This window comes from Magallana gigas, chromosome 3 (genome assembly GCF_963853765.1).
Source record: "Magallana gigas chromosome 3, xbMagGiga1.1, whole genome shotgun sequence".
Taxonomy (NCBI): domain Eukaryota; kingdom Metazoa; phylum Mollusca; class Bivalvia; order Ostreida; family Ostreidae; genus Magallana; species Magallana gigas.
This window is the reverse complement of record NC_088855.1, coordinates 16,553,577-16,697,755: the sequence shown is the minus strand read 5'-3', so window position 1 is coordinate 16,697,755 and position 144,179 is coordinate 16,553,577. Positions and strand designations below refer to the sequence as shown.

Genomic DNA, 144,179 nt, shown 5'->3' with positions numbered 1-144,179 from the left:
TTTTTTTGAACGATTCATAAAAATTTGAATGTTAGAAGTCAAGCCTTATATTTGTTTACAAATATTGTAAAGAAAAGAAATTACCATTTCTTTGACAAAATAACACGTGGCTAACAAGATTAATTGATTTGCTGTATTCATAAATACCTTCATAAACAACAAAATAGAAACATTATATTGAAATTTTGCTAAAACAACACATATGTACACAATAACAGAACTCGAACTTTGTTTACAAAACAAAGAATTACATGTAAAATCTTTGTAACTAGCTTGTTACTCAATATTTGACCTTTAAATTTTGACAAAGCATCAAAAAACATCCATATTGATCATTTAAGACTAAAAAAATAAATTTTGTAACTTGTAAGCTTAATTTGGGTTGAAGTTCCTTAAAAACGCTTCTACGACAGTCAACTGTCTTGAATCACTGTTATTTATTTATATTCATTTAGGCCTATTGTTAATCAGGGATGGGGTAATTGAAAAAAGTATTTGTAATTGAGTGTAATTAATTACATTTTTCAAAGTAATTGAAAGTAATTCGTAATTGAGTCCGTCTTCAATTACAAGTAATTCAATGTATTTAAATACATTCCAAAAATATTGTGTATTTTCAATTACTTTTCAATTACATCTCAATTACTTTTTTTCCAAGTTTAAAATATAAAAAGGTGTCTTATAATGATAAATAGATTTTTATACATGTTTGGCATGGACTTTTGTTTATACAATAATTAAATGTCCTGTAATGTTTCATATGTTTATACAGCATAACACACTGCCCAGGGCAATAGGTAATGATCTTATTTTGTGGAGGTGTGAACTCTTCTAATACCCAAGAACCCCCATTGATTTAAGACTTAAGGGAGTCAAAATATCTCTTTCTTGTGAATTATAGCAATTATTATTTATATACTGATATGCTGTACTGCCGAAAGTTGTACTTTCTGAATAAACATAGTTTTAATATGTGAATAAAAATTAATTCACTATAGAGAAAATATTATTCAGAACCAAAAATGAACTCAATGTTACTTAATGAATTTAATGTTAAAGAAAATTTTTCTAGAAATTTTCAAGAAATCTGATCTGAACTGAACTGTACAACGTTAAAAACATAACCGTATATAAAGCTCTGTATATCTTAATGCTGTTAATATATGTATATGTTCTCAAGATTTAAAAAAATAAAACTAAAGTATTTGAAATGTAATTAATTACATTTATCAAAGTAATTGAGAGTAATTAATTACATTTTAAAAAATCAATGTAATTGTAATTGCAAGTAATTGATAAAATTTTCAATGTATTTGAAAGTTATTAATTACTTTTCAAAGTAATTGACCCCAACTCTGTTGTTAATCTGTAGGATAAACAATGTATCCCGTATATATCATATTAGTGTAGTTCTTCACATCTTGACCAAATCAAATATAGGTGAGACTAAAAACTAACGATGAAAAATAAAAAGAAGGTACAGCTTCTTTTAATGTATGCCCTAATACATGTAAAAAAAAGTTGTTAAAATCTCATGCAAATACATGTATACTATCTTGAACATACCAGCTTATATGTTGAGAGAAAATCCTACATTAAACCAGTGTGGATTTTTTAAATATAAATATTGCTTTTATCAATTTATTTTTTTTTAATTTACAAATAGAACGAACTTTCTTAAAACCTAATAGTAAGTGGCGACGAGCGACAATAATAGAGTCTACCATGAACTCTTGCCACTAGTAACTGTCTACATGTACGAGGTGAAAGAAACATTAAGAATAGCAACTAATTACTTTCTATCAAAATTTAAAAAAAAAATTTTTGAAATTGCTTATTTTTCAAAAAAATGTAAATGTAAAATAAAAAACGACTGATTATTATGAATCAACATTTCATGGTAAAATTAACGTTTACTTTATACCTCAAACGACATAGCACCTTTATTACTATTTGTAAAATATCTCTTGTAATTTCGTGTATTGTGTTATTCTCTCTCTCTCTCTCTCTCTCTCTCTCTCTCTCTCTCTTTCTCTCTCTCTCTTTAAAATAGTGCATATACAACCTTCACGTGTCTGTTAATGTTAATGTTGGTATAAACATTTCGCTAGATCAAAATGCCTTATCAAGTAGCTACATATAAAGATGACAGATATCTACTCTGTGTTAATATAAAAACTTTACAAGGTCACCCACATGACGTTATACTTTATTTACTCAGAAATCTCCTTTAATCTTGTCAGTCACTAGTACTTTTCTGGAAGAAAAAACCAAATACATTTTTGACATTTTTTCAAACATCTTTCAACAAGAAGCTGGCATGGGCACAAAACATACACATATTTGTCATTATTGCTTAAATAAACAATCTGAAAGGTGATCTACGCGATATTACACTTAAATATCTCAGATATGTAGCTACTAATCCTTTCTCTTACATGTAAAATACCAAATTTTTATACATATGTGTCCATACATTTTCAAATAGCTCCAATAAAATTGTTCATATAAAAACTCAGTCGTCATCAGGATATTAAACTTAAATTATTCAGATATCTCTTTTGATCTCGTTAGCTACGAGAACTTTTGTGAAAAGCTCTCACTTTTTACACATTTGTTCAAACATCGCAAGATGATGGGCACACAACATACACATATTCGCCACTATTGATGAAATAAACAATCTGAAAGGCGATCTATATAATATAACAAATAAATTACCCAGATACCCCTTGAGATCTCGTCAGCTATTAGTACTATGCTACGCTATGCAACTATACTGTACTGCACTGTACTGGTATGCTTCACTTTTGACTTAGTTGTCAGAACATCTCAATAACATCGTAATATAAACGATACGCAGTTGTTATAAGTGATGCCAAAAAATTTTCTTTGTTGCAACTTAAAAAATCGAAATACCTAAAGCGATTAAAATATGTGACGTTCTAAGAACTAAAAATATACTTAAGAAATAAAAAGTGAAGAAAAAAAGCAAAAATACTAAAAGAAGTTGTTTTTAAAGTTATGATCTTATTCAAATTAATATATATAATTGCAATATTAAATTTTGATATCTGCATTTTATTAATTGATCTGCTTAAAATTATTCTAACTGAACATCAAGACAAAATTCGACAGAAACATATTGAAATATACAAACGAAATATGTAGGCAGGAAATAAAACTACAGTGCACTTGCAAACATTGATTCATTGTAATTACAAATGTATATTTTTCTCGTAAATTTGAATGTTATCTAAGGATACACATGGTGCATCTAAACAATAATCTTTAAGAGAAAATTCAATATTTCATGAACATCAAAATAGAAAACAATTTATAGATGGTTCTCTAATCAATCAAAAAAACCTGCTTCATTTCTGAAATTTATACACGCAGAAGATTGAAATGTTTGACACAGAGTGTATTGGTGTTCTTATATTTCAAAATGATATGTATGTAACAGATGCAAGTTATAATTATATATAGAAAATATACAATAGGTAATAAATATTGTGCGGCACGTTGTTTGAATTATTTTTATGATCTATAGATATGTAAAGAATACATTTCTATATTGATTTGTATGCCTGTTCATTTCCCCCTTTTTTAGTAGGGTGACATATTTTGATCAGTTGTATAATGTTCAATTTCCTAAATAAAAGTATACAAGTTGGGGAAGATTTGACACTGTAAATGTTGATTTCACCTGTTACGGTGTCTTGCATCATCGCGGTAAAATCGTGGCCCCGCGATCACCGCAATGACAATACCGCGACAGTGCATCGCGGAAAGGATTAAAAAACCATCACGGTGTCGCGGGAAAATACGGGATCCGCGTTGGCCGTAATGTACTACATGTAAATGTACAAAATTAAAAGAGGTTAATACATGTTTAATCATAGATATATTCTCCTTATCATTTTGTTCGTGTTAATAAATAAATCTTACTTTTTTGATGTTTCAAAACATATTTTCACATAAAGTCTTAATTCAAGTAATAGGGGTAGGGGTAATTCCTATTACCCACAGAGTTGTAATATCGTTGGGGTAATTCCTATACTAGTATCTCTATTGAATTCCAAGAATTTGCCATGACATTTTTTACACAAAGCACTGGGTGATTTTAAGAAAAAATTCCTAATACAGTGAAAATAAAACGCTTGATTGTACATATGTTTCCTTACCCTATCCACTCATTAACATGTTCCTATTTTTTGTTTTATGTCGGTTATTATTTTGCAAATTCGCCGTTTTATTCCGGTCGTATGACCAGTGCATTTCGTCGTCAGCCGATATGGGACAAATTAAGTCCTATATCTGAAGTGAGTGTAATGCATATTGAAGTTTATGCTATGCAATTTAGGTTCCTGATGTAAGAAAGCATTTTAAGCATAGTAATACTGAACAGTTCTACATACACAATATTAATGTTACATCTTTTAAAAGCTTTTTTATCAAAAATAAAATTTTACGGTCGAATGTTCTGGATATTCAGTTTGTGACTAAAGAGCTGATCGTGCATGCTTTTTAACAGCAAAAGATCGAGTTATTACCCTTTGATTGTGTAAAATCAATCTCTCTCTCTCTCTCTCTCTCTCTCTCTCTCTCTCTCTCTCTCTCTCTCTCTCTCTCTCTCTCTCTCTCTCTCTCTCTGTATTTAGATAGACATAATTAAAACCTATATTATCAGATACCCACCAACCCTTCAAAGCGAAATGATGACAGAAACCGCAAATTTAAAATTTAGATATATAAATGTAATTTACAACTAAATAAATAAATAAATCCTTTACGATTTTTATTGAAAAAATTAATTTTACAGCGGCTTATAGGGACAATATGAATAATGATAACTCGCAATATATGTTGTGTGTTAATGTAAAGAGGCATTTCCAAGAATGATGTACTTTAAACAAAACCGCACGGGAAAAAGTTGGAGCCAGAAAGTTACGACTCTCTGCGTAAATTGGTAAACCAAGAAGCCAGAGTTCTTCAGTTTAAAAAAATTGTCGTTGTTATAAATAACCGCTGATAGATGATTAGTAAGCGAGGCCATTGTACAAGGCGGAACTGTTCATATTGTCTCTAAGTGGAAGGAACCATTTGACAAACTTTTAAAACCTAAGAGATGATAGATCGACATTGCCAGAAGATGTAAAAACAATGCACTTATCTAACATTCACAGATAGAGAACAAAAATCTCGGAAAAGGTAAACAAGCAGATATAAATATTTATGGATGGATGTTAGCCATCAAGTTTTATTGTTTCCAAATGTCTGATCTGAACACGTTCAAAGAAAGATTATTTACAATACGATACAATACTTCCATGCATGAAAATTATCTGGTTACAATTTGGACAGTTATCAATTTTGTCCCATGGGATTGACCACCAACTCATTTCCGGCCGTTTTATTTAAAAAAAAAACCCAAACCAAAACATTGCTCCCTCGGGTATTGCTTGAGACTGCTTAATAGCAGATTGTTGTCAAATAGTATCGAGATAATACGTAAAGCAGAAAGCCATCTCGTAGTTTAAGAATAAGAAGGCACTGAGAAGAACAATGCTGTCCTGACTTGACAAGGATCTCCTGAGTCTTATATTTCAAGTGTCAACCTTTGAAGCGCCCGTGCACTTTGATTATACTTCTTTATTTTCTGACTTTCAATTCTTAAGCAGTTCATTTCAACGACATACATGTACTAATAAACGCATTATAACGAAACACAGTGGAAATATGCCTGAAAACCAATTGACAGTGTCCGAAAACAAAGTTTTAAGCAATCATGTGCTGGACCATTAGTAAGTTACCCCCCCCCCCCCCCCAAAAAAAAAAAAGATAAAAAAGAAATGCAACACGGTTCACTTATCGACGGAGTAAATTATGTGTGTACCCCATTTCTTCTCAGATTGTAACGATTGAACACATATTCGCCAGCCCGAATAATCAAATCGAAGATAATATCCATCATACTATTGCAATTTAACGAGAGTTTCTATTTATTGCTTGTCTAAGGTAGTAATGAATAGCACGTCTGGGACCAGAATATATACGCTTTTTGATATTCTTACAATATTTACTCATACAGTTATTTCAAACATTTATAAATCTTTTCCCTCCTGCAAATACGTGTTGACATGTTGGTTTGAGGGAAATAATATGTAGGATGAACCTTCTCCGTATTTTTGGGACTCGATACTGCAATGACACTTTATTTTGGAAGGCTAAATCTTGGTCCATTACCCCACCATCCCTTCCACACTTACCCAATTCTACCCTTCACCCCAGTAATATGCGCATATAGCTCACCAGGAAAACATGCATAAAACGAATGATTATCATACGATTTTGAAATAAAAACGTACATATATAATGAGGAAGTATATCGTTATATATTCACATCCGCTAAGTATGATTCCCTCTGTTTCTTAAGGGCATTCATTGTAATTCACAGCTCTAATGAAATAGACAGGACTGAAATCTATAGGAACCAGTTCAACCCAGTTCAAACCAGTTTATTGATTGGTCGAAACCTTCGAAATCCCATATAGCTAACAAAAAAAATCACAGCCTGCACGAAAAAATAACAAGGTTAGCTTTTTAGAAAGGTAAGAAAGTCAGCGGAATACTAATTTTTATAGTCAAAATTAAATTTACAAACTATTGAAATACAATTATATAGTCTTCAAAACAATCATACCGTGACGCAGATACCAATGCCATATCGCAGGTTATATATTATAATAATAAATCTTTCTGCAATGTCGCTGACTTCATATCCTGCATGAATTCCCAAAGAAAGGATTTTGTTACATAAGTGATTCAAAAAAATATAAAATATTTTTTTGCCCATAGTAATTTGCTGTTGGTTTTTCATTACAATATGTTTATGTAAACAAGCATTCTGAGAGTATTGCATAAGCAATACACGTCCCCTACCGGTTTGTAGAAATTTGTGAAAACAATGCACTGTTATGCAGAATATCAAAATGTTTCTTACCGTCTTCTGTACCCCAAATCAACAGACCAACCCGATAACGAACCCGATTTTACGACACAATGCTTGACATTATTTTAAAGAACTTATTTGTTTGTTAAAAACAATACAAGGAATGGTCCAAATAATGCACGATATTATTACTAACTACATAATTTCCTCGTTTATTAGTTCCCTACCGGTTTTCACCGGAGGGGACTATAGCTTTTCCTCTGCGTCCGTCAGTCCGTCCGTCCGTCAGTCCGTCTGTCTGTCCCACTTCAGTTTTCCACACTTTTTTTCTTTATGCATTTGAGGAATAATATGAAACTTGCTGAACAGCTTCGAAATGTCAAACTACAGATCAAGTTTACACTTTTGTAGCGTCTGATTGACATATTTTCGAGAAAATTAATTTTTCATATTCCAATTTTTTAATGTTCGGGTTCGTTATCGGGTTCGGTGTGCAACTGAATAAACGAGGTCAGTATGTAGTCAGTAATAATATCGTGCGTTACTTGTACCATTCCTTTTCCTGTACCATTCCTTTTAACATTTCTAACAAACAAATAAATTCTATAAAATAGTGTCAAGCATTGTGTTGTAAATTTAATCGGCAGGGTTTTTTTGTATTATTACAATCGGGTTCGTTGTCGGGTTGGGCTGTTTAACTGTTTGGTTTGATTCGGGGTACAGAAGACGGTAAGAAATGATATTGTGCATTGTTTTCACAAATTTTTACCAGCGAATACAAAATAGACTTGGCGAAATTACAGGAGATGAAATAAAGAGTATTATTTTACCTATTTCCTATTTAATTTCTATATCAACTATATAGTTTTAATTTCCTCTGTTCTTTTATCTCTGATTAAAGCATGACATCTCGTTTACAATAGCTCTGAAATAGTTGTGTAGTTGGAAGCTCTCATAGAATAATACAAACCGGTAGGGGACGTGTATTGCTTATGCAATACTCTCAGAATGCTTGTTGTTTCTAACAAACAAATAAGTTCTGTAAAATAGTGTCAAGCATTGTGTTGTAAATTTAATCGACAGGGTTTTATGTATTATTACAATCGGGTACGTTATCGGGTTGGTCTGTTGAGACAGTAAGAAATGATATTCTGCATAACAGTGCATTGTTTTCACAAATTTCTACAGACCGGAAGGGGACGTGTATTGCTTATGCAATACTCTCAGAATGCTTGTTATAATAGGGATAACCTGAAAAACTGTTTTAGTAATAAAAGTATTCTCTGTCCCAAGATATCATCGATTCACATTTTGCTTAATTATTCGTGTTTTTTTTTAAACACCCCAGTGTTAAAGTGATATTTGAGTAATTGTATTGTAATATCATGTTGATGACCTGAACAAAAGTGCATATTAACAACACTAGTTGACATCTTTATACTATATCAAATGAATTGATGTAATAGTTAAAATTAGTTAGTAGCCAATTTCAAGTAACTAGTTACATATACATGTACTTTTTATATAGTAGCCAGCTTTTATTTCATTTCGTAGCCGGTACTAGTAGCTGCATGTAGATTTCCTTACTTCTGGTAGCCAGTTACTACATGTAGTAGCTACCTTTACCTATCACAAATAAGCAAAGTTTGTTTACCACGCAAACGTGATTGTTTTTTTCTCGAAAGAAATGACCACACACGATGTCATTTTGTTTAGTCAAAAACAAAAACATCCATCGTTACCTACTGTGTGTTAATATAACTTGCTAAGTGGCATTTGATTGGCTTCTCTTGGAATTTGTTGTAAATTTTTCCAAGTATATTCCAATGATTTTATTTTTTGTCCAAGACTGTTCGTACCTAAGTTATGTAAATAATTTTAGAAAGTAATTATAGTGTATAAATAAAATAAATAAAAGAAAATATTGAAAAAACCATAATTATAGATGTTGTTTAGAGGAATAATAACAATTAAATTACCTGCATTAATTTTTTCATACAATAAGAATTAGAAAAAACGCCTTGATTTTATCAATAATAACATATCTAGTGAACAAAAATAAACTATAATTCTGAGATTTTATCATTTCCGCTGAAATCTATTTGCCTATTTTGTTAAGTTTATACAACTATCATGTTCATGCAGTACAGACTAAGAAAAGTATCTTGCTGTTGCGTGGACCCTGAGGTCCACGCAGAAAATATATAAGCGATGTTAAACTGGATGCTATGGGGAAAATTCAGCCTGCGCATGAGCTAGCCTGATTCCTGTGCGTAATGGGTATCTCAGGGAACCAGGCTAGCACATATCTGAATCGGGATCGGGATTCCATGCCATATGCACACGTAAGTTCAAAGGCGCTATAATTGTAACGTTGTCGGTAAACAGTACAGAAACAAAAACCTTTTAAAGAAATGATCGGCATGTTAAATGAACTGTCAGTATTATGTAATAAGTTAATGTTATGCTGAAACTAGAACAGACATCAAATAGCATAATTTGCATGTAGAATAACTTTACTTTTATAGTAGGCGAGGTTAGAGTACTTCCCGATTAAAATATTTTAAACATGCATATATATGCATACTTAAATATATTTAAGTATGATTGAATAATTATGTGACTGTATATAGCAGATGATCGAATAATTATTTCACTGTATAAAATTTAAAATCTCAAGAAAAATGCATCAAAATATGAAATTAATTTACACAAAGCTGTCACTGCATAGCTTACAAACTAGTGTGAAGCGTAATGTGTGCGCAAATAGTAGAATTCGCCGAATGCCTGATACTATACATGCACTCTTCATTAATTTAAATCATAATTATTTTAGAAGTATGAGCCCTTTAAATTCTGAGATAAAAAGTCAGGGCTATACATATACGTAATTCAACGTACAAATTTAGTGGTTAAAAGCAGGCTATTAGAGTCGGTGGAATCTCCGATAATCTTATTAATACGGCTTTCACGTTTTTGTTGGAAACACAAGCATATGATCCATTTATTACAGTCCTTTTTTAAAGAACAGCAACTTGTCGTCATGATAGATTTCTAACAATCTTATGATTATCTTAAAGAAATGGGTTGTCAACAAAACCCATCATATCTGTCTCAAACTTTTAAATGTAATATTTTTAGTTATAAACTAATATTTAGTAAAGAAATTATGAACATATTTTAGCTTTTTAAAAATTTTGATAAATTTCCTGTATCTTTTTAGATATACGGAGCTCTTCTTTTAGATGAGGTAAATATAGCCTAACCATGGCCACGATCATTCAGCCCTCTTATTGTATAATGACGGTTTTGTGACACAGCTACACTCGTGTACAGTTTGAGTCTGGAGATAGATCTCAGTCAGACTTAGTCATAAGATTAGTTTTTATACCATACCCTGGTCATTTCCTTGCAAATTATAATACGGCGTGTCATTTTTCAACAAATTGAAACGTTCAGATCTTGACGCTGTATTTTTTGAAATAGGTCTACTTTTGGCGCTAGAAGTTTGTTGAAATTTTATTAGAAATGTTAGTTTATAATTATAGCTTTTTGCATTGATAGTCAGGCAAAGAATCAATTGTATAAATGACTTTTAAACTTATCTTGGAATATAGCCATAATTTTTAACCACATGCAATAAAAAATTTTAAACAGAATCATCGAATCATTTTTGTGATTAGCTTCGAATCGGTCGATAACAGTTATGTCCGTTCGAGGCATCAGGTCAATTTTACTACGCATTGCACCTCGCACTTCTTTGTTTACTATGCAGTGACAGCTTCATGTACTTAATCTTCAATAACATGTGAATTACTAAAACCATTATTCCTGTGCATTAGCATTTATACAGTTACATAATGATTCAAATCACGTTTTCTATTTACACGTGTAAGAATTTTAATCGGAAGTACACTTTGCCTTTCAAGAGTAAAATTTATTCATTCCTTGCTATTTTGAAATCAACAAATGAAGCGATATGTCCTATATATATTTATCATAATGTTTATTGCATTCAATTTCGTATTACATTAACATTAAGCTGACAAATAATATCACATGCCGATCATTCCTTTAAAAGGAATACTTGTTTTATGCTACATGTAGCGATTGCAATTCATTTAGCTTGAACAAAAGCATAAGGTAATTATAAAAATCGAAATAATTAGCAAAAGATGATGTAATTGGTAACGTAGGCAAACCACGTGTGTAATATGAAAAGTGGGTTAATAGATGATGTCTTTAAATGGTTGTTAAACGTTAACACCCATGATTTTAATTTAGTTTTTTATGTCGTTATTTTAATTCAATTCTAATAATTTATGGGCACATTGGAATAGAGAAAAAAAATGCTTAAATGATCCACCTTGGAGTAAGATACTTTCGGAATAAGGTATTATTTCTAATTATATCTTGTTAATACTATTGGCAACATTACATTTGTTCTGAATGTTTAAAGTTAATTCTATAGGCAAATATACTTCATCTTTTAAAATAAAATGGAATTATTGAAAAAGTTACATCTGCAATGCATTTCAAACGTTTATAATGTCCATACTGTAAAAACATTAGGTTAATGATGTTATAGTACAACTTCATGCAACGGAGACTTTAGCGAGCAGATTAAACGTTGGCATTTAATGTGTGGCATCTTTGCATCCATGAAATTGATTTCAGTGGAAATGTTTACAAAACAAAATAAATTTAGTTCTGTCACTTTGGCAGTGTTGATTCAAAATGTCATTGTTCCGCGTCGGAAAACACATATACAATTACCCCCAAAACCTTAAAAATAATTGCTAACGGTTTTGAAATTGTTGCGTTATAAACACCATACTATTTTTGATAGCGTTACGTAATTGTTAACACAATCAGCATTATAATCAAAAGAAATAGCTAACGAATTTCTTCCTTTTTTATGAATGATCGGTGCGTCCTTGGCAGCGACTAATCCTGCATCGACTAAGCGCCATCTATTGGTGACTCCTGACCTTTGATCATTTCTAACCATTTTGGGCCCGGTCACACTCATTTTCAAATGCACCTTAACTAGATGAATAAAGACAATATTAAGGTCTTTGGGGGAAAATTAGTCAGTGGTGCACCAGCATGCACATGCATCCGCTATCAACATTTTTATAATACTTTAAGTGCAGCATTGGAATTTTAAACATTTAATTGGAGAAACACAACATATTAAAAGCTCAATGAAATCAAAACATTTTAAACTTTATTTTATCTCAGTTATGGTAATACTAGTAACCATGTGAAATGCTGTAATTGCTGCGGAATCCATGTATATTCTATAAGTAACTAAAATAATCCTCCTCCCCCCCCCCCCCCCCCCCAAAAAAAACAATTGCAATGCCATCTCAGTTTTCTCAAAGGGTTTAAACAGCAATGGGCTCTGATAATCAATCACCAGCACATCTTTAACTGAGAAGTCTTTTATCTTTTGAGAAGGTATATCTTTGATTTACGACAACAAAACAATGAACGTTTCTTAATTACGTAAAAAGCTAAAAGAAAGGCTTTTTGAAAAAAATATATTTTTGGAAAATCTGCAGTTCGTTCCTCTTCCCTGAAGAATTTTGCAAATGGCAAGGAGGATGTCGGTCAAGTCGCTAGAATCTGAAAATCTGTATACAAACATGCATCATCTACATGTGAGAAACAAATTAAATGTGGAATTTTGGCAGTATGCGTCGATAACTGACAAATTCCTGCGAGTGGTTAAAAGCATATCTCACTTTGCAATGACCTTGTATTAAATCACACCGAATGATTTGCAAACGGAAATGCCTTTGGTTGATAAAAATAATTTATATCGAAATATACCAGAATCATCAAATGATCAAAATAGCTTAAAGACTGTTTTGTAAACGCAACCCCGTCCTGATGTTCTGGATTCTTAGTAATGTATCCGTGTCTTCTTGAAATATAGTGGTTTTATTGATAAAAATTGAAATTATCTTCGTGATGATTTTGCACACAAACGACATTCATCCATCGTTATGTAATATGCATTGCAATTAGAAAATAAATCGGAAAGATCACAAGTTATAAACGATGAAAAAACATCTGTTAAGGAAAAACTAATGACAATTTGTCTCATTAATGCTATTCATTTCTATTTTTACCTTAAAACAGTTTTTGATTTAGTATGACAACTGGCACATTCCCAGGCAAAAGACGTGTAACTTTTCTCCTTAATTTAAAAAAGGTACCAGTTAAAAGACGTCTAGCTTTTTTTTGTAAAAAGGTAAAACAAAAGTGATATCTGTGGTAAGGAGATTTAGAAGTGTTTTTATGATATAAAGTCAAGAATTCGCAATTTTAAGCCAAGCCCCAAAATACATCTAAGATTACAACAACTGAAAACTGTACATCACTAGCTTAATCATATTTTAAATGTGAAATGGTATAACGTACATGAGGAGATCATTCTCATATCTATATATTTAATTAATTACAGAATAATGAAATATTCATTTGCATGTTAAAATAATGTACCTTTGATTTTTGGAGCAGGTTGGTGTCGCATAGATTAAGGTAACGTTTTCATCAATTGGTTGGTTTGTTTTGATTTTTATTTGATATCTACGATTTAAAAAGATGTTTATGAAGAAATCTTGAAATTCTTAACTTAATATAATATATTGATTTCAATTTCTAATGTAGTATGGATACCTATTATGATAATCGCCAAAAAGTGACGGAATTGGAACATGGAACGAAGTATAGTAATGTCCGTGAAGAAAATTATTCAACATGTAAAGAAATATACAATCCCGTAATTTTAAATTATACTTTCATATGGATTGCGTTTTGAACATGCACACTGATAAAGTGTTACGATAATATACACTAATCCAAAACTATTGCAGAAAAGTCCCTCCATTAAACATCTGATATAAATGACTGGTGTTCGTAGATAATCTAAATCCAGTTCTACAGCAGAGAAGCGGAAGAAGATAAAAATACATTGGAAAAGTATGCAGGGTAAAAAAAACCTCGAAAGTCATTAGAAAACATGTGGTAGATAGTGTTTTGTGAATCTGAATGGCAAGTACAAAGTGCAGGTCATCCAAGATTTTGGATTTAAGATAATACTTCTTTCCGTCTACAAAATTTAAAGAATGTTATTAGTTGTGCAGTAGACAAAGGAAACCAGGTGTGCAATGGTAATTATTACAGTTAGTGCGACAAAAGATATCGATAGACACTAAAGGTGCAGGAAAAGTGGGGAGTTATCAAGTTTTATTAGTTCATAATGATTTTGCCTAAGTCTGTAGTCTGACTTCTTGTTTTAGAAATATTCTATTTTTAAAATGTACGATTGTTTTTTTAAAGAATGATACAAAGATGCAGATCAATAAACAAGAATAAATTACCACTGATTAAAATCATTTTTTTTTCAGACAAATGTTTCAATGATAAACAAATACTAAGGTCGAATACATTGGGCCGGAAGGAATAAAGTGTGTTTATATTCATGCATGTTTTATTTAAGGTCTTCGTTAAAATGTGCTCAAAATAACAAATTAAATTACTTTTTAAAACAATTTGATTTAATCTTGAAAAAGTCATAATAGCAATTCTAAAAATATATTTTTTTATAAATACATTTATTTACATGTACATGTAGTTAAAACGATTTTAATGATATAAAATAATCTATAAAAGGCAGTACAAAGTATTTGAGCAAAATCTGAAGAAAAAGTTAAAACAAAATCTGTAAGATGTGTGTTGTGACTGATAATGGCCGATTAGTGTGTTTGTGATGTATAATTTTAATGAAGGTGGTGGAGCGATGTCATTTTGTAGCAGTAATTGTATGATGGTAATGATACCATTGGGTTGTTGGCGGTTAGGATGAACTGCCTGTTGTATTGTTTAGCTTATATTGATTTTTCTAAAGCGATATCTTTTGTCGATTAATATACAAGAATACATGCGATGAAATTTCTTGGACCCTAAAGGTACGGAAATTGCCTAAATTTATATATTTGTGTGTCTGTTATATGTCTGTATATTTCAAATGCATAAACAATCGCAAATATTTTCCAAATGACTGAGATTATTTTTGTTAACAATTTTAAAGGCTCTTATTTACTATGAAACTGAACCTAATTTTCTCTTTATTATATGGTACCCTTTTAATGCCAATTATATATTTTACATGTAATATAAGTATTAAAGTTCAAACAGAGATATATTGAGCAGTACAGGGAATGGCATTATTTGAAGAATGGAGATTAACTCACGATCTTTCTGTACTGAAAGAGGTGAAAAAAGTCATATGAAGCGACAGAGAAGAAATTGTTCATTGTGTAAAATATTACGTGTATTGTCTCCATTAACTCTTAAGTTTAACAGACACTTTCTATCGTGTAAAATAGCTCTAACAGATCATTCCTCTGAGAAAAGTACATGTTACCATGCTATAAAATCTGCATGGGATTTCTTTTTCTTAAGAATCTTGATCATCGAAGGGATGGGAAAGAAACAACTGTTTCTTAAAAGTGCGTTAAGATGCAAGAACTTTTGTTTTTCACCCAACAGTTTTGCTTAGGAGCGTCATAAAAGAAAAGAAGTGATGAAATGGGTTGATCAAGCTGAAAACGAGCTATTATAAGATTCTTTGATGAGCTGTTGTTATTAGATCTGTGTGGAAATGAGAGAGAGAGAGAGAGAGCTAGAGAGAGAGAGAGAGAGAGAGAGAGAGAGAGAGAGAGAGAGAGAGAGAGAGAGAATTTCTTGTGGTATTGATACGTACAAGTTTAAATTAATTTCGATAATCCAGATATACATTAATTTGAAACTACAACATCCACTAATATACTTTTGGGTTAAACTTTACAGTTTCGTTCTTAGCATATACATGTACTGCTTTATAAGATGTTTTGACCTACTTCCAATAAGTGACTTAATCTCGAATACGAATGAGGTTGCAAATAATCAAGTCCAAGATCCTTGCTTGTTTATTTAAGATACTTTATCTTATCCTCAACCAAAAAAAAAAAAAAGGTTTTTGTATTGATTAAAAAAATGAAATCAGTTAGTTGAACTGTAATTAATCTGAAAAGATACTTTCGCCTTCATAAACAATTTCCTTTGTATACTTTACTTAATCCCTCTTATATTGTATTATATAAAGCTTGTCAATAAGCAAATGGATCCAATCTAACAGTCTAAATTTAAAGATGAAACAGGATAAAATGTCCGCCAGTAGTAATTTTTCAGTAGAAATATGTTTACATTGGAGCAAGGCCAAAACAACAAAATGCAGATTTCGGAACCTTGGTTTTCAGAGAATACAGAGAGAGCACCTTTATGTATATTTTAAATGTCAAATTACAAGAAAATCTGCCACTAACCCTCAATATAACCAGCACGATCAGAAAATTGACGGTTCTCTACAAAATGCCTCGCATTCTTGGCTTGCGAACAATTGCTGTGAATGGTGATGGATCAAAGATGTTTATTGAAAACATTTGTAAACAGCACCAAGGCGATATAAGGTGTGTATAAACACTCTCTCCTTCGATCCCTCTATACTTCACTTGCATTTTATATCGTAATTCTCATTCACAACTACTCTTTAGAAATAGACTTTGGCTGTACTTTGTTGCATACCGAAAATACATTTAGGCACTATTTCCGTCTAGCAGGCAATATCAAAGAGACTTTATAATGAACTATCTCATTAGCCTTAATGAACACAGAAGTCCATGGAAAAATAATAGTTAGTTCATAATGGTTAATCTCTGTGAGAGAATTGTACATGTCCTTTGTTTATTATGTTAAGGATAATAATTCTAATAATATATTATTGTTAGGAAAGTGTCAATTTTAATTCATAGACATTAAGACATTTAATATATATTTTCTCAAGAATATATTACGCTTTAGTTTAATTCTGTCTTAAACTTGTTTGGAAGCAAGTATTTCAAAATACGAGGATTTTTTTTTAAATCTTCATTTATTTACCTGAAAATGTACTGATAAAATGTTCATACAAGTAACTTTATAATTTAAAAAAAAACCCTCTTTTCATGCAGATACTTAAATTCATCTGTAAACTGATTTTAATAAAGACTATTAAATAACGACGATTCATTATGACAAGAAGAAGATCTAAAACTAGCATCATTAAGGTTATACAAATATCGCATATAACTTAGAAAGAAGCTAATTATATGTTAAAACAACAGAAAAATGGATCAAGTGAGGAATATTTTGGCGTCTGCAGACATTGTAATTTGGATTGTGAATGGTAAACATGGTAAACACGCTCAAAGAAAAACAGACATCTCCTATCACAACAAGAAGAGAAGGTTTGTGAATGAAGACTTGGGGAAGATCTCGTGTCTGCGATGATTAGATCGACTTCTGATGTCTGTTTAGACATGCACAATTATGCCCTTTGTGAAGGCAATGAAAAGATATGACATATCTAGCTTCTGAATCTTAATAGTTTCATAATCAACTACATCTGTCTAATCAAATTGGAACACATTCCGAAATGAACATCAAATTGACATATATTCTACTTGTTTCCCCTGAATTAATAACTAATAGTAGAGTAAATGGGCGATCTTTTTCATTTTCGGTCAAAAAAGTAATGTCAATCACGTTAAGTCAGACAGGATTAACATTGCCCTGAGCTATTTTATCTTTTGCGAATGAAAATATTTTGAAAAGAAAAGAACACAACATCGACTTTTTGTCCATCATGCTGTTGCAAAAAGAAAATAAAGTAAAAAAGAAAACCCCAACTTTAATTCCTCCGCAAAACAAACACATTTTTTGTGAACCTTAAAATAAGAAAACACATTAACTTCAGACGATATCTTCCAAATGCATTTGTAAAAAAAAGAAACCCACGTTATCTTATTGTAACAAAAATGCAGTAAATCATACGCTATCCATTCACATCTTTAAAACTTAGAAAATCAACCCTCTATCAGTTGTGATATATGGCAGTACTTAGGACTTGCAAGTGCAGACCTGCAACTAGGCTAACCGATTCGCTATGTGTATCAGCCGGACACCCACCCCATTGTTGGAATTCCGTGCCTGTCATCAATACATGTGCGCTAATGAACAGAGGTCAGGGCGTTGACAAGTTGTCCGTCAGTTCTGTCGGACAAGTGGAATTCACCGTCGACTATCTCCAGCATACATCATCTTGTTTCGCTTTTTTTTTTTTATTCCCAGCATCCTACGCAAAATGCACAACAGAATAAAGCAATTAAGAAGCAAAACAGATTTTGTAATGCAACGATAAATTACCGTAATGAGCATGAATATTCTTCAGTCATCAAAGTGATACATGTACTTCTATTGTCTAATTCTGTTTAGTTTGATAAAAAAAATTACTATTCCCTTCCAAACAAATTGTAAATGAAGGATAAAAGTCTGGAGTTTTATAAACTTAAAACATTACATAATCTTTTTTATTTATTGCCAGTATATCAGAAATATTCTAAAAAAAGAATGAGTGTTAAAATCATTTTATTATGATATTATGCAATTCATGATTTCATTATGGTAATCAAATATTATGCAATGAAGATTTCATTTCATAAGATTTCATAAGATTTAACCATTAACTATCAAAACCATATTATCAAATTCCTATAAGCTGAGCTTGGGCATATTACCTGCACATATATATGGACCTACTTCCCGATTCATGGTCTATGAAATATTTGTCAGATACAACAAAAACATGTGAAGTCAAATGCAGGTTTGACAGTCGTCTAGATTAAAATCACCCCTATTTCTCTCAAAGCCCATGTAAATTCTTGTTTTGCTTTTGTTAAATCTCATGTATATACTATTTCTGCTGTCTTTTCTTGTCTTTACCCGATTAAAAGAATTATATGAAACGGTTTTCTGGAATCTACCAAATTGTTAAAGGATAAACTAGCCGCAGGTCTGTAGCTTCAGGTCCAGCCCCGTTAATTGAAGTGGTGCAGTTTATTTACATGTAAAAATGGCGACTTTCAATCTCGATGTAGATTTAACACATACTTGATTTTCAGAGGTCGGTATCATGTTCGGGAGAAATTCTGAGGCTAGTAAAGAGATGCTACCAGTAGTATATTGCCTGAAGAATTAATGATACTATTTGTTTTCATAGAATTCGCATATGAATAAGGTTAATCGGTCCAAAACTAGCGCATGTTTTTTTGCGCAATACACAAATTTTTCAATGGGTGGGTGGCACTCTAGCTCCCAGGTTGTCCATCAGAATTTTTTTTTCAGACCGAGGGCTACAAATCTGCTGCTAAAGATAAACACATTGTTGTCTTTTACTACTACAGACGTTGTCTAAAAACAGAAATATGAGATATGCACGTAAAATTTTACTACAAGAAATAATCGCTATTAATTTAAACAGTTGTTTATTTACTTTTAATGTTTTATATCTTCTTATTACAGAAAAAAACTCATCCTGCTGATGCTATCTATCCCTTATCATTGAAAACTTCAACAAAGCAATGTTATTTCCGTGAATTTGGCCATAACATCATTATTCAACAAGTACATGTATTAGGGTTTCCTATATCCGATTTTAACTGTCAGGTCATTTTTCATTGACCTTGAAAATGATATAGTCAGATCAATCAAACATCAACATTTATCGCTTAACATCGCAGCAAAAAGATAATCTTATTTTTCCATACCGCTAAATGATCGCAAGAATATTAGTCTGATATCATAAAAACTTGGAATCTGATTTTTTTTCAGACCGTAAGAGAAATTGGTACCATACATGTATGACACTTTGAAAGAATTGCCCATTAAAATAATAGATTTTTAGACAACAATAATCAACGTTAAACGTATGTTCACAAAGATCTGATTAAAATTCATGTTATCTTGAGTGAGATCGGGGGGGGGGGGGGTGGTTGGTTGGATGGATGGGTTAAATTTATTAAATTCATATAGAATACTTGCAGTGCGTTGCCACAGACCCCCTTCTCCGCGCGGATCAGCTGCAGGTTTAGCTGTATTTCTATGAGAAAATTCGGGTTGATATTCCATAGAGTTATATTTCCTTCCATACAAAAAAAACTTGCAAATTAAGGTGCACAAAAATGTGCTAGTTTTGAACTGATTAGCCTAATTTCTTAACACATTTTATTGAAAATACTTGATATCATTGATCATTTTAAAAGACAATTCACAACTGATGTCGTCGCTTTACCTGCCTAAGACTTTCAAACACGCTAACCGATCTCGGAATGTGAAACATTTTTATTAATTAAAATTAAAAAGCGAAAACAAATTATTAATTAACGTTTAGATTGAAACTTGCCACTTTTACGTGTAAACAAACCACAGTATTTAATTAACATTACGGGGCTGGTGACTGTATAAGGCATATAGGCCTTGTTTATCCCGTACAACTACAGACTTGCTGCTATATATACCCCCCCCCCCCTCCCCGGGAAATATTTGTAGAGCCATGGATTATTATATTTGAATTCTTTTATTGGGCTTAAACATGGTATTATCTGATCATTTATAATTCACAAAAACTTTCTGTATAACACATGTTTGAATATCTACTACATTAGAACATACATTTTAATGACATGTAAACACATAAAACATCCGTTTATTGTTAGGCGGGAATGTTTATATTCAGTTGGAGTCCAAACAGAATTAAATAATATATAATATAATATATAATATAGTATGATAATATAGTTATCTTCCGATGAAAACTTTTCTACCCTGGAATATTCGAACAGAGTTGACCAATGCAACATATAAAGTATGTATGTACAATTTTGATATTTTTAGCTAAAGGCTTATACAATACGAATTTCTATAATTATCTAATAGACATTTTTTAACATAAGAAAAGAAAAAAGTCTTGGTGTGCCTTTCCGAATATTGATCCATTTCTTTAGCTGTGATCGATCCCTATAGCTGCCATAGTAATGTTTTATGCTTTTACACCCTCTCCTCTTTGAACCTAAACATTCTGTGTTAGTTTCTTTGACTTAAAACGCCTAAACAATTTGTGAAAAGGAACAGCATGCCCTACGTATTTTAATAAGAGGCTCTTACTTAATGGATCTAGAGCCTCGTTTGTATTTGAGGGTTAAGACCTTTGCATCATGTAGTAAGCTTTAATGTGTTATCCTCTTATTGCAAGGTCTTGACGGAAGGGCAAAGACGTGTTCTTGCCCCCCCCCCCCACGTCTATTGTCGTCTATCGGAAGGTTGGGTTAGTGGTTAGTGGATAGTGGATGAATGAATATAACAATTTACATCCCTATTTTGAACGAAAGTTGTCAGAAAAACAGGGGGGGGGGATATTTTTGATAAATAACATTTTTCGTTGCACGATTACTATTTTGCCATGAATTCAGATTGTATACAGTTGGTCACTTTTTGAACTGTACAAAATATGGCGCGAAGCAGAATATGTCAACGAATTAAATTGTTGTGAATTTTGGATTTTTAGAAGTTTAATCTTGCGGCAGGTTGCTTCCGCCACACACGATCAAACAAAAAAGAAAACCCGTCAAAAAATCACCCAGGATTCGGAGGAGTCAGATAAGGTTATTTAAGTTCAATTTGTTTTTATTCGTTCGAATGTTTCCAGCTATGTATTTCTACACAGAAAATGCATTAGGGGATTGGAGAAATAGAGATCACATCGAGGCAAGTTACAACACGGATTCTAAGCAGACGACTAGTCCTCGACCGGCTGTTGGGGAGAGTCAAGTGGAGACCACCACTAGAGGGAGCTTACGTCAGGTTTTTTGTTTGCTTTTTTTTTTGGCTTAACGAACAAAAAGACACGAAGTTGAAGAAAAACATCCCTCTTCAATTCAACATCATGTCTACTTTCATTCCAAAGTTTCAATAAACTGTTTGCACTTCTAAGATGACTTGTGATACGTCACAACGTTCAAAATTTAAAAAAACTTGTTTTCTTACATGGTAGTTTGGCTAGACGAGTCACGATATTAAAACTAGAATATACATGTTGTACCATTTCTACTTAGGTTGCATGTACTTTGAATTATATTTTATGACCCATTAATTAACGTAAGTCTCAAACCACAGGTTACCTGCAAAATTATTATTCAGGAAAAAATCCCCATTAATTGATCGATAATTTATTTGAAAAACTCGTCCAAAAAAATATTGATTTTAAAGAATAGTTTTTACAATGAAAAGCGATGTTTTATTATGAACTATTTATTTAAAAAAAAAAAGGTTCAAAGACAAAAACGAGACAAAATATATAACATATGTTCATTCATACTTTTCTCCTGCTAATAATAGGCACGAAAATGTGTATAGAAAAACAAAATCGTAAGGAAGTCAAGGAGACAACCTTTAATATACAGAGTAAAGCAATATTGTTACGCCACATTCTTACCAAAATAATGACTTCTCCCGACTGCGAAAAGCAGATGGTCCATCTTGTCAAAAACTAAGTAAAAAACATGAACAGAGAATCGTGAGGGTAAATCACGAGGAAAAACAAGAATCTCGAAAAGTTCTTTATTTTAGAGGTCAAATTATGCATCTAACGAATTCCTTGTTCAAGATACGGCGATAAAGATTTGTAAAGTTTTCCTGTTACGTATATAACAAAAGAAAAAAAAAGAGTTATCAATATCGTCTAATTCGACTATTCAGGTTCCTTAAAAGCCTTTAGGTATGTTTTTCAATTTACAAATAATTAAAATTAGTTTTTTTAGGTACACAAGATACGAATTTTGTAATCTAAACAACCTTTAAAGAAGGTCAAATCGCAAATCAATGAATTTTGATGCCATTCAACTTCCTTGCCCTATTTCATCAAATGATCTGTGGGGTCAGCATCTAAATTTTTTTGGGCGATTAAAGAAGTCGGTAAAGTAATGGGACAAGATACATTGTAAGGTACTTTATTACATTAAACTTTCTTTTTTAAGTAAATAAACTTTCTTTTTTAAGTAAATAATACTTTGCTCATCTACTTGTTGAGGTTTTTTTCCTATGTTAATTAATGCATATTTTCAATAAATCCGTCACTTAGAAAGGAAAGCTGCCCCAATATTGTTAATGTCTTTTTGTAACGTAAAATTTTGCAAAGCATTTAATAAAGCGCTGTTAGGACACACTTTATTATTATTTTAAATGAAATATCCCCTTACAATCTGGTTAATATTGAAGAAAAAAACCTGTATGTTATCAGCTTAGTTTGGAGACCGATATTACCACGTCGGATGGGTATTACCCCATTTATAGAATTTACTAACTCTGCAAATCCAGAGAAGTGGCGTTGTTGCCCCCCCCCCCCCCCCATCCCCCTCAATTACCCCCACCCCTACTTCCCACCCTCTCTAGAGGCGCGCTTGACCAATTTTATACAGTATAATAAAAATGTGTAAAAGATATGCTTGTGTGATTTGATAACACTTTTGAAGATCCAGCAGTTCTTAGCTATCTGAAAATACATGTAGGTGAACAGTTTAACGGCATTTAAAGGGACGGGGTTGCTTACTAGAAACTTTACAACAGCAGCATGAGAGACATTTGCTCTTGAATTATGCTGTTGAGATTACAGGATCAGTTAATTGTTGATAAGCTTAATAACAGAGTGATAAAGAGGTCGTTGTCTATCGAAAAGTTTTATTAACCGATTAAAGCAAAGCACTTCAAGCATGTCTTCTCTCAGAACAAATATTTATCTTCACTTTATCAATCTTTTTAAACATAATTAAATTTAGAGAATGATTTTTTTTAAAAATACACTGAAATTATTCTAATTTTTTCTTAATTATTAAAAAATACCAAATAAGTTTTAAAAAAATACAAATATAAGACTGACCCCATGCCTCTTCTAGATTATCAAATACTTAGGTTAATCAATTATAATCTTTTAAATAGTTTAGGACAGCCGTAATATTCATAGAACCCAATGGCAGGCCATACCTTTCATTCATTTGCTCACCGCATTCATTCATTAAAGAAAGACCCTCTTCCTCTACGATGGCAAAGCCCCCTAGAATGATCACGTGTCCTATCGATTCCTCAATGATAAATTCATTTTCGCGCCATCTCAAACTCTCAGTCACTCGAGTGGGGAAGCAGACGATGTGATGCTGAACATTTTCTGCATTGTCGTCATAGGACATTCGTGAAAAAAAAACCTCTCAGCTAATTAAATTGTTATGAAGGGGAATAAGGACTTCAAGAATTAAAGCTTTATCAACAGACACCCATTGCCAACTAAAGATGGTAACGGAATAGAAATAAAGTGAGGAACTTGGAAATTCTTTGACAAAAAAGAAAATTCGTAAATGACAGTATAAACCTGGGAGCTTTTCGACATGGATCACGAAAATAACAACGCTCCCAAACCAAAGTTAATCGTTTTCGACCTAGGTGAGTATACTCTTATTACAAATTTCAATTTCATGCAGTTTATTAATTTTTAAAAGAAAAAAAATATTCTTCATTTTTGTCATAAAAGCATCATTTAAACAGCCGACTTCTTGCTCTGACATACTTACATTATGACTTAACGTTTTCCAGAATTCGTCTGCAAAAATATAGGCTAAGTGAATTTGACAATAAATTCTCTCGTCATCCCCATAACCTGCTTTGTTGCTCATACAGCTAGTATGTGAAGGTATGCAGGTCTCAGAACACATGCTTTTTGTAAGTAGGGCTGCATACATATCAGGGAATACACAGCATGAAGCAATCTCATAAATTTTTTTTAAATGAAAAAATTAGGTTTAATGTAATATAATGGTTTAAATCGTTTCTAATCTAAAGAGAGATAATATCAAATATGAAATATAAAACAGTCTCATTTAATTAACTGAATTTGAATACATGTATAAAAATTCGCAACTTATTACATCCGAGTGATCAACTGCACCGCAAACATTACAAAACGATAGAAAGTAAACCCAATCACTAAGCAATAGTTGTTTTTTTTTTAAAGTTCTCTGTGGTTTTGGTTGTAATGAAAATTTGTATTTCTTTTTTTTCATTCATTTGATGTAATTTATTCTGTCCTGAAAAGGGGACTGGTTATCCCGCAAATTTGATGATTCTATTGGACCGACACGTGTCGATAGCCAATTTCTAATATTTTATGTATATATTGCTGAATTAGAAATCCTATTTCTAGCATTTTTAGCACTGATAACTGCCTGCGATTTAAATGTTGTTAATTCTTTGCTTAAAATGAGCCTGATAAGATATTTCCTTAGGAACGCCTTGAAAATTTGTTTTTAGAAAATAAGTTGCCGGCCTCTGATCCTCATCGATGGTATCTTGTAGGAAAAGGCGAAATTCCTAATTGATTTTTGTAACCCTAACTGACTGGGTCTGTTATACCAATTACAGATTTGCATGCTATTCTTTTCCTAGTGGCAACGGTCATTTTCACTTCGGAATGTCTTGTCGACTGTTATCTTCGGAATTTTCACTGCATCAGATAAAGTCATTTGGTTTTTGTTTAAATAGCAACAAATGTAAGATATATTTACGTGAAGTGTTGCATCTCTCTTTGATAAAAATGAAACTTTGATTCCTCTTTTTTTTTTGGTGCAATTGCACAAGGTTTGGGGAAATATAGGCGTGATAAACATCAACAAACGAACACGAATCAAGAACAGCTGTGTCTCGTTGGCACAGACTACTAATGATAAAGGTAAACCTAAAGATTATTTTGATAATTAAAGAAGTGAGGAAAGAGGGGTTCTCCGCGCTGCTTCATATACACGTAAATTCTTTCGCCAAGTCTTCTATCCGACCATTCCCATCACTTTGTAAGCATCACTTTAACACCTTAACTTTCTCAATGTGCAGAAGCTTTACTTCAAATAAAACGAACTGCACCGGAATTTGGGAAAGCTTGCAAAATGTGCAGAGAGAGAGAGAGAGAGAGAGAGAGAGAGAGAGAGAGAGAGAGAGAGAGAGAGAGAGAGAGAGAGAGATCTAATGTTTGAGCAAATAATCTCTAGTGTTACTTCAATTATGCAAACTCTTACTGTTGCATATTTAGATAAAAGATTCTAAATATGTTGCCATTATCCCTTATGACAAAATGATATTTCAGATCATAAAAATAAAGCATAAAACCATCTGATAATTAATTTTCTAATTATTCCGAGATTAGTATCAATTTGCAAAGTAATTGGCAGAATTTATACCAGAACGTCTCTCTTATTTGTTCTATTGATTAATTGGCAACATTTATACACGAGCGTTTGTTTTAGTCATGCTTTTCATTGTGTTCTATTAATACGAACATGTCAACATGCAGACTCATTAACAAAAATTAACGGAAGATCGATAATCTTTTGTTATAAACGACAACGTCCAATACCACAAAAAAGGCATTTATGGCAACTCCGCTATACCAATCAAACGATATTGTTGTACGATTCAATAAATCTTTTAAATATTAATGATAAAATAACAAAAACGTTTATATATTTAGCCTACATGTAAATAAGAAGTACAGCTACATATTTTTCGTTTTGGAAGAAAAACTGTACACAAGTATCGAAAATCCCAATCATTCTGCAAATGTAATCTTCATTCTCTGAACTCTTGGGATTCTTTTCAGAACGCAAAATAATCGTTTCTCGTTGAATATAATGATGATCGTTTAATGTGAATGCTGACAAACAAATTATAGTTGGCCCTGAACGGTAAACAACGTAACTGAGAAAGCAACTGTATTTAAGAAGAAAATAACTAAGGAGGGGGCATAGACACAAATGAGTTGGAATGTGTCCTGAACTCATAAATTAACGCACTATTTACTCAATGACGGATGACATTTTTAATTGTTGTAAAATGGATATCACTCTTCTTTCTATTACAATAACTTTTCACCAAAACAGGTACAAAAAGTTTTTCAGGCAAGACTGAGGACTCTTGACTAATTCGAAATACGGAAACTCTTGTTTTTATTAAAATTTAATTTCAGTATTTTGAAATTAAAGACGAATAAAAACCACTTGAACAAATTAAATATATAAGAGTTGAATCAAATGCCCACAATGCTAAATCCCCGCTTTGTGTACCTACTGTTTTGCATAGTGTATGTGTGATGAATGAAGAAAAAACCCCAGAGTCGAAAATATCCATGAACTCCTGAGCAAGGTCATAATTAAACAAACACTCGTTGCGAGTTTATTGAAATAATCCACGTAATCTATAAAGATTAGAGTTTTTATGACAAACTGTAGATAATGTAGACACACATGCCTTCTTTATTGGCCAATTTGAAAAACCTATTCAGCACGTGGCATGCCCTTCGGTCTTCACCAGAAGCGCTAGACGGGTCACTCGGAGGATAAACCCTTGCAGGAAACACTGCAACAACCTCGTCAACATTTCCTGGAATTTGTACTGCTCGTAAAATGGCATTAAGATCCTGTGGTTCTCCAATCAATCCGCGCAAACGTCTTATGTCAGTTTTCAAAAGTACGCAAGTTTCTTCTTAAAACATTTTACTTTACGTTTTTTTCACCATGGTCTGCAGCTTATCTCGTAAACAGCTATGATTATTCGCTCAAATTGTACATTTGCAAGACTTTTTAAATCAGTTTACTGAAATCGCAGAGCACGTGATGAGACATTTTAGTGATGCATACATGTATATCAAATTTAATTAAGATTACATTACTGTGAAATCATTAAAATTCGTGGGGACCAATTTTCGTGGATTATTTAAATTTTACAGGTTCGTGGGGACGTAATTTCGTGTATTTTCTTATACATACAAAAGGACTATGACTTTATAGCCCTAATTTATTAATTCGTGGGGATGTTAATTCGTGGATAAGAGGTGGCCGCGAATTCCACGAAAATTGAGCCACCACGAAATCTAATGATTCCACAGTATTATGTTACGAAATACCGGGTACCGAAATGGTGCATAATTGTACCTGCAGATACATGTAGCAGTAAATCAACAGTTAGCATGGGCCATGAGCTTTTTAAATTTTACAAATTTTAAAGCATCCTCATTGTTATCCTTATATAATTAAAAAAGTTAGGTTAAATAATCCAATTAAATTTTGAATGTACATGTACGTGGTGTTCATTTAAGAACGACATGGTTTTTAAGTTTTAAGGGCATGAATTCATAAATTTCAAGCCTCGCAATAATCATAATGTCATAGTCAAAATTAACCGTGCTCTCATTTGATAATGTAGATAATTTGTACTACTAAAGATTAGCTTATCACTTATGGTCTTGAAGTGTTTTGAGTGTACCTCATGCACGTGCATCATTTAAATCATTTCTTTATTGATAAGTTTCCTTTACAAACCACGCATCGTTCCATCTGTTCGAAGATAAAACTGATAAAGTACGAGATTAATTCTTATGAGACTTTTTAAAATCACAACATGTTTATCTGTACGAGGTAAAATTAGCCCCAATTAGTTTTATTTCTCATCCTAGATAAGCTACAATAGTAACTTGCTCACAAATTGACTGCAATTTCCGGTTTCAATTTTGTTAACTCTAACTTCGGAAACTTTTCTTAGTTTTTCTTTTCGCCCAGGTCACTCCGATGCAGAAGTTAATGGTCTTAAAGGAGATACAAGTTAAGAATAGAAACAATTTGTATAGCATATAGAGTTACAAAAACTGCAAAACGACCAGTTCAAAATTCTACATGTGATCTTTCGTTTTCAGTGGCTGAGGTAAACGAATCCAGCAATCAATCCTACAGTATCTGCATCATTATTGGGTAACAAAAATGCAAAATATGCTTCCAAACAATGCGTCTTCCATTATGATAATATGTTATAATAATAAGTTATGTACATATGTATCATGATAATATTCTTATCGGAAAACTATTAGACACTCATTCTATAGAAAGTGTTCGCAATAGAAGTTCGTATTTGTTCACTGTGTTGTATATTTTGCTAATGGGATCTCAGTTTTGATTTTGTATTTGACTACACATTTCAAATTATTCTACTCAGTGGTAAAACATGTATGACAAAACATGCTCATGTGCTAATAATTAGGCTGTTGTCTTAAGAATTCATCCCACCCCGATTTTACGACACAAAACGTTCGTGAATGCGGCATAAACCGTGACGTTTTACCTCGAAGGTATCCTCAGCTCATCCTTCTATAAATTACAAGACTGGCTAAGTCGTGCCAAAAATAGAATTTTGCATTTAAAAATATGAATCTACTGCACAATACCAGTAGTCATCTCAATATTAAGAATGTCGACCTATAGTTAAAACTCACCTCTTCCCATTTAAATATCATTTTGTCAGTGCCTTATAGCAATCCCATTTAATTGCCAGTGTCTTTTAGCCATCCCCTTTATTTCCATATGGTTTTTGTACTTGGGCAATATCTACCTCTATATCTTAAGCTGCTCCCTCTCATCCGCTAATACGCAAGTCTGCGAATGAGGTAGTAAACACCTCACGATCTCGTGGTGGTTTGTGGGAACCTTTGATAATTTGTTCAGCACTTTTTGAAATTGAAGATTAATGGAATTATCTTCGATATGTGGTAGCTGCGTAAACGAATGTTTTCGCTTTTATTCATAAAAAATGGTAAAATACTTTAAATAAGCAACTCATAAATCATACATGCAATTAAAGTGTTGTTAAACATATATCAACATTGGCCTTAAGATGTCTTTTGATGTCAAAGGGTTTTAAGGGGCAACAACATATTTTCAATGGTTTAAGGGACAATTCTTTATACATGATTCTGCGAGTATAATGTCTGAATAGTGATGATATTTGGAAAGATTTCTTTCTCCCTGTGAATTAAACATAACAGACACTTACATGCAGACACACCTGATCAGACTAGGCGATTGTAATGAGAGAGCTACATGTAACAAAGGTTTTGAATAGGTAGACGGTGACGAAACAGTCAGGTGTTGGCGATAAAGCAAGCTTGTTGGACATCTTTTTGGTAACAAAGCTGCAAGACTCATTTTTAGGTCAACAGCCATCCCCGTCTCCTCAGAAAAAAGCTACAAGGATAATCGTTATCTATTTTTCGTCCCTATAGAAAACAAGAATTTGTACTTTCTGATTATATTCTTTCCTAAGGAGCACAAGGTTGGTTTTCTCCGGTATCAACTTTAGTTGAGATGTTAATGCTGTTTGTTATACATGCATGTACTGTAAAAATCTGGGTTTATTATTTTTTTTCTCCAAAAGTAGAAGCTATATTGTGTTGCCATCGGTATCGTCAAGGTGAATTTTCTTCTTAGGACTTTAACCATCCAATAGGTTTTTCCAACAAGATTTTAAAACATTCATTTTACATTAACAATAAAAGTAAGATTTTCATTAAAATTGATGTTTGATTAACGTTACATATTATTTATTTTTCAGATTACACATTATGGCCTTTTTGGGTTGATAGAAAAGTCAATGTCGAGCCCCCTTTCAATCGTACCAGGTAAAAAAACTCATAGAAATAATAGAAGCAGGATAAACCTAAATATATCAAAGACTTCTAAAATTTAACAACCTTAGTAAAATTTAGACAGAAAAATCTGCATCTGAAATGTTTGATATTTAACTTAACAGCAAAAACAAATCAGATTTTATATATGAAACTGAATTTTAAATCACACTCTCAGTTTCAGTTAGTAATTACCAATTCATTAACAGACAGCTCTGTATTTTCGTTCACCATTAATCACGAACGTGTTTAGAAACCATTAAGAGCATTAACAAGACGGTTGAATTATAACGTGTCATGTCCATGCAGGGACGGTAAGGTGTTTGACGCCTGTAGCCGAGAGGTAAAAGCATTCCCCGACATCGACCACATTTTACACAAGCTCCACAAGGAAGGCTACAAGTTGGCTGTTGCCTCTGAGTGAGTATGACAAAGTCACGTGATCATCAGAGGGAGATCGTCTCTCCAGACAACAGCTCTCTTCTTCATTGTTGAAACTATTGAGATTACGTAACTAATTCATGTACAGTAGCTCTATTTTATTGCGTAGCGATGCTTACATCTGTTGGACCGATGACGCGGATTGGCAACTGTCAAAGTGCTTGTAACTTATGTCTTGGGTTTAAAGTTTCTTTAAGACATATTTTTATGAGGCTACTGAGAGGTTTTTGAAAAAAGTGTTTTGTATTTTTGACGATAAGACAATAGTCTAAGAGTCACGAATTAGCATTACTATCGAATGATCGCATACCTTCCAAATTTTGAACAGGCATGTGTATTTCTTGTTAAGTTTATTATAGCTCTCCTCTTAAATGTATAATATTCTATCTTACATTGACGATTCCACTGCTTGAAAATGTTTGTTTTGCTGAAAATAACTCAGACATTTTGAAATAAGGTCGGGGAATTACTAGCCCTCTAAATACTTAAAGATTTTGGCTATAAATATATAACCGAGAATTAGATGACAGAAATTTAGATATAAACCAGCGAATGAAGCAGAAATTTTACAATGCATTTGCAAAATTTGCAGACATTAGAATGCCATTAAAATTTCAGACTTCATTATAATTTGAAGAAGTTAAATGCTTTAGAAGAATTTGGCAAAAATACAAGTGTTGCATAATTATTAATGAATCCAACGAAACCAAAGTTTTTCAGAAATTGAATTAGTCGAATGTTAAATGAATAAAATGAAAATGCATAATAAGAACTCGCATTTTTGGAATATGAACTAGATTCGTCTCGATTTTACAGAGCATTCAACAAAGAGGAAGTTAAGCGCCTTGTGAGTTTTTTTGGATGGAATAAATTCTTTGACTACATAGAAATCTCCCCAGGATCAAAGATTACCCATTTTTTAAAGTAAGTAAATTTTGAAAATTGACTGCAACCCCCTGCAGGATGTGAAATCACATACATACTATAGATGCAGGTCTGTAGCTCTTACTCTGAAAACAAAATCGGATGGACGACAGAAGAGCTACAGTGCCACCCATTGTAAAAATCTGCAATTTACGACATCATGTCACCCACCAGTAAATTCGATATCTTAAACTTCAAATGTGCATTACAGCTTAATTATGTAGTTTATTTTCGACACAGCATGACCATTTTGTGATAATTTAAATCACTTTATTAATATAAATAAAATATGTTTGTGACTTTTCTTCCCCTTTAATTGATACATGCATGGTTAAATAGTTATTTTCTTATGGAATATTTTCACTAGTCTTTTTCATATAATTAATATAGTATGAATCTATTACCCTAGTGTGTAATTGATATTGCTTAATTATAAGGTAAAAAGCAAAAAAATACCAGAACACTCTGTTTAGAACAATAATGGCTGTCCCACTAACCTTAAGGGAAACAAATACGACATTTATTATCAAAATATTATAAAAAAAATTACCAAAAAATAAAATCGATAATGTTGACCTTGTTCATATTTCAATGCCTTATTTATATAATAATGAAAGAAGCATTATTTTAGGTTATTGACTTTTTAACTGGGTTTTCCAAAGAAAAATCAGGTAATTAAAATGGTGAAAATAGCAGGCGGGCCAAAAGCGTACCTCTTTTGTACGGATGGTTCCCCATACAGTTTTCAAAATAGGAAGATGTTTTGCAGGTCAAATGTACAAATATTAGAAATGTGCATATACTTGGATTTTGACTTTTGATAATTACATGTAATAATCAAAGTACTGAAGTACTGACGGGAGTTGATTTTATCGATTATCATTTATTTTAAAATCAGCGATATGTGATTTTGCATGGCAAGTAGTATCAGTAATCGAAATATTTCTGAGAAATTGTATAGATCCAGGCAAGATTGAACTCTAGTTTTGTTCAACCAAACGCTCGACTGTCGGATATTAACGGAGACATCCGAGCGTCTGGTTGAACGAGACTAGTACATTGAAGTCTAGCGTATGAATACATACGAATTCCAAAAATATCTAAACTATTTGTACCATTTAAAATCTTACTATGTTCATGGTATTAATAAATAGGTTTTCTTGAAAAACAATGCTTCAGAATACATTGCATCTGAATTTATGGATTATTTTCAGGAACTAAGTGTTGTCAGCGGTATTGATTTGTGCTTAGGTCCAAACACTGTTTCACTTTCGGTTTGCCCGAGTAAGTGCATAGGAGAGTTGATTAAAATCAACTCCCAAAAATTGCAAACTGTTGAGCTTAGTTTTGATTGTAGAATATTGCATATAGGGTACTCCCGATTGCTGTCCAATTGACAGCTTTTCTTTTTCAAAAAATGTTTTAAAATTTGATTATCATTTCGCAGCATCAAAAAAGACAGCGGAATTGCATTTCCAGACATGATGTTTTTCGATGACGAAAGAGATCACCTGTCAGAGGTAGCACACACCTGTTTAGGTACAGTATATACTATTAGACACATGTTTATATAATCAAACGTAAGGCAATTGGATAGTCAACAAAATATCCCCTCAGACATGTCTTAAAATCTAACATAATTATAATAATGTTGGCAATATCTTTTTCATATGCAGGGAAACACGAACTATTTTAGAGTATATTTTAATACTATGCTACATTTGTATATACATGTACTTAAACATACCTCTTCTTCTAAAGGAAATTAATAATAACAGCCTGAATATGGCATTGACTACCCAACCCTTTTAAGGTTGTATGGGACATCTGTCTACATTAATTGGGATTCAAATGCATTATTAATAGAATACTTTCACCGGTTTAGATTTTTTCAAATTTTACAATTTTAGCCAAAAATAACTTTTGAAAATATTTGAAGAGGTAAAAATTGTATAACCCCGCTCGGGATTCGAAATCATGACTTACAGACTCGGAGTAAGCCCTCTAACCCACTGCGCTACGCAGTTAGGTGACACTTTAGGGAAAGAAACTACTGATATAATTACACTTCATTTTATTATTTATTTCGATAAACAATACGTCACAACATGGAGGTATTTCATACCACCTTAATCATGATTCCCTTTCTCTCGCCATTTTAGTTATTTGCTTAAGGAAAAGGTATGTCATTCATTTAAGGTGTGACCTGTATTTGGGCAAACCGAGGAGTTTCAGAAGAGATACTGGAAGAGGCTTTCCGAGCTTACGCTAATAACCACAAAAACCAAGTGTCAGTTGGGGTTCCGAACGGAAATAATAACAACAACGGCGGCAGCAATGGAACCAATACAAGTAGCAGTACCTTGTCTTTAAACAGCGAAGATTCCGATGAATCTCAGACTGAAACAACAGTAATCTATGTGCATCGTCGCCGCGGATCACGAGCCTCAATCACGTATGAAGTCCCACCAGTTATTGACAGAGCAATACGCCTTCGAGGACGGCGCATGTCTGCGCCTGCGCTGAGTATCCCACAATCTCTTCAGGACAAGAAACTGATTTCCTGTCCCGAAATTGTAGAAAATTAGCGCGTGGTACTTCAGTGATGTTAAAGGAAGTGCTTTTTGTCCGTGTGAATATAGGGATTAGGTAAATGGAGAAACCAAGAGAAGTTATAGAAATCATCAGAATTTACCAAAAAAAATTAATTTTTTGAAAATAGCAGCTGGCAAGCTATATTTCCCGAGATTGCAAGTTATGATCATCTTTAACCCTGTGTGTAGATATATGTACTTGTAACGATTATATCATTGGATCATAAGATTGTATATATGTATAAATATATTTACCATATATAATTATTTTATTGACGCGGTTTCTCTTGTTAACGTTTTCTTTTACTGATATTATAATTGATATTAATATTTAGAGACGATTTCAATAGTAATATGTACAATTTATATCGATGGTTATTACGAAATAAAAATATTAAGAAATTATATTGTTGCTTCTTGACATTTTATCATACTATAAGAGGAAAGCATGTGGTTTTACTCGATAATTTTTCATAATGTACTGTCTGTTTTTCTTTTTTCCAGAGAGGTCAAGAGTTTACATTGTTTACCTAACACAAGTCCTTCATATGATCCAACACGTTAATCAATAGAATAAAAATATCGTAAACTTAAAAGGCATAATATTATGTTTCCAATTTACTTTCTTTTATATTCAATTTTCAACCGCACATAGTAAAGCATTGAAACCTTATATATTATACACATGTCAAGAATCATCGAGTTGGTCACCCCAGGGTTTCCTTATCTTATAATTTGTCAATTTTGAATTATTTAGAAATGATGCGTTCCACCTATCGTATACCATTTATTCTCATGCTGAGCGGGCCAAGATGCAATTGTGCTGGGTAGGTGATTTCAGCTGATCCCAACTTAAAAAATATTTTAAAATCAGTTTAGAATTGTTATGAACCACAATCCGTAAGTATGTATATTTTACCTTCATGTCTCGAAAAGCGTTTCTATCAAACTGGCAAGTACTTTTGGCTAAACATCGAATAAAATTGGCTCACTTGTTTGAAAAGGAGCGAAACTGAAACTGGAGAAACGTTAACTGCCCATGACAACAAGATGAAACAACATATGTAATTCGGCAGAGACAAAAATAACAAAAAAGTCTGAATTTGGATGCCTTGCTGATTTTAAAGATCAGAGATGGCGTTGCTGATTTGTTTATGTTTTAAACACTGATTTTGATTTAACAGTAAATAATGGTAACAACTTAAAATTCTCATACTATTATATTTTTTTTTAGTTCTATACCGTATAAATATGTCTATGTCATTGTAGAAAGAAACTTTTGCGATTCGTGAATAAAAGAATTGAAATCTTTGTGTTTTTAATTTTTTTTGCGATTTATGAATAGACGCTTGATGGATATCATTGGCAAATGAAAATTTTGTACATGAGGTAATACTGCAAAGTTTATCGAAAGAACCACTATATTAAGAATCAACACAGAATTATCGAGCGGAAGAGGTTGATGGGTACGCATATATTAAAGGTTTTGAGAGAGTGAGTCGTAATTTTGTGTGTGTTTTTTTTTGGTTGCCCTTTGTGATTCTGAGCAGTAAATACGTGTCTATCATAAATGCAACAGACATTTCCATCAATTTATAATACTCGATATAAAAGAAAAGATTGGAAAAAGTTATTGTTCTTTCTTTTAAATTTATAAATTTCACAATCCCCTAATTGTCTGAAAGTGCTAAGTTACCAAAAAGAAAAAAAGAAAAAGAAAAAAAATCACCAAAAAAACGACCTACGCCTAGGCAAGCCGCGACATTCTATCGTTTTCAAATTTGGGCTCATTAAACAAACAATATGCCAACAATTTAAAGCCACAGCTTGTCTCACAGTTTGTTTCACAACTCACACTTTTCAGCCCATTGAAGTATTGCATTTATTATAAGACTTTAGTGGACAAGTAAAACCAACAATAATGCATTTAAATTTAAAAAAAACTTGGAATTATAACTTATAAAAGATAATAATATCTTTAACTCTGCGTTAGAAAAAACTCTGACATCTTTTGATCCGGTTTTAGCACAAATGTTGCTGTACGACAGAATTTAATAGTACTTCACATCAGTGGCGATCAGCAGAGAATTCTATAATATTAAACAGAAAAATTGGTCAGATCTGCATTTATTTGGAGTTATTGTATTGTTTTATTTATGCAAATTTGTGATAATTTTTTGATTCATCAAATCATATTTTTGAAACTAACCTGTTGAACATGCAACTCTGTATTGGCAAAATGAACTGAACCTATAATTGGCAAAGGAAAACCATTTCTTCCGAGGTCTGCAACGATAAAACATTTATATCTAATAAATGCATATAAAAATAATTCAAATTATAGGAAACAACGAATAGTAGGCAATCATTATTTTGTTTGGGGTTAATGTTTATGGAATGACAATTTTAAAAGTTTCATGGGAAATGTTAATTCGTAGGCAAGGAATAACAATGAAATCCACAATAATTGAACATCCTCGAATTTTAAACAGTTTACAGTAAACCTGCTTTCTTCTCTCACAGTCTTTCAAACTTTTACACTAGATATAATAATGTCTTACTGTTTAACTTTGGCTCCATGAATGTTGTAATTATGTTTTTAACAATGAAATCCAGCATAAAACCCTAGTAAAAGAATTTAAGATAATAATTAATAACTATTTTGTTTCCTATACATTATATAAAACATAAATTCTCGAACTTCATTGATACAAACACTCAGTTGTCCTATTTTTGAATCTTTCACATTGACGTTGATTCTGAAATATGTAAAAATTCATCCTTTTTAGAATTTTTCCTTTTTATTACTAAAAGCCTCATTTAAATCATTTCAGGAATATTACATGCATGTAGCTCTTATTGTTTTCAGATTATTATATATACTCACAGAAGTTTGAGAACTCGTGCAAACACCTTTTCGTTGTTTACCGTTATCGATATAGTCGTCGATATATTCTAAAACATATATTATTTTTATATGTTATCAATGTATGGTATTTAATAAATTTAATATAAAAATGTTTTGAACCGGTTAGAGTTTCATCAATCGTCATATTGTCCTTTTAACCAAAATGAATATTGAAGAAGAAAATCCATTTGAAAAAGATAGGACATTGTTTAAAACATTTAAAGATAGTTGACAAGAAAAATTGCACAATTGTACTTCTTAGATAAAGAAGCAAACAAAGAATTATCGGTTGAAACGTACTGCGCTCAGTGTTAGAAAGTAGTCGAATTTTTCCTTTCCGTTTGTGGCGTAAGACTTGATATCTGCGTCTGCATCTACTCTTGTTTTTCCGTAAACTGAAGTCATATTGGGCATGGCTGAACTTTTCAGGTTCAGCATTACTTGTGAGTTAGGAAACATCTTACCAATCTGTTAAATGTTTTTGTTAGCATTTCATTTCATTATTAGTATTATATAAATAGTGCCTGTTTGGGAGGGTAACAGTTGAAATTGACACCCCGAGGAAACCATTGTCAACCGACGCTAATTAAGCGGAGGTTGACAATAGTTTTCGAGGGGTGTCAATTTCAATTGTGAAAACAAACATTTCATTTTCAAATTTTCTTTAATTAATTCTTAAAAAAGAAATAAAACAGCATTAAAGCCTTCACATTTACCAACCCCACACTTATCAAATGAACTTTTTCTTACTTTTTCATTTTACGTCAATCAACAACCTAAACCTACGTATTGTTTCATCATAACGTCACGTTGGGTAAGAATACTCATTGTAATATCAAACATTTATATTTACATTCTACTGTGTTTTTCCATTGCATTCTGTGATCTTTAAATGCCTCTAAATGCAACAACTAACCCCTGGGTACTCAAAGGTTAAAATTACGAGTTTTATTATAACGTCATAAACGTTGAACGCTGTAAACTGCAACGTCTCAAGCAAAAATCAAAGTTCACGCTTGTGGCTGTTACTGTGGCTCTTCCATCAATATTAACATACCCTTAGGATAAGATAGGAGTTTTAAGGTATAAATCACATTTGCAGACAAGGCAAGAAGTTAAAAAAAATGTAATTAAACGCGTTAAAGCAGGATTTTTTTTTTAAGTATACAGTCTCACAACTGCAGCGATGTGTGAATACAAATTTTCATAACGCGCTAACGCGCGTTACTCAATTTGTATGCACACACCACTGCAGTTATGAGACTGTATACTTAAAAAATCATGATTCAATGCTATAATAACATTGGTGATATCCACCGTAGATTAAACTAAACATGTGATGCATGATAAACTGAAATATTTGATGTTCTTTTATTGCACAGCTTTGCATAATAGGTAAACTATTTACGTTTAAAACGTAAGTTTTTTATAGACATAAGTTTGAATGATTAATTTTATCTTTTTTTTTCAGCAAAATAAAGCTTACGTAGTCAATAATTTATGTTGTAAAAAAATATGATTCGTCTAAAAGTTGAAGCAAAATTATTTTTAATAATGTATTCTAAAAAAATTTTTTTCAAGAAACAGTAATGCTATTACTCAAACTAAAGTGAAAGGTATGTTTTGACTATACAAATGAACTTTACAAAATGATACGATTTTGACAAACTTCAATCCATATTTTTTCCAACATATTGTATCGTTGTCAAACTTGAAAATAACATTTAAATAAACTTACCTGTGGAATTAATTTACCGATGCACACATTTTTGCAAGTTGTATTTAGAATTCCCCCAGGTATCTACACATGGAAAGGAGGTAAATACATTTATTAATCGTTAGTGTTATTTTACATACACTAAACATTCTTCACTTGAAATCATCTCTCTTTGTCCATTTTTCATGGTAAAAGTGACCAAAGTTTTAGAGTTTTATATCCTCTCGACTACACAATTTTTGAGTTTTCTTGCTGCTGTGTTTGGGTATGAACCAATTTGTGTGGATTTCTAATTTCCTAACATAAAGGAATTCAGCTCAATGTATATGATTCAGAAACGACACAAAATCTTTTGACTGTAAGAATTTCAATATATTTTTCTTTTATCGATAATTATGTTGCATGACTAGGTTTCTATTAATGTCCTTTCAATTCAAGCAAAAATGGACAAATTTAATGGAAAATTAGTTCGACGACCTGCAGGGTTTCTAGAATTGTCAACTAAGAAATAATTGTTTAAAGTGCGTACCATTGTATCAAACAAAGGCCCAATATATTCAATATTCAATTGAATATTCAATACACGATAAGTATATCTGAATGTTGATATAGATATATAACTAATTGTAGAGTTGTAAAAGTGTTTGTTTAAACATTTCTATGCTGTATTTGGCAATTCTCCTGGGGCCTCATTGCTGTCATCGGACCACAGTTTCAACAAATTAATTATCATATCAGGATATTTATAAATTATCAACACAATATGTGGAAGCCTATACTTGGTATCTTTTATAGAAGAGATTTAAAATTTCTCACATTTTTAGGGTCTTACTGATTTTTTGGAAAAGGCTTAAGGTTTTAAAATTTGCAGATTTTAGAACGTGTGTACAAATCGCTTTTATCAAAAGATAACAGTAAAATTTATTTAAATCAAACCACTATTGACCAGACGGTCATTGTTTCAAACCTTGCATGATGATACTTGCAATATCATTGTACAAATTGTAGCATTGTAGTTTGTGAAAGAAAAATGTTTTTTCCAAATATTTCTGTATGAAGAAAGTTAAATCCCTCTTGCAATTGGGCCCAAGTATTGTTTTGGGGGTCGTGGTTTGAGAAAATAAGAACACTTTATTAAGATATTCACACGTTTAAATCATTTTCGTCTTTTCTTACCATGCTAGATATACTATCTTTCATTTTTGTTGTTGAATTGAAACCTAGAATGTATGCTTAATTTGCAACAACTTATTTATTACTCACGTTTAATTTTAATTGACCTTCGAAAATCTTTAAAACTATATTTCGTCATTTGTTTATTGCTCAATCGTCAAAAATATTAAAACTTTTTTATACATAATAGTTCAAAATAGTTTATATAATTATTAAACTTAATACTATCTTTATACACATTTTAGTTAAAAGAAATCGTTGCATAAATGATTCAAAATTGGGCCTGTTTAACGTTGTAGTTTATAAATGCTTCTTTTTGTCGTAAATTCCTGAAAGTCGTGTTTTTCAAAAACATTTTTCAACAAGATTATACAAAGACTTAGTTGGGACATAAATCAAAATTTGACCAAATAATAAATTCGTTTTACTTTTGTTTGCAATTTTCGAAAAATGTTTTCTTGAAATGCCCAAGCCACTGACAGAATGAGGGCCTATTATATATGATATTTTCAATGGTTACAGATATCAGATCAAAGTTCGCAATTCCTGTACATGCCTTTGAACTTGCAAAATTCGTATCAATACCAGTAATCAGATATAAAAATAATTCAAATTTTATTTTTTTGAAACTACAAAATGAAAAAATATCTACACATATTCTTAAACAATCCCGGCTCTTACATTTTTATCAGTGATGTTGTAGGTCCACAATCCATGAGAGAAAGCAGTGTAAGACATAGAGTTAAAGAGGAAGTCGGACAACCAGAGGTACAGCATTTTGGAGGAACTGGAGCCTGCTGGAAGTGGTGGAGCATCAAAAGGAATGGTCCCACGGTTACCATACCAATTCACCTCACCCTAAAATGTACTTCTATCTAAATATGTATTTTATGAAACCATCGATATTAACTACAATCGTAAAACTTGGCTTAATGAAAATGTGGTTCTAAATTTATGTGTTCCGATATACGTGTTCTACATGTCAGAATTATTTTTTTTACAATGTGGAAAAAAATAAGTATAAGTTGTCAGTCTCATCTTATTTCCTCAAGTTCCCTTTAGAAATATTCTATACATTTATGTAAAAAAATAAAGATTTTTGAAAATGTATCAAATAGTTATGAAAAGGTAAATTCAGTTAGTATCATTCTACATAAATTAACAAATATTTAAGCGGCATAAGCAGAAACAGAATATCTCATTATTTTATCAATCTGCTCATTAAAATTAAAAAAAAATTAATGTAAGTTTAATCTCACGCCCGAAACTGCCAGTTTAAATAGCCTTAATTGTTATTCTCTGGCAAATAGATATATTTAGTTTCATATGCATTTTAGTTACTATAATGATGCTTTTTAATACCCTTTATCAGAGATGTATAACTCATGAGAAGTTATGGATATTTAGTCAAAATTGTCAGCAGGAAAAAAAATTTAAACAATATTTCATTTTAAATTTGATTTATCAAAATATTTTAGCTATCCACGGAAAAAATGTCTAAGTAACACAAAAACACTTTATATTTGAATATAAGTTGTGAACCATAAAAGATGTTTCGCTTACATTTTAGTCGATGCATTATTAATACCTTGTGGCAAGTTTCCATAAAACCATATGAAAAGGCTGGTTTAGACATAAAACTGTAATCTATCCGAAACTTGCTGGCAAACGGAACACTTAAAATGATTTAAGTAGAATAAATACAGGTGGTCAAAAAGCAATTAATAACCAAAACAATAGACTGATATCGCAATAAATTTTACTGGAACATTAAAATATAAACTTTTTTAAAAGAGCAGAGACCAGGAAATTGCGCCATCAACCTTGCACCATCAACATTTACCAGCTTTGTTAACTGCTTACAGAGCTAGAAAAAATCAAAAACCAATAAAACGATAATAAGAGAAACATAAGAATTATAATGCATGATTTCTAATGTCTAGCACAACAGCGTGATCATTGAAATTAGACTCTACGTTATAAAAAGAAGCAAATAAATAATAATAAAAAATAAATGCAAGCCTATGCATTAGCGACTCGAATAAATGTCATCCTTTCTAGACGTACGAATGATAAAGACGCAAAGAAATGCATGTAATGTAAAGCGTCAAACAAATGTTCATATTACAAATAACAGACAGATTTATGATTCATTCTATTTGACAAATATGTTATGTTATACTTAAAAGCATATATAGACTAATTGTGTAGATTTATATGACATTGACTTCCATTTTTTCAGAAACACAAAGCAAATAAAAGATGAATTTGTATACATTTTTCTGTGGCTAGCGACTATAAGAGTTCAGAGTCTTTTGTTTTTAAATCGACTTTTAGTCAGGTTTTAGATGCATTGCTATTATTTGGTCTCAATGAAAGAAAATCTAGAACTCACCAATCCGTTTCCGCCCTCAATCGAACTTTTAAAACTCTTTTCAACTTTTCGACTAAACAAGTTATAAATCTCTGCTCTACCACCTTGAAATTTTATATTAGTCGATTGAACAGAGCAAGAACATTGTCTTGAAGATATGGTCGGTCTTCCCGCATAATCCATGCCTAAATTATATACAGTACATTTGCCTGAATTATTCAAGAACAATCTTTAAATCTTATACAAAATTAATTAAGATACTGATGGACAATCCATTACACAAAGATATGATGATATTGTGTGTTTTACTTATGTGACTATTTTGAAACGTACCTATCATCAGATTTATGGCAAAAGTGATTCCACTACCAGTCATATCAAACGTTCCATGCTCATAAATGGGCATACTAAAAAAAAACATTTATTTTCTTAGTTTGTATTTCAAATCGAACATCCTTGAATATTTTTACAACATAAGACGTAATGTAAAATTCGAACTTTCTGTAGACGTCAGCGCAACACTTTTACCTGTAGAGTACATGTAAACGCAAACTTCGTATGTATATTTTTCAAATATCAACTTGTTTAGAAAGCCTATTGAGAGATAATTGATACTTCAAGATGAAGATAAATAACTTAGAAAAGCGTTTTGTCCTACTAATTTTGTCTTACTTTCCTTTCTTGTACTTGTACTGAAAGTCACCATGGAGACCAATGTCAATGTTTGACGTTTTCCACAAAGGGCCCACATATTGCAAAGTTACGGTACTTGCTGGTTTCTTGAATCTCGTTATTGTTGTTCTAGAAAATATTACAGTGTATATAAGAAACTTTTTAAAACATATCCATCCCAGTTTTATTCAATGTATTTAGTAATATTCCACTAATGTATGTATGTATGTATGTATGTATGTATGTATGTATGTATGTATGTATGTATGTATGTATGTATGTATGTATGTATGTATGTATGTATGTATGTATGTATGTATGTATGTATGTATGTATGTATGTATGTATGAATGTATGTATGTATGTATGTATGTATGTATGTAAATGTTCCTCCAAATAATTTTTTTTCAAATTCAGAAATGACAAAAAGAGGGTTTTATCTGCAAAAGACAAACAGCTATACCTGATTTTGGCCAGCTTCATATTATAAATAACAAAAATCGATTAAAAATTAAACTTTTTCCTGTTTTTAAAAAGTTATTTGTATGAAGATATTTTCCCAGTTTCAACCAAATATCGCTATTTTTCCCAAACTCAATGACCCCAGTCCCTGGAAGCAAAGAGTAAACAAACTACCTGTTGAAATGGTAGCAGACAAGACGATACCAAAAAAGTTCTCACAATATATTGTCAGTAAATGTAAAATAACGAGGCCGATAACTTTGGAAATTTTGGTCACTGGGTTTTTATAAAATGTTATTTTGAGAGAAATTCCCTAATCGATTTTTTCGTTAAGATCCTACGAGCTATCAGACAGTTTTAAAAATAGACAAATTGAAAATATTTTTGCGATTCAACTTAAATTTATATGTATGATATGAATACTTTTTACGTATGGGGCTAAAAATTCCAAAAAAACGCTTAAAATTAAATCATATATAGAGAGTTCACTCTAAGAAAAAAAATAAAATCGATCGTAAATAGATTTTATGGGACAAATCTACCGTGTTAGTAGCAAAACCCAGGTGTTTATTTAATAATATCAAAATCATTTACCTTGTGATATCATATGACACATTTCCGGATACGCCATGTTGATCAGGAATTCCTTTATGTGTGATGCCTTTGGACAGGACATCTAATGCTACGTTTACAGCTGCATATAAATATGTTATAAAATGAGCAATGCGGAAATACTTTTCTCGTATTCTCCACATGTGTAATCGAGGTTCCTTTTCTCTCCATCTTTATAAACTCTCACAATGAACATTTTTTTTTAATAAGTGAACATCAATCATAACATGTATTTTAATTAAATTTTTCAATTTGATAAAAAATTGTTTTAAATATTGAAAACGTATAATTTTGTTTGTTTGCATGAGAACTTTTTTTCATCTCTTACCGTAAGTGAATCCCTTAGATGTTATCCTAGATTTCAAGCCAGGGTTTTTACTATGTGTTGCGTTTGTTAAGAGTTCAATCAGGATAAACCAGACTAAAAATATTGGCTTTTGCATGTTTCTTGCAAAAACTGTTACAAATCAATAGAACAAATTGATTTAGTGAAGACTAAACCTAAACTAAAAAAACAATTTACCAAAAGCTTGTTTTATTCATCCAAACTTGGCTATTGTTAATTTAAAAAATTGATATCTCAACCATATTTCCTTATTAATTCCTTTTTTCTTCCGTTTCATCATTAAGGTGCGATAGCGTATCAATTCATCTTTCTTGTGTAGCCTTTGAGTTTGGGGAAATAATAATAGATTAAAATGAAAATGCTTATCATAAACCAGGAACTTACTGAATTATTTTAGGTATACCTCTATTTTGAACATTTTGTTTTTATAGCTGCACATCTGTTATTAATTAGCAACAAAGGTGTTTTTTATCGATCAAGGAAAAACATAGGATGGACTTTTGAAATTAAATACAAAAGAGGAAACAAAATACCACTATCGAATGGAACAGTTTACATACATATGCCAGTAACCCTTATTTACATATCTTTTCCCCTAAAATTGTGGTTATAAAGCGCAGTATATGTAATTTCAGGATCAGATAATGATTTTAAACTGATGAGTTGGAAATCATTTGTGGTTTCTATAAGATAATTTTTAATTATGCAAAATATTGTAGTTTTTAAAGGTTTTAAAACTGTAATTTTATGAAGATTTTGTCAATAATTTCAATATCCCAGAGAGGTTCATATTATCCGTCAAAGCCCACTTGTTGTATTTCCTAATTAGAAAGTAATGGATGCACCATTTTTTCTTCCAGTGACCTTGAAATTTCACAAATTAACAAAGCGCAAGGTCAACACATATTTTCGGGCCTAAGGCAATCTAAGTAACCTTATACCTGCACAATTCAATTTGGGTCAAACTTTTGACAAACCCTCGGGTTACAGATATCTGTGTAGAGTGGGGATTTCCAATGTTCTCTATCAGAAAGATATAGACCGGACATGAATTATGTACTTTTCTTCCAAGTGACCCAAAAATCCTGACACTTTCTGAGTCAAAGACAATCTTATTGTGAAGTTATATATTCTAATTTTCTTCTATAAAAAAGATATGGACTGGACACGAAGTATGCACATTTTCTTCCAGTGACCTTAAACTTTGCCAAATTACCTTCGGTCAAATCATGCTACGCCATCAAATCATAAACAATATTTGTTAAGTTACATATTGTTCTGAATCCCTATAAGAAAGATAGGGACCAGATACGATTATAAAGAATGATAGACGGTTAGACAACTGAACAGTTTGTCAGTGCAACCTACTCCTCTTAAAACCGCAGCAGAGTTTTTCATAAATTTTGCAGTTGATACGTGAAAAAGCGCATATTAATAGAAAATTCCAGTTCCAATATTTTTAATGGAAATTTTCCAGCTTGAACTTTCTAATCTAAATGCCAGCGTGATACACTAAAGTCAATATTTTAGTTGTTACCAAGATACTTTTTGAGATTTCTAATGCCTCACGAAAACTAAAACTGTCATTTGTTGAGTTACAAGCGATATTCAGTGTTCAAAATTCTTTGTTTCATAATTAATCCCCGTGTCTTGATTTTGTTTACATATGTCGATTTGTCAACAGGGGTCAGTAGACAGTATATATTATATAATTATAAGATTTGGAAAAAACGTAATTCTTTTATTAAAAATGATATTTTGAAGCACATTTTTGAATAATTACCGATAAAATCCTTTTTCAACAGAACAAAGTTATAAAGTATCATCAAAAAATCGTAAAGCTTTTTAATCAAGGTTAAGTTATTGAGTATCATTTTAAAAGATCATGTAAATGAACTGCATCCCCTGCAGGTTGTGAATTACACACTGTCAGTCACTTAAACACATTTACACTATCGCCTACTGTGAAGCGTTACTTGCATTATTATTATTATTTTTTTTACTTATCAACTCGATAAATTTTAAATTGGTGGACATGTCCGTAAATTATGGTGGAACAAAATTTTAAATATTTTGCATTTTCCATAATAATACTATTTGTCCCTGAAAAAAAGATTTGTATGTTAATGGTAAAAATGACAATTTTATTTTCTTACTGCCTATTTTTGCATCCCTTTTCACATAACTAATTTTATATGCTTCTATTAAACAAGTATATAATTGATATAGCTCAATTTTATTGCAATACAAATAAAAATAAAAAAAAGAAATTTAAGCTTTCAGATATTAATATTCAAATACGTTGTATATTAACAAAATATTAAAAAACTAACTAATGAATGATAATACGCGTGCAAGAACAGCGCATGTCTGCAAAATAATTTCGTAAATGAATCGATTAAAATAATGTCATATACGCACAGTTGTAAAGTTTTATTTGTTTTTAAATATTTTATTTTAACCGTATTAACGATGGAATTGAACCTCATATATATTTCAGGATCCTCATGTCAAATATCATTCAGTATTAATTTGATCCCCCGTGGTTTTTTTCTTACTTTTAAAAGCGTTGTGGTCTATTTACCATATACCAAAAATGCCCATGCTGATAGGGTTAATATGCATTAAGAACTCTGTTCTGCTGGTGACTTCACTTAATTTCAAATCTTTTCATTTTACAATAAGTAAAAATTGTAAAATGGTGAACTACAACCTGTAACTATGTTTATGGTACATGTAAATTTATGTCTTAAAAAAGCAAATATATTAAACGGGTAAGTACTTTTGGGGAAAAAAGGAATAAAATCTCGTGTTTTGAAAAAAGAGGGGGGGGGGGACTTTTAACTGTCTATTGACAACGACGTAAATTAACATGTACAGATATACCAGAATTCGGGTAAAATGAAAGTTAAATGTATTCTGAAATATTTTCCCATTTCTTTCAAGCCATTTAATAAGAATAAACAAAGTTTCTTGTGCGAAATTACATTAAATACTCTTTAATAATTATATGCAGTATCAAACATTGATCAAATTCGGCCGTCATATAGATAACATAAATGGCGGAACATTCATTTGTTGCAGATTTATAAGAACAGAGATGCTGATTTATTTATGTTGTATTCACTAATATCCACTTGTTGCGAATGATGGTAACCGGTTTAAATTCTAATAGCTATAACAATAACTAGTTTTATATCAAATAAATGTTTTATATAGATAGAAACTTTTGCTTTACGTAAGGAAAAAAATACTGTTCAGTTTTGCTTCTTTTTATTTTTTAGATTAAACAATCTCTGGTCCTCAGCCAAGTTCGATTACTCTTAATTATACGGTAATTTTTTCTATACTACAATATAAAGAAGATGGGGGAATAAGATGGCGCAAATGCCCATTCGGTTTAGTAGTGAAATACAATTTTAAATTTATTTTTCCCCAATTAAATCTATTCAAATATATTATAATACAACTTTGCAAAAGCAAAATTTCTAACTATAGTCAGTTTTTAATATATTTAACAAAAAATAAGAAAAAAAAATATTGTCGGAAATTTTGGTGGCATCGAACCCGTAACATAAAAACCCTAGATATATCGGTTAGCTTATGCCAGGTACTCTAACCACTGAGCCATTTCAGACACAACAAAGGCGGCTTTTTAAATATTATGTGTGACTAAGGTCAAGAATTACCGGACTTGTATTATTTTTTCAATACGTTCAGTTGTTGGGATACAAATTGATATCTTTAATGTATAGTGGGTCATCTCTCCACGTTTTTCTTGATTGAAATCGGTTTGTTTTCCATTAGACCTTAATTAGACTATGAGAAAAATATGGAGCACAGACCCACTCTATAAAAGAAAATGCCTTGAAGTTCTAAAAAATGACTATATTTGCAGGTTTTGATACGTATACGCCTGTTTGAGTCAACATATTCCAAGCATTGAACATACCTACAGGCTACAAATCAATGATTCGTTAAATATATATTGTTTTAAATGATTTAAAAAAACCCCATCAGATTTGTTGATACTTTAATTTTTCAGTAGCCTGTCCGACCGCGTATGGGCATTTTACACGCCTTATCCACTCATCTTCTTTATATAACTATCAGTTATTTAACCAAATTCGTGGCTGAGTGGTTCCACGGAGATCTACTACCTAGAAGTAAAGGGTTTTGAGCCACCGATGCACCGGCATCACAATTTTCTTTTTATTTGATCCCAACTTATTGTATTAATTTCATTTTATCCATCGTGGGCAAATCTATAAGATCTAAAATACATGGATAACATCAACACATTTCTTTTATTTCATTTCATTTATAAATTTAGAAAGACAAAGAACACTTTCATGATAAAATATTACTTTGAGGCTGAGGGTTGGAGAACCTCAAAAATAATATGCTTAAGGGAAACTTATTAGCAAATGAGAATTTTGCTAATGAGGCAATATCGTAAAATTTCCGGAAAATAAATGCTCTATAGAAAAATCTAGTATTACTGAAATGTGGAATTATCATTGTGTACGTGGGACCAATGTTTGCGACTTTCATTGGTAACCCTTGCCCACGAATTTACAATTAAAAAACAAATTGCATTAAAAATGATGATTTTTTTTTTAAATCATTGCATTAATTATAAGACCTCATTTTACATATGTAAAACAAACAACTTTGCATGCATTTAATACAAAAACAAAATTTGAACAATATTATTAAAAAGATTACAATATGTTTAACTCTGAGTCAGAAATAACTGACATATTTTTGAACAGGATTTTTTTTTTCGAATTGTTGCTTTACGACAGAATTCATCACTGCAAGTACTTCACATCAGTAGCGATCAGCAGAGAATTCTAAAGTATAACACAGTAAAATTAGTCAGAGGTACTAAGTTTGAGTTCTGTTTTTAAAAATTATTTAGGAAATATTGTGATGATTTCTAATTCAAAAGTTTGTTGTTTTGAGACTAACCTGATGAATAAGCAACTCCGTGTTTGCAAAATGAACTGAACCTATAATTGGCAGAGGAAAACCATTTCCTCCGAGTTCTGCAACGATATAATTTATTCATTTTTAAAGCATGCGTAAAAAAAGATCAAATTATAATGAACAATGAATAATAAGAAATCATTATTTTGTGAAGAGTTAATGTTCATGGAATGACAATGAGTAAAGTTTCATGAAAAATGTTAATTTGTTGGCAAGGGATACCAAGGAAATCCATAATAATCGAACATTCATGAATTTTAAAGGGTTTGCTGTAAAACTGATTTCTTAACTCCCAGTTTTACACTTTTACAAAAGAGATAGCCAAGTCTTACCGTTTAACTTCGGCTCCACAAATGTTGTGATTATCTTTTTAACGATGAAATTCAGCATAAAATCCTAGTAGAATAATCGTAAAACATTATTAATAGCTAATGCATGTAATTGTTTACTACCCTTTAAATAAAACCTAAATTGTCGAAATTTAGTGATACAAACATTCAGATGTCCTATTTTGGAGTCTTTCACATGGACATTGATTCTGAAATAAGTAAAAAAAAATTCTTCCTTTTAAGAATTTCATAAAGGTAACAATATTTGTTTTTAAATCTTCTTATGAATATTTCTTGAATGTAGCTCTTTTCGTTTTCAGATTATCATATATACTCACGGAAGTTTAAGAACTCGTGCAAACACCTTCTCGTTTTTTACCGTTATCGATATAGTCGTCGACATATTCTAAAACATATATTATTTTACATGTTATCAATGTAAGGTATTTGATAAATCTAAAAATCTTTTAACCTGTTTGAGTTTTATCAAATATTATATTGTCCTTTTAAACAAAAGAAATATTAAAAGTGAATATATATTTGAATTAGATACACGTAGGACATTGTTTAAAGATAGTCAACAAGAAAAAATGCACAATTGTACTTAGACTATGAAGAGGCAAACAAATATCAGTTGAAACGTACTGCGCTCAGGGTTAGAAAGTAGTCGACTTTCCCCTTTCCTTTCGTGGCGTAAAACTTGATTTCTCCGTCTGCATCCACTTTTGTTGTTGCGTTAAAGGCAGTCATATTGGGCATGGTGGAACTTCTCAGGTTCAGCATTACTTGGGAGTTAGGAAACATCTGACCAATCTGTTGACGGTTTTCATTATAAATATTGTATATTGTTGAATATGATAGACTAAGAAAAATACTATCATTCATATATTTAAATTGATATTTTATGTTCTTTTATTGCTCAGTTTGGCCTAATAAGTAAACGTTTTACGTTTTATACGTAGTTTATTTTACAGACTTAAGTTTGAATAAGTTTTAATTAAGTTAATTTTCAGAAGGCTTAACCAATCAGTATTTTTTTGTAAAAACACGATTGGTCTACAAGTTAAAAATAATGGTGTTTAGTTATGTATTTTATAAACTCTCTAACGGGTTTTTTTTTTCAAGAGACAAAAAAACTATTAAATAAAGTAAAAGTTATGTTTTATGTTATGGTCTACAATTCAAAAATTATGGTGTTTAGTTATGTATTCTATAAACTCTCTAACGGGTCTTTTTTTCAGGAAACAAGAAAGCTATTAATTAAAGTAAAAGTTACGTTTTGAATATGCTAATTATTTTAATAAAATCATAAACTTTACACATACTTTAACCCATATTGTATTCCAACCATATTGTATCAATGTCAAACTTAAAGATGATATATATTTAAATAAACTTACCTTTGGAATTAATTTACCGATGCACATGTTTTTGCAAGTTGTATTTAGAATTCCTCCAGGTATCTACACATTGAAAGGAGGTATATACATTTATAAATCGTTAATGATATTTTACCTACCCTAAACATTTTTCACTTAAATCATCTCCCTTTGTTCATTTACATGGTAAAAGTAATCAAAGTTTAAAAGTCCCAACTGACTACACATGAACAGAACATTACCCAAGTTTTAAGGGATATTCATCTTTTAAAATCCAAAATTTACTTTGTTATAAATATCGACATATATTCTAAAAAAAAAAAACCCCAACTCTTACGTTTTTATCAGTAACGTTGTAGGTCAAAAAGCCGTGAGAGAAAGCAGTGTAGGACATTGTATTAAAGAGGAAGTCGGACAACCAGAGGTACAGCATTTTGGAGGAACTGGAGCCTGCTGAAAGTGGCGGAGCATCAAAAGGAATATTTCCATGGCCGCCATACCAATTCACCTCACCCTATAAATGTACTTCTATGTAAATCTATATTTTATGAAACCATCAGTGTGAACGAAAATCGTACAGCTTAGCTTAATGAAAAAGTGGTTCTGATTAACGTATAGCGATATGCGTATTATACATATAATCATTTATTTTACCATGAAAAAATAAGTAGCCAGTGTCATATATGTTCCTTGTGTTTCTTCTAAAAATATTCCATGTACTTAAGGAAATATCACTAAAGGTTTAAGAATATAAATAACGTAAAAGTTAATTTTATCTTATATCAACTAGCAAATTATCTTAAAGGCAAAATATAACAGAATATCCACTTATTTTTTATTGATTTGTTCAACAAAACACTTGAAATGGGTTTAATCTCACGCCCAGAACAGCCGTCAGTTTCATTTTCTGATAAAAGATATTTTCAATTTCACATGTCGCTTTAACTAGTATGAAAATAACTTGCAATGTCACATATCAGTGTTCTGTATATTCATTTATAGTCATGAAAAGTTTGTCAACATTGTCAAAGACAAAATTAACATTTCATTTTGTATTTTTATTCAACAAAGTGTTTTGACCCTTCAGAGGAAAAGTTTGTAATATAAGTTGTGAATGAAAGATATTTTGCTTTGTTAATACCTTATGATAAGTTTCCATAAAACCACTTGAAAAGGCTGGTTTGGACAAAAAACTGTAATCCAGCAGAAACTTCCTGGCAAACTTAACAGAGACTGTCAAATGAATGAAGTAAAATGGAAACATGTTGTCGTTAAACCAAACGTAACCAATAACAACGTATCTTATATTTAACTAAGCAATGAGTATTAATGGAACATTAAAATTCAAAAAGAGCAGAGACCTGGAAGTTGCGCCAGCTTCCTTGCACCATCAACATTTACCAGCTTTGTTAACTGTTTACAGAGCTAGAAAAATCAGAAGGCAATTAAAAAGATACATTATTGAAACAAAAGAATCTCAATGCATGGATTGTCATACATCACAACATGATCTTTAAAATTAGAATATACATTATAAAGACATATAAACAACCATACATTAGCGAATCGGATAATGTTTTCCTTGCTAGACGAAATACAAAGACAAAAGCATGTAGTAGAAACATACACAGGATGAAACTCTGCCTTTCAGTCAACTGAAAAGTGACTCAAAGGTCACTGCAAAGTGGCTGAATGGCATAGCTTTGCCATACAGTCACCTTTCCAGATCATTCAGTTAACATTCAGTTGACTGAATGGCAGTGCTTCATCCTGTGATAATATTACTTCAAGCGTCCAAAAAAATAATTCACATTAAAAAGAACAGACAAATTAATGATTCATACAATCTGACAAGAAATTTCGACAAATATACTTAGCTTACAAAGCTTACACATGTTTACAGCTGTTGGTTAAACAACCTACATCTATAAACACGTGTAAGCTAATCATGGAGAATAAAATGACAATAATTTTTTTTTCGAAGCACAAAGCAAATATAAGATATATTTTGGTGCGTTTATTTGTATTTTTATAAAGCTAGCGACCATAAGAGTTGGGAGTCTTTTGTTTTTGTTTTTTAAATCGATTCTTTAGACAGGTTTTAGATACATTGCTACCATTCAGTCTTAACCGAGGACAAATCTATAACTTACCAATCCGTTTTCGCCCTCAATCGAACGTTTTAATTTTTTTGCAACCTTTCCACGAAACAAGTTATAAATCCATGCTCTACCCCCGTGAAATTTTATACCAGTCGATCGCACAGAGCAAGAACATGTACTCGAAGAAATGGTCGGTCTTCCCACCGAATCCATGCCTAAATTATATAAGAATTTAGCTTAAATTATTCAAGAAGAAATCTTAAAAATCTATCTTTTACATGTAGAATAAAATTAGATACTGATGTACAGTTCATTTCATAAAGATATGGTAATTTTGTGTGTTGTTTTTTATTTTTTTGATTATTTTTGTGTGCTGTTTTTTAATTATGGGATTTTTGTCAAACATACCTATTATTAGATTTATAGCAATAGTTATTCCACTACCAGTCAAATCAAAACTTCCATGATCAGAAATGCGAATACTGAAAATATATATATTTTTGTCACCAGCAACTTATACAATCAAACATCCTTGATAGAGATAAAAAATAAAAAAAAAATTCATGATCAATGATATATTTATAAATTGAACATATCTATTGTGCATTTAATATTGTAATCGGAGCAAAGTCATGAAACTCGAAAAGAAAATTATTTCAAACATTTCATATTTGCCAAATGCATATACACTAGTTACATTTATTTTTACAGGACAAGAAGTAATGTAAAACTCGCTCTTTGTTAGACTTCAGAGCATACCTTTTACCTGTAAAGTACATGTAAACGCGAACTTTATGTGCTAATATTCAAATATAAACTTGTTTATACAACTTTTCGTCACAGTACATTCAAATTAAGATGAAAAAATAACTTTAGCATTTAGCATTACGCTCTTCAACTTTTCTTACATTCCTTTCTTGTACTTGTAATGGAAATCGCCATGGAGACCAATGTCGATGTTAGAAGTTCTCCACAAGAGGCCCCCAGGTTGCAAAGATACGGTACTGGTTGGTTTTGTAAATTTCGTTATTTTCATTCTAGAAAATATTATACATGAAGATTTTCATCACATATCTATTTCAGATGTATTCATTATATCCAGTAATTTTCCACTATATTTCTATATACTAGTATCTATCGATCGATCGATCGATGGATCGATCGATCGGTCGGTCGGTCGGTCGGTCTGTCTGTCTGTCTGTCTGTCTGTCTGTGTTCACGAGAGAACATTTATTGGGTTCAATTTATGTCATTGGAACACTTATTGGGTACTTTTGACTTATTGGGTATACCCAATAATCCAATTGCTTTCATTGTGTTCCAGAGGCATTTACTGGGTATTGGATAACACAAACCCAATAAATGTTTGTCTGAGATTTGTCTATGAAATCTAGTCCATCTTATGGACTTTACTGTTTGTTGAAATCAAATTCTTTCGGAATGCCTTTGGTTTTATCATCAACAATGAAGAATTCAGAAGAGTTCCAAACAACTATGACATGTGATAAGATTATCCAATCAGAAAGTAGCAATGGCTACTGAAACAGATGCTAGATGAACATATCGAGGTATAGAATAGGGTACTTTTTATATCCTATAACCAGGCACTATAACCAGGATGTGCGCATGCGTGAACCAACTTTCCATCGGGATCGGTAAACGATTGGGAGGAAATTCGAAAGCTATTTGGAGGAACTTCGAACTGATATATGTGCAATTTAAAAATGCGATTTTTATATGAAAAATATGATCAGAAGTGATAAAAATGTTATGTACATTAGATTTTACACCAAAAAATTAAATAAATAATTGAGAGAACAATCAAAATCAATGTTACAGGAAAACAACAAGCACTTAGCATCGGAGGGGGGGGGGGGGTTGGAATGGGGGCAGGGACAGGGGGACGGGACTGCCCCCCTCCAGCACATGTTTTCGCGCAGCAAATATTTTTCTTGAATTTACTTATAAAAAAGTAAATTAACATACAGTTGCATCCCCCCCCCCAATGTTTTTGGGACCATGTAAAATTTGAAATGAAAGAGAGGAAATAAACTGTGAAATTGAAGTTAAAGGTACACTTAGCCCCTACCCCCACGGATTAGGATTTTCAATTATTTAAAAAGTATTTTTGAGTTGGGGTTTTTTTCAAGGCAAGATTGGATGAGTCTGCCCTCAGCCCACTTTGCTACGATGCTAGGTGCCTGAACAAAATATCATGGTTTCATTACATACATGTATGCTAGTATAAAGACTTTATGTAAACCAATATTATCTCGTGCATTGTTCCTTTCACCAGGTTCTACAAACACCTTAGTCCAAAATAAATAAAAAAAATCCAAGACTAGGAGGGGAAAAAAGAAATATATTTTCCTTTTTTTTTTACTCAGGACCTATTTTGTTGGGGGGGGGGGGGATTTGGGGTGAACAGGTCACTGACCCCTTGTAGATCTACCCATGACCTATCACCAGGGTCTGTATACACATAACCAGGGTCAGTATACCTATCACCATGGTCTCCAGGGTCAGAGTACGTATCACCAGAGTCTGTGTGCCCATCACCAGAGTCTGTACACCCATAACCAGGGTCAGTATACCCATCACCAGGGTCTCCATACCTATCACCAGGGTCAGAGTACGTATCACCAGAGTTTGCGTGCCCATCACCATTGTCTGTTTACCCATAACCAGGGCCAGTATACCCATCACCAGGGTCTCCATACTTATCACCAGGGTCAGAGTACGTATCACCAGAATCTGTGTGCCCATCACCAGAGTCTGTACACCCATAACCAGGGCCAGTATACCCATCACCAGGGTCTCCATACCTATCACCAGGGTCAGAGTACGTATCACCAAAGTCTGTGTGCCCATCACCAGAGTCTGTACACCCATAACCAGGGTCAGTATACCCATCACCAGGGTCTCCATACCTATCACCAGGGTCAGAGTACGTATCACCAGAGTCTGTGTGCCTATCACCAGAGTCTGTATACTCATAATCAGGGCCAGTATGCCCTTCACCAGGGTCTCCATACCTATCACCAGGGTCAGAGTACGTATCACCAGAGTTTGTGTGCCCATCACCAGAGTCTGAACACTCATGACCAGGGTAAGTATACCCATCATCAGGGTCTCCATACCTATCACCAGGGTCAGAGTACGTATCACCAGAGTCTGTGTGCCTATCACCAGAGTCTGTATACTCATAATCAGGGCCAGTATGCCCTTCACCAGGGTCTCCATACCTATCACCAGGGTCAGAGTACGTATCACCAGAGTCTGTGTGCCTATCACCAGAGTCTGTATACTCATAATCAGGGCCAGTATGCCCTTCACCAGGGTCTCAATACCTATCACCAGGGTCAGAGTACGTATCACCAGAGTTTGTGTGCCCATAACCAGGGTCTGTATACCCATCACCAGGGTCTCCATACCTATCACCAGGGTCAGAGTACGTATCACCAGAGTCTCTGTGCCTATCATCAGGGTCTGTACACCCATAACCAGGGCCAATATACCCATCACCAGGGTCTCCATACCTATCACCAGGGTCATTATATCCATCACTAGTGTTTGTGTGCCCAAGAACGGGGTCTGTACACCCATCACCAGGGTCAATATACCAATCACCCGGGGCTGTACACCCATAACCAGGGTCAGTATACCCATCACCAGGGTCTTCATATCTATCACCAGGTTCAGAGTGCGTATCACCAGAGTCCCATAACCAGGGTCAGTATACCCATCACCAGGGTATGTACACCCATAACCAGGGTCAGTATACCCATCACCAGAGTCTCCATACCTATCACCAGGGTCAGAGTACGTATCACCAGAGTCTGTGTGCTCATCACCAGGGTCTGTACATCCGTAGCCAAAGTCAGTATATCCATCACCAAGGTCTCAATACCTATCACCAGGGTCAGAGTACGTATCACCAGAATCTGTGTGCCCATCACCAGAGTCTGTACACCCATAACCAGGGCCGGTATACCCATCATCAGGGTCTCCATACCTATCACCAGGGTCAGAGTACGTATCACCAGAGTTTGTGTGCCCATCACCAGGGTCTGTACACCCATAACCAGGGTCAGTATACCCATCACCAGGGTCTCCATACCTATCACCAGGGTCAGCGTGCGTATCACCAGAGTCTGTGTGCCCATCACCAGGGTCTGTACACCCATAACCAGGGTTAGTATACCCATCACGAGGGTCTCCATACCTATCATTAGGGTCAGAGTGCGTATCACCAGAGTCTGTGTGCCCATCACCAGGGTCTGTACGCCAATAATCAGGGTCAGTATACCCATCACCAGGGTCTCCATACCTATCACCAGGGTCAGAGTACGTATCACCAGAGTCTGTGTGCCTATCACCAGGGTCTGTACACCCATAACCATGGCCAGTATACCCATCACCAGGGTCTCCATACCTATCACCAGGGTCATTATATCCACACTAGAGTTTGTGTGCCCAACAACGGGGTCTGTACACCCATCACCAGGGTCAGTATACCAATCACCCGGCTCTGTACACCCATAACCAGGGTCAGTATACCCATCACCAGGGTCTTCATATCTATCACCAGGATCAGAGTGCGTATCACCAGAGTCTGTGTGCCTATCACCAGGGTCTGTACACCCATAACCAGGGCCAGTATACCCATCACCAGGGTCTCCATACCTATCACCAGGGTCAGTATACCCATCACCAGGGTCTTCATATCTATCACCAGGATCAGAGTGCGTATCACCAGAGTCTGTGTGCCTATCACCAGGGTCTGTACACCCATAACCATGGCCAGTATACCCATCACCAGGGTCTCCATACCTATCACCAGGGTCAGTATACCCATCACTAGAGTCTGTGTGCCTATCACCAGGGTCTGTACACCCATAACCAGGGCCAGTATACCCATCACCAGGGTCTCCATACCTATCACCAGGGTCAGTATACCCATCACCAGGGTCTTCATATCTATCACCAGGATCAGAGTGCGTATCACCAGAGTCTGTACACCCTTAACCAGGGTCAGTATACCCATCACCAGGGTATGTACACCCATAACCAGGGTCAGTATACCCATCACCAGGGTATGTACACCCATAGCCAGGGTTAGCATACCCATCATCAGGGTCTCACTACCTATCACCAGGGTCAGAGTACGTATCACCAGAGTCTGTGTGCTCATGACCAGGGTCTGTACATCCGTAGCCAAAGTCAGTATACCCATCACCAGGGTCTCAATACCTATCACCAGGGTCATAATGCCTATCACCAGAGTCAGAGTACGTATCACCAGAACTGTAAACATATCACCTGGGTCATTATACCTTTTAGTAGGGTCAGTGTTCGTAGTACTAGGGTCTGTGTGCCCATTATCATGGTCTGTATATTCATAACAAAGGTCAGTTTACCCTTCACCAGGGTCTTAATACTCTTCACCAGGATAGTGTACGCATCAATAGGGTCTGTGTGCCCATCACCAGGGTCAGTATACCTAACACAACAGTCAGTGCACTTATCATTAGGGTTTGTATATCCATTACCTGAGTCAGGTAATACTGACCCTGTTGATAAGTAGAGTGACCCTGGTGATAGGTATACTGATCCTGGTGAAGATTACACATACCTTGGTGATACGTACACTCATGATCCTTGTGATAGGTATACTGATGGTGATGGTTATACTTACCCTGGTTATAGATTTTGAGATTCTGGTGTTATGTATGCTGACCTTATAATATCTACACTTTTGTGTATACCGACTCTGGTGATGGATACATACTGACCCCTGTGATTGGCTACAGACCCTTGTGATACGTACACTGACTCTGTTGATAGGTATACTGACCCTGGTGATAGAGAATGTGATAGATATACTGGTGATAAATGTACTGACTCTTGTGATAGGTATACTGACCTTGGAGATGGGCCCTCAGACCCACGGATGCGTACACTGACACGGCCGTTAGGTAAACTAACTCTGGTGATAGGTAATAGGTACAGTTATCCTGGTGAAAGTCTACTGATCAAAGTATTGGATGTACAAACCCTGATGATAAGTGCACTGACTGTTGTGATAGATATACTGACCCTAATGATGGGCACACAGACCCTATTGATTCGTAAACTATTCCTGGTGATAAGTATTTAGACCCTGGTGATGGGCATACTGGCCCTGGTTATGGTGTACAGACTCTGGTGATGGGCACACAGACTCTGGTGATACGTACTCTGACCCTGGTGATTGGTACGATGACCCTGGTGATGGGTATACTGACACTGGTTATGGGTGTACATACCCTGGTGATGGGCACACAAACTCTGGTGATACGTACTCTGACCCTGGTGATAGGTATGGAGACCCTGATGATGGGTATACCGGCCCTGGTTATGGGTGTACAGACTCTGTTGATGGGCACACAGATTCTGGTGATACGTACTCTGACCCTGGTGATAGGTATTGAGACCTTGGTGATGGGTAAACTGACTTTGGCTACGGATGTACAGACCCTGGTGATGAGCACACAGACTCTGGTGATACGTACTCTGACCCTGGTGATAAGTATGGAGACCCTGGTGATGGGTTTACTGACCCTGGTTATGGGTGTACATACCCTGGTGATGGGTATACTGACCCTGGTTATGGGACTCTGGTGATACGCACTCTGAACCTGGTGATAGATATGAAGACCCTGGTGATGGGTATACTGACCCTGGTTATGGGTGTACAGCCCCGGGTGATTGGTATACTGACCCTGGTGATGGGTGTACAGACCCCGTTGTTGGGCACACAAACACTAGTGATGGATATAATGACCCTGGTGATAGGTATGGAGACCCTGGTGATGGGTATACTGGCCCTGGTTATGGGTGTACAGACCCTGGTGATAGGCACACAGACTCTGGTGATACGTACTCTGTCCCTGGTGATAGGTATGGAGACCCTGGTGATGGGTATACTGACCCTGGTTATGGGCGTACAGACCCTGGTGATGGGCACACAGACTCTTGTGATACGTACACTGACCCTGGTGATAGCTATGGAGACCCTGATGATGGGTATACTAACCCTGGTCATGAGTGTACAGACTCTGGTGACTGACACACAGACTCTGGTGATACGTACTCTGAACTTGGTGATAGATATGAAGACCCTGGTGATGGGTATACTGACCCTGGTTATGGGTGTACAGACCCGGGTGATTGGTACACTGACCCTGGTGATGGGTGTACAGACCCCGTTGTTGGGCACACAAACACTAGTGATGGATATAATGACCCTGGTGATAGGTATGGAGACCCTGGTGATGGGTATACTGGCCATGGTTATGGGTGTACAGACCCTGGTGATAGGCACACAGACTCTGGTGATACGTACTCTGTCCCTGGTGATAGGTATGGAGACCCTGGTGATGGGTATACTGACCCTGGTTATGGGCGTACAGACCCTGGTGATGGGCACACAGACTCTCGTGATACGTACACTGACCCTGGTGACAGCTATGGAGACCCTGAGGATGGGTATACTAACCCTCGTCATGAGTGTACAGACTCTGGTGACTGACACACAGACTCTGGTGATACTTACTCTGAACCTGGTGATAGATATGAAGACCCTGGTGATGGGTATACTGACCCTGGTTATGGGTGTACAGACCCGGGTGATTGGTACACTGACCCTGGTGATGGGTGTACAGACCCCGTTGTTGGGCACACAAACACTAGTGATGGATATAATGACCCTGGTGATAGGTATGGAGACCCTGGTGATGGGTATACTGGCCATGGTTATGGGTGTACAGAACCTGGTGATAGGCACGCAGACTCTGGTGATACGTACTCTGTCCCTGGTGATAGGTATGGAGACCCTGGTGATGGGTATACTGACCCTGGTTATGGGCGTACAGACCCTAATGATGGGCACACAGACTTTGGTGATACGTACACTGACCCTGGTGATAGCTATGGAGACCCTGATGATGGGTATACTAACCCTGGTCATGAGTGTACAGACTCTGGTGACTGACACACAGACTCTGGTGATACGTACATTGACCCTGGAGACCCTGGTGATGGGTATACTGACCCTGGTCATGGGCGTACAGACCCTGGTGATGGGCACACAGACTCTTGTGATACGTACACTGACCCTGGTGATAGCTATGGAGACCCTGATGATGGGTATACTAGCCCTGGTCATGAGTGTACAGACTCTGGTGACTGACACACAGACTCTGGTGATACGTACTCTGAACTTGGTGATAGATATGAAGACCCTGGTGATGGGTATACTGACCCTGGTTATGGGTGTACAGACCCGGGTGATTGGTACACTGACCCTGGTGATGGGTGTACAGACCCCGTTGTTGGGCACACAAACACTAGTGATGGATATAATGACCCTGGTGATAGGTATGGAGACCCTGGTGATGGGTATACTGGCCATGGTTATGGGTGTACAGACCCTGGTGATAGGCACACAGACTCTGGTGATACGTACTCTGTCCCTGGTGATAGGTATGGAGACCCTGGTGATGGGTATACTGACCCTGGTTATGGGCGTACAGACCCTGGTGATGGGCACACAGACTCTCGTGATACGTACACTGACCCTGGTGATATCTATGGAGACCTTGATGATGGGTATACTAACCCTCGTCATGAGTGTACAGACTCTGGTGACTGACACACAGACTCTGGTGATACTTACTCTGAACCTGGTGATAGATATGAAGACCCTGGTGATGGGTATACTGACCCCGGTTATGGGTGTACAGACCCGGGTGATTGGTACACTGACCCTGGTGATGGGTGTACAGACCCCGTTGTTGGGCACACAAACACTAGTGATGGATATAATGACCCTGGTGATAGGTATGGAGACCCTGGTGATAGGTATACTGGCCATGGTTATGGGTGTACAGAACCTGGTGATAGGCACACAGACTCTTGTGATACGTACTCTGTCCCTGGTGATAGGTATGGAGACCCTGGTGATGGGTATACTGACCCTGGTTATGGGCGTACAGACCCTGGTGATGGGCACACAGACTCTGGTGATACGTACACTGACCCTGGTGATAGCTATGGAGACCCTGATGATGGGTATACTAACCCTGGTCATGAGTGTACAGACTCTGGTGACTGACACACAGACTCTGGTGATACGTACATTAACCCTGGAGACCCTGGTGATGGGTATACTGACCCTGGTCATGGGCGTACAGACCCTGGTGATGGGCACACAGACTCTGGTGATACGTACACTGACCCTGGTGACAGCTATGGAGATCCTGGTGATGGGTATACTGACCCTGGTTATGGGTGTACATACCCTGGTGATGGGCACACAAACTCTGGTGATACGTACTCTGACCCTGGTGATAGGTATGGAGACCCTGATGATGGGTATACCGTCCCTGGTTATGGGTGTACAGACTCTGTTGATGGGCACACAGATTCTGGTGATACGTACTCTGACCCTGGTGATAGGTATTGAGACCTTGGTGACGGGGGTACTGACTTTGGCTACGGATGTACAGACCCTGGTGATGAGCACACAGACTCTGGTGATACGTACTCTGACCCTGGTGATAGGTATGGAGACCCTGGTGATGGGTTTACTGACCCTGGTTATGGGTGTACATACCCATGTGATGGGTATACTGACCCTGGTTATGGGACTCTGGTGATACGCACTCTGAACCTGGTGATAGATATGAAGACCCTGGTGATGGGTATACTGACCCTGGTTATGGGTGTACAACCCCGGGTGATTGGTATACTGACCCTGGTGATGGGTGTACAGACCCCGTTGTTGGGCACACAAACACTAGTGATGGATATAATGACCCTGGTGATAGGTATGGAGACCCTGGTGATGGGTATACTGGCCCTGGTTATGGGTGTACAGACCCTGGTGATAGGCACAGAGACTCTGGTGATACGTACTCTGTCCCTGGTGATAGGTATGGAGACCCTGGTGATGGGTATACTGACCCTAGTTATGGGCGTACAGACCCTGGTGATGGGCACACAGACTCTGGTGATACGTACACTGACCCTGGTGATAGGTATTGAGACCCTGATGATGGGTATACTAACCCTGGTCATGAGTGTACAGACTCTGGTGACTGACACACAGACTCTGGTGATACGTACTCTGAACCTGGTGATAGATATGAAGACCCTGGTGATGGGTATACTGACCCTGGTTATGGGTGTACAGACCCGGGTGATTGGTACACTGACCCTGGTGATTGGTGTACAGACCCCGTTGTTGGGCACACAAACACTAGTGATGGATATAATGACCCTGGTGATAGGTATGGAGACCCTGGTGATGGGTATACTGGCCATGGTTATGGGTGTACAGACCCTGGTGATAGGCACACAGACTCTGGTGATACGTACTCTGTCCCTGGTGATAGGTATGGAGACCCTGGTGATGGGTATACTGACCCTGGTTATGGGCGTACAGACCCTGGTGATGGGCACACAGACTCTCGTGATACGTACACTGACCCTGGTGATAGCTATGGAGACCCTGATGATGGGTATACTAACCCTGGTCATGAGTGTACAGACTCTGGTGACTGACACACAGACTCTGGTGATACGTACTCTGAACCTGGTGATAGATATGAAGACCCTGGTGATGGGTATACTGACCCTGGTTATGGGTGTACAGACCCGGGTGATTGGTACACTGACCCTGGTGATGGGTGTACAGACCCTGTTGTTGGGCACACAAACACTAGTGATGGATATAATGACCCTGGTGATAGGTATGGAGACCCTGGTGATGGGTATACTGGCCATGGTTATGGGTGTACAGACCCTGGTGATAGGCACACAGACTCTGGTGATACGTACTCTGTCCCTGGTGATAGGTATGGAGACCCTGGTGATGGGTATACTGACCCTGGTTATGGGCGTACAGACCCTGGTGATGGGCACACAGACTCTGGTGATACGTACACTGACCCTGGTGATAGCTATGGAGACCCTGATGATGGGTATACTAACCCTGATCATGAGTGTACAGACTCTGGTGACTGACACACAGACTCTGGTGATACGTACATTGACCCTGGAGACCCTGGTGATGGGTATACTGACCCTGGTCATTGGCGTACAGACCCTGGTGATCGGCACACAAACTCTGGTGATACGTACTCTGACCCTGGTGATAGGTATGAAGACCCTGGTGATGGGTATACTGACCCTGGTCATGAGTGTACAGACTCTGGTGACTGGCACACAGACTCTGGTGATACGTACATTGACCCTGGAGACCCTGGTGATGGGTATACTGACCCTGGTCATAGGTGTACAGACCCTGGTGATAGGCACACAGACTCTGGTGATACATACTCTGACCCTGGTGATAGGTATGGAGACCCTGGTGATGGGTATACTGACCCTGGTTATGGGACTCTGGTGATACGCACTCTGAACCTGGTGATAGATATGAAGACCCTGATGATGGGTATACTGATCCTGGTTATGGGTGTACAGACCCGGGTGATTGGTATACTGACCCTGGTGTTGGGTGTACAGACCCCTTTGTTGGGCACACAAACACTAATGATGGACATAATGACCCTGGTGATAGGTATGGAGACCCTGGTGATGGGTATACTGGCCCTGGTTATGGGTGTACAGACCCTGGTGATAGGCACAGAGACTCTGGTGATACGTACTCTGACCCTGGTGATAGGTATGGAGACCCTGGTGATGGGTATACAGACCCTGGTGATGGGCACACAAACTCTGGTGATACGTACTCTGACCCTGGTGATAGGTATGGAGACCCTGGTAAAGGGCATACTGGCCCTGATTATGAGTATACAGACTCTGGTGATAGGCACACAGACTCTGGTGATACGTACTCTGACCCTGGTGATAGGTATGGAGACCCTGATGATGGGTATACTAACCCTGGTCATGAGTATACAGACTCTGGTGATACGTACTCTGACCCTTGTGATAGGTATGGAGACCCTGGTGATGGGTATACTGACCCTAGTTATGGGTGTACAGACTCTGGTGATGGGCACACAGACTCTGGTGATACGTACTCTGACCCTGGTGATAGGTATGGAGACCCTGGTGATGGGTATACTGACCCTGGTTATAGGTGTACAGACTCTGGTGATGGGCACACAGATTCTGGTGATACGTACTCTGACCCTGGTGATAGGTATGGAGACCCTGGTGATAGGTATACTGGCCCTGGTTATGGGTAAACAGACAATGGTGATGGGCACACAAACTCTGGTGATACGTACTCTGACCCTGGTGATAGGTATGAAGACCCTGGTGATGGGTATACTGACCCTGGTTATGGGTGTACAGACTCTGGTGATGGGCACACAGACTCTGGTGATACGTACTCTGACCCTGGAGACCATGGTGATGGGTATACTGACCCTGGTTATGTGTATACAGACCCTGGTGATAGGTCATGGGTAGATCTACAAGAGGTCAGTGACCTGTTTACCCCAAATCCCCCCCCCAACAAAATAGGTCCTGAGTAAAAAAAAAGGAAAATAGATTTCTCCTTTTTTCCCCTCTTAGTCTTGAATTTTTTATTTATTTTGGACTAAGGTGTTTGTAGAACCTGGTGAAAGGAACAATGCACGAGATAATATTGGTTTACATAAAGTCTTTATACTAGCATACATGTATGTAATGAAACCATGATATTTTGTTCAGGCACCTAGCATCGTAGCAAAGTGGGTTGAGGGCAGACTCATCCAATCTTGCCTTGAAAAAAACCCCAACTCAAAAATACTTTTTAAATAATTGAAAATCCTAATCCGTGGGGGTAGGGGGCTAAGTGTACCTTTAACTTCAATTTCACAGTTTATTTCCTCTCTTTCATTTCAAATTTTACATGGTCCCAAAAACATTGGGGGGGGGGGTTGCAACTGTATGTTAATTTACTTTTTTATAAGTAAATTCAAGAAAAATATTTGCTGCGAGAAAACGTGTGCTGGAGGGGGGCAGTCCCGTCCCCCTGTCCCTGCCCCCATTCCAACCCCCCCCCCCCCCTCCGATGCTAAGTGCCTGTTGTTTTCCTGTAACATTGATTTTGATTGTTCTCTCAATTATTTATTTAATTTTTTGGTGTAAAATCTAATGTACATAACATTTTTATCACTTCTGATCATATTTTTCATATAAAAATCGCATTTTTAAATTGCACATATATCAGTTCGAAGTTCCTCCAAATAGCTTTCGAATTTCCTCCCAATCGTTTACCGATCCCGATGGAAAGTTGGTTCACGCATGCGCACATCCTGGTTATAGTGCCTGGTTATAGGATATAAAAAGTACCCTATTCTATACCTCACATATCACCTGGAACTAGAGAAAACCGATTCAAGGCCTTATTGCTATCTGGATAAAAATGTAAGTTATTTTTAAGTCTTATTTATTTCTTTTCTTTTCATATCTTTAAAGATATTGACATAATCTATTTTAATCATAAACAACTACTTATATGGAAGAATTAGCCAAAGTACCCAACAAGTTTGTCAATGTTTCTTGTGTTTGTTATAAAGAAGTTTTATTGTAAAACTTTCTTTCAAGAAGATTTTTTCTATCTGCTAGTTTGTTTTTGGCATAAATTTTCATTTCCAATCGTTTTACACATTGATTTCAGTTTTAAAACTGGTCTTTTTATGTATGTAAACAAAATCATTGCACAATCCTTGTTTACATTACAAAGCCTTGTGTCACAGTGAACTCTTTATCTTGCATAAAACCTAACAACTGACAATCATTTCGATTAATCATTTTAAATGCCTTATTTGTGCATTCAAAATAGCAAAATAATTTTTTACTAAAATTGTGACCATGTCCCTTTAATACTTTATTCATAGTGATTGTTTAGTTAACTTTTTGTCTTAAAAATTGACATTGTTTCAATGATTAAATTTTTTTAGCAGTTCCAAATCAACTATAATCACTTCTTGGGGTCTAGCATAGAAACATTTCGGGAAAATTGTAAATGGTAATAGATTGAAAATACAGGTAAACATCGGTATCTTGAGCTTGAAGTGATTTCAACAAAATTTCGAGATATCCAGGGGTTCAAGATATCTGAAGTGGCTTTCTGATTAATTCCATTCTTATATTTACACGTGTTTCAGTACCTGTCTATTCCAAATTCTTCTACTATACTCATAAATGACTAATATAAACTTTGATGAACTCAACTGTTGGGATCCTTAACCCCTCATTTGCTGGGACTGTGTATACGTATATGAAATACATATCAATATTGGTACAAAAATTAGATTATTAAATCAATGTTTCGTTTCAAATATGACTTAAAATTTTTGTCACTCGACGGTTTGCGACTTGCAAGGGATGAAGCACTTACCATGTAATTACTGAAATTTATCACGTATGAAATGAAAAATACGGCTTAAAATTTACCAAATAACACATACGGTATTTATTATCTAGCTAATGCACACAGTATATTTTTGTATTTTTTGTGTTTGTAAAGCTAATGTATTTTATATTAATTTATTGCGATTTTATATTAATTTATTGCGCTCATCAGTCCTCATATCTAGTAATTATATTGAAAAGTGGAAACGTTTCACATGTATATGATAAACCATAGTCACTTCACAAGTTGTGTATTCAATATGTCCGTATACAGTGTGTTTTATTAAACACGTTTCCGATATTCATGGCTGTGTTTTATCTAAATTTTATAGATATGTATTAAGGTGGTATGGGATGGGACATCTGTAGATATTACTGTGGATTCAAGAACATTTATTTATTATAATTAGAATACTTTCACCGGTTTAGAATTTTCAAATTTTACAATATTTAAGTTACCCAAAAAAAGCTTTTGAAATAAGATGTGCCCCACACCACCTTACATGCCCAAAACACACAAGCTGCCATCTTAATAAACTATGTCTCGCATGATTGAGGTAACAATAGTTTTGAAAGGTGTAAATATTGCCGTGGGCAGACGTGTGAAGTAATGATACCATGCAATTATGTTCAACTGTTAAAAAAAATGACTCCATTTTTAGATAAATCAGGTAAAATTAGCGTTTCAGCCCTTCAATATACTTTTACATAAGAAGGGTATTCAAAAATATGTACCATATTCGAGATATCAGGAGTTTTTAAAATCATTACAATTATATATAGAGATTGAACGGTCGGGACCGGCGGTAGACTTCAACATAAGCAGGGTATTCGAGATATCTCTTGTTCGAGCTACCAATATTTACCTGATGTGATAAGATTCATTGGTATGGGATCTTTAGAAACCTAATGGCTATATGTACATGTATACATTGGGTGCAGTAGGAAAGTTGTGTGGACCTCTTTGGACCCCAAAATGAACAAATAAGCTAACTATGTCATATACATATACTTTTTCTTTGTTTTTTGTAGAATCATGTGATGATGACCCTTTTGATTTAGCAGAATCATGTGATGATGACCATTTTAATTTAGCAGAATCATGTGATGATGACCATTTTGATTTAGCACCTGGAAGAAGAAGTCAAGCCTGGATGAGCTTTTTAATGGTAAGTCAACGTCACATGCACAATGTATGTACAACATTTGTGTAATGTATCTACATGTTTTATGATGTATATTTACTATAATTGTACCTCACAGGCACCTGCATGATATAATACATCTTTTTCATAATAAGAAAATATACCCTATACCTAAAAATACACAAGGTACACATCGCTGCCATCTAATAGATTGGCTTAATTTATTTAAAACTAACACTTCAGTCCGATTTTAAGTCTGAAACTCAATCATAAAACTATTTTTTATCCTCTTGGTTTTGCAGTCTTTCATATACATATAATTAAACTCAATTTCTAAATGACCATACTAGGAGACAGGCTAAGTGCCGTCACTAACACCTTTCCGAGTTTTCTCTGTTTCTTTATCGCGACTACCATTTATATCATGTTCTGGATCAGTGTTCCTTTCAGCATGAACCTCTTTGTTGTTATTAAATTCACATTAACTGCCTTATATAATTATAATTATGTTGGTTAATATATCCTGGTTCGGGAGAGATTTTATGTTTTATTCAGTGATATCACAAGAAATCATATTGACGCAAGCGTCAAATGGGCCGCAAAAAATATAATTGTTGTATGAATCATTGGTTGTTTACAGAAAAACATACCACAAAGAAGAAAATGAGAGTTGGTTGTACTAATTTTATGGTAAATTTTAATATACTTTTAGCAACTTTTTTTGAAGTTTAACATTTTACTATTATCATAAAGAATCGATTTCGTTTTTGTAAGCATTTTTAACGGAAGTTGTATGATCATTGCCGTAGTATGAAGTAATGGAGAACACATTGATTTGTACATTACTCTAATACAAAGTTCAACTCATCATTTGAAATTTCTCTTGGAGATTATGTATTTCAAACCATTTTGTGTTTTTTTTTGTTGCATTGTATTGAATGAAAACTTAATGCATTAGTTTAATATATGATTTCAAGGGACGTCATAATAAAATAAAAATGGATTAGTTCAAATTTTCCAGTCAATTCAAATTTTCATTTCTGTTATATTCTTGCGTAAATAATTGATATAATGTCATTTCATGATACTTTCTACCACAGTTTACATGGAAATATAATAAATACACACGCAAAGTCATTTTATTTGACACGGCACATAGAAATTCAAATATGTCATTTATATAAAATTTAATGACATTCAGGTCTTTAGTATTTCAGGTCTTTAGTATGTCCCGCGATTTGAAAAGAATGAAGAACTCCGAAATTTTCGAGTAGATTATAGTCTCGATAAAAACGCGCCGAATACGACAATCTACAAAGTATGACCTACTTTTCATTTACAAGTAAAACAAAAAATATGTGATATTTTCTAAAAGGCATAAAACATATTTCTACATTCAAATTTACTTTTAATTCATAAAAATAAGCATAGTATTAATTCTACTAAAAAAGAACTATCCCGCAGAAACGCAGTAACAATATTTAAATGTGTATCAAATAACGGACCGCCTTCCGGCGGCCCGTAATGACATCAACCTCCCCGCCGTAATGTAATGTTTCATTGATTTTCATTGGTTAATCATAAAGTGTTGACCAATGAGATTTAGGCTTTTGTAGTGTGCCATCTTTTCTTCGGAACATATCGGTGGTCTTTATAAAAAATCTGAAACATTTCTTTGTTGTTGTAGAATTACATCATGATGATGATGATCAGAGCTATACTGACATCTGGACAAAGAGCAAAAATGGAGCCCTGAATTCACAGTTTAAAGGTATGTTCAACATGCACTTGTATAATTATGTATGTATATAATTATATTATCTTGTACCTGTCAAACAATTTAAGTTTTTTTTTTGATTCTGTAGAAAATAGAGTTGAGCCTTGGATAATATAAATAATAATTTTCTAAACATACCTAAATACATTTTTAAAAAAAAGACTTTTATTGTAAGTTGTTAACTTATTATATTGCATTATTTCTATTGGAGACAAAGACAAATTTTTTAATTCATTGTGAAGTGTCAGCTGCATGGACACAATGATAAAAGAATGCTAGCAGTCATATGAAACACACACACATAAATATAAATTCTAATTTGTAGATTGAAAGTTTTTGTGAACAGAATTTAGGTTAGCAGCATAGAAAAATCACTGCATGCAGACCTTTCAACTCTGGAAAAGAAACCTTGGGCACCCAAGACCTTGTTGAGGCCAGGGGCAAGGTATGTGCATTAAATATGTATGGGTTCCTATGTGTAAAAATTATCATAAGAGAAAACTGCTATTTGTAAACTGAAAGGTTCAGAAAGGTTTCTGGCAAAGCTATGCCATTCAGTCAAGTTTTTGTTAACTTTCAGAAGGGCAAAGGTTTATCCTAGGCCTAAAAAAAAATTGTTTGTGTCCGCTTTCCCGACCGACCCTTGCTTTTACCCGCCGACTCAAAACTTTTTTAAAGGATTTTTGATGGAAAAACGTTTATTGTCGTTTTTATCCGATTTGGAAAAAAATTACTCAAAATTTTGGTCACAAAAATGCTTGAAGCAGTTACTCTTCTCAAATCAGTGTAACTCAAACGTTTTGTTTCAAAATGGCTATATGTTTCCATGTGTTATAGATTTTACTAATGCTCTCATCGTTGTCAGAGGAAGTATCTGATATATAATATCATTTTTTTGTTTTCTTAAGACCAGCTTAATAGTCAGGAATGATATTAAAGTATTTCTCATTTTATACCATTCAGCAGTCTCAGTATCTAACCGGCATGTATAAATATTGCAATATTATAGAAAAAAAAATATTTGAAAATAATAAAAAAAAAATTCCGACCGACCGACCCTGTACTTTTTTTCAGCATGAAAGCGGAAACAAACAATTTTTTTTTGATAGGCACTATGAATTTGATTTATGATATATATTATTAGGGTTAATCATTGGGCAGTTACCTTGGATCTGAAAATTTTGAATTAGGATATGCAAATAAATAATTATGTATGTATATAAATTAGTTTTAAATTACATACATTTTTATACCACTACTTATCGGTAGTACATGTACTCTAAGCTTGTACGTTAATTTGTGAACCATGAACAGATTGTGTTAACAATTTTCTGTCTGTATAAATAGATGATGTATGCATAAAACAAGGAAGTTGAATCATCTGAAAATTCTTATTTGGGACAGTGATAATAGTTAAAGTGAAAATTGACCTAAAAAAATTAGAAAAGAGAGAGATACGATGCACTACAGTATACATCCACTCCCTGATTTGATATTTAAAATAAAACAATTTGTAATGAATAAATAAAGGTCATGTACATGAAGCATTGTATCATATTAATGTACAAATTCCCGTGCTTGTGCGGAATATCATCTATGTTATTAAATAGAAATTAAATTTGATTTCAATATTTAATCAATATATTTTTTTATCAATTGCAGAAATAGCAAGCAGTCTACCTGACCTGCATGAAAAATTTAAGTTAATTTTTAAAACTTTATATTGATCATGATATTTGACATGTTTGATATAAGGGAAAAAAATATAGAGATAAAAATACAGTCCATCTTGCCCAGTGAGGTTATATTTTAACATTGAAATGCTTTCTTAGGTCAGTATATCCTTCCAAATATTTTTAGAATCGGTAGGACAAGAAAGTAGTGCCTTTAAGCAAAATAGTTCCTATACTTGCAGAGCATGTGTATAAGCATTTATTGGGACATTTTAAATCAGAATGCTTGATACATGTCAGAAAAGAGGATTAGCAATTTAAAAAGCAAGTGTCATAATTAAATTATCATTTGAAGGAAAGAATTGAAATTGATGTACTGCAGCCTTTCCAAAACTGTGAAATTCACTACATTGCATTTCAATACAGACACATTTTGCCGGGAAACGAATCTGACTTCACATTACGAAATTTTAACAAGAGAGAGGCAATTTGATGAGCTTTCATTCAAGAGGTCCTTCGTTGCTGAACGAAAATTAAGGCTTTGGAGCTATGAACCTGAACGTTAACATTACCGCCTCAGATGGAAATGCATTAGTGGACAATACCAATATTGAGCTCCATGCTGGTAAGGTATATTCCTTGTTTATTTGCAATTATTATGATAAACGTGCATTTCTCTGTTGTACATCTTCTCAATTATGTGAACAACCTAAATTTCCAACAAGTTCAATCATTTAAATAACTCATTCTATAAGAAAAAATCAATCACAACCCCAACCCCACCCCTCCCACCCCCATCCCCTTTGGGATTTTCAGAAAACCAATTTAATGAATGAAAGAAATTCTGATTTTGACCCAAATGTAATTTATTTTGAGTTTTTATATTTAAAAAAATAAAAAATATCGCATTTGATTTTTAGTGCGATCATTTCAAGCGAGTAAAAGTGAACGTAGATAAGTAGAAAGTTTCTAGTGAAGGAAAATACTTCATTTAAGCAGTGTCTTGCTATCTACTTGTAATATTAGTTTGCATTGTAAGGGAGTTGCATTTAATGCCTGGTAGGTTCCAATTCTATGTTTATGATTATAGATGTGCATTAAATTTGCGTAAACAAATCTGCCATGTATGTGAAATGACTATGTAGATGTACGTATGCACACTTTAATATGTGAAAGCCTACCATGTTGCTTAGTACTTAATCCATAAAACCTATCCTTGTTAATCATAATCAAAATATTAAATGAACTTATCTGTAATCATTTTATGTAGATAACTACCTGTATTTATCTATTCATACTTTTGAAACAATAGATTAATTTTTGGGGGTGGGGGTTGATATTGAATGTTTGAAGGGGGGAGTGTAGGTGTAGGTCTTTAGGTTGTACACATGTGTTGTGCATGGAGATGTTACAGTAGTTGTTTGTTGTCTAGCTGTTCTCTCTCTCTCTTTCTCTCTGTGAGTTTTAAATATATGGCTGATTGTGACATGAAAATGCAAATGTTGGGGATAGTGTTTGATACATGTAGAATTAAATTCAAAAAATTTCATTTTAGATACCTTGTAAATTGAATTGGAACTTCATCAAAGATTAAAACACAACAATGAGACACACTAGATGTAAGTAAAATTTATTTATGTAACAATGATGTCTACCGGGTAATTTCACTTGTCCAAGTTTGAAAGAAGGAACCTGTAAAAACTATATATTCAGTATCTGACATGCAGATAATTACTGGGAAACTTTATATTGATCATACATATTTCACAGACTTAGTAGGTATTTTTTATTCTTTTAGATTTTAAGCTCTTAACTGACTCTTTTCCATAGGATATGTTTTTATATAAATGTTACCATGGTTATCATATAGAAGAGTAAGAGAAACCTCCTTATTAGCAAGTTCCTTTTCCTTATGACATATCGTTAATGGGTTAAGTAAATGTGGTGCATTTCTTCTGAAACTAGGGTTAAATAAAGTTCAGCAAATATTACAATATATGTTTTTTAAGAACATCAAATGCTAATGAACTAGATGTTGTTTAATTAAATTTTGACTGGACAGTTTCTTCAGATGTAATCCGTGTGTATCAATGCTGCAAAATCCATGATTATGTATTGATTTTTTCCCAATTTGGAATCATGGTTCTGTATGGTGACTGGAATGAATATGTATAAGCTTAGAGTTGTAAATAACCACAATGACTGTTTCATATTGGGTATATACCTCTGACTATTTTTAGAATCGTTAGGACAAGAAAGTAGTGCCTTTAAGGAGGTTGGCAACTAAAATAATAGTAATGTCAATCATCCGAAAACCACTTCGATATAAAGATGGGGACCTAAAATGTTCATTTATTTTATTTGTGATCCATGTCACATGCCATTTTTTTTTTAAATATAAGGCCCCAAACAGAAATGATTATTTTCCTGAAATTTTTGCTAAAATTTGACATGGAAATTGATAATTTGAAGAAATCAAACAAATATTTATAGTTTGAACTATTATTTAGCTATGATTTTAATACGGTATGAAGTTGAACACATGTAGTGACTATAAAAGTAAAATCTAAGTCAAAGTTTAAAAATTCTTGCTTTACTGGTGGCTTCAAAGTCCAGTACATAATAAACACAACAACAGATGTTACAAAATTTTGAAGTAATCAAATTATAATGCAAATAAAAAAATTATAGTAAATTGTCATCTTTCCAAAACTTTGCATAGAAATAGACATACATTTAATGTCTCATTTAAAAGTAAAACAAGTAGGGGTCACATCTCAAAAATTTGAGATAAAGCATGAAAGAAATAAGCTAATTTTAGGCCAAAATTGGAGTTAATTTTTTCTTAACTTCTATGAAATATAAGCTAAATATGCCAAAATATACCGATAGAAATATCAAAATATTGTTTAAATATGTTTTTAGAACATTTTGAATATATCGTAATACACAAAATATCTAGAAGTTTGGTCTGCGCTGAAAATTAGGAAGCTAAAGTAACAGTACTCTAAAACTAGTGAGTTATGAAAATTCCATGCATATGTTATTCCAAATTATGGAAATGTTCATTTAGTTCTTGAAAACCTTCCACCACAAAATATAGTCCCTTACTAAACTCTGTAAAAATGTAATTTTGGTAAAACAATTTTATTCAATAAAGTTTATTATGCATTGTAATCAGAATGCTTGACACATGTTAGAAAAAAGGATTTGCAATTTTAGAAGCAAGTGTCATAATTGAATTATCATTTGAAGAAAAGAATTGAAATTGTTTGACGTACACCCTTTCCAAAACTGTCAAATTTAATACTTTTACTTTCATTTTCAGAGTTTTTCAGTACAGACTTCACACCATAAGATTTTAACAAGAAAGAGGCAATTTGATGAGCTTTCATTCAAGAGGTCCCTCGTTGCTGAACGAAAAATAGGGCCGGAGCTATGAACCGGAACGTTTACATTACCGCCTAAGGAAAATGCATCAGTGGACCGGAACGTTTACATTACCGCCTATGGAAAATGCATCAGTGGACTATACTCAGGCGTTTCATGTGGATACGAAGGTAGCGAGCATTGCAGGAAAAATACACGGCTAGCGTTAGAAAGCGTTTAATGGGGTTTACCATCAGAAAAATCTGGTAATTGAAGTGGTGAAATGACGGGCGGCTGCCAAAAGGGTGCCCCTTTGGCTGGACAACTCATACAGTTTTCAAGATATAAAGGTTTTTTGTTTTGCAGATCAATTGTATATATAATCGAGATATGCATTATTGCAAGGATTTTAACTTTTGTAAATTTTTGCAAAAAGTACCCACTTTTGAACTCGTCATTTGCTTATAAGGTACATCTTTTGTGCAAATAACTCCTCCCAACAGTTTTGAAGATAGGGATATCTTAATTTTGCAGATTAATTGTACAATCTCAACCCCCATAAACTTGAAATGATGACCAAATATCTTAAAAACAAATGGGATCTCCACCCCTAAACAATAAATATTCTTGTTCATTGTGTAGGTCATTACCTTAAGTTAGAGGGTGGTTATGAAGATAAACATTTACAATTTTCTTCAATACAGAATGTTGATACAGGAAAAACATTCAATATTTTCATATTATATATTATATATAGCAACAAGAGTAAAATGGTCAAACAAAAGGAAAAGGAAGTAAGGGAATATTTTTCAGACTGTTGCACATCAAATACACTCCCATGAATGAAAATGTGCCCAAGACTTACAGAATGTAACTAAAAGTGCGGAAGAATATTGTGGAAAAGGATATGGGAGACCATAAAGAAAATATATTGAATGACCTTAAAAGAGTTAAAAAGTAATAAATTTGCTAAGATTTGCACTTTTGATTGAGTTATGTCTTAGTGTACAGGAATTGTTAATAATATATGTGTGTGCTCATAGAAAAGAACATCATGCATATGCATTGTAATACCAGTAAATATCGTATTGAAATTGTTGATCATGTTAAGATTTTCAAAGTTTATGATGAGTTACAGTGTGTCTAATTCCACACATACAAAATTCTCTGTCACTGTTTTAAGGGGAAAAAAAACCAAATTGTACCAGTATGAACATTTTTTGAATATTTTTGGATGTGTATTTTTTATGAGTCAGCCAATGACTGTTGAATATTTAAACTTTCTCTGCATTTTTGTATGCAAGCTGAATATTATGCCAGTTTAAAGGTCTATGGAATGGTCTGTTTGATCTTCTTAACCATACATGTAAGATGTCTGACAATCTTTCTGTAAGATTTGATAAATTCGTGTACATGCATATGCATTTGTATATATTTCATATTTGATGATAATTGTTGAAATTGTTGATAAAGTTGAGATTTTCAAAGTTTATGATAGTTATACATGTAAATTGATCGATTTTGAGTTTATGATCATAAATTGTTGTTTAAAGTTCCTTTAAGTTGTTGTTCTTCACTTTCCTTAATAATGATGCTCAATTTTCGTTGAATTTATGGGTGCCTCTTATCCACAAATTAACTTCGTCCATGGATAAATAATTAAGGGTTATAAATAACGTCCCCGCAAACTTGTAAAATTTAAGCAATCCACGAATTTTAATGATTTCACAGTATAGTTGATGCATTTAAAGATAAAGTTATCAAAAACTTGAGTGTGTTAAAAATTTTAAATCAAAGTACTGAAGTAATGACGGGAGTTAATTTTATTGATTGTTGTTTATCTTAAAATCAACGATGTGTAATTTTGTATGGTAAGTATAATATGTAGTTTCATAGCTGTATTCAAATAATTTCGCACATTTTTCAATTATGAATTATCGGGCTTTTCCGAGCTATAGACGGAAAACCCCACGTGAATCATGTTGTGTAATATTTAAGAATAGATTTAACGCCATCAAACTCTACCATGCATTATGTATCAGTAATTGAAATATATCTTCAAAATTGCATCCCAGCAATATTGAACTTTGGCGAAGGAATACATACGACTACAAAAAATATCTAAATTGTTTGTACCATTTAAAATCTGACTATTTTCAAGGTATTTACAAATAAGTTTCTGTGAAAAACAATAGTTCGGAATACATTACAACAAAATTATTAATTATTTCCAAGTACTAAGTCTTGTCAGCAGTGATGATGTGTGCATAGGTCCGAACACTGTTTCAATTTCCGTTTGCCATAGTAACTGCATAGGAGAGTTGATTAAAATCAACTCACAAAAACTACTCGAAGGAAAAGCATACATGACTGCAAGTATAAATACCGCATAAAGGGATTTTTTTACGTGTCACAAATTTGCGAAAATGGGAGAGATATGTAATATTTTTAATTTGCGTCAGTCATTTCCTGCATTTTGAAAAGTTTCTAAAAGAAAAGAATATGGGATATTATTTCTGTGAGTTTAGAAAATTAAAATATAAAAGTGGTCGCGAAAATTACCTGTAGATCATTGCAAAAATTACCGTATATGCGGTATTGCATACATGTTGCAAAGACAGCACTTTAATTAACTCAGATGTTTCCCTGAATTACTTTGTTGGTTAAAATTGCACATTTCTGTATTACCCAGTAAGCCACAGACTTTTCCATGCTTTATTGGGTAGATGTTATAAGGAATAAACCCAAAAAAGCATGGACAAGTCTCTGACTTAATGGGTAATGGATACTAGTATAGGTATTTACCCCCCAAAACAGTGACAGTGTTTTACTTACTGTTTACTTATTGGGTTATTATAAGAACAATACCCAGGAAAGCATGGGGAAGTGTAAGACTTATAAGGTATAACCAACCAATAATGGACACTTCTGTGACTTATAGGGTATTACCCAACAAAGCATGGGCAAGTCTGTGACTTATAGGGTATTACCCAACGAAACATGGACAGGTCTGTGACTTATAGGGTATTACCCAACAAAACATGGACAAGTCTGTGACTTATAGGGTATTACCCAACAAAACTTAGACAAGTCTGTGACTAATAGGGTATTACCCAACAAAACATGGACAAGTCTGTGACTTATAGGGTACTACCCAACAAAACATGCACAGGTCTGTGACTTATAGGGTATTACCCAACAAAACTTGGACAAGTCTGTGACTTATAGGGTATTACCCAATGAAACATGGACAATGATCAATGCTTACTTGGGTAATACCCTACAGGTCACTTTATATGGTAATCCCCATATCTATGACCTAGTAGCCCCCCCCCCCCCTTTCTTTAATGTTCCTAATCAAATAAATTCCTATACTAGATTAAAACAAAGTAGGTCACAGGCCTGTTCGTTCTAATAGGAGTATTACTTTGTTGGGGTACTGTAATAATAGACTTTAAAAAATTACTATTTTATGCTTTGTAAATTATTAAAAAAAATTCATGAATTAAATTAAAAATATTTATTTTAATAATTTTATATCAAAAATGCATGGTAATATCTAGAATTATGTACCCAAGAAGTTGATGGACATTTGTTGATACCCAATACATCTGCAAAGAAATTTAACCCAATAAATGTATTCTCGTGTGAAACCATATCATGTACCCAATAATGATACCCAATAAAGTTTTGGACACTAAGTACCCAATATATGTCTAAATGTGTGTCCGTCCGTCTGTCTGTCTGTCTGTCTGTCTGTCTGTCTATCTATCTATCTATCTATCTATCTATCTATCCATCCATCCATCCATCCATCCATCCATCTATCTATTTATCTATCTATCTATCTATTCATCATATCCAGTAATTTTCCACTATCTTTCTATATACTAGTATCTATCTATCTATCTATCAATCGATCGATCGATCGATCTGTCTGTCTGTCTGTCTATCTGTCTATCTGTCTATCTATCTATCTACCAAGAAATATATTGTCAGTGAATGTAAAAAGAATGTCGTCAGCCAATAATCGTGAACAGTCAATATCAACTGATTCCGGAGAGCTACATTTTAAATAAATCATAAACAAAGACATTGATGTCATAATGTGTATTCGTTGGTAAAGAATACCCCCAAAATTAACGAAGCTTGGGCAATCAGGAACTCTAGCGGTCATTTAATTCAGAGTAGTGACGTTTGATTGTAAGCATCTATTTCTATTTGTTTGAAGACTTTTAGATTACTTTGAGTTGCTGTAAAGTGTTATTTTGAGAGAAACCCCCTTATCACTATTTTTATTTAAGATTCTACGAACTATCAAACATTTTTCAACTTTGACAATTTCAAAATTTTCTATAAGACTCAATCTAGATATGTCACGATACGATTACTTTTCGCGTATGGAGAGATAAACATTTCATGGCTTTTTTTAATAAGTGATTCACAGATAGAACATACACTTATAACAAAAATTTACATGTTTATACGATCTTAGGTGGATCGTATCGGACTTATCTTCCGTGTTGTGTTTAAAGCACTTGACAAAATGACAAAATTGTAGTGTTTATTAAATGATATTAAAAAAACCCTTACCCCGTGATATCATATGACACACTTCCGGATTTATCATGTTGATCAGGAATTGCTTTATTCGTGATGTCTTTGGACAGGACATCTAACGCTACGTTGACAGCTACATGTAAATATAATAAAAATCAGCAATGATGAAATATTTCTATCGTTAATCTATTCATGTGTATTAGAAGTGAATTTTTTTCCATTGCGAACGTTTTGTTTCAAATCTTAGCAATGAACATTCGATCATAATTATGTTTTTTTTAAAAATGAACACAAATGTCAACATCATGTATTTTGATTCAATTTCATACGATATTAATCTAAAAAAAAGAACAAAAATATTTGTGCATGATTACATAAAAGTTCTTTTTCATATCTTACCATAATTCAGGCCATTTGAAGTTATCCTAGATTTCAAGCCAGGGTTTTTACTATGTGTTCCGTTGGTTAAGAGAACGATCAGGAAAATCGAGACAAAAAAAGTCACCCTTTGCATGTTTCCTGCGAACACCGTTACAAATGAATATAGTTTATAGTTTTTTATGAATACAAAAAGACAGAAATAGTTTACTTACATGTATTGAAGGTTTGTTTTTATTTATTCCAGCTTGGCTATTGTAAATGTGAAAAAGGATATCTTAAAAACATTTCCTTATTATTTACTTCCGTTTCATCAATAAAGTTTGTTATCCTCAACATTCTTCTGTGGCCTTGGAGTTTGAGGAAATAATAATAATTGATTAAATTGGAAAATCCCATTGTACATGTAAATCAGGAAGATTTCATTTTCATTAGTACTTAATTTTGAACACTTTGTTCTTCAGGGCTGCACATCTCTTGTTATCAACAATGGAACACACGTTTTTCTTACTGATAAAGAAAAACAAAATATATACGACATGTGATAATGAATATAAAAGAGAAGAAGGATACTATTATTTAACTATATACTTTATATAACTTCAAAAACCGTTTGTAAATAATCGCAGTTAAGTTGGATTTAACGCCAGCGTTTGATTTAATAGTGATGAGTTTGAGATCAGCTATGGTTTTTACAAAATGTTTTATTATACATTTTAAAGGTTTCAAAACAGTAATAATCGAGGTTATTTCATCAATTTCAAAATCTCAAAGTTTTTTCATTTTACTTTCAATGTTGACCTTTTGCAGATGTACTGAGTATATCAAAGAAACAGAATTCTACTTCTCTTACATTAACAATTCCATTGATCAATTTGCATTAGCATTCATATTTTTCTCCTTTCGCCTCTTAAATGCAAGTGTAGGTTTATATCTATTATGGTGAACTCTTTCTACCCCCCCTCCCCCCCCCCCCCACCCCCAGTGCAAGTTATGTTCTCCATATCATGTCAACATACAATATAACTTTGTTGACATACGGGGTAAGTATTTTAAGATGTAACATAAATATATGCAAGAAAAGTGTTATATGTTTAGGGTGTTGGTCGATTAGGTAAGGCTGCGACTAGGTTGGGGAACTAGTACATTAATGTGCTTACATTTTGTGACTCTATAAATATTTTGTTAAGGAAATTTGACACCATTGTTTTAAAAAATTTAAACATATATTGTCAAAACTATTTTTAAAAACGTTTGCAGAGATAAATGCAGTACTTTATCCGGATAAAGATTTAAATTTTATGCCATGATTGTTTCAAAAAGTCATTGTTATGTGTACATTTAAGTTGCATTTTCTCCTTACTTCCAACGACGGTTGACTGTTTTATAAGATCCTGAAACTCATGATAAAGACTTTTATCAATAATTAATAAACTAGGATGATAGTTCCTCTTTGTCAATGTTATATCGAATGAGTATTTTCTTCACTGTTTCTTTTAAAAATCGTGCCGATAGTATTTCAAATGCCATGACAAGACTGTATCCCGATTTTACTGTTAGTTAATGCAATCATTTAACTTTTAAAAACTGCTTTCAAATATATTGCTTACTTTAGTAAATAGCAATGTTAATTCTGATACCTAGAATTAACAAGAGGTATTGTGAGCAGGTTCACAAATGATACCCTTTGCTATGACATAATATTACTCAAGAATTTATCTATTAAATAGTAATGGTTGCACCATTTTTCTTTCAGTGACCTTGAAATTGCACAAATGATAAAAACTTAGGATCAGGACATATAGTAAAGCAACATGTAGTCATTTAATCTTTGTGTCAAGTTTTAGCCCCTGGTAATTTTCTATAACAAGATATGGCCTTGACAGAACTATGGATTTTTGACAGTGACCTTAAACTTGAACAATAGACCTTGGATCAAGATCATGTAAACCATCAAGTCACCAGCAAACTTTATATGAATGAGAAACATCAAATTACTCTATAAAAAGGGTATAGATGAGACACAAATTATGCAATGTTTCTTCAAGTGACCTTAAACTTGTACAAATGTCCTTCGGTCAAAATCATTAAACAACCGCAGGTCATAAGCTATCTTTGTGTGAAGTGGGAACCTAAAATGTTCCTCTAGAAAAAAGGTAAATACCGGACACAAATTATGCACTTCTCTTCCTTATGACCTTGCCCAAATGACATTGAGTCAATATAATGACACACCATCAGGTCAAAGACAATCTTTTTGTGAAGCAATATATTCTAATGTTCCTCCATATGTAGGTAATGATAACACACTGTGTAGATGTCCTTCTTGGCAGAAAAATCATATTTCATTTTTTTACTGGGAATTTTACACATTCTTGAAGTTTACTTATGAACTTTTATTGAAGATACATGTACGAGGGTGAATAAAAATAATACGAAGACTTTTGTCATAGCTATGTTATTTAACGTCATATTATTGCTAAATTCAGTAGGTATAATAAGGCAATTGTTTCAAACAATTTGAAGTCAAAAAAGTTTATATATTCATTCATTTATTAGAAAGAATATGTGGGAATAAGATGGCGCAAATGCCCATTCGGTTTAGTAGTGAAATACAATTTTAAATTTATTTTTCCCCAATTAAATCTATTCAGATATATTATAATACAACTTTGCAAAAGCAAAATTTCTAACTATAGTCAGTTTTTAATATATTTAACAAAAAATAAGAAAAAAAAATATTGTCGGAAATTTTGCTGGTATCGAACCCGTAACATAAAAACCCTAGATATATACGGTTAGCTTATGCCAGGTACTCTTTTTTTTTCTTTTATTTATGCCAGGTACTCTAACCACTGAGCCATTTCAGACACAACAAAGGCGGCTTTTTAAATATTTTGTGTGACTAAGGTCACGAATTACCGGACTTGTATTATTTTTTCAATACGTTCAGTTGTTGGGATACAAAATGATATTTTTAATGTTTAGTGGGTCATCTCTCCACGTTTTTGTTGATTGAAATCGGTTTGTTTTCCATTAGACCTTAATTAGACTATGAGAAAAATATGGAGCACAGACCCACTCTATAAAAGAAAATGCCTTGAAGTTCTAAAAAATGACAATATTTGCAGGTTTTGATTCGTATACGCCTGTTTGAGTCAACATATTCCAAGTATTGAACATACCTACAGGTTACACATCAATGATTCGTTAAATATATATTGTTTTTAAAAAAATCCATCAGATTTGTTGATACTTTAATTTTTTAGTAGCCTGTCCGACCGCGTATGAGCATTTTACACGCCTTATCCACCCATCTTCTTTTTAAAATCTAATCATGCAAAAAGGAAGTCACAGCGCACGGTCAAAATCTGTGTTGTTTCAACAATAAATCATATTATGTTGAAAATAATATCTCCATAAATTTTGTTTAAAACCAACTAATATTGAAACCTGAAATAAAAAATTGTCATGATATTACATGTATATGTACCGAATAAGGACGGGATATATAGATTTTTTAAACAGATATAATTAACTAAAGACATACAGTCCTCTTTAAAATTGACTAAAAACATTAACGTCGCCAGACGTCACGGCGCAACGAAAAGTATAAACAGTATGGATCTAACTCGGTAAAAAGCCGATAAAAAGTCGATAAATATGCTCAATGGTGGAAAAAATAAGTCGAAAATTATTTGCACTCTTGTGCTTAATTCTAACACATTTTGTGGGGTTGTAGTAAATGTATTTTGAACATCAAACAATATGAAAGAGAGTAGAATATCTATAAATATTTGATTAAAAAATAAACAACGTAATCTGACATTCAGGAATTTCCTGACTGTAAACGAAGAGACATCCGGTTAAAAAAAAACTTCGTGGAACTAACTTAAAATTTTCGAACAAATGTGAACAAATAAGATGTCAAGTGAAGTATTGCCGATTTAAATTGTATGGTGAACAACACAAAAGACTCAGGGTGATAAAAAGATTTGATTTTTTTAATAACTGTGCGTGCGTCATCTTGACATTATTGTTTTCAACGTTACCGTGCCCCGTGGTGACAAAACATGTTGTTTTTAAAATAAATAATATAATAAAAAAAATACCTTTTCATCAAATGGAATAAAACTTCGTATATCAATAAAATAAGTATTGTTGCATAAAATATTCTGTTATTTATGACTTTACTTAAAAATATATGACAGACAGTCACATTGTCTTCGTATTTTTTGATTGACCTTCGTAGTACTAAACAGTTTGTCAGCGCAACGTACTTCTCTTAAACAGCAGCATAAAATTCAATTTGAAATTAAAAGGAATTGATGTGAAGTAAAGCATATTCATAGAAAATTCCGATTCCAATAATTTTCATGAAAATTTTCCCAAGTTAAACTCCGCGTGAAACGTCAAAGATTCCTTAAAAGTTCATAGTTCTGTCGGTAAAAATTGGTAATCAATGACTACAAAAGTTCACCGATGGTGACCAAATGCTACTATAAGTGGATTTCAAACTTACTAACGATTTCATTCTTAACGCACATGTAGGCATTTCTATTGCGTCACCATAATTGTCATTATTTAGATAAGTTACAAGCGAGATTCATTGTTAAAAGTTCATTATTTTGTCAACACAACTCTAGTCTCGATTTTGTTCGCATATTTTGTTATATTGGTAAACGTTATAAAATTATGAGGTATCGTTATGAGTTATGACGTGTATGATGACAAAGATACAGTTCGGTCAAAGGATTCAATCTCACCAAAATCCTAAGCACGTGACTAACCAGTCTTCATGCATATTACCCAATACACATTCATGTAGTTTCATGAAGTTGCATCTTTATCTTTTTGTGTTGATCCTAAAGATTGTTATGACAAACGCAGACAGTCATTTTGATGTCAAATACATGATGACATTAGATATATCTAAATTAGCTTTTCCTCTTTCTTTATGATTTCAAGAGAATTATGTAGAGAATAAATGCTCTTCTATACAAATAATATGAAATCATGTGAAAACTGATAGGGATAAGATCTATACTCAATAAGATTTTTCATAACCTTTTCCGGGGGGTTTGTAGATAATATGGATACATTTTATCGTAAGAAAAAAAAGTAAGAAAAAATCATTCTGTCATTAAAAATGACATTTTGAAGCACATTTTTATTAAAATTACCAAGGAAAAAGCTGACGGCTCACATTTTAAACCAAGGTTAAGTTAGTTTAAGAAATATTTTATTCAAAAATATACATATAAGTATATAAATGAATCTGGATTGAACAGCGGGCAAACTATCTATATTAGTTCTCTCCATGAGAAGGTTAAGTTATTAAGTATCATTGAAAAATTCATAAATTAAATAGAGCCGGGCATGAATTGAGGACAACACGGTTGTAATATACGTCAATGTCTTATGTGTCAAGCCACCAAATCCTAAAATAAGAAACTTAGTATTTCAAGAAAAACAAGCTTAAATCGGTGGAGGCAAAGCAGCCACTACAAAGCGCTAGCACAGCCCCAGGGCATATTCGTGAGGATGTTGTTAACAAATTTCTAATATTTGTTGGATTAGTACGTCTAAGTACCCCCAGGTACAAGTAGTTGAACTCATCACCAGTATGCAGTGACGCTATTAATTATTTTCTCGCTTTCCCTTTTGACGAAAATATCGTGTTAATAAAAGTCTTATTTCTTATTAACAGTTCCGTTTCGGGGGATATGCGGTCATCTTGTACATTTGAGGATAAGAATGTAAACATTTTTGAACTGGCTTGTTTCTGCCCAAAACTGGGCAAAATGTTGCCAAAGGGAATAAAAGCAATAAATATGAAGTCCTACATGTCATTTTGTTTGAAAAGTATGAATACAAGAACATGACGCCTTTTTAGTCATTCAGAATAGCTTCCGAACTTCGCAGGAACAGAGTGAGACTTATTTTGAAGATTAAAAAATCCTTTCTATGTTAAAGGAATATCCATGTCCTTTCACCGATATTTTTAATACCAGCTGATTCTCCATGACAAGTACATGTATATGTGATCTAATTGGTATCATAAGTCTTCAACCAGTATCCATGTCAAATTGTTCTGATAATTTAAAGCTATATAATTTTTTTTTGGTACAACTAATTGTTTTATGTACAAAATGTTTGTGTATTTGTGTTGGCAGCATTTTATGTACTTGATTGTCAAAATTTTCTTAGGGCATTTTGTTTATCCCTTAAAGTACCTCTTACACTGACCAGTGTGCTGAAGCTAATCAGTAAAACTGATTATTGAGGAGTTTCGTTTTTCCCTTTGCATTGTTATTATATCAAAAGCAAAAAAAAAAAAAATTCGAATTGCAAGAATCATCTTTCTTACACCGGAAAAAATTTGTGGACATAAATATCTGTGTATTAAATCAAACCACCTTACATTTATCAAAATGCACGCACAAGAGGCAACTTTCATTTCTATAAGATTTTCAACCTCAGTCACTTGCTGTTAAAAGTATTCGCGGGAAATAGATGCCACATCATAGATTTGTCGCGCTTGGTTTTTAATATTAACAACTGAGTAATAAAATTAAAATTTTGAGACCACCTTCAGATTTATTTGAAACACTTCTATTTTAAGATATCATTAATTTGTTTGCTCTGTAGATGCTCGTTTTACACTACGTCGTTATCGTCTAAAATAAAAAGGTGATTATTGCTCTAAAAAAAGTCAAGATGTCAAGGTTTTTAGAATAATTATATCAGATCTATGTCTATAATTGAGAGTCCTAAGGAACAGAGTAGTTATTTGGAGGCAAAAAGATTTGTAGGTCCGAAATGAAAGTACTAGTTTTCCATCAAAGAGAAACTTGATGTTTTGGTTTAGTGAAACGGAGTAGAAGTAAAGGGTCAAAAGATATTACAAAAAATGTTTTTTGACAACCAAATTTTTCCAGTAAAGGAAATCCACCATACTCCAGAAAAACGTGTACATTATCATAATCCAATGAGTCCAAGTTTATTTGCAAAGAAAAGTGAACAAGTTATTGCATTAAAGGTCGTTTATTCACTGAATTACATTTGTATTGTTTTAAAATGAAAACAACAGAGTAAATAATAAAAAATCATTGAATAAATGACAATAATTTTGCAAAGGTTGGGTTAAAAACAGCCATCCCACAAATAAACAGTGTTCATATGAAAATATGGGGAAAATATGAAGTCTTACATACTATATAGTATGTTTAAAGGAATGTGGGTGGGTGGGTTAAACAAAGTTCATGAAAAAATTTTGCGTCCAGCAGCCAGAACAGAAAAAATAGTAATGAAATAATATTCACATATGACATGATATATCACGACAATAATTACATAAAGATATTCGATGCTAGACGTGTTAATTGCGTTATGGTAAAACATACTTGACACCTTACGCTCAGTGACCCTGTTGTGCGCAAATGCAAATTACAGACTATCAAACAACCTGTGTAACTTGACCATGGGGTGTTAATAGATATACCCCCTGCATGCGTACATCTGCTACATCTACATTTGCTTATTATACATTTATAATGCCAGATTGATTTACAAAGATGTTTTACACAAACAATATTGTTGTTGTAAATCCACTTCTAAATTAATTTTCTTTTCGCAAACCAACTCTAATTTATACTTGAGTCCTTGGCTACAAGATGCAGAATAGGATTGATTAGGATTGAGTTTGACTTCAGTATTTCTATCACGTATCCTGCATCCTGTATCCTACCGTATCCTATCGTTGTCAACTTTCAGGATAGCGGCACTGTAAACAAAACAAAAAAAAAAAACAAAAAAAAAAAACAAAAAGGGCACCAGCCCTCTTTATATGACAAAAATTGTGAGCCCTGTATCTTGCTTATAACTCTCAAATATCATTTTATCATAAGAAATGCATTCCTAAAGCATTGTAAAAAACAAAAACAGAATAAAAGAATTTGACCAAAATCGTGACAATGCCCTTTTAAAAAATTAAATTCTAGATTCTTTTTTTTTTAAGTTAGATTCACGTCATTGTTTTAGCGACTAAAAATTTTTACATTAAAGCTTATTCAAACCCGTTTAGCTTGTTGTGTGCTTTTTTTTCAAAAAGTGGCTGTACGAGGGTCAATCAAAAAATACGAAGACAATGTGGCTGTCTATCATATCTTTTTTATGAGAGTCATACTTAACAAATTAATCTGTGCACCAACACTTATGTTATTGATATGCAAAGTTTTGGTCCATTTTATGAAACGGTATTTTTGTTACCCCTTTTTAGAAACAACATGTTTTGTCACCACGGCGCACGGTAACGTTCAAAACATGACGTCAAGATTAAATGCGTACAGTTTATAGATATACCCCATCTTTATATCATGATTAGTCTCTTGTGTCTTTAACCTTACAATTTAAAATGGCACTGAACCACTAAACATCTTATTTGCACACATTTGTTCGAGAATCATAAGTTAGTTCTTCAAAGTTTTCATTTTCTAACCGTGTGTCTCTTAGTTTACAGTAAGGATAACCCTGAACGTCGGTTGACGTTACTTATTTTTTGACCAAATATTTACAGATATTCGACTCTCTTGCGGACTGTTTTATATTCAAAATACAATTATCACCACCCCCACAAAATTTATTACAGTTGAACACAAACGTGCAAATAATTGTTGACTTATTTTTTGCACCATTGAACATTTTCACAGCTTATATCGGCTTTTTCCTGAGTAAAATCCATATTGTTTGTACTTCTCGTTGCGCCGTGACGTCCGGCGACGTCGATGTTTTTAGTCAATTCTAGAGAGGGCTATCTGTCTTTAGTTACGAATATCTGTTCGACAAAACAATATATCCCGTCATTATTTGGAACATAGAATACTATGACTATACTTAATTTGAGGTTTCAATATTATTTGGTTTTAAGCCCAAATTATAGAGATATTATTTTCAACATTATATGGTTTATTGTTGACATAACACAAATTTTGACCGTGCGCCGTGACCTCATTTTTGCAGGATTAGATTATAAATAATTCTTAGAAATAAAAGAATTATTAATTTTTTTTCTTGCAAATTGTTTGAAACTACCGCTTAATTATGTCTACCAAATTTAGTAATGATATGACGTTAAGTAACATAGCTATGACAAAAGTCTTCGTATTTTTTGATTGACCCTCGTATAAATGAATGTTTGACACGTTTGGCCTGTTTGTAAACCGTAATTTGCTTACTGTGTTACAAAATGGTTTAATTTTGTATAAATATGTGTATGAGAACTACATTGTTTTTTAAAGCATTTTTTCTTGGAATAAAATTAATGATATTGTTTTTTTATTATTAAAATCTTATTGAGAAGGATTAATGAATATTCATCGATGTAAAGCAGGAGCGAGCTCCATAAAAGGAATAATGAGGATATGTTCGTACTATTTCATTGTAGACATTTTCTACAAATTGTTCCTTTCGTACCTGATAAGTTTCTTAACTACAACCCAAGTATTACATTTTATCCAGTATTAATGTTTAAAAAAAACAATGTTACACTTGATGAAGTCAAAGTGATCTGAAGGAATTTCTGAAAGTATAATTCAACTACTTGTACATGTATATTGACCAAAATATCTTTAAAATTAAAAATATCTCATAAATGACAAATCAAAGAACAACCAATACTATTTTTCAAATTTAAGTATGACATGTTAAGAATTTCCGTACTGAAATTAACTTACCTATGCTTATGAGCGTCATGAAATTTGAATTGAAAAACCAATCCGGCTATGTCAATGTTTTATTGAAGGCCATCAGAGTTAAAGTTATCAATTTTTGACTGTAAATCAATACATAATGATCTTACGGCCTAGAGTTTATAGGTTTTTTGATATTAAACAGACCAGAATGTCTAACAAGTCTTTGTTTTTTCTTCAGTAAGCATCCTAATTCAAACCTTCAATCAGAAGTTTTAAATTATATGGTTTTTAAACATAAACATAAACAAATAAGTCATCCAAATCTTTCAAACAAACGAGAATTTGCAGTTTTGTATATTATCAAACTATACTTATATATTTCACAGTACTAACTTTTTAATAATAAAGCTTTTATAAACTCTACACCGCATTGTGTCATAAATGAGGGGGGGGGGGGGACTAATTTATGTTTTCCAAAGACTGTCTCTAAATCTAAATAACAATAATTTATTGAAACCAAACGAAATACATGTATAAAGCTTTATTAAACCCATTAAACTGTATATTTGCTCGGCGTAGAGCTCTACTGTATATTATATTTTCCTTCTTTGTATATCCAACATTTTACCTATATATAAACTTTTGTGAGAGATTGCAAACAAAGACAATCTCGATTATGCTATACTCCCAGGCGAATATTCCGCAAAACTTTAGAACAAAACAACTGGTGAAGAAGAATCGTCTCCGCATGTACTACCCAAACAAAACATCTACTTATGATCTATGATGGGTTGCCATCTGCAAAAGATAGCGTTTTCAATGTTGTTCCCCATGGGTGACGGAAAACGCTAGAGGCGATGTAGCAATTGTCTAGTGGAGAGATTACGAGAGAAAAAAAATGAATATTGTCAAGTAAAGATCTCTTTCTCAATATTTTCGATTTTTAATTAAGTACTGTCTAGATTAAGTTTTCTAAAACAGTGATCATAATCTAGTATGTTCTACCAGATCACTAGAAGATATCTTTTGGTACGGTCATACGATTTTGCATTTGATTTTCTAATTCGATTTGCTTCCGAGTAAAATTGTACCGTGTGATCACCTATGTCGAAAGTTGAAAATTTGAAGTTCATCCCATTTTCAATCGACACTCTGGTGAGAATCGTGAAGGCATAATGACTATTTGTCAAACAATGATATTATTAGAAAAGTTTTATTAACTGAAAATCGATTGTAAAATCGTATCGTGTAACCACATAAACAATCGACTCCAATCGAACTACTCGAGCGCTTTAAAAGGACGTCTATTCTGGCATTACAAACATACTCTAAAAAGACTTTATCTCTTACATTGTCATAATGTTACCAGAAACTGGTGTAGGATCCATGTTGCTTGTCAAGACTAAGACAACTATGCTGAGTCTAATGATCCATGATGATATCGAGTCTATACATTAATCGAATTCTTTATGTTATTCACCCCAGATAGAAGATCTACATCATGCATTGGAATCTACCACTTCACGATTTGGTAGACACATTGTACATGTTTATCTCTTGATAGAGAGACTTGTATGATTTCAACATTCAAATTTGATCATAAATTGAAACACATGTATGAAGGAAAAAGAGTTATCAATGGTTGTTCTCGACAAAAACAAAACAAAAAAAACCATATGGTATACAATGACCATTTTTATTGACTTTTTCACTTACATAACATTTGTACACACATGGCATGATTTATGATAAGTACATTTTTTAGAGGCATATAATAGAAATTTACAAAGGGATAAAAGGATTATAGGGATAAAAATCATTTGATATTTTAGACAATGCAGTTCTAATTCCCGTGTGGACTTAAATGGATTTCAAAAGTTTTATTTGACTGCAAGCTGTTTGTGAATAGTTGTTACCCTTTTCTCTCCATTTTAATATGGATGTTCATATTTTCCTCATTTATCTAATAGAATGGGTTTAAAACCTCTACATGTATTAATAAACAATAAGATATCATTAGGGATAATAGGTCAATATTGTATTATCCTTTGCAAATTTGACAAGTGTAATTCTTGTGAGTCTAATCTCTGTATAAATTGCAGTTTCAAAACGTGCATACTCCATAAAATTATATTACAAACTTAATAAAAAGAATCTGAGGGAAAGACATGAGTGATTTTATATCATAAGTTAATCGAGCATTATCAAGTAAAGGAATTAAAATCATGTATCGCCATCACTATCCGGCATACTTTAGATTTGTTGCGATAAGAAGAGTATCCTGAAAAAGACAGCAAATTGTAAATACACACTTTTAAAAATAAAAATTCATTTCTTAAATATTTAACGACAATCAATATCACTATCTAAATATCAGTAGCCAAAAGGAATCAAATAATAAAAACAGAAGAATGTATATATAGCTGTAAGGTTTATGTGTTTTAATCTTTGGAGATGTTTTTTCTTGGATGGAGCTACCAGGTTCCCAATATTTTTTCAAAAAAATATTTCGTAATCTGTGTATGTACATGTCTGTGTTCAAGTCATTATTATTATTCCAATCACAAATATTGGATTGCAATAAATAAAAAATAAAAGATAATTGTGATGCTCATATCACAGTTTCCACCACCCCAAAACTTGATTATAATTAAATATCAAATGCGCAAATTACTTTGACATATCGTTTGCATCAATGTGCATTTTAGCAGCTTTCGTCGGTCTTTTCCGGAGTTGAACTCATACTATTGAACCTTTTTGCTGCTCCGTGACGTTTGGAAGCCTCATCATTTTTAGTAAATTTTAATAAAGACTACATGTATCTCTCTTTAATAAATAATTTCTTTTCAAGAAAACAGTATATACCATCATCATTCTATACTCAGTTTAAATATTATTTGTATAATTTGTGTAAATATGGCTTTTGATATTATATGTTGCATTGTTTGCATTGACCGTGCGCCGTGACCTCATTTTTACAGAATTAAATTTGAATAATTCTTAGATAAAAATGAATATATATTAATTATTTGAGATCAAATAAATGGATATTATTGCTAAATAATGTCTATCAAGTTCTGTGCATGATAATATGATGTTAAGTAAATAAGCTATGGCAAAAGTCTTCGTATCTTTAGTGACCATCATATATGTCTAAAATAATGTTCAAACTACTGTCAGCTCATTTATAGGAGGCAGAATATCAACAAAAAAATATATATGTCTTTAGATTCTTGTTAAGGCATCTAAAATGTTAAAGACGAAATGTACTTCAGAGCGTTTACACCACCTTGCATTTTGTTCCATTGAAAAAGCGTTAAAATGAGAACTAGTTTACCTTAGCTGTGGTTAGTTGGGTGTCCACAAAATGTACAGATTCAATCACTGGCAGAGGAAAACCTTTACTTCCCAATTCTAAATAATGTAAATATTACAAATTCCTTATCTCTTTTTATATACAATTTTATGATTCATATCTTTCTGCGTGATTTCTGTTGGTTATAATTAAAATCTAAACTGTCTCTGAGAAACACTGGTTACCATTTATGGCAGAATTGCTGAAAAACTTTAATTACCATTTAGTTTTGGTTCCACAAACAGCGTAATAACACCTTTAAGTACCAAATCCAATACTTGTGGCTATAATAATGATATGATAATGATAAATATAAAGTAGTTGATCATAATATGGCAATAAAATCGGTAATGGTAATAGATGAAAAAAAAAATTAATTAACAAAATTTTACTTACTGATAACTGACCAATTTTAGAATCTTTCACTTTAACAGCTATTCTACAATGGAAATAAATGGATACAAGTAAGATTTAAGTTGTTTTAAAGAAGTACAGGATGGTCCATCAAAAAGAATACATTTATACATACATGTAATATGATTCATAAAATACAACGTTTTATATATATATATATATATATATATATATATATATATATATATATATATATATATATATATTCATTCTTATATATTAAATATATATTTTACCTAATAATTATGCCATTATTTCATATAGTTTTATAAATCATTGCTGATACAGATATACTCATATGTAACTTTACCTATTATTCTTTTATATCCAGGATTAGTTAATCGTTAATCTTAAAAGAGATAAATATTTGTTTTGTCAGAAAATGCCAGAAATTAATAACACAACTTTATACTTACGGTAATTTAAGCACTTTCCCGCGTATGGTCTCATTTTGTATCATTATTAATATAGTTGAGGACATCGTCTAGACAAAAACCAGACGATATAGAATATTCCCCCAGAAAAAAGACATAATATCATGAACGTTAAAATCATCACTACATGTACTTACAGCAGACAGCGTTAGGAAGTAGGTGTATTTTCCGCCCGGTTGTTGCGCAAAGAACACGATGTCCCCGGCAGCGTTCACTACCGTAGATCCGTTCTGTACCGTCATGTTTGGCATTGATGTAGATTTCATGTACAACATCACTGTGGTGTTGGGGAATCTTTTACCAATCTTTATGAAAAATTGCATGCATGCAGTTGTAAGATGTAAGTTCCCTAGTATGGAATAAGATATCGTTGTTTTCCAGAAAGAAAAGAAAAAAGGTGATATATTGTAAGGAAGAATAGGGAAAGGGGTTCATATTTTAAACATTTATTGTTCTTTGTTAAAAATAATATAAGATAAATGAGCAATTTTTTTTCAATACAAAAACAAATATGCAATTTTAGCTAATAACATAATACGACATAAATGCATGTTACAATTGTTCAAAGATTGTCTGCCAATGGTTTTCATATTGTAAATATATATAATTCTTTAAAAGCAATTAAAAATATGTCATTATTGATTAACTTTACCATAATGAAATTCTGTAGATTATAATAATTATCATTTTTTTTGGCAAAAACTTAATTGATCACCGACCAGCATTATAAATTATGCGAACAAGACTTTAAAAATTTACCATATATTATTGTTTTTCTATCAAAAGTTATAGAGATAAAAAATTTATTAATAAAGGACAATTCTTCAATTTTCCACCATAGTTATTTAACAAAATTAACATTCATAAAAATGAATGATTAATTGTTTCAATGTTTGCTTTACAGAAAGAACATGGCGAATCGATTATTTTTCTTAAATAATACTGATAAAATAGTTTATTAAGTTAATATAATTCTGTGTAGAATTTGGAATTTGAGCCAATTTCTTTCTATGTGATGACAATAAGATGAACTTGTATATTAATGTTACGGTAGAAAATAGTGTTGATTTTTTTCAAACGTCAAAAGTTTTTTTGTTCTTAAATGCTATAAAATGCAATGAATTAAATGTGCCTGTTTTATGTTATGTTCAATTATTGTTAGACGGAAATAAAATACGATTATTTTTAATTTGATTTTGACAAGACAGAAACTATACAAGACTTCTTCCTTTATTTCGTTTGAATCAATTTTATTTTAAATTTGTTTGGATTTTTCTTCCTTTTCCTTTACATATTGACATTTTACACTACATTTCCACATTTAGCATAACTTTAAAAAAATAAATATTTGTGTCAAGAAATCGGACCATACAGCTTAAATATATTCTAATGAACAATAAAACATCAAGTTCTGTATAAATAAAATCCACAATTTGGCTCGTTGTTCAGAAAACATGGACAATTCGTGTATAATTTTACTTACCTCCGGAATAAACTTCCCGATGCAAGTGAGTTTGCTGCAAGTAGTGTTAAGAACCCCTCCAGGGAGCTGCATGAAATTAGGAATATATATTCTGCTTGTCATTTCAAGTGCAAAGTAAAAAGAAGAAGTAACGATAATTTTTATGAAGGTAAATACATGTACCAATTGGCATCTTTTTTTGGGAGGGGAGTGTTCATATTTGTGTGAATTCTAGGTCAAAACAACTTGATCACATTATTATATACATGTACTTCGATCGATTGTTTTGTCGGTCAATAGGGGCTTGAGTCTAGCGGAAGTCGAACACTTGTAGAATTATTTGAAAAGTTATGTCCACCCTTTTAAACTAAACAATGCTTCATACATGTTGTATAAACTAATAAAAATAGACAAATGTTTTTAATATTTGTAATAATACTCATACTTTGATGATACTCAGTCATTACATGCATCCAATTTTATCTGATTTGAATGTCAAAGTACTTTAAATTTAAAGTTCTATAATACCCCTTACATCTTTGTTCGTTACGTTGTATTGGAGTTGCCTGTATTTAAATGCATTGTAAGACATGGAATTAAAGAGGAAGTCAGACACCCATAGGTACATCATCCTGGAAGTGTCTGATGACGGAAGTAACGCCGGCAGGGGTAAGGGAGCCTCTTGGGGGTCGGGCTTCCAGTATACTTCACCCTGGTATTAAAACATTGACAATACAAACATGTTTGTTTACTTGTATATTATTAATAACAAAAACTCTGCCATCTTTAAATTGAAAACATCCAGTGCATTGAGTTGCACTGAGTGATTTGGTCAGGAAAGTTTTACAATTGAAACCAGTTTTTGTAAAGTGATTGCATTACGAATGGTGAGTAATGTCATAAGTATGTTATTACATTTTTGTTTACTCAGTAATCTAAATACATGTATATACCAGGTACTCTGTTTTTTACAATCTTACTTTGTGATACGATTCCATAAATGTGGGTTGAAATGACGGAGTTGTAATGAATCTGTAGTCCAAAAGAAACAGCTTGGCAATTTCCACAGTCACTGTGGTGTATATATAAATTATGTACATTTTATTTATTTCATGTAAAACATATAATACACGAACACACAAGAAACATCTCTATGAAAACATCAAAAGAATTACGATAAATAAATGTACTTTTTTTAAAACATGACCAAAATACAGGATTGTTTTCTCGTGTTTATCATAAACATTGAAAATCCCCTCACGGATATATATTTATTCGTCCAAATTAGTGTGTAATAGATGAATTTGAATATCAAAGCTTAAGATTATCAATACTACCTGGAAGATTCTTTAAACTTTCCATTCCATTCACATTAATAAGATGTACGAGCTGTTGACAAAGCTAAAAAGATTAAAGAAAAACATATTTGATTTTTTTTACAAGGGATCTGTAGCTTTATATAAACCACAACAATTATAGCATATGTATGTCATTAATAAAACTAATTACATGTATATATATTATGTGAAATCTATAAGTTTCATATTATCATGTAATGAAAAGTTATTGTTTGATAATTAAACATTCTGTTTGTAAGAAAGCAATCTTTTACTATTCTGGATTATTATTTGATCACACAAATATGTGTGTGTATATATATATATATATATATATATATATATATATATATATATATATATATATATATATATATATATATATATATATATATATACATGTATATATATGTGTATATATATATATATATATATATATATATATATATATATATATATATATACACACACACACTGTACATGTATTTGTTGATCATGCTTTCTACTCAACGGCACATATACATGTACATGCATGTATGTGGATTTTTAATTATTCTTAAAATAACACTGACTGACTACATATCCCAAACTCAAATTAAAATGGGGGATCAAGATTGGATGTGCATGATATAATCATCTTCTAGGTGTATTCTTTATAGTCATAGTCATAGTTTGCGTGATAACAGTCATTTCAAATGCGTACTCAGACCTGTCAAGTGTTTTTATTTCCAATAGATTTATTAATAAATTTATTAATTATTGATTGATTTATTAATTATTAATCTAAAAAAAATTCCGCGTTTCATATTTTACTTTTTGTCAGCATTGAAAATAAGTAACTTACAATCCCATTGCCTCCTCCGATAACACTACTTTTTTTACAAATATTTTCTATTCTGTTTTCAATAACTGATTTGATATTTACGTGCATAGAAATAAGTAACTTACAATCCCATTGCCTCCTCCGATCATGTCCTTTAGTTTGTCCGCCACCAAATCGGAAAACAAGTTGTAGATCCATGCAGTTCCGCCATGAAAAGTGATGTCAGCAGAGGCGACACTGCACGTACAGCCGAATGAACTCATGGTAGGGTGTCCTGTGCTGTCCGATCCTGAAATGAATACATGCACCAAGGGGTGAAGAACGGGGGGGAAATCCTCACGAAAGTGGCGTGGAATTCCAAAATATTTGCACCCCGTATTCTTATGAGAATATTAAAAAATACGGCTGCATTTTCTACGAATTTTCGAATTTCTTTGCTGGACTTTTAGAAATAGTGTTTAGTGTAGGTTTGTTGATTTCCAAAGACTACAAACTTCTTTTATTTTTCCTAAGTTATTTCTATTGCAATGTTTTATGATATACATGTATGGTAACATCACTTCTTAAGCTTACTGCATTACAAATCAAAAGAACCGGTTCGCAATTCTGCCATAAGCTCAATATGTTAAAGGGGCAAATATAAACCGTTTACAGAATACTGATGTAAGAATCTAAAATGTGTAGAGATTGTTTTGACTTACCTAATCGTATTTCAATTGCAAAACTGATACCACTTGTACGCAAGTCAAAACTGCCAGAATCCGATATTGGTATTCTGAAATTAAAAGAAAGCATTATTGGGGGTTTAGCAGTCAGTTTGTCTTAAAAGGACACCACCCATTATAACGTTCTTAATAGTCATCAATCTTTTGATCACTCATATATAACTTTTTGCTATTGTTTTAAATGATTTTCGTAAAGACATCATTTTGACTATATATGATATTAAAAACATAGGTTATCATAGATTACTAAGCTCACCGAGACGGAGCATCACCCTTATGAGACATCACCTTCATAAGACCACCTTTATCATTTTATACGAAAATCATACTTTATGATCTTGGATATTCATGGATTCTGTTTTGACAAAATATCGTATATCATCTGATAATTTTTTTTATGATAATCATATGTTAATCAATACAATGATATAAAATGAAATATTGCATCATGTCATATTTATAATATATATCATATAATACAATAAAATACCGTAATAAACAATAATGAGATATGATATTGTAACGTATGATATGACATTTGATCACATAATACAATATCATAAAATATAATACAATATAGTATTATATTACAATATCATATTACATAATACAACATAACATTGAAACATGATATTATATTGTATAATATAGTATGATTTGTATTGAATGACACTGAAACATATTTGATACATTATATGATATTATATCATATAATACAATATAATTTGATTCCAACATTCCAACATTGTATCTTATCAAATGATACAATATTATGTGATAAAGTAAAATATTATAAAATACATTATTATATTATACATATTGTATCATATGACACAATAATATATATTACAATATCATATAATACAATTTCATGTGATATGATAATATATCATATAAACTAATATCATATCATACAATATCGTATGATACAATATTATTATAATATAATATTACAATATCATATTATACAATTTCATGTGATATAATTCTATATTACTGAAACCAATATCATATTATACAATATTGTATGATACAATATTATAGAATATACAATATTGTATCATAGGATACAATATAATATTTTGCAATATCTTATGTAATTGTATCATGTGATAAAATAATAAATTAAAAATACAATATAATATTATACAATATTGTATCATAATATACAATACTATACATAATAATATCATGATACAATATCATATAAAATATCAAAAAAATTGATACAATATCATATCTTATCGTATAACTTTTTATAATATAACATAAGATATCATATTGTATCATATCAAACAATATTGTTTCATATCATACAATACTATATCATAGGAATCATGTTATATCATTTATCAACAAACACATCTATCTATCGAGCTAGTTTGAGTGAGGTAGGAGATTTCTTTAGCATCCTTGATAATGGAGATCAGGCTCTGCATCTGAAGCAACCTCTGCATTTAATTTATAATAAAGTTAAATCAACTATGCAAGCTATCATCTATAAAACATGTGACCTGTTCCAAAAAACTAAACCTCATCCAGCATCCGAAACCTATGGCTCAGATTCAGCATTCAAGCCCATCAGGTGCATTGGTATCATAAGACGCATCATCCATGCAAGTTTGGTGAAGTTTGGACCAGTAATAACTAAGATATCATCATCAGAGGGCACTAGCAATTAAAACCTTAACTTCCTCCAGCATCCGCAACCTATGGCTCAGATTCAGCATCCATGCCTGTCAGGTGCATCTGTATCATAAGACACACCATCCATTAAAGTTTGGTGAAGTTAGGACCTGTAATAACTAAGATTTATTTTTTAGCATCCTTGATAATGGAGATCAAGCTCTGCATCTGAAGCTACCTCTGCGATTCATTCATATTACAGTTAAATCAACTACGCAAGTTTGAAATAGTACTATCATCTATTAAACATCTGACCTGTTCCTAAAAACAGGTGCATCAGTATCATAAGACGCATCATCCATACAAGTTTGGTGAAGTACAGACCAGTAGTAACTTAGATATTGCTATCAATGGGCACCCGCAACAAAAACTTTAACCTGCCCTATGGCTCAGATTCAGCATCCATGCCTGTCAGGTGCATCTGTATCATAAGACACACCATCCATTAAAGTTTGGTGAAGTTAGGACCTGTAATAACTAAGATTTATTTTTTAGCATCCTTGATAATGGAGATCAAGCTCTGCATCTGAAGCTACCTCTGCGATTCATTCATATTACAGTTAAATCAACTATGCAAGTTTGAAATAGTACTATCATCTATTAAACATGTGACCTGTTCCTAAAAACAGGTGCATCAGTATCATAAGACGCATCATCCATACAAGTTTGGTGAAGTACAGACCAGTAGTAACTTAGATATTGCTATCAATGGGCACCCGCAACAAAAACTTTAACCTGCTCCAAAAACCTTAACCTCCTCCAGCATCCGAAACCTATAGCTCAGATTCAGCACTCAAGCCTGTCTGGTGCATCAGTATCATAAGGCACACCATCCATGCAAGTTTGGTGAAGTACGGACCAGCAGTAACTAAGATATTGCTATCAAAGGGCACCTGCAACAAAAACTTTAACCTGGTCCAACAACCTTAACCTCCTCCAGCATCTGAAATTTAAGACCCAGATTCAGCATCCAAGTCTTTCAAGTCCATAAGTAGGTCCAGATGCATCATCCATGCAAGTTTGGTGAAGATAGGACAAATAATAGCTTAGATACAGGACCTGCAACAAAAACTTTAACCAGGTCCAGACGCAGACGCCGACGCCGACGCCGACGCCGAGGGTATAGCATAAGCTCTCCTTGACTTCGTCTCGGTGAGCTAAAAAAACGTATTGGGATTAATCTTTAAAAAAATTACATTAAATAAAAGCAATTTTTGTAAATCCCAGTGAAACTTGTTTCATTCAGATTCAGGCCTGTAGCTACTCAAATCCGATTCATTGACAACAATGCTTAGGAAAGTAACTCCGTGCTCTGTCTGTCTGTCTGTCCGTCTGTCTGTCTGTCTCTCTCTCTCTCTTATTTTTGCCTGTTATAAGATATTGATAAATTGCCTTACATTCCATGATATTTGTAGTGGAAGTTGCCATGAACATTCAACGATGACCCTGTCGTGGTCAACGTCAGCCCAACGTTTGGTTTTGTTGAAATTTTACTGTTTGGTTTCCCGAAGCCATTAATTTTCAACCTGAAAAGAAATATATCAAATTAAAAATCTATACCTGAAATATGAATACACTGTACGCATGATGAAAATTTACGGCCAGATTTTTACTCGCAGCATTATGTTACATGTATCAATTGCGTAGATTCAAACTATTCATAAAATAGTTGATAACTTTCACATATAATAAACACGGTTAATACTTTGAAAACATTTGATAACAAGTTTAAGTTCAAGTTTATTTAATTTCACTCATAATATATAATGTTACATGAGGTGCAGAAGAGTTATATACAAAAGTATTAGAAAAGCAGGATTTACAAAAAAGAAACAGAATAAAGTAAACACTGAATTTTTTTTACAGTTGTTACGGAGGATGACAGACCAAATCAAATATTTTTCTAATTAAAGTACACATTTTCATAAGAATTACATGATTTGCAGATAACATAAGTGTTCTAAATTTCAAGTTGTTTGGGTTTTTAAGATAATGATTATCAAACAATATTTTTCTTACAAGAGACAATGCAATACATTCTAAAACATCATGAAAAACAAATGAGATAAACAAATTACTTTATTTGTCTTGTATTTGTGTGATAAATTTACCTCACCTCTATGAAAAACAAATGAGATAAACAAATTACTTTATTTGTCTTGTATTTGTGAGATAAATTGACCTCACCTTTGAAAGATTTTAAAATATCGTGAATTATCAAGAGTTTAGAACATTATCCACTTTTTCATCCAATCAGCGATCGCTAAATATTCTATTAATTGATGTTTTTAATAGTAAGTTCACAACGACGTCACATTTAGAATTTTAGATAGACAGCTCAGAGAGACAATAACAAAAGAGAGGTGATTTGATGGGCACAAAACTTTTGATCAGTGGCTAATGAAAAAGTCGGTTATGTTCTAAGTAAGGCAAACATTAGGTTTTATTATATCTATTGAATAATTTTCGTTTGGTTTTTTAAAAGCTTAATAATTATTTATACCCTAGAATGTTTCAATGTGTTCTGTACGAACGGAATTGTACGATACCTATATATACAGAAAGATAAGATTACAAATAGATTTATACCGGATACCATTAAAACATGATTATACGTGTAGAATTTCATTACAAAAATTGTACTTTTGAAGAAAAAAAACATTGCAAATAATTTTCTAATATATACAGAAAATATGATTTATTTCCAAGTTTGACATGCCATACAGTAAACAGAAAGAAATTAAATATTCACACGATTGGATAAACAACAAAAAGAAATATAACGAACCCGGTGAGGTCGTACGAAACATCCCCGGAACTTCCGTGCTGGTCGGGAATCACAAGTCCTGTGATTTGTTTGGAAAGAATATCCAAAGCGACGTCGGCAGCTAGTAAATATATAAACTTTTATTACATACGTAGTACTTTAATTTGCATATATACCCTTTTCCACATCACATTCTGTATCAGCCCGAAACATCAATATCAGCCAGACGGTGTGGATATTTATTATCCTCTGTACCATAGGGAATCGAGGTCGTTCGTAGTACAATACGAAATTTCAAAGAGAGAGATTGAAAGTGTGAGAGACATTGAATGAGAGAATGAAAGAAAGGGAGACTACCATAATTAAGAGCTTTGTCTGTTATCCTGGTCTTCAGTCCTGGCCCCTTAGAGTCCGTAGTCACAACAAGGACCACCGCAACCAGCCAGCAGAAGGTCCGCATTATGTTGTACCTTCTCCACTTTTCACTTACACCGCCATCTTGTCCAGATGTTTATTTATAACCCGGTGTAGTCATCTGTGACCATTTAAATCCAGCAGGAAGGTCAAATAAACAAGACCGCTTTATCTCAGTGGGCAACACTTAACAAACCGACATTCAAACAGATACAACTAACAATATCTGTCGAGAATATAAAAAGACACGTTTTTAAAAGCAGAAATTATTGTTAACAGAATTTTTAAATAAGCTTGTCGAAGTATGTTAAGTATTTAAATAATTATAATAGTTATTCAATTCAATATGTATGTAAAACTCTCAACTTATCGAGTTGTCAGAATTACCGGATCCCTCAGTGACTGCAAGTCTCTGCTATGATGGTACAAATTTTGTAGTGTAAACAATGACTCAAATTAATTTATCAATGCCCACAGATTATATATGTTGATATTTTTTTTTATCAATAAAGATTATTATTTTAATAAAGAACTGCACAACCCGAAAAACAACACGTGCATCTACCAAATGAAGACTTTAGGTAACTAAACATTTCCTTTTTTATTATACTGTGAAAAAAAACATTGAATCTAGAAACGCATTGCTAACAAATGGTATCGGATTTGATGTAATATTATGATATTGTTCAGATTTGTAGGTCCGATGGGCTGGGAGTACCTTAGGAATCTTATTCATTGCTACAATACAAGTACGTTAGATATCTTTACAATGAATTTGTAGATTTTTTTTTATAACTTAAGTCACTAATAATACACTTTTCAAATGATATAGTCCACTTTCTTTTAACATATTTATCACTTGTCAATCTGACATATTTAAATACATGTAACAAAATAAAACACGGAATCTTAAAAACCACATATATAGTTTATTTGTACATCGTACAAGAATAAAGGATTTAATATATCCGTCTTCTGTGAAAAAAATGCAAATTAGTTTACACATGTGTTTTAAGTAAAACACGATTGACTCTCTCTCTCTCTCTTTCTCTCTCTCTCTCTCTCTCTCTCTCTCTCTCTCTCTCCAATTTGATTAAAAAATTCGATTTCCAAAAGTGTCTTTTTGAAAATTTTATTTGTGTCTCAGCCACTGTATTTCAGATCTGTTGCAATCAAAAGTGTGTCCTGTTGAATAAAAAGAATATATTGGATGAACTGACGAAATGCATATTGTTCTTTAGAAGGCATATTATTATATAAGAATAGTCAATATTATAAAGCCCCCTCATTTTTCCTCCTCGTAACGAACACATGTTAAAGAAAATACAACGTGGGTATGAATTAAAAAAAATTTAATAGACACTTATTGAAAAAAGAAACATTCCGTTTTTCTAAGGGAATTAGACATTCCAAACATGAGACATCTTTCTTTAATTTTAAAACAGGATTTCTTTCAAGATAACTCTCTTCCTTATCCACACAAAGACAAAAACTTTGCCTTACAGTAGGGTTTAAAATGAAATGTACCTTGGCGACGGTCAGTTGTGTGTTCGTGAAATGCACGGAATTAATGACAGGAAGAGGGAATCCCGCTGCCCCGAGTTCTGCAAAAGAGAAGTGATCCCTCAATCAGTACTTTGACTTCAATGAACTCGTTATTCTCATTCGAAAACTAACTGAGTTGCATTTAACAATGTACAAGTAAATATTTGGTAAAAACAATTGGATATGTTACATTTGAGCACACTACGTCTTAATTAGAACAAAATCAATTTGTTGTATTTCGTCAGTATTAAAGGTTTATCTTTTCTTATCCATTCTGATTCGTTTATTTCAATATACTGTTAAATGACGGTTAAAAACCATAATGGCATTATTAAACAGCAAAAAAAAAATAAAAAAAAAAATAAAAAAATTAAAAATAATAAAAAAAAAACACTAGAACTTAACTGCTTTTAAATTGCTTCATAGAAGTGTTTATATACATGAACATATGTACATATTGTACATACGAAAGGAAATTAAGACAACCTTGGACTGCATCTTACCATTAAGTTTTGGTTCGACGAAGACAGAGACAATGCCTTTTACGATGAAATTGAGCCCCTCCGGCTGAAATACATAGACATTAAATACATTTTGATGGGCTAAACACATTACTTTTTATAAATTTAAAAGTAAACTGGCATCTTTTGTTGGTTCCCTGGGATATGGAATGTGAAAAGTGGCTTCATCGTGAATCGGTTTTGTCAGTATTATGAACTCAAATTAGATTTGTTAAGTAATAGGGGAAAATACAAAGAAAACGAAAAATTATAATGAATAACAATAGCACATTAGTTACGAAATTATTTTAAAGTAATTTATAAAATCCGATAAAAAAGCTTTATTACATATTATAGCTATAGAATGTTAAAGTTTTATTTCATTTAAAAATAATCAATATTGTTTCGTGGATTTAAATAATTTTAACAATAACTTACCGATACCGGAATTTTCGAATCTTTCACGGTTACTGATATACTGCCAAGAAAAAAGTCATTACTTCATTATTATATAATTAAGGTTAAGAGATATGATGATGTCGAAAAAAATTACTTGCGTGAATATTCAACTATGTAATGTATATGAGCTTCGTTTCATTATTTCATGATACGGTCAAGATACTACTAACATTTCAGTCATTCAATGTAAATAAAATTAATGACACCTACGGTAATTTGAGGACTTTAGCGAAAACTTTCTCGTTTTGTATCATCAGAGAAATCGTGGTTGACATCGTCTAAAATAGGAAGGTTTTAAGATGCTGCATGAATAAAAATATTCTAATAACGTTTTGATTTTTTTAATTCCTAAAAATCATTACTACTTACTGCTGACAGCGTTAGGAAGTAGGTGTATTTTCCGCCCGGTTGTTGCGCAAAGAACACGATGTCCCCGGAAGCGTTCACTACCGTAGATCCGTTCTGTGCCGTCATGTTTGGCATTGATGTAGATTTCATGTACAACATCACTGTGGTGTTTGGGAATTTGGTGCCAATCTGTCAGGGTTAAATTATCAAAAGAAAACAAAAAATTGGCGGAAATTTTATCATTCCTGCTTTCTCTAAATAGCTACATTGTACATGTACATGAGTGATATATATATATAACTTAGAAAAAAATTTTGTAAGGGTTATTGTAAGTAAGGAAGGATAAGTTTTTAAAATTATTGTTGTCCACTATGAAATTCGTATTCTGTTTTTCTCATAGACTCTACATTCATGTATAAATACTTAAAATGATTAACTATATGTTCTATTTATTGTATAAAAATATTTTCCATCTTCTTCTCTGAAGTCATTTTCGTTGTTTTTCAATCTGTATAAGGGATATTTTTATAGGTAACATTTAAAAACAAAACACTTCTTGTGTAAAAAAAAAAAACCAAGCTAACAAGATTTTGTTATGCTCTGGTTTCTGACCGATGTCATATTATTTGCCTTGTCATGACGCAATGCAGAACGTCTACAGTCAGTTGACCTTAAATAATATATACTGTATTGATTGCTTATAGGTTACATGTACTTACTGCTTTTATTATTTTCCCAATGCATGTTGATTGAGGACAAGTCGTATTCAATACACCAGATGGAAGCTGAACAAATAAAAACAAACGTTTCAATGAATTTTTATCTCTCTCTCTCTCTCTCTATCTCTCTCTCTCTCTTACGTTTCGTTATAATATTTATATCAGTTTAAGATTAAAACATTTATTTATTTTCCACTTACATCTTTATTTGTAACATTATATTGCAATTGGTTATATTTCAATGCATTGTAAGACATCGTATTGAAGACGTAGTCAGATAGCCAGATATACATCATTCTGGAAGTATCTGAGGATTTCAACAAAGGTGGGGCTGCAAATGGGGCATCCACGGGAACTGCGTTCCAGTAAACTTCTCCCTGTAGCAAAGAAGACATGACGTCATTCTTTCATCATAATATTGACGTACGGTGTGTTGTCTTTGTTTATGATAGGTGTACATAAAAAGGATGTCACACGCTATGTTTGAGTTAGAGACAGAAAATGTGTTCTTCGTCACTTTACACCATCAAAGATATATTCAAGTCTATTTACCTTGTGATAGGTTTCCATAAATTTTGTTTGAAATGAGGGTTTCGATAAAAATCTGTAATCCAGTAAAAACCTCTTCGCAATTTGCACAGTTACTGCAAGTAATAAAGGGTTCATACTTGAATTCGCTGTAGAATTTACACGTACACGATGAATAGGAGTATATTTTTTCACTATCAGGCTATTTGATGAATATAAACGTTTGCATCACAATTATATTACTTTTTACATAGATTAAATTGTTATTGTTAAAATAAATGTCGTATTTAATAGTGACCAGGTAATTTCTGCAAACTCTTCATTCCGTTTACATCTATCAAAGTGTTCAACTGTTTGCAAAGCTAAAAAAAAAGAACCCTAGTTAAAGATAGATTTTTACAAAATTATTTCATTAATTTTAAAGGTTTCTGTTAAACTTTAGTTACATGTTCTTTATTATGTAGCAGTTTTAAAAAAATCAATCGTACTAATCCATTTCCGCCTCCAACCATATCTTTCAGTTTATTTTCAAGTTGCCCTGAAAACAAGTTATAGATCCACGCTGCTCCTCCGTGGAATTTGATGTCCGCTGACCCGACATTACAGCTACACCCTACAGCCTTCATAGTAGGGCGCCCGGTACCGTCCATTCCTTGGTAATGAAATTAGCTATATGTGTTTCAGTACCATTTGGATGTTGCGTATTGAGAGAGAGAGAGAGAGAGAGAGAGAGAGAGAGAGAGAGAGAGAGAGAGAGAGAGAGAGAGAGAGAGAGAGAGAGAGAGAGATCTTGAACATGAATTTACAGATAATAACATTCGAATTCTTAAATAAAGATTCATTTAAATCCACTCTAAATTCATTACACATATCGTTCAAATAAAAACAATTCTTACCTATTTCTATCTTTACCTGGAAATTAATACCATTCGCTTTCAAATCAAAGCTACCGTGATCAGAAATTTTGATTCTGAAATTCAAACTTCGATTTTACACGTACATCATCCATCAATAATTGATTTTACATTTTGTATTATTGTTGAAAAACGAATTTGACCTTTCATCACATTTTATTAAAACCGTTTATTCTTGATTCAATGGGGTCGACACAAAATTCCTCCCGTACTTATTTGGAAATCGATAGAACGCCCATATTTATTGAAGAATTTACGCTTCCTCGCCTGTTTCTCTACCCCTGATTATAATTTGTTAAAATATTAATAATCTAATTTATCCGATACTAGTAAATTTGATTATAATTATGTATGTTTTCTGAAAATCGAAAATGCATTCTTCTATGTTGTCGTTAAATGATGCAATACATTTGCCATGATCTATAAATGGTGCACATAACTAAATGTAAGTTCTTACATCCCTTTCCTGTATTTGTATTTGAAGTCTCCATGGATAGCTAGACCCGTTCCACTCGTGGACCAAGAAAGACCGACGTTCTGAATCAGGGATACTCGACTGCTGGGCTTTGTGAACTGTTTAACATTCATTCTAGAAAAACAAGCTAGGAAATTAAATATCATAACCGTGTTTACTTTGGCAATACTTATTATTAAAAAAAATTGTTATTAAATAAAATTATGTAAACAAAAATTGATTATTTTTGTATTTTAATAACAACTGTGCGTCTACAAAAAGGCCACTCAGAAATTACGAAACATGTGATTATAAAACAAATCAAAGTACTGAAGTACTGACGGGAGTTGATTTTATCGATTATCATTTATTTTAAAATCAACTTATCTTTCATGGCAATAAGTTTCTAGTCTGTATTTAAATTACACACTTTATTTTTATGAATTTTAGACTTTTCCGACAAGAATTTCGAGAAACCCTATATGAATCATGTTGTGTAATATTTACTACAGATAGATTTCAAACTATGTATAAGTAATCGAAGCAATTCTAAAAATTTTATGGATCCAAGCACTATTGATATCGAACTGTAGTCTCGTTCAACCAGACGCTCGGCTGTCTCCGTTAATCTCCGACAAGAAAGAGAGTCTTAAAGTTTCTGCTTATCGGAGATTTACGGAGACAGCCGAGCGTTTGGTTGAACTAGGCTAGTATATTAAACTCTGGCGTAGGAATACATGAGACTATAAAAATATCTTAGTTGTTCGTATTATATAAAATCTGACTATTTTCAAAGTGTTTATTGATAAGTTTCCTTGAAAAACAATGCTTCAGCATACATTACTTTGAATTTTTCTCTTATTTTCATGAACTAAGTCTTGTCAGCGGTGATGATTTGTGCTTAGGTCCAAACACTGTTTCACTTTCGGTTTGCCAGAGTAACTGCATAGGAGAGTTGATTAAAATCAAATCCCAAAAAGGACAACGTTATGGACACATTGTAGGACTCATAAATACAAGCAAGTATCATGTAAATAATAAATACATTGTACAATCGAAATAGCAAGTAGTACCCTGTAATGTCGAATTTGACGTCACCGGACTGGCCATGTTGGTCTGGTATTTGCTGACCCGTCACTTGTTTGGACAAAATATCAAGAGCCACTTCTGTAGCTATTTTTAAGAAATACAGACATTTATACTCTTAGGAGAGATGGATCGAGCAATACACATGAAGAACTGGGACATAGCTGGTCCAAATTTAATATAGATCTTCGCTGACTCATGTATTTAATATGTATTTATATGTCACTCAGGTGCCAAAAAGTATGTCAATTATTCTTCACAATATACATGTATTTCATTGATAACCAACATTTTAAAAGAATCGTTCAAAAGTAAACCCTTTGACCGATTTTGACAAGCCTTGGATTGATAACTTTAGAGTTTCTCTAGCCTCTTTTGCATCATATATATACATATTTTCCCATCTTTCAGTCCCTGATATTCACAATCCAAAGTAAGATTGTTTTGCTACAATATTGCAAAAATACACTAATTATAGTAGAGCTCTTAAAAAATCTTCGAGATGTGTTTAAAATATCTAGTTTTACAAATGACCCCACCCTATATCCGGAGGGTCTTTGCATATGATTTAAAAATAGTACATTTTGTTATTGTATATGGATTTTTTTTTTTGGTTTTCGACCACGCTTTTCGTCACACTTTAAAGAAATTACACTTTATGAAATAACACTCCACGTAAGTAGTATCTCAAGTATACGTACCATATTCAAGGGCCCTGTCAGTGATTCTAGTCTGTAAGCCGGGGGTCTTACATTGGGCTGACGTCACAAACAGGGACACTACAGTCAGCAGACACACTTGCTGCATGATCACCGTTTTCCGGATCGTTTAAAATATATAAGATTGCCCTTCCTTCGACTGTGCACTTTCTCGACTTTGTGGCTGGAAAAAGAAATGTGAAAAATTATTATTTTACATAAGAAACTAACATGTTACTTTATTTTAACAATTTACAGATATTATTTTCTGAATGTAAACCAAAAAATTGTTGGTTTTCTATTTTTTTTTTATTTTGTATTTCATCTGGTACATGTCATGATAATGTCTGAAAAATGACATTAGCAGAGCGTAGAAGGTTGGTTTTCCCTACCATGGTTGATAATAAATTTAAAGATTAGTTAAGTTTTAATGTTGTTGCAATTCTTCAGTCGTTAAATATATATAACATCATTTTGCGTATAATCAACCATCTAATTATGTTAACTTTACTAGTTATATCAAACAAAAATGATTGAAATACTTCAGTGCTATAATATGTATGTGCGTTTACTTCAGATAACTTTTTGAGATTGAAGTTGTATCACGAGTTACCTCCCGTGTTACTGTGGCGGTATTAACTTCCTGTATGCAATTTGTACGAGAAAGTTAAAAGAAAAATAATTAGTCCGTTGTTTTCCAAATAATGAAATTGTTACATGCAATGGTCTCTTTCTTAACTGGTATTGTTCAATAGTTAATATAAACAATATTCAACATTTTCCTACCTTTTCACACAACACTTCTTCTTCTTCCTGCTTGTCTAAAACCAAGTGTAAACCACGTGCTATTTGTCTCATGAATATTTATTTCCTCTTCTAAAAATAAATATTGATTTGGGAAATTTTGAGTGCTATTTCCAGTGAAAATGTTTACACTGCTTCTAAAATATTTTATGGTCAATCGAGATACAGACTTCAAAATTACTAGTATTTAATTCTTTTCTGTTTAATGGAAAACAAGGTTCCTGACATGTAATGTTATTTCCATGTTTTGTAAATTGTTACGCAATCCTTTGTTCTTCTAAACGTAAAAACAACTTAATATTTCTCGCTTGAAGCTTGACAACATTCACTCAAACTTCGGCCGATGATTAGAAAAACCTGAAATTAGTTAGTTACTTGTAATCAGTTGACCATGTAAAATGGTTGAATTAAAAACAATATTAATACATGACCATGCCCCTCTCTCTTCAGGCACGTAGCATATCGTTTTTGAAAGTGGGGGGGGGGGGGGGGCGGACTCATCCAAAAAATCTTGACAAGCAAAAAAAAAAAAAAGAAACAGGTTTCCTTCCAAAATCATGAAAATCCTTATCCGTGTGTTTGTGTGTGGGTGGGGGTGGGGGGGGGGGGGGGGTAGGGGTAGTAGTAGCAGCTATATTTTTAACTTCAATTACACGGTTTATTTTTTTCATTTCAATTTTTTACATGGGAGGGGGCAACTCCATGTTAATTCAATTTTTTGTATCTAAATGTAAGAAAAATATTTGCTGCGCAGGCCCCCCCCCCCCCCCCCCCCCCCATGCTACGTGCCTGCTCTGTATATATTAATTATAAGGAAAACTGATTAAATTATCCTCGCATTTCTTCCAGGTTGTGTATGCTACATATAGCCGGGACACAGAAGTTTTCTTAACGAAAACTAACTGTAGAATTATGAAAGAAAAACGAGGAATTAAAAAAAAAAAAAAAAAAAAAAAAGGGAAGGCAGATTCTTGTTTAATTGGTTTGGAAAATATCTCTCTGAAGCAAACATATTTTCATTTCTTGTCTAGAACATGACACCTCTAATCCTGATATTTTTTTGTCTGTATCGTTGCATTTATCGCTTCAGATGTGTTACAGCTCCACCAATGATTCGTAAGAGATCGTTTTTCGGCTTTCATTGAAAGACCTAATTTGCAATGACAAATTACCTTTATTAACGTTTATTTGTAACAATGTGTAATAATTAAGTAACTTCCCAAAACAACCTTATTTTAATCTTTATAGTATTTGATAAAATAGACATATTAGAATACAATGTAAATGTATCCGACATTTCTTTCGTTACAGCCCTTAAAAATACGGCCGGCCGCTACTAAATCAGGTCCGAATATGATTAAGAGTACTTAAAAATGAATGACACTGCTGGCGGTTTTTACCGATTGGATTGATAAGTTACAACACTGTACGATAACTTCTTAGTTTCAAACTTACATGAACGTATATATATTCATTGTTCTTAAATTGTTACTGTAACAGTTATGTTACAGTTATGGAAAATCCTATCGATAATGAATAACCCAATTGATATACAAAGTATATCATTATTGAAACTAGTTATCCAGAAAGTACGTGTATTTACGCTGACTTCATCTACGCTGACTTCATCATACCTGTTGTTCCTCAGGCGAGCGATGTGGGCCTCATGTTATATTGTACTAGTTATTTTATAACAGCTAAGATGTATGTGAGTTGGAATTAAGACCTAAAGTAACTGCAATGAATTGACTGTTGCTCTGTGAACTGTTAAAGACTTATAAATAACCTACACGTAGGACACTAATTGTTCTTAAACAAATAGAGGTCTTTCCATCCTATCGTTTTTATGTTTTTTTTAAAACATTTTATTTTGATATTATCGGTGAATTGCTTTTTCTGCATTACTTAATGAAAATAATGTCAACAGTTTTAGTACGATTATTTTTATTTGACCCCAATCTTTGATATTTACTAGCATGTCATTTTGATAAACCAAAGTCAACTCTTCATTTTCAATGGTCCGATGTCTCAATGTTAAATAGTTCAGAAGTTAAGTTGTTACCAAAATGATAAACTTGTAGGAGCAGTAACTGATTTAAGAGGGATTCTTTTGTTAACTAATGACAATGGTAAAAGTCTCTAGACTATACCCAATCTGATAGTTTTAGAGGAAAAGCGACTACAAGCATTTTGTACAAAAGGAGACAATAACTATACTTATTTTAAAACGGTGGCCGAATGGCTATATCTCGAAATGTCTTAAGAAGTCGTACTATATCTGTAGAAAACGATTTCAATACTACCCTAAACGAAAGAGGTATCGAAACTCATTAATATACAGATTTTCAAACGACCTTGACATTTGACCGTTAACGTTATTTTGTTTTCATCGGAGAAGATAATCGTAAAAAAGTTGTCTGTCTCGAGAAAACATCAAGAAAAATTACAAGAAAAGAAAAAAACATAAGGAACACAAACGATCGTTCACCTTAAAGGTGCAAAGACCTGAAAGAAACCCTGCAAAATTAGCACTTCATTTTGTCTACAGTTTTTAAACGTATGTCTATAAATCAGTGATCATAATTAAAACGATTTTTAACACCATGAATTTTTTTCAATATACATGTATATAAGAGAATGTTAAATACGTGTAGTAATTTTTTTTCTTTAGCATTACTAATAATTACTAAGAAATAAACATTCGTAGTACCGTATTTGACTCCATATGCTTAGGATATTGTTTTATGTGACCTTTATAAGAACCTTATGATTATGAAACCTATGCTTAATTAATAAGTTTTAATCAAAGTTTTCAATTTATTGAATAAATGTTGAAGGATTGGTGCCTGTTACGTCAAAGGACCATGTAGCATTCAAACTAATTAACTAAAAAATACTTATCTAGAAAAACAAAACATAGAGATAATTAAAAACCGTCTCTAGAGACAAGTATTTAACATGGAATTCATATCAATAAACGTGGAAGAAAGAAAAATTTAAAACGTGATTAAGCCCTTTAAAAGACAGTTATGAATACCAGTAGTTTTTATGTGTGTTCTTGTTTAGAAAGTTACACATGAAATTTAAGTTTTCTTTTCAATATTTATTCAACATATTATTAGACCTGTCAAATTAATTCTATGATTTTTTTTCTGTTTTATACATTTAGCAGACAATTGTTCAGAATGAAAATGAAGAAAATAAAGAAAAATGAAAGTCCCAAGAAACCATTTTTTACAACAGATTTAAACAACTCAGCTCAGCTGAATTAGTAAATCATTTGCACTGGTACATGTGAACCGTAAAGATATTAGATTAAATTTGTATGTGTATTTTATTTACCGTTTTTGGTGGAATGAGGCTTGCGCTACATCAAGTACATCATTAAACGTCATACATATATGTAAAAGAAGACAAGGCAAGAAGAAGAAGAAGAAGGCAAATTTAAATCCATAAAGGAGAGAAACAATTTGCTGAACAAAAATACGGACCGGAGTTATGAACCATAATTACCGCCTAATGCATTTAATGAACTATACCCATATTATAACTGTATTATTTATCTCAAAGTAGCACATGCACAAAAACGTAATCTTTTTAAGAGTTCTAAAAAACTTTAATACATTGCCAACAATACATAACTTATTATTTTCGTTCTAATAGTATGTTTTAATCATGAACTTATTAATCAACTGTCAAGCACGCAATAAAAGTCGTTTGCAATATGTGGTTGCAGTTAGCCAAACAATATCCAGATTGTTACATAGTTTTATAAAGTTTTTAGTTTGAAAACACCAGACATAACAATTCTGCAGAACTTGTTCATAATGCAATTAGAAATTAACTTGTTTGTTATATGCCAGAGATCCTAAAATTTAAAAAAAAAAACCCAAAACAGCAACTGCATGGAGTAGCAAGGTTATCGAATAGTTGTGTCTGCAAATTAATGTTTTAAGTAAAAAAAAACAAAAAACCATTCCGTTGTGTACAATCAGAACATGATAGAATGAAATGTTTGGATTTGCAAAGGAGTTAAGATGTTTGAACAAATTAAAAAAAAAATAATTTAAAACTTTGATGTTTCAATTATAATTGTTATAATTAGATTATGGTAAAAACCTTTTCTTTACTCCTTACGATTTCAATGATTTTAAAGTGAATAAAGATTGGTTTTGGTGGATTTTGGTGGATTTTCAAAGGTCACTATAATCATAAGGACTCAAATATACATTATAATAGTTTAAATAGCTGCTTTCATGAATCAATTCAATTTTGCATGTGAATTATACTTTATAACAGCTAGCTAATTACTAATGTAAAATGTCTGAAAATGCCTATCATTTTCATTGTATTTCGAAATTCAACTTTAGATGCAATAAGAGCTGGCTATATCATATATGTTCCTAAATAGAACGACGGAAATTTTTAAAAATGAGTCTTGTATTCTCTGATGTATTCTATCCCGGTTTTATAATCTGTGTGTTTAACTAATTATTATCAAAACATCACGCCAATTTACAAGTTTTGTTTTTACAGCAGTTTAATTCAGAAAATCCTCTTTGGTCTTACTACTTTATTACTTTTTCCCTCTGTATTTCACAGTTAAGGCGAACTGGGAAACCACCGAATGTTAGATTTTTGTTCGGTTTTGAGATTGGAAACATGAAGCAGTTCCATGATCACCATTGGTAATGTATTTCTATAAAGGAAAGGGAAAACTATCCCAAATAGCAATGTAATATACGTATACGTGTATAAATTGAAATTTTAAAGTTAATGTAAAAGGAACTCAATTATTTCAGGTACTTTATAAATGGCAAATCGTGATTACCAAGTAACGAGTTTAGGTTAAAAATGCATCAATATTTGCTGCAAATTCACAGTGAGAACGGGTGACATTTGCGACGGAATCGGTTTTTTTTTCACTGGACCGCTAAAACGGAAAGAATTCCAAACTCTATATTTATTTCACTACAGTTTTTATATGCTCCCAAAAATTAAAGGTAAAGGGGGACAGCCCACCCCCTCCTCCCCTATGTAACGTGCCTGTAAAGGATCCTTCCTGCTTGTTTCATATCATTCCTATACGAATCATTAAATAGGTCTAAAAATAAATCATGCTTTGAACTTAAGCGCTTAGAAGGAAATAATTATTTCAATAAACACGGAAAGCCAAATCAATGGTTCCTGTTTCTATCGGCCATGCACTATAAGTCTTGATTAAACCTTTGATAAATCATATTATTTACATGGGATGATATAGGTGTGGGATTTTTATAACCCAATATAATTTGATAATATAAATCTTGTAATTTTATTTTGTTAAAAGTGTCTTTCCGATAGCGTTTTTAAACAGCTTTTTGATGTAATTCTCTTTTTCCACATTTCACCCCAGTGCTACTTACGGAAGTTTATTATTATAGCGAGTTATTGAGGAAGAGTCAACCTTATTGTACGTGGACGAAGGTAAATTAATTTTTAATATATTTTTTATCACTGCAAGCAAGCCAGGACAAGTACTTTTTCTTCAAATATGATTTTTTTTGTCTAAGGAACCATGATGTCACTTTCTCTAATGCTATGTTGGACGTCAATGCATTTGTCTCATCAGATGTTATACAGTTCGCCAAATAACTCATACGGCATCGTCCTCAGATTTACAGAAAGAGGGCTGGCCTACGGTAACTGATTGTTCTCAAATCTCAAACAAATGCTATTAATGATTTAACAACAACTAAATTCATTAATGCTTACAATGTTGATGTGGATTGAGTCTTATGTTACTTCCTGTTTTGTTTGTGTTCTGTCTATACCGGTACATCGTATACATGTATGTACTTTATTGCAAGGCGGAAGGAATGTGAACGAATTTAAGTCTTTTATACAGCTGTGAATATAGCGATCTATAAGGAAGTTCCGAAGTGGAAATGGACGAAAATCATAAATGTTTCAATTTCCAATGTAAACGAAACTGCTGACGGGGTTAACTACTGGATTGACAAGTACATTAAATTACTAATAAAATTGAAACCAATTTAATTCATAAATAAATCATATATTATGTATCGAGTATCTGTTTTTTCATGTCAGTGTTTTCTCCGATGAAAAACATTCATTTTTGATTTAAATGCTACAACAGTTTTTCTAGATCCAATATTTTTTCACAAAATAAAAAACATGTATATTATGTTGAAATTGTCCATTACTCACAGGAAATGCTTAATGTAAAATCTAAGCTTTAAAATCTAAAGTTTTACCCTATTTTGGTTTTTTGTCAGTTGAAATAAACTTCCCTTGGTCGAAGTCAATGCATTAATATTTACACAGTTTAAAGGTTTCTAAGTATTTTTGAAAAGATTCACGTTTTATTATAATTAAAATTTATCAATCCTTGAAATATATTCTTGTTTATTTTGTATAATTTTAGGTTGATTTTGAATACCAAACCAAAGGAACCAAAAGAAGGAATCCCCAATAGTTTTTCTGTCACCATTGATCCAACTTTGCGATGCCTGAAAGTAACAGCCTTAGACGCGTTTGCTTCGCTGCGAGGAAAAGTTCAATGCCACAATTTAACTGGGTAATTTTTGTGCACCTTACATTTATAATGTACAAAATAGCTATGTAAGGGAGATCTAGAAAGTCTTTCTTTATCGGAAAGTTAATAAATTGTGGTATACCTTAACTGTTTGAATTAATTTATCTTTTAAACTTTAGAGACGAAAAGCAGAATTGTTCGGTAATTGTGAAGACACCATGGTCCTTCAGAGTTAACATCGGTATGATTATTAAGCCTATTTTTTTTTAATCAACAAGGTATTTATTTCTGTTCAATTAATTGTCAACATTGAAAAATACGTTAACATGTAAATCTTAAGTTGTGGTTTTTTAAAAAATATTTTTCTGAGCTCAATATTTATAATGAATCATAAAAATCCCAAATGTTGTGGTATTTGAAATATTATTTGACATCTAATCTATAAATATTTTACATTGTCTATTGTTCTTCAGTACAAGACCATGAAAACATATTTCTTTTATTTAAAAGAGATTTATCAAAACTTACTGCATGAATTTTATAACTCGGAATCATTTGAAAACGAAATATTACATGTATTTTATTATGATAATTAAATGTATCTATTTGAAAAGAAAACCCAATTTTTTTATTTTGAAAACTTTTTGTTTGTATGTCCTTCGTGCTCAGTGCATGTGACTCTATAAAAACACATCTCGCGTAGCACTAAACGCTTATTTTTGGATGTCATCAGTCCTTTAAGACACCAAGGGGTGCACACAAATTGAATACGCTACGTTGCCGTGGTGTGATAATTTTTCTGCACGGCCTGGTTTATTAAATAACCGACGATATCCAAAAATAAGCATTCGATGCTTATATTTATATTTATTGTATTATATGTAAATATTGAGAATTGATACAGAAAGATGCCCACACACAACCAAATAAATAAACAACAACAACAACAGCAATAGTTTGCTCGTGTTAAGGTTACTAAATTTATATTTTGTTTCTTAATTTATTTTTTAAAAATAGTTATTTAGTACAAAATTTAGGAAATTATTTTTAAAAAATTATTTTCATTGATTTCTCCCATTCTTTTCATTACTATCCAGACAGGGATAAAGATGGATACTTAATGTCACACATGTGTAACAGCACCGATAAATGCGCCATCCCTTCGTCAGATCCAGCACTTTATCCAACAATTGAGTTCTCAAACTGCACAAGATCAGAGAAAAAAGTCTGCGCAAGAGGAAAATCAACATTTGAAGAACTCTTCATAGAACATCGCCTCAATGAGACATTGAATGGAGTGAGAATTTATTTTCAATTTGATATTTTTTTTCATTATCGAGTTATGTTTTTCATTGTCCAATAAGTAGTCTTTTTACACTTGGAGCGTCTGAAAGATATTCCTTCATTTAGATAAAATCAATAATAAGCCAGGCGTTTGTACAGTCATTTTTCTTCCTTTTTATTGTCTAAATTTTTATTTCTCATTCTTCTATAAAAGTACGTGTCTAATTACTAAGATATTTTAAGGAAAACTGAATTATATACATTTATGATATTACTTCAATTTTAAGTTGAAGAAGGAGGCGTGTGTGCTGATAGAAAAATTCGTAAATAAAAACTTGACGATGTTATTAAGAAACAAAATAGATTGTAAGTGTCACTTATTAAAACCTTTCAGTAGTACATACTCTTTCAATACGTGATAATTTAAATATAAAGGCTTGTCTCTATGAAAAATGTTAATAAAAACAGGAATGTTAAATGAATTGATTCGACTACTACAATCTATACATCGTTTTTTCGGTGACGATGTAATGAAATAATTAATTTTATTTTTTATATGTGGACAGTAATCCCAAACATTAACAAAACATTTACCATTGACTTGTTGATGCCTAAGAAACCTTTGTACAACGAAAGTTATATTGATACTTTTCACAAGGTAACTACAATGTATTTGTGCTTTCTGATATCTTATGCTTTTATTCATGCATTTCATTGACAATGTGCGGAAATTGTTGACACAACTGCAGGAAATACTGTTTTTTTTCTGCTTAGGTCTCGTTAAATATCAAATAGATACCTTGATTACAACTATTATCATTCTGTCAAATTGTTATCAGTAAAAAGGTAAACTTGTTTTCATTAATATTCGGGTGCATCAGCTTTCTTGGTTCAAGTGAAAAATCACAGTTTTTAAGTCATGGCCTATCAATAAAACACAATATTAGATATTAAACCTATAAATATTTAAATTTCAAGCATCAACCCAAATCCACACAAATTGATTTACAACGAATATTGATGGATTAACACTATCTTATTTATTAGGTTAACATGTTATTATAAAGATTTTTAAAAGTTTGATTTCAAAATGAGGTCTCTAAATGCGGTGAACAACTTCATTCAGAAAGCAAAGAAACGCAAATTTGTCATATAACCTAACAAATGATCTAACTTTTTCATAGACCTGTAAAAGTCACGCGTACATTATTGTCATTCCATATGTTAAATTGCAATGTAAAAATATTCAGACGTGTGTCAATAAGAGTGAATATCAAGTAAGTTTTTTGTAAATAATGTTACAGCCATCGATCCTTATTGATCCTTACATTTTATTTGGGGGAAGAGTATTTGAAAGAGAATACATATTTGCAAACACTGTCGCGTTGACTATACCTGTCATTTTGGGGGGAAAAGGGTTTTTTTAATAGAACATATAATTAATCATTATCTTGTTATGCGTGTAAACATTATCTCTCCTAAATTTTTCTGAATATTGTTTTGCAGGGCACTGTTTCGTGGTATACGACTGATGAAATTTACAAAACAACCCCCATCTCTAACTATGATCTACCTTATAATAATAGGATGTTATACTTGTGGGCGTCCGGTGATACAATAAAAGCGTTTCTGGAAGGGTTTCAAATTCACGGAAATCTACATCAAAAAATCACGGCTGAGGATGTAAATGTGGTTTTAACCTGTATCTTTCGGAGATAAAAGCATTAAAAAAAAAAAATCTTTATGTCAAATGAATAGTACATGCATTTCAGAGCACAAGTTTTGATTAAGGTCAAGATCTAGTAAATGAAAGGTGCCTACAGGTTTATGAAATTCAAGATATTAAATCTTTTAATAATGCTTCATAACAATATCTTTGTTTTATAGGGTGTACCGGGGCTTTAATTTTTGGTAAACACGATGAAAAATCATGTTTTAAACAACGATTTTCAATAAAATATGAAAGATAAAAGTAAGTTTTGTCAATTTTTGACTAATGAAATATATCTAAATTGCCTACAGTCTCTCCAAATACGGCATTAAACAAGTTCTTAACCTTCTTTTTAAAATGATGTCAAATTGAATATAGGTACCGGGATTACTTTTCCCGTGATTAAATATAGAATGTCTAAATATTGTTTTATTTTCTACATAATTCCTTTAAAGCCATAAATTACGGGAAAAGATTCGTCAAATCAATTATGACGTCATAATGGTTCTAGCACCAAAACAGACACTCTGGAATCATTTACTAGACCTAAAGGTCAAGATCTAGTCAGGTCAAGATCTAAAGTCTGTCCCAAGTTATTGCTTCCATCAATTTTTGATGATTTTTAATGAAAATACACATACCTGTGAAAAAAAACAACAATTGAAATCGATGAAATGGATAAAACAAGATATCTTCATTGAACAATTATCCCTTTTCACTCATAAAATTTCACAGGAACGAAAACAATTTTCTTACGGAGATTTGTAATGGGAAATGTTTACATCTTTTCTCCATTCGAAATACACTCGGAATACATCGCGCAATTTTTAACATTATCATCCGGGCTTATTGAATGGCTGATGCAATGCAAAATCTCCGTAGACTTTCATTTTTTTTATGTGTATTGAAACCTGAAGCGGTAGAGGGGGCGTTTCAAAACAGATAATCTGGACATTTTTCATATTAGTGGATGAACGTAGTTTGAGCACAAAGGTATATACTATTATCGAAATATCAAGCAAAAAGTGATGGAAGCAAAAACTCAGGACAGAGTATAGTAAATGATTCCAGGGTGTATTTTTGTCGCTAGAATTATTATGACGTCATAATTGATTTTAAAAATCTTTTTCCCGTACTTTACGGCTTTAAAGGATTTTCGTAGAAAATTGAACAAATTCTTGTCATTCTATGTTAAATCATGGGAAAAGTAATCCCGATACCTATATTCAGTTTGACATCATTTTAAAGAGGGGGTCAAGAGGTTGTTTAATTCCATTTTGGGGAAACTGTAGGCATTCTAGAAATATTTTATTAATCAAAAAATTATAAAACTCTGAAATTTGATCCTCAATTCCTTCATATTTCATTGAAAATGACAGTTAAAAACATGATTTTTAATTGTGTTTTAGCCCCGGTACACCCTATCAAACAAAGCTAATGTTATGAAGCATCATTGAAAGAATTTATCTCTTAAATTTTATGTACCTGTAGGCACCTTTCATTTAATAGATCTTGACCTTAAGAAATTTACTTGGATTATAAATGATCAGAATGGTTGACAAAGAAGTCGAAATATTTTTTTTTAGTTGAAGAACGGTGGTTTAAATACAACCTGTCAAACTGGAGTCTGTGTTGGGAGATTAGTGCCACTGGTGAGTTATCAAAAAATATATTAAAAATACAGTGCGCTGTTAATATACAGAACGCACAGATGGTTGCCATATTAGTAAATAGTAAGTTTTTTACCCAAACAATATATGTTACACTATGATCATTCATTGTAAGTCTTATATAACCTTTACATAGCAAAAAAAAAAAACAACAACAACAACAAAAAACAGTTGATAATTTTTAGCACAAATATGTTTTTAAGTTTTTTCTGCGTTTTTATGTAACAGAGGGGCTATGATAAGATTGATAAGATTGATTGAAAAAACTTAAGAAAATAAAACATTAAAATTTTCGTTAACTTGATAGATTAATTACCTTTCCTCTATCGAAAATGTTTACTTATCATTTTTCTATTCTATTCAACCTAACTTATCCATGAGGAATATTCAAGCATAGTGACGTTATGAAAATAGTTTTTTTTTTCTTTTCAGTTAGCTGAAAAATATCCAAATCATTACATTGACTTAGACCTTTACAGTTTGGAAACACCAGACGTAAAGTTCGAGCAGAACTTGGCTGTGATAAAAGGCAAAATCGTCATGTTTGCTTACGTTAGAGATCCAGTTCAAAAACATGACATTGAGACTATCGGAATAGCAAAATTAAATGGGGTAATTTAATCTAGTTTATAAATTTAACGTTTAGTTAAAGTTGATAAGACACATGTTAATTATTGTTGTTGGTATTTTAAATCATGGTCGACTATTTTGATAAACAAAATGATAATTTTTCTCTGAATTTAATTTCTTTGATAGAAAGTTAGTATGCAGATTAAATTGTGGGTTAATGGGAGTACATTACATGCAGTGGTTGATGCTATTGAGTAAGTATAATTTGTCTCTTTTATTTAAGGAATGAATGCAATAGCTACCCAATTTATACGAATATAAAATGTGTTGAGGCAGTTTACGCTTTTTAAACTGCTGCTTTTATATAGGTATTAAAACTATTGAATGCAAAATGGATGCAATATCAAATACTACATAGAATTGTTCCTACAAATAATTATCTCTATTAAAATTAAGCTTAAGGACTCTCCTCTTTGTAGCTTATGTAATTTAAACATTGAAACAATAGAACATTTATTTACAGAATGCTTGAAGTTAAGGATATATGGTATAGAATTGAAGAGCTGTTCTTAACAAAATATAATGTGTCTTTTGTTTTTGATAAAATAAGCATACTTTTTGGTAAATACAACAATAATAAATTATACAGAGTTCAGAACTTACTGATACTTATTGTAAAACATTTTTTCCTGTAAATTCAATCTATCCAAAAACTTGACTTTTTTAGCTTAAGTATCATAATTGCCAAAAGATTCCTTATTCAGAAATTTATGTTATTAAAAAACTGCAAATATTTAGAATATGAAAGAGAATGGAAAGCAATTTGTGATTTGCTGTTGGTAGCATATATTCATGTATTAGCTATTACATAGAACTTATGAACCCAAAATCTATTACAGTTATTACTAGAAGTAAAATATACATAGCTGATTTATGTTTGATGTACATCATGTGATTGCCCGTCTGTCTTTTTTTCTCTTTTTTCTTTCTCTATCATATATAACTCTTTTGCATCATATTATGCTATATATTAATTTTTCTTGTACCATATATGTAAAATTGTAAAAGAGTTTCAATAAAATGTTTCAAAAAAACCCCAAAAAACAAACTGTTGAATGCATTTCTTATAACTTATTTTTCCCTATTAATCGAAGATAAAAACCGTCATTTAGGCCTTTAAAATGGCATTAAATTGTAAAAATTTAAAACGTAACGTCAGGCGGATTGAAACAAAAGCATGCTTTTGACGTTAATCTTTACTGTGACATGAGCAACTTCTATATTCGATATGAAATATTTTTTCAGCCAACCAGAAAGTGTGCTACATCGATCTAGAATTGAATAATTTATATGTAAAACAAAACATGACATTTACAAATTTTTATTTGCATTTTATATATTCACATTCATACAAAACAGCTTTTAGTAATATTATATTTACGTTCTACTGTGTTTTTTAAATTAAATTATGAGATTTTAAAATGCCTCTGAATGAAACAACTAATCACTGCGTATAAATTTACATGTAATTTACATATTAAGTAGTTCCCAAACATTGATTTCTGTCATCAGTTAAAAATATATTTCATACATAGAGGATATTTTAAATGTGTGATTTTATATTAGCTTTATCCAAAGAGTTAAAATGGTGTATATATTCGCGAGGCTTGCCGAGTTGAAATGGTTATATTCGCGAGGCAAGCCTCGAATATATACGCATTATTTCAACTAGTTGGATAAAGCTAATATAAAATCACACAATTATAGATGTTCTATTTATCTCATACAATTTAATTTATATTATGAAGCTTTTGAGACAGCCCCTTATATGACTACCGAATTCATGTTTTTTTCAAAGGTTAAAAACGATTATGCAACGTTGTGTTATGCAGTTATTGTGACCTTGCACAATACAATTTAGTACGTCATTTCCGAAATAAATTTAACTGTTTTAATGTAAAGTTTCACTGAAATAAAGCTTGAAATAATTGTTTATCTCTAAGAGCTTAATCACCTGATTAAATGGAAATACTAATTAATCAGAGGACTTGAATTAAGTTTGTTGACATACACAAAGTTACGAATGCTCGTTAGTTTGAATTTACTCGAACGAGGAACAGTTGTTGATGTTTTATAAAACAAACACGTACTAGGCTAATAATTCGGAATTGAAAATATCGAATATGGATGCTTACTGGTGTTGGAAAATTCTTAAGAAGCATTATTTCGGTAAGTTCTTGTATATAAACACAACCAACGCGTTCTGTTTTCATCGCGTCGTCAGAATGAACTCCTTGATAGCTAACGAGATTTGCAGTTTAATAAGCAACACAGAGGCGTTGGAAGCAAAATGAGAGTTGGGGGGGGGGGGCTAAACTTACTTAAGTAAATAATTGATTTATTCAGTAAGCGACTGTAAAAATAAGCATTAACCAACGCGCGTTATTCAAATTGTCTGCCCACCTGACGGCAGTTATTGACACGACGACGTCAAAAATAAATAATTCAATGCTATAATACAACATACGAACATATTGAAAAAAAACCTATCAGGAATACAATTAGACAACTGTCTGTTTCGAAATATATTTCATCATTGTTAATACATGTATTAGTTTTCTGCATTCAAGTAAGGTAACTTTATTTAATCTGAAATGAATAAAACTTTTATTTTAATTTCTTACATACTATTAACTGTTTTAAGCTATGTTGATCAAAACTCATTCTCTTATAACAAATACTGACATTGTTTTTGTTTTAAATTTTTGTCTTTTTAGCCCGTATTTAGAAAATATTGATTCATCGATATCGGATTTCAACGTAAGTTTTTTTTTTTAAAGAATTAATGAAAATAAAAATTGATATGGTTCAGGAATTTACTTCGAATACATTTACGACTTTTGTATTAAAAGGTTCAGACGGTAAATTTTATCATACGAAGCGCAGTGATAGTCACAGTTGAGCCATTATTAAACGGTTAGTTTATGTTTAACATATTTTAAATTACTGTGGTATCACTAAATTTCGTGGTGGCTTAATTTTCGAGGAATTCGTGAGTACCTCTCATCCACAAATTAAAATCCTCCACGAATTAATAAATCAAGTTTACAAAGTCTATTTTCTTTTGAAGGTATAAGATAATACACAAAATAACGCCCCACGAACCTGTTAAATTTAAGCAATCCACGAAAATTGACACCCATGAATTTTAAAGATTCCACAGTAATTGTTTAATAAAACATTTGATATAATGAATGGTTGTAATTAAGATAATTTATATGAAATACACATTATTTCGAAAAAATGTTGTGTGACATTTTGACGACCATTATCATGGCAAGGTATCTTTTGTGTGTTAATTAGTTTTAATAAAATGACATGAATATTAAGAATTTTGTTAAAGAAATTAATACTTTATAAAAGTAGAGTGAAAAAAAATACTTTAAAAAAATATTTAAATGTGTAAGATCCAAAGAAATATGTTCGTTTGGCTAATTTGATTAACAATTTATATAATTTATATCTAAATCTTTTATTTCTGAACTCGGTTCATTCCAATATACTGTGATGCATAGGATATCAGACTTGGCTGATTCTGACAAAATCTTTTTTTTTTCTTAAATGTATTTTTTTCAATATACTAAAAAATTAAGATTTTACCATCTGGGTGCAGTAAACATGAAAATGGTATTGTTCGCTCACTTGAGCTAAAAGTTGATCTGAGTTTTTCTTATCACATTTCGCCCGGTGTCCGTCTGTATGTCTTTTCGTAAACTTTTTACATTTTCAACTTCTTCTACAGATCCACTGAGCCAATTTCAAACACATTTGGAACAAAGCATAATTGGGTGAAGGGGATTCAAGTTTTTTATTTTAATTATGATTGAAAATTAGTTGGTATTTTTCAAAAATCTTATTCTAAAAAAACTGTCCGGCCAGAAACACTGAAACGTATGCTGAAGCATACCAAGGGAGTGGAATTGCAATACTGTTCAAATCATGATCCCAAGGGGTAGGGTGGGGCACCAATGGAAGGCCAAATTTTTATAAGGGAATATATAGAAAAAAAATCATTAAAATTTTTTCTCAAAAACAATTTGGCCAGAAAGGCTGAAACGTGGGTAAAGCATTCTTAAGTAGCGTAGATTCAAGTTTGTTCTAATCATGATCCCCAGGGTAAGGTTGAGTCACAATGTGGGAGAGGCGGGTTGAAATGGTAAATAAAACATAAAATTATGATAATATAGAGAATAATCTTTAAAAATCTCTTCTAAAAAACAAATTGAATAGAAAAGCTGTAACTTTGATGAATTTTTTTCACTTTTTCAATTCAATCAATTTTTACATATGAAACCCCCCCCCCCCCCCGAAATTACTCTCTAAAACTCTAATGTTATGTGGTACACATGTATTACTTATATGCGAGCATCTTGACTATAATTTTTTATTCTAAATCGCATAGACTGTGGTCCTACCAGGGGCTCAAAGTGTGATGTAGATTTCTGGATATATGAACAATTGTTTATGATCATCATGATAGCTGCAATACTCAATAATATTATGTGATATGACTATGAATGAAATCATCCTTTTACAAAAGGGCCCGATGTTTCACATATTAAGAATTTCAGGAGGAATAATTGGAAATATTTTTTTTACAGAACCTATTCTAGTACATTGTCAAGATATTTAATATGTATATATGACTCCATAAGGCTGATTTAATTATGGTGATTGTTGCTCAGGTGAGCGATTGGGCCATGGTCCTCTTGTTAATTTCGTATAGTACCTGTACATATTCGTTCATTTGACTAAAAAAAGGACTTAGTACCAAAACATGGTCATTTTTTTTTAAAGAAGAGATGAGTATGAAATATATATTTTGCACAATCGCAGGTTTTTAAAAGAAAAAAAATATTTTAAAAAAGTAAAATTAATGTCACTTAAAAGTCATTTATTGGAACAAGTTTGCTGTTCATTATTTCTGTCAAAATGATTATCCTTATCGTTTTCGTATATTTTAGAGTTTGGAAAAACCGGATTTGGTATTCCTGTGGCTCATGTAGAATTATATAATTCTACAATCGAACTTAGAAAGGTAGTTATACTGTGCAGTTTATTCATACAATTTCTTATCATAAGGCTCTATTTCGAGGCAAAATACTTGTCTGTGTCTACTTGTCTGCCTGTATTTCTATCAGTTGTCCATCACCATTTTTATCTCTCAATTTAAAAATTCAGACAAAGAATTGTCCAATATAATTTATATTGTACCGCAAAAAATTACCTAAATAAATAGAACAGATATCTAAAGTCCAAATTAAACAAATTGTTTAATTATTGTTAACGTTTTCAGCCAAGTCCGCTCTTTATACAGCAATACAAAATCTATATTAAATTTAATAAATATTGCAGTTTCATGTGTTCTTTGTTTCAGGATATAATTCTAATTGGAAGCGACCTTGTGCATATTGAAAAGTAGGATGCTTTTGTCTCAAGACTTTGGTCCTGCCTGTATAACTGGATATTGGAAAAAAAAGATGCAAAAATGATTAGTTATTCAGATGTACATGTAGATCGTGGAGTTTTGATAACCGACCAATAAAATATCAGTCAAAATGTTTTTGGGTTTTTTTTTAAATAAATTGTATAGACAGTGGAGTAACTATCAGATTAAAACTGTCTAATGAAAGAGAATGAACAATCGGAAAGGAAAACATAACTTAAAAGTGCAAATTTTACTCAAGATTTTGCACTTTATTGTATTGTTTTTTTTAATTATTATTTTACTTTATTTTTTCAATACATTGTAATAAATGTATCTTAACGTGTGTCTAAGTCCTTATGTATCGGATAACTACATGTATTCTTATAATTTGTCTGGCTGATCATTGATAATATTAACATTATATATTAATGATTGAACATTGTCCAGAGAGTGTATACAACCACATTTTTTTTATTGGTATCACCTGACAGGTGAAATATTTAGCTTTTAAAAATTAATATCGCATAGAAGAATAACATTCCCCATAGGAGAAGTCATTTTTCTGAGGAAAAATTCTATAAGATTTTAACAAAATTCTATGAGAATTATATATTCCCTGTAAGAGAAAAGTATTTCCTGTAGGAATTCAATTCAGGCAGGTAGTTTGCCTCTAGAAAACTTTTAATGGGACTTGGACACGATTTGAGATGAAAATGATATTTTTAATTCTTATGTAAGTTATGTATAAAATGGATTAATTGTGTATTTTTAATGATTAACCAAATTTTGAATGTTAGAAGTCAACTTACAAGCGAGATACAGAGGAAAGAAGTCGTTGTTATGTAAACAAAGTTCGTGTCTTATAGCTGTTTACAAATAATGTAAAGTAGAAAAACTACCACTTCTTTGACAAAAACTTCTTTGACAAAATAATTGTGGCAAGCACAATAAACTGATTCAGTATGTTCATAAATACTTTTATCAAAATAAAATGCAACATTTGATTGAACTTAATACCAATACAACACATATGTAACAATAACAGGACTCCAGCTTTGTTTACAAAAAAAAAGAAATCTAATATCTGTGATTCGCTTGTAATCAATATTTGACTTTCATATTTAACCAAAGCATTAATCAAAAACATCCATAATGACCATTCTAGACATTAAAAATGAAAAAAAAAACCTGATTTTGAAAAATGTTAGCTTAAATCGTGTCTAAGTCCCTTTAAAATCCCCTTGGAGTTTTGTTCAAAACCTATCGGATTTTAAATTCTTATAGGAAGTGATTTTATTCCAGTAGGAATTTCAAAGTGTCCTATAGGAAAATGGTTTTTCATGTTGGAGAAATTATTTTCCTACCGGAATGTATATTTAGAAGGTAAATATCTTACCTGACCGGTGAGATACATTAATAACAACGGTGGTTTTTTCTTCATGATCAATGGTCTATCATATATCGTTTTTGAACTTTTTCGATTTACATGCAGCTTAGACGGGTGCACGTGTAAAAATTAAATGCCTCCTTGGCACCGGCATACGTTATCGGGACCAGTGTTCCATATATCGGCAATAGAGGCTGTTGTAAACTGTATAAAATTATTTTCATTTTCCAGGGTCTTTGTCTGTGATAACACTACGAATCGATTTTGCAATGTATAGTATAATACATTTCTTCAAATGACTATTTTATATAGCATTTATTCGTACAATTGGTAAATATTATATACATGTAGATATAAGTTATAAGGAATCAACCTTTGAATATTATGAAGTGTTCAAATATAGCGTGATCTAAGTCCTTCGGGCTTTATTGGATATGACCACCCCGACCGTATATTTGATCAACTTATAATACTCAAAGAATCATTCCTTCAAAGAAGGACAGGAAAATTGCATGCTTGACAGTGATTTGTAATTAGAATTAGTGTGATGTTATAAATAATATGTGAACTTATTCAAAAGTTTATATTTCTCGTTGCATGTTCACCAATCATCAAATACTGAAATATTTTCTATCAAATGGGTACTATAAAATCAATTAGAAAATGTGTGCAAAAATTACCAGAGGTTGCGATTCAAACAGGATATGAAATATTTACTATGTAATAAAATTACAGGAATATGCTTCAGAACCCCCCCCCCCCCTCCGCCAGGAAAATTTAATTATGCATTGGACCCCCCCCCCCCCTCCCTCGGAACAATTTTCTGAATCTGCGCGTGAACCCTTTGTGGTATAAAAAGGTATAAAACAACCTGCAAAATGTTTTTGGTTGTATCTTCAAGGTCTGGCATGAAAGTCACATTTGTTGAAATCAAAATTAGTCATAACTTAAAAACTCCTGGTTTCTTCAATTGTTCTTGTATATGGTACTGAAAAAGAAATATCAATTTGTGAGTGCACATATAGTACAGTATGAATTTAATAGTGGCGTAGTGTCCATTAAGGCAAAAAGGCATATTACCTACTCATAATTTAATTTTTGTGAATCAAAATTTAAAATTTGTGTGAAAATTATAAATTTTCAACAAAGGTCACAATAACTCTGAATCATGTCCACGAACCTTTCCAGAAGCCATCAGAAACTTTAATGACACAAAAGTATATATGCGTTTGTGGAAGTGTTCAAGCGAAAAGCTAACTCTTAGATCTATATAGACTAAGAGCAATAGCAATATATGTATATGTTTGCCCTGATTAAATTAAATCAATCAATTTTTCTCTTTTGCAATTATACCGAATTTTATGAGACGAAATTTTTGGATAATGAATAAGAAGGAAATCGAACATTTAAACGCTGTCATGCCTGTGCAATCTATATAAAATATTTTTTCTGTGAATTTTAGAAGTGTGGCGTATCAGTTACATCTATGATAAACAAGTTGATGTTTAAGTAGGGATGTGTGTTTTGTTTATAGAAAACATGAAGTATGGTTAGTATGAGATGCGATGTTTAATGATTCCTCGTATATTAATTTATATATATTTTAATATTAAACGAGACAAATAGATTTTAATTTGCTTTTATCTAGAAATGAAAGACTTAGAAATAGGAAATAAAATATTTTAGATTTACTTATTTTTGCGATTTGCGCGACAGTGAGGCATTCGCCGTCAATTTTTTGCTTAGATATATATGTAGGCCACTCTATGCCACTGAGAATTTCAAGTCCCCGGAGAAAAAAACGTTAACGGTTTTGGCATTTATATATAATTCTCTCGGAATTCCTCTGACGTGTTCCACATGGAGCTGTAAACAAAGTAATGGAGGGAAATATCTTCGCGTCCACGGAGACTGTTGAGTGTCCGTTGTGTTCGCAAAGTTTTCAACCTTCAGTGATAAACAGACATGTAAACAACTGCCTAAACATCACCGATTCTTCCTCAGGTAGCTCCAGTCAGGGCAAAAAACGTAAGAGCAGCGAAGGTCAAGGGGCTTCTCCTCAGAAATCTGCCTGGGGTAGTTTGAAGCCCTCGAAATCTGTCGCGGGCCCCAGTGCAAACAAAAAAGCTAAAACTACTTCACCAAAGAAGAACCAGTCTAAGAAAAACACAAATCATAATTATGCTCAACGTGAAGACTTCGATAACAATGCCGAGAATACGCCATTTGTTGAGAAAAACCGGACCAAGTCCAGTAACATTCCAGTTTTTGGCATGCCACAACGACCTGACCCCTCAGACAGTGTAGGGGGCGTGATTCCTCTTGCAGAGAAACTGCGACCACTCAGTTTAGAGGACTATGTGGGACAAGAGAAGGCAGTAGGAAAGAAGAGCATGCTCAGAAATTTGATGAAGAGCAATGATATTCCCTCAATGATTTTGTGGGGCCCACCGGGTTGTGGAAAGGTGAGAATTATTCTTTAGTTTGCTTTAAAGAATGACTTTTGGAGAGATCACAGCATGAAAGACACATTGCCCAATTGTCTTGGCCACCCTACTCAAATTCAAGTTTTGAACCCTACCCCCCACCCCCCTACCCACATAGTCGCACTTGCCTAACATTAGCAATTTTAACTGCAGTCCTCAACCTCAACTTGCGCTGATATTAATTCACATTTCATTAATACAACTTATTAGAATCATTTTCAATTAAAAGATACATCATCAATATTTATATATGGAATTAATTAAAAATACCCCATTTGCACAATGCAAGTGCGGCAACAACAAAGCAGAAATAGTGAATGGTTGATTATGGTCTCTTTAAGTTGCTAGATGATTTTGAGTGGGAGCAAAACAACTGAGATTATGTAGTCCTTCAATTTCATACATCAGGAATGAAGCTAAATGGCTAGATATTGTCAGAGACATAAATAACAATTTGCAACTCCACCATTAGCATGTTTTGTTGTTGAAAAATGTTACGAAACCAACCTTAGAATTACTTTGAGAACTACATATTATAAACTGAGATAATGATTTTAAACCAAAAGTATGTTGTTTTTATGAAAAATGTGCATAGGTTTTTTTATTTTATTTGAAAAATAAGATTTGTGACGGTCAGACCGGTTCGAATATTAGCGCCAGATAGCTCAGTTGGTAGAGCACCTGACTAGAGATTCAGGGGGCCCGGGTTCGAATCCCGGTCTGGACCGTCATTATTTCTCCCATCCCGTTACATTTGGTGCCATGACCAACCCCTGGAACTGACAGGTGAACTCCTGCCAGGGGAAGAGCCTGGGGTGATCTTCAGGGACGAAGATCATTTAAGGGGGGAGGAATGTGACGGTCAGACCGGTTCGAATATCAGCGCCAGATAGCTCAGTTGGTAGAGCACCTGACTAGAGATTCAGGGGGCCCGGGTTCGAATCCCGGTCTGGACCGTCATTATTTCTCCCATCCCGTTACAGATTAATAAATAGAAAATATATTGGCCAGATATAAAACATCGGCGAAATCTCTGATGACGAGTAGCCAACTGCCTCCTAATTTCCTAAATCTCCTCTTTTAATATTGTTTATTAGACATAAACTTATGAAAATGTAATATTTTGAATGCTTTGGTAATAGGTTTTAGCTATATACATTTTGATATAACCGTTTATTATAGATTGAAAGATATACTGATTTAAACTGGGAATACTTTACAATAGGGACCACAAGATTTTGATCAGTTTCCAATCTTTTTATATTGCATCACATATCCAAGATGTCACTAATGGTTATCAAAAATTTGAACATCAAATTTCATGGTTTTCAAGTTTTATTAAAAGGAAGAGTCTTTTAAGCTTACAACTCCTTGTTAATTAAACAAGACTTATGCCATTTTAGGATCGTTCACTAATCAGTTGTTTGATAGAAAATGTACCATATGCATGTATAATTTAAATCTCAAGTGCTTTGTTATTATGTTTTAGACAACATTAGCCAAAATCATCTCCAATAGTTGTAAAACAAAAGGCAAGTACAAGTTTACGACTATGTCGGCAACATCAGCTGGGGTCAACGATGTGAAAGAGGCTGTCAAGATTGCTAAAAACGACCAAAAGACTCTGGGAAGGCGAACTATTCTTTTCTTAGATGAAATTCACAGGTTCAACAAATTACAACAGGTATAATTAACTCAGTGTTTTCCCCAGAAAATTTTTGATGCATGGGGGGAAGTTTGTCAGAGTAATTGCGTGGTGCGGCATTAAAGCGCCCAAGCCGTTACGAATACTGAGCGTAATAATAATATAACCATTTGATACATGTATGTACTATAATTTATTTAACTATTTTAAAGTTCCTTGTTTTGCATCACGACACTACTCAATTGCTCTTTATTTTTCATTTAGGAAGTACACAAAAATTTAAAAAGTTCACCAAGATATGAACTTGGTTTGTTACGTGATCAAATCCTGTGAAGCCCGAAGGGCTAATAAGACTTAATTTTATGTCCCTGTTATATAAATAGGCTGCTGTTGGTTATTCTCTATATCCTATCTCGTTTGGTTGTACATCATGCACATGAAAGAGACTTCAATCATAAGGATCACAAGTTGAAATTAATATATAAAAAGTTCAAGGTCTTTTATAAAGGTCAGAGGCCATTTCCTTGGCACTAATCTTATTTATTAACAAGTTAACAACTTGCTATTATCATGTATCTGTACAAAATGTTGATGCATTGAAAGATATTTCTGCTGATAACCAAATCTTATAGGATGCATTACTGCCCCACATTGAAGATGGGACGATTGTACTCATCGGGGCCACCACAGAGAATCCTTCCTTTCAAGTCAACAGTGCCCTGCTCAGTCGATGCAAACTCATTGTGCTTGAGAAACTGGAGAGCAGCCATATTGAGAAGATTTTGAAGAGAGCCTGTGAGAACATTTCTGCTCACATTTTCAGGAAGGATGAAGAAATCGAGGAAAATGATGAGTATGTCCATACATTTTATTTCTTTTTCCTGTGCAAATCATCATTTTGATACAGATCAAAGTACTGCCAACCAAGTTTAACCTAACAAAAAGGGAACTCCAATCACACCCACATTCAGCTAGAGTTTCCTTCCCTCATCTTATATCATAAAGTGTTGTGTATAGCACATACCTGTGTATAATACACACCCCCTGAGTTGTGTGTAAAATGCTGAAAAAAAGCTGTTCCTATGTATAATACACACCCAAAAAACGACGACATTCTAAATCAAGATTTTTGAAAAGTTATCTATATGCATACTAGTATGTTGATATCGTATTCAAAGTCTTAATATTAAAGTAATAATGTTTGACGTGGATCTAAACCAATTAAAACCAATCACAAAAGAATTGATTTAATTGATTAATTAGTCAATTTTATATATGATTATAGCTAGATAAAACATTAAGTCATACAAATGATTGATCTATTTTTAACAGTGTCTATGTAAAGCAATAATGTTTAACTGCATAACGGGACACAAATAAGTTGAATAAAATCAAAATTGTTGCTAATCTTCCTGCTATCAAATACTAGTAAACTATGAAGTACGACGCAAGACGTGCATGCTTCACCAGAAATTGCTGAGGTGTTAGGTCGTGTAATGCATTGGAATTTTACAATACATGTATGTGTAAAAAATCTTTCTCTCCCTGTCAGACTTGCAATGAAGTACATGAATATGTACCAGTAGATATTGTATTTAATTCAGAGTGTCAGCTTGGATCGAGAAGGATGCCATAACGGGGCTGGCCAATCTGTGTGATGGTGACGCTAGATGTGCCTTAAACAGCCTCCAGATGGCGATACAGTCTCAGCGCTCAGAGGAGGACAGCATGGCCGTAGTTACAGCAGACGACATCAGAGACATCCTCCAGAGAACACATGTCCTCTACGATAGAGCAGGTGGGTGTGAATCGGAGAGAAAGTCAGTTGCAAACGGGAACTTTTTAGTTAACATGTAAATTTTATGTACATATAGGCACATCGCAGTGATGAAGCTTTTATAGCTTTTTACCTGTAGTTTTATTTGTACTGTGAGCCACACAAGATTTGGGTTTTTTTGGGATTGTTTGGATAATTGCATGTACACAAACAAATGCAGAATTGCTTAAAAAGGTTCAAGTAGAGACAGCAAAATTCATGTAAATATTAAAAGAGACTTTTTTTTCTCTCCATAATACATGAACTTATTATATCTTCTAAGTTCTAAGAGAATTTAGGAAAGACTCAAGCTACAGACAGTGTTAGAGTATCTTTAATTTTAGCTGCAAGTCGGTAGCTCCAGGTCTGAAAAAAATTTGGTAGGACAACCTGTACATGTATTACGTTATTTAAATCAAAAACAAATACACCTGAACATCATAATGTATACTGTTTATGTCAAAAACAATGTGTTTGTATCTTGACCTTATTTATCAAAGGAGAGAGAATACATGTGTATAGAGGTTATTTGTGACTGTTTAAAAAGCCTTGTTGAATTTATTCAGTAAAAATATGTTAAAATTAAGAGGTAGGTATGGAGCAGCTTATTTAAACATTTTGATCACAATAACTCAAACTGTGGAATTACAACAGCTTATGTATGAAATTAAATTAATACTGTGCAATTACATGAAGGGATAAACTCATTAATTAGTTCAAGCTATTTATGTGAAGTTAATGGATTTTTGGTTCATTTACCTGCAATTTATGATATAAATATTAAATGCTTGATATTTAATAATGTGCGCATATACATGTATGAATGAATAATTAAAATAAAAAATGAATTAAATTTTGTTACACATGCATGTATACTACTGTACCAAATAGCTTAAAGTTTCAGTTGGAATTAAAGAACAATCATTGAATTTTATCTACCATTCAGAATTTATCTATCATGCTTTATTTTATTTTTTTTTTTATAAGGGGACGAACACTACAATATTATTTCCGCTCTGCATAAGTCAATTCGTGGGTCCAGTGAAAGTGCTGCCCTCTACTGGCTGGCCAGAATGTTAGAAGGCGGAGAAGATCCTCGGTACATTGCGCGAAGGTTGATCAGAATAGCCAGTGAGGACATTGGTATGAACAGAATATTTTTGAATATACGTGCACCGGAAATGCTTTTTATTTAGTATGTGTGATGATTTTCACAAGAGTTAGTCTGGGTTTGAATTTAATAGGGTATTTTCGAAAGTATGTAGTTTTATACATTCATTTAAGGTATTTTGTGATGGAAGTTGTTTTCTGCTTAAACACAATAGAATAACAGCCAAATGTAATATATATAGATTATTACTAGACAATTTTTATATATCATCCTTTTTTTAGCCTGAGGTCGCTGTATATCAGCTGATATACAGAAACCATGGGCTATAACAGGATGTAATATAAAAATTGCCACGTTATGACTTTTATATCTTATACTTCTGGAAAATATTAAAGAAACAATAAAAAACATCATGTGATAAATGATTATTGTTAACAAATCATTACATGTCCATATATTCCATCTCTGATAAACATCCCTGAAATTTTTGCGCCTGCTGTTTGTATATCAAGTTGACATCAACGTAACTATTTGATGTCATACATGGAGATCTGAGTTGAACAATGCATACCAAAGTCTTCATCATAATAGCAGATAATTAAGGTCAAGATCTAGTAAATGATTCCAGAGTGTATTTTTGGTGCTAGAACGATTATTACTTCATAATTGGTTTTGAGAATCTTTTCCCGTGCTTTACGGCTTTAAAAGAGTTATGTACAGTAGTAAATTAATCAATTTCCTGACTTTCATGTTAAATCATGGGAAAAGTAATCCAGATAACTATATTCAATTTGACATCATTTTAAAGAGGAGGTCAAGATTTTGTTTAATTCTCTTTTTAGAGAGACTGTATGCTTTTTAGATATACTGTGGAATCATTTAAATTCGTGGGGGCCAATTTTCGTGGATTGTGAGTTTTTTGCTTATTCATGGGGATGTAATTTCGTGGATGCGTCCGTTTTTAGTTTCAAGAAGATAACAAACTCTTTCAAATTTTGTTTTCGTTGAGGATGTAAATTTGTTGGGAAGGGCTACCCACGAATACAACGAAAATTGAGCCACCACAGATTCTAATGATTCCACAGTATTTTATTCGTCAAACATTGATAAAACTCTGAAAATCGTTCCTTATTTCCTTCACATTTCGTTGAAAATGACAGTTTAAAACATGACTTTTCATTGCGTTTACCAAAATTTGTAGCTCTGGTACACCCTATAACAAAAAGCCTAAATTGTTATGAAGCATCATTGAAAGAATTTATGTTAAATTTTGTAAACCTTAAGAAACCTTTCCTTTACTAGATCTTGACCTTAATGGAAAGGGGTTTTGATATAACATCTGAAAATTGCTGAAGAGGGGTGTGATATAAATCTTTTATCTCATACGTGTGGTGTATGTTACCCGTGTGATAAACCTTTGCTTTATCAAACGGATGATGCTTTATCAAATACTTTCGGTCTGAACTATTTTTGACACAGCCCCTTGCTTCAACACTTCATTGACCTATTTTCAAAGATTTGCTATAGCTAGTTCTTTTAATTACTACCAAAAATTGATATATTTTGTTAAGATTTTGTCAAAGATCTAAATAACAGTTATGAAGGAAAACACATAACTGTAGCATAGGGCAAAGTTATACAAAACTGAAAACAAAGACCTTTTTTCTGTTTGTTGAGATTTATGATAAGTGAAGTCCCCCCCCCCCCCCCCCCCCCCTCCTCCTTTCGGTTTGCTTCTGAAGCCACTGTGTAGTTTATAAAACTGCAAATCACGTTAGCTATCAAAAAGTTCATTCTGAAGAAGCAATGAAAACAGAACGCTTTGGTTGTGTTTATAACACAAGGACTTACTGAATAATGTTTCTTAAGACTTTTATTCTACCACCAGTAAGCATCCTTATTCAGTATTATCATTAAGATAGTGTTTGTTCTATTAAACATCAACAACTGTTTCTCGTTCGAGATCGAGTCAATTCAAACTAACAAGCATTCGCAACTTTGTATATGTCAACAAACTTGATTTATTCAAGTCTTCTGATCAGTATTTATATTTAATCAGGTGATTAAGCTCTACGAAATATTATTTAGAGCTAAAAATTTATTTTAAGGTTTATTTCAGTGAAACTTTACATTAAAACAGTTAGATTTATCTCTGAAATGACGTACTTGATTGTATTGTGCAAGGTCACAATAAACCCATAACACAACCTTGCATTATCGGGTTTTTATCTTTAAAAAAAATTAATTTCTGGTCATATATAAGCTTTATAATATAAATCAATTTGAAAGAGATAAATAGAAAAATCTAAAATTGTGTGATTTTATATTTGCTATATCCAACTCGTTGAAATGGTTATATTCGCTTGGCAAGCGTTGTGAATATATATACACCATTTGAAATTGTTGGATAAAGCAAATATAGAATAACACAATATAGATATCCTCTATATATCGTATACCTGTGGAAAATATACTTTTTTCCACCCTGTGCGATATAAACAAAAATTTTGCCTACCCGTCTGATATAAACCCTAGGGATGGGATATAAATCTTATATCACACCCCCTCCAGCAATCTTCCGATGTTATATCACACCCCTTTCAGTTCATTATTGACTATTTTGACAGAGAGTTAGGTATGTGTCGTTCAACTTTGATCTCCAAGTATGACATTAAATAGTACGTTGACGTCAACGGTATACAAACAGTTGGCGCATAAATTCTGGGGAAGTTTATCTGAGATGAAATATATAGGCACAGAGCGATTTGTTAACAATAATCATTCATCACATGATGTTTTTTACTGTTTCTTTGATATTTTCTATAAGTATATGATATAAAAATCATAATTTGGCAATTTTTATATTGCATCTAACATCATCCCTCGGTCGCTGTATATCAGCCCTCGAGTCTGATGGCTGATATACAGCGACCTCGGGCTAATATATGATGCGATATAAAAATTAACATGTAATAATCTATATATATCACAGCCCAAGGGTTTATATCACACTGGTATGCGAACCTTCAGTTTATATCGCACAGGGCGGAAAATGGTATATTTTCTATAAGTAAATGATATATTGAAATTATAAATAGTGCAAGTATACTAAATGTAAAATTATGTTGTAGAATTCTACTCGTATGACAGGACTTTACAGTGTATAGTACTTAAATGTATTTTTACATCAATTTATAAACAATGATAAATCTCTGGGAAGTGAGTTTTTGTTTTAATGGATCTCCTCAGTACTGCAAATCACCATGGATTATTGTGAATGTGTATTTATTCATTAGTTTAGGTTTTATGAATTTTGAGTTAGCTGGATGTTTAGTGTGTGGGAATTAAAACTTGAGTTCCGGTAAAATTACTTCAGATTTAGAAACTTAATTACCTCATCGCTTTTCCGAGTAGTACACCAAGTCTTTGTTATAATTTTTGCAAATCATTAATAATTGTGGTAAAAGTTGCTTAGTTTCCCATCATTTCTACATGTACATACATGTACTTGACATCTCAGAATTTATAGCTATAAGTAAATTGTTTTTTAGATATTACTTTTATGTCTGCCATTAATGAATTTCAATTTATTTATGTAAAATGCAATTGTCTATTCTCAAGCTATATGAATGAATATTTATAAATCATATTGCATTAAAATGATCTATGTACTTATACATGTAGGTGGATAATAATCAAATTATCGGTAATTGGCTTTAACTGCTTTTTAATTGTTTATAACATGAAAGAAGTTAATTACTGCAGAAGTCAAAAGTTTAATAGCATTAAATTTCCTGCCTGCGTAATATATATCGGGTCATTGTCTGCATTTTCAGGTTTGAGTGATCCACAAGCACTCAATCAAGCTGTGTCGGCGTACCAAGCCTGTCATTTTGTGGGAATGCCTGAATGTGATGTAGGTAGTTTTAATTTCATAATTAAGTTAGATTAATTAGTAAATGTAATTGTAGGGGGCATCATATCGATGCACATTTACATCCAGTATAATGCAGTCCCACTCAAATATACATGATTATATGAGAAAATTTAGAAAGTGAATATTCAAGTAGCAAATGTGAATAAAAATCATTTATTATGAAAAGCATTCGGTTATGAATCAGAATTTAACTGCAATTTCCAATGGAGATGTAACATGGTCAATATTATAAATTACAGTAAAACACGGTTATAGCGAACATGCTTATAATGAATTGACGCTAACAGCAAAGTGAATTTCATTCCCCAAGACTCTATTTCATGTTGTAAACTTGACGGATAAAACGAATCAGGCTTATAACGAAGTTAAATTTCCCGTCCCTAGGACTTCGTTATAAGCGTGTTTTACTGTATTGGGGGAGAGCTTCGATTTCCTTTCAAGGCTTACGTGTGTGGTAACTGGTTTCCTGTGTATTATTTTAATTAGGTTAATTTGGCGCAGTGTGTGGTGTATTTAGCACGTGCACCAAAAGATGTAGAGGTATACCAAGCCTACAACAAAGCCAAGCACTCAGTGAGGAACCACAAGGGACCATTACCTTCCGTACCACTGCATCTACGGAATGCCTCAAACAAGGTGTTGAAATCATTAGGTAAGTGGAAACTACAAACAAACTATGCTAGAGGAAACTACATATACATGTATGTACAAACTGTATCAGAGGAATTGCTGATGGATTTGATATGCAGCAGTGCTTTTGAGTTTAAATATTCCCTAATTAAGCTGGCTAATTTATGGTGAAAACGAAATCCATCAATATTCATGTATAAGCAAAATCTTGTTATATATTAATGTTTGAAAAAAACACTGTAAGCTAAAAACACAGATATTTTAATATTTTTTTTTGAAATTTATACACCTTATAGTGACCCTTTTACTGATTCAGAATATGTATTTTGTTTTAAAATCAATCAAGGCATTCTTGAGAAATTAAGCGGCAAAGTTCTGAAGCGAGAGTCCGAGTAGCTCAGTCGATAGAGTCGTGGACATGGCCCAGGCGACCCGGGTTTTTGTGCGCCTGAAATAGCAGGTTTTTGCTATGGTAGGCACTGTAGCTCCCAGGTCGTTCATCCGATTTTTTTTTAGACCGGGAGCTACAGACCTGCAGCTATATAACGCGACATCTGATTGGTTCTAGATAATCACGTGTCAAGGCAATAAAACTTCATATTTCCCTGTCATCGTCATATTTTCCATCATATCCCCCCCCCCCCCTGAATTGACATACCATGTTTGTGAAAATCACGAGAATGATCATACGATTTATTTAAATGAATAATTCTGTTATAAATCGAATCTCCCTCACAATCAAGCAATAAATATATAATATTTACACCCACTTAATATGATTTCCGCTATTTCTTACTGAAATTATTTGTAATTCACTGCTATATAGAAACTGACATCTACTCGACCCAGTTCTAACCAGTTAATCAATGGGTGAAACCTTTAGCAACTTGGGCAAAGTTACAGACTGCAGGAAATAATCATGTTGATATCGGACATATATTCCCATAGAAGACGATTTGGCTTTGACTATTTTTTTATCTACCGTACCGATGCACAGTAACAATATTCTAGTTACTTTTACTTACTCTTAACAATCAGTTCATCATTTTGTTAATTTGGTTTAATGATTCATGTGGGAAAAGAAGGTACCGAAATTGCAGAAAAAAAATAAATAACCCTTGTTAATGAACCACTGATTTCTTAGATCCGGGAATAAAATGAAGGAGTATTGTTGCATGTTCAGTGAATATTGATGAAAAACTACAGTAACTGAGTTGATTTTCTACTTAATTATACATTAATCAAATAATTATCATTTTAATCGTAGGATATGGAAAAGGATACAAGTACAATCCGGATTGTCAGGGACCCGTGGAACAAGAATATTTTCCTCCGGAGTTGAAAGGGACCGATTTCTTTGTTTAGTATTTCTGTGAATCATTGCGTGAATCAGGCATGTACATGTATTTCCTAGGTCTAATGTAATATATAGATACCAGTATACTCTGTACACTGCAGAAAACGTCATGCAGCTGGTGGGATATATATTTAGATATTTACTGTTAATAAGAAGCCTTTCTTAGTTTGATGTAGCCCTTCAAATAAAGACGTTTAAATATGACTGTCTTCTATATTTGTGTTTAACCCCTGTCCCACACCGTGACTGCGTCCTTAAGGCGATCTTGCTGCATCCTTATGTAAAACGCAAAATTAAATGTACACGCAACAACAACGCAACGGCATCTTCGGGCTTCACAGGATTTGATCACGTGACCAACCAACTTCATATCCTGGTGAACTTTTACAATTGCTGTGTATTTCTTAATCGAACGTTTTCGCTATTCTATGATAGGTTCATATTATAGAAAACATATATGCAAAAGTAAATATTAACGTTAATACCGCGCCTCCACGATGTCCCTAGTGCGTTATTAAGCCAGGCCACAAAAACTTGGACAGTGGCGTTTATACAATAGCAAGCGATACACATGTAATATTCTCAATTTGATGTAGCCGACGAAATAAAAAGTAG

General features: G+C 32.8%; 7 protein-coding genes, 1 long non-coding RNA gene and 2 other non-coding genes across 17 annotated transcripts; 6 read left to right on the top strand and 4 right to left on the bottom strand.

The window, feature by feature from the left end:
* Nucleotides 1-24,029: 24,029 nt before the first annotated feature.
* LOC105344846 (magnesium-dependent phosphatase 1) lies at nt 24,030-34,789 on the top strand. The gene is made up of 6 exons (XM_011452745.4): nt 24,030-24,373; nt 30,353-30,419; nt 30,735-30,845; nt 31,683-31,790; nt 33,238-33,329; nt 33,990-34,789. Exons 1-6 carry the CDS (start codon nt 24,319-24,321, stop codon nt 34,376-34,378), a joined length of 822 nt encoding a protein of 273 aa, XP_011451047.2. The 5' UTR covers nt 24,030-24,318; the 3' UTR covers nt 34,379-34,789.
* A 1,452-nt stretch (nt 34,790-36,241) lies between these two features.
* Nucleotides 36,242-47,882, bottom strand: LOC105344848 (bactericidal permeability-increasing protein-like). Its single transcript, XM_066078695.1, has 15 exons — nt 44,631-47,882; nt 44,285-44,384; nt 43,229-43,357; nt 42,890-42,963; nt 42,578-42,741; nt 41,986-42,049; nt 41,771-41,862; nt 40,864-41,040; nt 39,031-39,093; nt 37,593-37,760; nt 37,272-37,339; nt 37,101-37,143; nt 36,946-37,009; nt 36,594-36,670; nt 36,242-36,474 (listed from the first exon to the last, which is right to left on the bottom strand). The coding sequence occupies exons 1-15, from the start codon at nt 44,743-44,745 to the stop codon at nt 36,436-36,438; spliced, it is 1,437 nt and encodes a 478-aa protein (XP_065934767.1). The 5' UTR covers nt 44,746-47,882; the 3' UTR covers nt 36,242-36,435.
* A 1,436-nt stretch (nt 47,883-49,318) lies between these two features.
* LOC105344847 (lipopolysaccharide-binding protein-like) lies at nt 49,319-81,029 on the bottom strand. Its single transcript, NM_001305317.1, is given in 16 exon segments — nt 49,319-49,504; nt 49,623-49,699; nt 49,973-50,036; nt 50,136-50,178; nt 50,308-50,375; nt 50,615-50,782; nt 51,370-51,432; nt 51,686-51,862; nt 52,490-52,581; nt 52,710-52,773; nt 53,502-53,665; nt 53,859-53,932; nt 54,359-54,487; nt 80,426-80,525; nt 80,792-80,911; nt 80,986-81,029. Coding segments are annotated over 15 exon segments (1,440 nt in total). The 5' UTR covers nt 80,907-80,911; nt 80,986-81,029; the 3' UTR covers nt 49,319-49,462.
* On the top strand, nt 66,515-77,353 carry LOC117688927 (uncharacterized). 4 transcript variants are annotated; one of them, XR_004601281.2, is made up of 8 exons: nt 66,515-66,878; nt 68,901-69,037; nt 69,654-69,703; nt 70,701-70,784; nt 71,116-71,235; nt 72,453-73,088; nt 74,019-74,082; nt 75,792-76,255. It is a non-coding gene; the product is annotated as an uncharacterized lncRNA (long non-coding RNA). The 4 variants fall into 4 exon arrangements; XR_010711871.1 differs by lacking the exon at nt 69,654-69,703 and adding an exon at nt 76,590-77,353 and having other exon boundaries at nt 66,521-66,878; nt 75,792-76,182; XR_004601280.2 differs by lacking the exon at nt 69,654-69,703 and having other exon boundaries at nt 66,517-66,878.
* An 11,252-nt stretch (nt 81,030-92,281) lies between the features above and the next one.
* LOC105344849 (bactericidal permeability-increasing protein) lies at nt 92,282-104,186 on the bottom strand. The gene is made up of 15 exons (XM_034467991.2): nt 103,823-104,186; nt 103,487-103,586; nt 102,096-102,224; nt 98,989-99,062; nt 98,413-98,576; nt 97,465-97,528; nt 97,108-97,199; nt 96,663-96,839; nt 96,149-96,214; nt 94,803-94,970; nt 94,648-94,715; nt 94,214-94,256; nt 94,038-94,101; nt 93,800-93,876; nt 92,282-92,743 (listed from the first exon to the last, which is right to left on the bottom strand). Exons 1-15 carry the CDS (start codon nt 103,923-103,925, stop codon nt 92,702-92,704), a joined length of 1,431 nt encoding a protein of 476 aa, XP_034323882.1. The 5' UTR covers nt 103,926-104,186; the 3' UTR covers nt 92,282-92,701.
* A 607-nt stretch (nt 104,187-104,793) lies between these two features.
* On the bottom strand, nt 104,794-112,062 carry LOC105323765 (bactericidal permeability-increasing protein). 3 transcript variants are annotated; one of them, XM_034482952.2, is made up of 16 exons: nt 111,917-112,062; nt 111,134-111,314; nt 110,420-110,519; nt 109,350-109,481; nt 108,875-108,948; nt 108,467-108,630; nt 108,277-108,340; nt 108,003-108,094; nt 107,651-107,827; nt 107,451-107,516; nt 106,753-106,920; nt 106,594-106,661; nt 106,363-106,402; nt 105,928-105,991; nt 105,407-105,483; nt 104,794-105,064 (listed from the first exon to the last, which is right to left on the bottom strand). In XM_034482952.2, exons 2-16 carry the CDS (start codon nt 111,237-111,239, stop codon nt 105,023-105,025), a joined length of 1,434 nt encoding a protein of 477 aa, XP_034338843.2. In that variant the 5' UTR covers nt 111,240-111,314; nt 111,917-112,062; the 3' UTR covers nt 104,794-105,022. The 3 variants fall into 3 exon arrangements, with proteins under 3 accessions (XP_034338843.2, XP_065934766.1, XP_065934765.1); XM_066078694.1 differs by lacking the exons at nt 110,420-110,519; nt 111,917-112,062 and having other exon boundaries at nt 111,134-111,276; XM_066078693.1 differs by lacking the exons at nt 110,420-110,519; nt 111,134-111,314; nt 111,917-112,062 and adding an exon at nt 110,191-110,288.
* A 5,051-nt stretch (nt 112,063-117,113) lies between these two features.
* Nucleotides 117,114-129,538, top strand: LOC117692409 (bactericidal permeability-increasing protein). 3 transcript variants are annotated; one of them, XM_034480157.2, is made up of 17 exons: nt 117,114-117,197; nt 117,330-117,400; nt 117,487-117,615; nt 117,822-117,936; nt 118,362-118,514; nt 118,652-118,713; nt 119,570-119,769; nt 120,044-120,122; nt 120,323-120,414; nt 121,263-121,439; nt 123,054-123,119; nt 123,570-123,749; nt 123,894-123,961; nt 126,485-126,527; nt 126,620-126,683; nt 128,732-128,805; nt 129,145-129,538. In XM_034480157.2, the coding sequence occupies exons 3-17, from the start codon at nt 117,492-117,494 to the stop codon at nt 129,187-129,189; spliced, it is 1,542 nt and encodes a 513-aa protein (XP_034336048.1). In that variant the 5' UTR covers nt 117,114-117,197; nt 117,330-117,400; nt 117,487-117,491; the 3' UTR covers nt 129,190-129,538. The 3 variants fall into 3 exon arrangements, with proteins under 3 accessions (XP_034336048.1, XP_065934764.1, XP_034336047.1); XM_034480156.2 differs by lacking the exon at nt 117,114-117,197 and having other exon boundaries at nt 117,208-117,400; XM_066078692.1 differs by lacking the exons at nt 117,114-117,197; nt 126,620-126,683 and having other exon boundaries at nt 117,206-117,400.
* A 2,881-nt stretch (nt 129,539-132,419) lies between these two features.
* LOC117692408 (ATPase WRNIP1) lies at nt 132,420-143,768 on the top strand. Its single transcript, XM_034480155.2, has 8 exons — nt 132,420-133,047; nt 134,558-134,752; nt 135,346-135,566; nt 136,318-136,511; nt 137,517-137,672; nt 141,477-141,556; nt 142,064-142,229; nt 143,475-143,768. Exons 1-8 carry the CDS (start codon nt 132,463-132,465, stop codon nt 143,570-143,572), a joined length of 1,695 nt encoding a protein of 564 aa, XP_034336046.1. The 5' UTR covers nt 132,420-132,462; the 3' UTR covers nt 143,573-143,768.
* On the top strand, nt 133,724-133,799 carry Trnas-aga (transfer RNA serine (anticodon AGA)). The gene has a single exon. It is a non-coding gene; the product is annotated as a tRNA-Ser (tRNA).
* Trnas-aga (transfer RNA serine (anticodon AGA)) lies at nt 133,953-134,028 on the top strand. The gene has a single exon. It is a non-coding gene; the product is annotated as a tRNA-Ser (tRNA).
* Nucleotides 143,769-144,179: the final 411 nt, after the last annotated feature.

Bases quoted from the DNA above. Each gene is read 5' to 3' on its own strand.
- LOC105344846 (XM_011452745.4), top strand. From the start codon at position 24,319: ATGGATCACGAAAATAACAACGCTCCCAAACCAAAGTTAATCGTTTTC. The intron at 31,791-33,237 runs GTAAGTAAATTT...ATCATTTCGCAG, and splicing joins AAGATTACCCATTTTTTAAA to CATCAAAAAAGACAGCGGAA. The intron at 33,330-33,989 runs GTACAGTATATA...CATTCATTTAAG, and splicing joins GGTAGCACACACCTGTTTAG to GTGTGACCTGTATTTGGGCA.
- LOC105323765 (XM_034482952.2), bottom strand. From the start codon at position 111,239: ATGCAGCAAGTGTGTCTGCTGACTGTAGTGTCCCTGTTTGTGACGTCA. The intron at 106,921-107,450 runs GTAAGTACATGT...TAACCCTGACAG, and splicing joins TTGGGAAAATAATAAAAGCA to ATTGGCACCAAATTCCCAAA. The intron at 106,662-106,752 runs GTAAGTAGTAAT...TTCCTATTTTAG, and splicing joins ACTTCCTAACGCTGTCAGCA to ACGATGTCAACCACGATTTC.
- LOC105344848 (XM_066078695.1), bottom strand. From the start codon at position 44,745: ATGCAAAAGCCAATATTTTTAGTCTGGTTTATCCTGATTGAACTCTTA. The intron at 37,340-37,592 runs GTACGTTTCAAC...TATATGTTTTAG, and splicing joins ACTTTCTAACACTGAGCGCA to AATATATCGACGACTATATC. The intron at 36,671-36,945 runs GTAAGACATTAT...TTATCGTTGCAG, and splicing joins CATGGAGCCAAAGTTAAACA to ACCTCGGAAGAAATGGTTTT.
- LOC117692409 (XM_034480157.2), top strand. From the start codon at position 117,492: ATGATGTCACTTTCTCTAATGCTATGTTGGACGTCAATGCATTTGTCT. The intron at 119,770-120,043 runs GTGAGAATTTAT...TTCAATTTTAAG, and splicing joins TCAATGAGACATTGAATGGA to TTGAAGAAGGAGGCGTGTGT. The intron at 123,750-123,893 runs GTAATTTAATCT...TTTCTTTGATAG, and splicing joins GAATAGCAAAATTAAATGGG to AAAGTTAGTATGCAGATTAA.
- LOC105344849 (XM_034467991.2), bottom strand. From the start codon at position 103,925: ATGCGGACCTTCTGCTGGCTGGTTGCGGTGGTCCTTGTTGTGACTACG. The intron at 98,577-98,988 runs GTAAGTCAAAAC...TATTCATTTCAG, and splicing joins TGCAATTGAAATACGATTAG to GATCGGACAGCACAGGACAC. The intron at 97,529-98,412 runs GTAAGTTACTTA...TAATCTTTTTAG, and splicing joins TCGGAGGAGGCAATGGGATT to CTTTGTCAACAGCTCGTACA.
- LOC117692408 (XM_034480155.2), top strand. From the start codon at position 132,463: ATGGAGGGAAATATCTTCGCGTCCACGGAGACTGTTGAGTGTCCGTTG. The intron at 136,512-137,516 runs GTGGGTGTGAAT...TTTTTTTATAAG, and splicing joins TGTCCTCTACGATAGAGCAG to GGGACGAACACTACAATATT. The intron at 141,557-142,063 runs GTAGGTAGTTTT...TATTTTAATTAG, and splicing joins TGGGAATGCCTGAATGTGAT to GTTAATTTGGCGCAGTGTGT.